At 36.9% G+C, this 144,179-nt stretch overlaps 1 protein-coding gene across 1 annotated transcript; it reads right to left on the reverse strand.

Annotated features, from left to right (window-relative positions):
• Positions 1-10,688: 10,688 nt before the first annotated feature.
• LOC149794160 (interleukin enhancer-binding factor 2 homolog) lies at positions 10,689-83,977 on the reverse strand. The gene is made up of 16 exons (XM_089968253.1): positions 83,894-83,977; positions 82,480-82,506; positions 79,643-79,711; positions 74,765-74,807; positions 67,571-67,627; positions 62,399-62,527; positions 56,977-57,079; positions 55,303-55,368; positions 54,694-54,810; positions 51,962-52,040; positions 48,101-48,188; positions 47,278-47,339; positions 45,188-45,302; positions 42,418-42,505; positions 27,192-27,344; positions 10,689-12,511 (listed from the first exon to the last, which is right to left on the reverse strand). Exons 1-15 carry the CDS (start codon positions 83,899-83,901, stop codon positions 27,208-27,210), a joined length of 1,188 nt encoding a protein of 395 aa, XP_089824379.1. The 5' UTR covers positions 83,902-83,977; the 3' UTR covers positions 10,689-12,511; positions 27,192-27,207.
• Between the last annotated feature and the right edge of the window lie 60,202 nt (positions 83,978-144,179).

Below are 144,179 nucleotides of genomic sequence, written 5' to 3' on the forward strand. Positions count from 1 at the left end.
AGGTTCATATTAAAGCGTCTGACGTACTCTCTGACCAATTTCACTATTTCTAATATGAAACCCGGATCCAAATCAAACACGGATGAACAAATTTTCCGGATTTTTCGGCAATGATCATTTTCCCGTAGGTTTTGCTTTTATGCCGTAAGTCCGTTTTTTAAGAGTAATTTTCGTAAGTTTTACGGCAAAATCATAAGAGTTGGCAGGTCTGCAATTTATTGAGAAAACGGTTGTGTAAATTTGGTTCTGCTTTGGTGGATGACATCATTTGTACAAATCTGAATGCTCGTTTTGAAATGATGCTTTCTCTAAAGTTTAGTGAAAATATGTGGAGTAGTTTCTTTGTCTTTTAAATGCGGGGGGGGGGTCTTCTATTTTTAGCAACATGTACCATATTTGTTGACCGATTGGAATCATCTGTGTAAAATTAAAAGACCACAATGGTTGGGATGCTACTGTTACATTTTGCGAAATTCGTTCAAAAGTTGTTTTAATAATAAAAATGGAATTTAAAGCTTTTTAAAAACAATTTTGTTAGATCGGCATATGCTGAAGCATAAGTTTGTGAAAGTTCCATAACCCAGGATGAAACTTTGGTCATATTTGGTTAAGAAGTTTTTGACAAGAAGTTATTTAACAGATTTTCTAGCTTTAATAACAACGGGGCCCCGAGTGGCCGAGTGGTCTAAAGCGCTCTCCGTTACGTATCACTGCCATCTCACCTCTGTCTGCGCCGGTTCAAGTCTCAGATTCAGCCAGTGTGGGTATGTGAGAAAGCTTGCCGGCAGCTTCTCGTGAGTCGGTGGTTCTTTCCAGGGTTTTCCCGAGTTCTTCCTCCACCATTAATACTGGCCGCCATGTATAGCCTATCGTGTGCTGAAAAATGGCGTTAAACCCTACAACAACAACAACAACAACAGCTTTAACAACAGCGGCGACATACGAGGTTGGATATGCAGATTTTTGTACAAATTTTAAGGGTCGTTATCCCATTTTGTTTCTGTGAAGTTTAGTTGAATTCTGTTCAACTGCACTGAAGAAGAATTTGTCTATATATATATATATATATATATATATATATATATATATATATATATATATATATATATAACGGCGACATTATCTGACGAATTTTCGTTCGGCATTATTTCTAGAGTTTGAAAGGTGTTCGAGGCTATCTGAATGTTTTGTGTCAAGTTTTGGTCAAAGTTTGTTTAGCGATTTTTGAGAAGAGGACGTTCAAAGGTTGTTCTATTTTTAGTAATAGAGGCCGCAGATGAAGGCAAGTCGTCATTATTCGCAGTTTGAAAGCTACTCAAGCCTTTATGTTTTCTTTTGAAACTGCTTAAATTCTGCTTAGTGGTTTTATAACACGGGTCTACATTTTGTATCTATAGTCACGGCGGATCGGCATCAGATTACAAATAGAAAAGCCGTCTATGCTAGGATGCTTTCTGTAAAATTTAGCCAAACATACTGTTCTCTTTTAAAGTATTTTTTTTCCATATTTTTACTAACGGTGGCAGATTTGTGTGTGTGTGTGTGTGTGTGTGTGTGTGTGTGATTAGGATTTTTAAAGTAGCTTCAACAAAAGCATTCAGTCACATCGCTACGATGTCTGCAGTGTGTCAGTTTATAGTGATGTCTAGCAATGTGGCATTATGCCGCAGATACGTAGCATATGTCCCACCCAGTCACATTATCCTGACACCAGGCCGACCAGTCCTAACACTAACCTCTTAATGCTGAGCGGCAAGCGAGGCATCTGTTAGTACCATTTTTTTAAGTCTTTGGTATGACTCGGCCGGAGATCGAACCCACGACCTCCCTCTTCCGAGGCGGACGCTCTAACCACTAGGCCACCGGGATGGTCACCGGCAGATTTGATGTTGCATTTGCATCAATTGTACAAATTTGGATGGCCATAAAGTCCGAATTGTTACTGTCCAATTTGATCAAATTCCATTAGACAGTTTGGAGAGGAAAGTGTTGAAAAGCTTTCTTCCTATTAAGAGCAGCATTATCGTTTCTATTTTAGTAACAGATACAAGTGCACTATTTGGAGGTGGATCGGTGTCATCATGTAAACGTGAAAGATTTTCTCCCAGAACATTGTTTGTTGTTTTCTTTCGTTCTTTTTATTTAGTACTAAAGTAAGCCATGCTTTATAGTGATCGGCATTATTTTGTAAAACTTTGTAAACCCTTCATGCCACGATGCTCTACGTCAATTCCTTCCTAATTGATCTCGTGGTTTTTAGAAGACCTTTAAAATATCAACTGCGGCCAGGTGAGCAAATAATGTGATGTGTAAGAAATTATTAACCGCCCGATATGTGTACATTCTTCTTCTGGTGTGACAAAAAGGGAGTTTTAGTGGGATAACATTTTACTAAAAAACACATTATTTGTCATAAAAAGATGAGTTATGATAGATACACCTGCTTCTTGATATATCTGTGTTCTTTATACGCATGGGACAAGATGTATTAATTCGACGTAAAAGGTCCATGATACGTCTAGCATTAAATAACGTAGGCTACACGCTCAAGCTACCATCAGCTGGTCTTACAAAATGTTCTATATCGAACTTGTACAATGCGCAACCTTACACAAAAATAGTTTTTAGAAAATATGACAAGGTATCACAGCCTCCTGATTTTTGACTACTTCACTAAGTATACATCTATTAATGGCGGTGGGTAGACGGGTCCAAATCATTCTACTTAAGGACTAATTTCACTGAATACAAATTTCTGTTTAAATTTTAAGCTCATTGCACCATTTAGCTTGCAGCCGGTACTAATGCGCCGTTGCTCGAGTTAAATAAGTAAAAAAAAATATAGCCCTCCACAACGCAAGTTTAAAATAATTTTTTTCTGGGGATTTATTTACTATTTATTCATTATTACTGAAAACTGACGAACTAGCGAAATAAATTTATTTCCTCTCCGGAGCTGTGATATTCAAATATCTTTAAATGGTATATTGTATAAAACCATTGTATCTGCTCCCCCAAAGAAGCCAACAAAAAGTGCAAACTTAGATTCACAAATATTATTCCGCTTTTGTTTTAAGTGCACTCTCATAGATCTGTCATTATGTTTTAAATGCAAACATAGGGATCTATCATTATGTTTTAAGTGCATAATTATAAATATATTATTTTAAGTGCATACGTATAGATCTATCATCACCTTTTAATTGCATAGCTATAGATATGTCATTGATTTATCTGCATACTTATTGTTTCAAGTGCATACATGTAGATCTGTCATTATGTTTACAAAATGCATAATTATAAATCTATTATTTTAAGGCATACTCGTAAATCTATTGCTTTAAATGCATACATATAGATCTATCATTGTTTTAAGTGCATAATTATAAATCTATTACGTACATACTTATAGATCTATCATGTTTTATGCGCATACTTATAAATCTATTGTGTTAGGTGCATACTTATAAATGTATTGGTTTAAGTTCATACTTATAGATCTATCGTTGTTTTAAGTGCATCATTATAAATCTATTGTTTTATGTGCACACTAGATTTCAAACATTTTTAATCCGTTTTCTCTGACCATTTTGGAGTCTACTGAAACGTTGATCCTCACAGAATGCAAGTCTATAACAGGTCAAAAGGTTCTTTCTTCCCCAATCCTACCCCATGATAGGGATGAGTCTACAGTAAAAAAAAAAAAAAAAAAAAAAAAAAGCCCAAAACGCTTTTTAAAATGGTGAAATAGTGAGAGTAGAATGATTAGTCAACATCCTTGTCAACATAAGACGACCCTAATATGTACTAAAGTCCACAGCAAACCACCAAAAACGACGAGCAGCTACATTACTCTTACAACATTCATACATGGCATCCAACTACAAGTCAATCATTTTTTTTTAAATCCAGCTTTTTCTTCCGCTGATAGAAATATAAGGCAATCTAACAAAAACATTTATGTTTCTCCAAGAATAATTACCTGCTCTGATTAACGTTAGAAGGAAGTACCTCTACCTCTTGAAAGCAGCAACTGCATCTACATGCCATACAGACGAAGGGGAAGAACTCTTCCAAACCCTTCTCCTTAACTCCGCTTAGGCTACCAGGGCAGTCACAATAGAACAAAAGTCTATTTTTTTTCTGTTTTACTGCCCTCCTACAGGTCAAAAATAAGTTGACTAAATCTCTCTTTGTGGAGCAGTTTCCTTATCTCTCGGAGTATGGAAATTAATAGGTTGCAACCCGATTAATTCTTAAAGACTTCAATTATCATTTTGACTCTCCTTGAAACTCGTACACACACAAGTCCTATATTATATTCACATTTTTAACCTCAGTCACTCAACCCACGAATAAACGTGGTCACATTTTAGACTGGATGATAATATTTTATAGTCTTCAGTGGTGTCCACGAGCAGACCTTTGCATCATATACCATCTCATACCAGTCCCTAACCCTTCATCTCTGTTTGCCACCAAGAGAAACTTGTGTATGATAAACATAACCGAAAAAATCAGTGACACTGAAGCAAACCTAACAAATCCTTTACTTCATAGATTACAATTCCAAGTGCTTGCGTTTATTACTTGATAAACATGCCCCAGCAACCAAGTGCAGAGTATCAATTCAAAAATGTTCTCCATGGCATATTAGTGTTATGAACCAGCTTTGCACTGCTAAAAGAGAACTTGGTACAGCTGAGATGAACTGGCTCTCCACCAGCCTCTTTATTCATAAGCAGATCTATGAGGCTGCTAAGAAGAAAGTCACAACCACAGTTCATGCAGCAAAATCAACCCACTACAGTACTAAGATCACTGAAAGTTCCAGCTGCAATGAGTTCTTTGGGATTACAAACAAGCTAATGTGAATGAACAAATGCACATCACTTCTAATGACCTTCTCTCTGGATGACCTTCTGGACATGTTTGTAAAAAGAAAATCATCAATCATCACCTTACAGTCGTAATATCAAACAGCAAAGGCAGCCTTTAACAGCATTTGAACCTGTCTCTATGGGTTTGATGTATATAATTTTAACGAACAATGCACCAAAGTCATGTGAAATTGTTGGAGCTTTAGTTCTTATATTCAATATTGCCTTATGTTATCAATAGTTTTCTCTACTCTGGGAAATTCCCATCATTTTTAAAAACTGCCACTGTAAATCCACTGTTTTAGAAACCGATGCATGACCATAACGATTTCACCATTTCCAACCTCTCACACATTTTTTATATAAAAAACTTGGAGAAAGGTGATCTATCCCAATTTGTATATCATCTGAACTCCTTTTAGCAATGTACAACCTGCATATTGCCTTCACCATAGTACTGACACTGCCCTTCTGAGACTAGTTACTGACTTTCTGCTTTGGATAGTGGAAAGATTGTAGCCCTCACCTTCCTCAACTTGTCTGCGGCATCTGACACAACTGACCATTTATTACTTCACCATCTCCTTCATGTATATGGTATTCAAGATACAGCCTTACTATGGTTCAAGTCCTACTTAGTCAACAGGACACAAACTGTGCCCATATAAATGGAAAACGTTCCAGTCCAGTTAATCTGGTTTGGTGTTCCAAAACGCTATGTTGTGAGCTCCATTCTTATCATTCTATAGACTCAACTGCTCTCATGTGTCATAGATTAACAGCTATATCTCACCAATTGTACGCTAATGACAAATATACAAATTTAGCTGCCAAACAATAGTTGAGGTTATTATCCAAATCAGAGAGAAGTGCATTTCCAATCTGACGTCATGGATGACATGTAACAAGCTGCAGATGAATGATGATATAACTGAAGCAATCCTGACTACCACAAAAACACTTTCATATTCATATCCTTTTCCTCAAACAGTAAGTATCAGCAATACCAACATTAAATTCACACTGTCAGTACAAAACCTAAGTTTCACTCGCAATAGTACCATCTCATAACACCACCATGTAATGAACATATGGCTGCATACCTGGAGCTCCATTTGCAATTTTATTTCAGTCGATGCTACTAAAACACTGCTGTGTTTCTTAGTACTTTCAAGACCTTGCTATTTGCAATCGGTTCATCTCAATATCTACGACAGAATCTTCAAAACACAGCTGCTTTGATCCTCCTCTAAATTTGCTTAATAGCCTATAATTACCACTATAACAATGAAATATCCGGGATATAATTTGCGCTTACATAAATTTACATAAAATAACAGCTGTCGCTATAGCTCATCAATTTCTAGGCCAATAAAAAATATTTTCCAGCAACTGCAACAAGTTGAAATATAATCAATTTAAAGGTTTAATTTATGTAGAAACAGTCATGTAAAGTTTTGCAAACATGGTTTTTCTGTTCTATTTGTTTGTCTACGTTTTGTATATGCTTTTGAAAAAGACTCTTTAAGAGTCGAAAGTGCACAGGCTAGTTAGATACTAGTTTTGCACTGTTCATTGTCAGTTTATTACATGCACACACACACATATATATATATATATATATATATATATAGACACACACACACACACACACGAGACCCTGCTATAACATGGTAGTTGGGAACCATAGAACCCGGCCGTATTATAGAATGAACCATGTTATAAGCAACCAGGTCAGTTTGCTGAAGAAAATGATGCATGTACCCAAAAAAAAGTTGTGGGCAGAGGGAGAGGTAATAAATGTGAGCGGTAAAATACGTGCTTCATCGTTATAGTTACCATTTCAAATGATGCATATTAAATGAGAAAAACACCTGTAGTGAAAACAGAGAAGGCATATATAATAGTTTACTTTATTTAGAAACCACAAATTGATATATATGCATAAATACTGTTTATATATACATGTCTAATGTATAGCCTGAATACAGTATCAACACAGTGTACTCACCTGTGAATCTCATCATATACATTGAATCCACAACACAAATGATTCCATCAAAAATATGCAAACATATATTTAAAATATTCAATAATTTTGTCACAGGTCATATTGGTCTGAATTCAGTGGGAAAACAAAGCACAATCACGTAACGAATGACGAAGCACGTTTACTTTTCAGTACGTCCAAATCTGGTAGAAGTTAGTTAGCGTTTTAGGCTGCCATTGGTAGTGTTCATAAGGATAAACTTTTTCCCTGCAAAAAGGAAACTTTCATGGCAAAGTTAATGTGTTCCATTCACATTAAACAATGCAAAATTCCATCTTATTCATTACTTTTGAGTTTGGTAATGGCTTCCTTTGAAGAAAAGTTCTTTGTTTTTACTGAAGACTGCAGTCAGCTTTCTTTGATGAATGGTGCATGCGTTATTGATGTCACAGCTAAAGGACAGCTTTGGAGAAAATAAATGCCCATTTCATATTGTGGCAGCAACATTAAATAATTGTATTGCATGATAGCGACTGATTTTTTTCTCCATTTGCCAAGTATGATTTCATAACAATCGATGCTTCAAAGGTAATCCATTTCCTTTGAAATTTCTGGATACAGTTTTAAAAAGAAATTGGCCGTCGTTTGGTCTAATCTAGTTACATTTGTGGTAGCAACTAGATGCTGCCTTCCACGCATGCATCATAAATTTAACAAAGGGGTGTTCTAAAGGATTTAATTCTGATGGAAAAGAAGAGGAATTTTACTTACCATCCACATACAAGTTAGTCTTTGTAAATATATTAATTACTAGCGAGCAGCCGAAAATCTGATGAAAGATAGATTACAAGATAATGCCTTGTCCGGTTGATCTCTGTTACCAGAAATATCAACAACAAAAAAAGTGGCTATCTCGCAACATACAGTGCTCATGCTAGATGTCAAAATAAGCAGATTATGATATAACAATGCACTGTTTAGATGGTTTGTCAGTATGGACAAAGAATTTGTTTATGTAACAATAGATACATTTCATTTCATTTTATATCAAGTTTGCAGCTTCCTTTCATAGGGCCTCTGAATTTATCCACTCCAAACCAATGGTTGTATATACAAGTTTAAAACAGCCAACAATGTTGCCAATACAAAAAAATTGCCTTATGGTATATTTTGCTGCCAATAATGGAAAAAAATCCAAGTTTGTGACATTGGCAAAGCCATAAGCGATCCCAGAATAAACTTTTCACACGTTATTTTTCATACTTTTAAGAAGCAAAAACTACTTTTTCGTTTACGAGAAAAATATATTTAAAACTGCAGGAGCCATACCACAATTGTTCTGTATTATTCAAACGTGATCTCTTCCCCAAAATGATAATAAACTTTCAACCTTTTTTTTTCCTTACTTTTAAAAAGAATTTTTTTTGTGTACGAGAAAAATACATGTAAATAAAATTTCAGAAGTCACACAATGACCGTGTTATATCCGAATTCGTGTTATAACAGAACGTGCTATAGTGGGGTCACACTGTAGATATATATATATATATATATATATATATATATATATATATATACAGAGATATTTTTTCTTTGCATATATGTTTACATTAGAATGTGAAAAAGTATGGTCACTATGCAGCAATTCAAAAGTAAGGAAAACTATTCTATTACTATTATGAATATTTATTTTGTATTGTGTGCTTGATCTTTGTCCATAATTAAGGGTAGAAGTTTGGGTACACCTATTATCACTTTTAAAAATATGTTTACTTGGATTTGAGTTGAAGACTTTGGTTTTCCCCTTCAAATTTCAACTGTCTGATTTCTGTCAATATTGCAACATAGATCAAGTGTGGATGCATTTATGAACAATGAAAAAAATATTGATTCCTAATTTAATATCAGTGTGGTATCTCTTTAAGCTGTGTTCAGTTATAATGTTGGGGGAATTTATTTAAATTATTCATTGGAATTACAAAAGTGGTCCTTAATGTTTGGACTAAAACAGACTCATTTAAACACATTCTAGATGATATCGCTGTGATACAGCAAGACTATTGGTACATCAACTCATTCAAGATTTAAAATTCATTCTGAATATTCTATACGTCTGGACATTATTAGATTTAATTGACAATACTTTCTCTTCAATTTTGGAACTAACATAATTATTTGTTTAATTTTACAAAACTTGATGGTTTTCCTTTTTCTGTAACTTGGGTTGCAACAACATACATGAAAAATATGTTATGGGTTTCATCTCAATATCTGAGAAAAGGCACATTTCTTGAAAGTTGTGAATCAAAGGATAGATTTAAAAAGATAAAATTTGGAGTGCCATGACCAAACATTAAATGATGAAATTTAATATCAAGTTATACGTTTGTAAAATTCAAGGGCTTTTATTTGGCAGTTAATGCAAATTTAAGAACATTTGATGACTTTTCATGGGCAGTCCATGCAATTTTAAGGCTGTTTCAAAGACTTTTTCCAGTGTTTCTACTTTTCAAGTATACTTTGTGTTTGTGTGTGTGTGCTGAAGGGTGTCAAAATCCAATACCAATGTTCAATACATGTATGCACGTTTCTGGTATCTTTGTTTAAAGACAGCTTTACAGTATTTCCACTAGTAACCTATATCTGCTATTTCTTGAAACAATAATTACAAAGGAATGAACAGAATACAAACCTGCTCTAATAAAACAAGCTTTGTCAAATTTAATTGGAGGGGGGTATTTAACAAGTGTGTGCATGTGTGTGTGATTTGGACTTCTAACGTAGCTTTAAAAAAAATTCATTCACATCACTATGATGTCTGCAGTGTTGTGTTTTATAGAGATGTCTAGCACTGTGGCATCATGTCACACGCAGTCACATTATGCTGATACTAGGCTGACCAGTCCTAACACTAACCTCTTAATGCTCAGCACCTAGTGAGGCAGCTGTTAGTACCATTTTTGTAAGTCTCTGGTATTACTCAGCTTGGGTTCAAATTCAAGACCTCCTGCATCCATGGTGGACACTCTAACCATTAGGCCACAAATAAGACCACTTCTATTTTTTTTTAAATTAAAGAAAGCAGAATTTGTTATTGCAATTCCTGATAGTGGCAGTTATGGTTTGAACAATACTGCAAAAAAAATTTTATGTCCACATTATTTATTTGGTGGCAAAGATACACCAACATACGTATTTCTATGTACACTAACATACACTTTAGTGGTCAGAGGTCCCAAAACAACTGCATTATCCAAGATTAGCAAGTGTCATGAAATTTAAGTATCCTATTATATTTTGTATGAATCCTTTGAATTCTTACTAAAGCAAATGCCAAATTGCATATATTGTTTCATCAGAAATATACATTTGGCATTACACCCTCTCCAACATACCCAATATACAAAGCCAAATATAACACCCCTCCCACAGCTGGCAACCTAAGGGACAACACATGCAAATTTCATAAAAAAAGAGAGGCAATGGCAAGACAGCCAAATACGTGGTTGGACAAACAGCCAAAAGGTTTCACAATATCCATGATATTTTTTATAATAGACATTGGGGCAACTGATGAATGTTTTTGCAATATATGTAATATTTTTGTTTTATAAAAAAAAATCTGTTGATGATAATGAGAAAAATAAACATGGATGGGTTTCAAATGCTCAAACTGCAAAAGTTGCCTGTATATACTTCATGGCTGTTACTACATGATTAAAGGATTCTGCTGTACAAAGAATTGCTACAAGGAATAACCAGTAAGTTATGTTAAGTCACAAATGGACTGCATGTGTAATAAGCATAAACACTCAAAATCTCTATAAAATCAATTTTATTTGCATTTTGCATGGTTGGCTATACTACAACACTTGATGACAATCAATCAATGGCAGTATTTCCTCATGGAGAAACAAAAATTAAAAAATTACACATAAAATGTTCATAATGCTGTATAAAGAAAGTGTGGTGAATGGGAGAGACTAATTCCATCAGTTTTAATCTTTTAATTCCAGTAAATTAATCATTCCAAACTAGGAACATTCACCATTAAAATAGGTCTTCATATTAAGAAAACAGATTTTTCAGTACAGAGTTGTAAATGTAAGATCTACCACATTTTGAAATGATGGTCAAAAATCTGGCCATACAGATTTTTCAGTACAGAGTTGTAAATGTAAGATCTACCACATTTTGAAATGATGGTCAAAAATCTGGCCATACAGATTTTCAGTACAGAGCTGTAAATGTAAGATCTACCACATTTTGAAATGATGGTCAAAAATCTGGCCATACAGATTTTTCAGTACAGAGTTGTAAATGTAAGATCTGCCACATTTTGAAATGATAGTAAAAAATCTCGCAATACAGATTTTTCAATACAGAGTTGTAAATGTAAGATCTACCACATTTTGAAATGATAGTAAAAAATCTGGCCATACAGGAGAATGTTGTCCATATTCTAGAATACAATGAATAAAATGCTGCAGTTAATTCCATATGAATGTTCTCTGCATATTTTGAGACTTTTACAACATTAAAAATATTCAAAATATTTGATCAGCTTTTAAAGATATGACATTTAAACAGCTTAATAAAACAAATGTCTCTTGTGGAGATCGCCGCTCTACTGATCAAAATAAATTTAAAGGTATCAAAGAAGTCTTTTTCTTCTTTTTTAACTGTTGAAACCATCTCTGATATTCTTGAGAAACATCAGCATAGCACATTTGGTTAAAAACACGCTGTAATGTTCACAAGCACAAAATTCTTTGTCATGGCCTTTAACCTGATATCGTGGATAGAAGAATACTGAATTTTGACAACAGCATGATAAAACCACATACCAAATTTTGTTAAATCTACAGTTTTTAATTGACATCATTCCAGGTATTCTTCGGATATATCCACAAATCATATTAAATGATCAAAATCTGGTCATCATAGTAGTCATACTGGATTGTCAGATTGGCACAATTTTCAGTGAAGATCAGCTAGACATCACAAAACTTTTAGCAAATTCTCCATCCTGATATTTAGGAGTAGCGATAACTGGTCCAAGTGTCTGTCAAAATGGCAGCCATACTTAATGTCTGAGGCACTATTTTCATTTAGGACCAGCCAGATATCCTAAGAAGTCATTTTGTGAATGCCCCATGATCTTGTACCAATTTATACAGCAGCAGTAACAATATCATGATTTTCAAGATGGCCAACTTGGCAGTCATAATGGATGCCTAAGGGTTACCATTGACATTTAGGACAAACCTAGGGATGAATGTTTCTGTAAAGTTTCATGGCAATCCTCTCAGTAGTAATAACGCAATTGTGCTAATAGATGCTGGACAATAGATGACAGAAGACAGACCATCACATAAACTTTGTGGTATTTAACCAGTAGAGCTAAATAGTAATTGGATAAATAAACATAAAGAACAAATCTCTTTCTCCTCAAATGGATAATCCTAGATAGACTGACTTGTAACTCCTTCATACACACAGGCACACAAGGAAATTTCCATATCATCTTGTGTTCCTCATTCAGGAAATTTACAGCATTTTAGCCTAGTAACAGACTGTATTCACTGGGCATTGTTGAAGCTCTTTGTACATACCAAACTTGTCTTCCCAAGCTTCTAACCTGTAAGAGGAGGAAAGAAAAGTACATCAGACTGATCCACCATAAACAGATGTCTCAGAATTTTATTCTTTAGAAAACAAACAAATTTAGGTCCACAAGCATATATATTTTGAGTCTGAATTCATAGTCAAACCTGGTCAATAGCACCTCCAAAAAAAGAACATTCTTGCTTTATTAAGAAAATCTTCAAGTTGTCTGGATATGACATCCAATAGCTATAACTTTAACAAAGGCATCAACACTAAAACATCAAAGTCATTATGTGCAGAACTTTGCGTATAGCTACAAAAATATCTATCCACCCTCCCATCTCATTAGTACAAGTCACTGCCAACAGTAAGCAAAATCAACAGACTAATGAGAAAATTCATTACATAACTCATTAGCTAGGTGACTTCCATAATGTCCACATACATGCCTAGTATCAAAAGAAAAACATGTTAAAAGTTTAAATTAAACTTGAGAAACTTGTGTACATCAAGGATCTTTGTATGCAAAGTCCTCTATAATTATTCCGACCTACCTTGCTATAAAAATGTAATGAGCAACCTGACTGGACGAGTTTCTTTCAGCTGCATCCAATCAGACAGAACAGTGGTATATACTCCCTGATGTAGTTAAAGCAAAGGTGTCCATACCGATAGACATGCAATATGCATATTGTTTAAAATTCTTCCCAGCTCCAAATCACTTGAACAGTTTGGCTTGGCTTTGTGGGTTTAATGCCATTTTCAGCACAAGATAGTTTATACATAGCAGCTACAATACATGGTGGAGGAAAACTTTGGAAGAACTATCCACCCATGGGAAGCTACTGGCAAGCTTTTTCACATACCCATACTGCTGAATCAAGACTCAAACCATATAGACAACAAAGATATGTTGATGATCTGTAAAACTGAGTACCTTTAAACACTATGGCACCATATAATGAATGAAATAAAAAAATACCACAGCTGGAAATAATAATTTAGCTCCATACAATTTTAATGGCCAGTCCCATACAGTTCAGGTGCATTTAAAATTGAACTAGATGGTATTTGTGTACATGTATATTCAATCTAGTAATAGGGCCATTACTCCTTAAGGGTTAAACATGTGGTTCACATTTAAGTGTAAATTCTGTGTTTTCTCTTTTGTTGAGTTTTTAAATGGAAGTTGCTGCCATCTGGAATTAAACTGTCCATACTTGAGGATTACTTTTCATATTTAAACAGTATGAGAATCTCGACACGGTGGGCCTCTCGTCAAGTCAACGTGCAAGTTTTCTACATGTACAAAAATAACAAGATTTTTCAAATAAATTTCTCTTGTCCCTATATATGATCGAAACAAAGATCACTGATTGGTGAAATAGTATCTGAATGTGAATTACTCAAGACGCATTGGTCTTTCCATGGGTGACCATCATTGATTGGCTGCTCAAATGAAAATCATAATGCCAATCAGCCACTCCACGATGGAGATCACATAAGCATGCCAGCCAAGACGCCATGGTGGTTTGTTGTTATTTTATTGATGAGTCTCAGAGCACCAAAATGGAGGAATTAAGTCCCCCACCAAATGGGATGTACTATACTCACTTCTTCTTGTTAAAACTTGCATATAAATATATATTCCTAAGTGGAGTCTTGAAGGGAAGAAGAATTGCCTAGTACATTCTAATTTTTATGGAACTTATCACTGTGCATGTCTTGTATCTCACTAACACAGTTCGGATACAATCTAAACTAGAACATCATGATTTTCATGGAATGAACCACTGTACATGTCTTGTATCTCATTACCAGTGTGTGGATATAATCAGTGTAAACTAACTAACACAGGGTGGATACAATCTAAACTAGAACATCATGATTTTCATGGAATGAACCACTGTGCATGCCTTGTATCTCATTACCACTTTGTGGGTTCAATTATTCTAATAAGCAATTTTTTTAAGCAAATTATATTTCACTTAAGAATACTTACCCAATCACATTACATTAGGATACAAGCCTACTACCTCCTGAATCCAGCCCTACTAAAAAGATGTTAACTGTCTTTTCCCAGTATATTCATCCAGACCATGGGTAATATCCCCCACCCCCACTACCACTCCTTGCGGCCATCATGTTTAAAAGCTGAACAATATGAAAGCATGGATACTCCCATGGCAGGGTGGTTGGGAGGGTTTTTAAGAAATGTGACTAGTCAAGTATTCTTGGAAAAAAAACAACGACCATGCTTTCTCCGCAATCACATACATTAGGAGAATAGGTAATAGGAGGGGATGATGAGCATCTGACCTCTACCTCTGTTAACCTCTAAGGAATATGCTGGATTCCCTGAGTAAACGATAACCCTTTCTCCTGATAAGCAACACAGCCAAAGGTCACATGATTGTGACTTTATTGTCATTAAGATGAGTATCAAAATCTCCTTTTCTAAAACATTCACAGCAAATCCAGCGAAGCTAATTGGTTGTGTTGAGTATTAATTGGGTCTGGTGGTCATATCAGAGCTGGACTCAATTTCTGTTAAGTTAAATCTCTGAGAGAGAAAGCAGAGAAGGTAGACTCTGCATGTCAGCCTATGGACTCTACTATGTCTCAGACTGAAACATTGTTGTCGAACACTAAGCTTGCTGAAATCGCTCTCATCTCATGAGCTGAAATCTGCATGAGATGAGACTGATCTTGTTATATTTCAGAGTACGCTGAGGATATCACCCATTTCAGCCATGAAGACAGGGCTTGAAGGGTGATTTCCATTTTCCAGCTTTAACTTGAAAAAAGATTCATTGGCGTGTGCTTCAACTTGCATCTATGCATTTCAAGTAGAGCTTGTGGGCCCAAACTTGGTCTTGCATGGTTGCTGCTCACAAGTCATCTATGTAGGAGAGTATACAAATGTTAGTTCTTTGTTTGCCTATAGGCGGTAATCATTCTTGGCTACAAATCCTATTTGTGTCAAAAGGAGTATTGAACCATTGAATCTGAACTAAAGATAGTTTGGATCCACTGAAATGGCATTAGGCTATTAGGAAACAAGTTTTGTATGATAGTAGTTTCAGTAAAGTATAAGCTAAAGGCCCAAACTTATCGGAACTGAGCCATGTTAGAACCCATGATAGATTCCATTTGTGAAATATGGCCAATGTTGTAAACCAAAACGACCTAGCAAATCTGGTAGGTCCTTATCATGACCTATATCCATCTGCCATGATGTCTATAAGTTTCAGAGATTATTAGGCGCTAAACCTTTCTCCTAAAAGAGCCAGAGAAAAAAGTCTGAGAGTTGGGTAATTGAGGCACTCAAAGGAAAAAAAGCTAAAATTATTACACCATTCCTTGAACACCCTCCATTTTCCTGCATAAGCTTTAAAAGTGGAGGGAGGGCCTTCTTGATCGTGAGATCCTCTCCAACAACAGGTTTTAATTGTTTGTTTCGCTGGGATGTCCTGATATCAGCCACGCGTGAAGAACACGACATTCCGGACAGGGGTGGAATACTTGCAACTGTGGTTGCCTGAGAAGATTTGGTCTGGCAAGAATCTTCCTGGGTAAATCTATAGCTAGGTCTAACAGATCTGTTACCCAGGACTTATCCAATTCGAAGAGGCCTATCAAAATCAGATTGCAATTCTGACCCCGTAATTTCTAGATTATTTTCAGTACCAAAACATGGCAAAGATAGACAAATGCCCATAAATGTAACAGTGCCTTATTGACAGTACATCCACTGCCCATGCGTCTTGAACTGGAGAGACAAAGGTGGGCAACTTGTGGTGCCACTTTGGAACAAACAGAACTATCATCAGATGCTCCCACAGAGTGCAAATCTGAAGAAAGACTAATGGATGGAGAGACTATTCCATGTGAAAGTCTTGACCCTTCCTGGAAAATGTGTCTGTCATGAATATGTCAGATTTGTGCATTGATTTTGAACACACACCAATGGAGCAACGACCAAATCAGAACCTACAGGTTGGGTGATTTGGTTCCCCTTTGTTTCAGATGACAGGCCACCACTACAGAGTTTTCTGACATGATTAGGACTGGTTTTCTTGGGAGAAATTCCTTTCAAAACTGAAAGGTGTTTATAATAGCTTTCATTTCCCAAATGTGGATGTGGAGTTCAGGTTCCCATGTGCTGGTGACTATAGCAAAGTCTGGCATCAGGTGGGCACCCCAACCATTTGTACTGGCATGTGGTATTTTCCAGAGAGATGTTGGGCATCAGCAAATCCTGACAGTGTCATTGACAAATGAAGGATCATATTTTGGGTGTAACCATGAATTACTGGTGTAGGATTGGTTGTTGTTGTTGTTGTTGTTGTGGGGTTTAATGCCATTTTTCAGCACGATAGGCTATACATGGCAGCCAGTATTAATGGTGGAGGAAGAACCCGGAAAACCCCGGAAAGAACCACCGACCCACGAGAAGCTACTGGCAAGCTTTCTCACATGCCCACATTGGCTGAATCTTAGACTCGAACCGCCGCAGACAGAGGTGAGATGGCAGTGATCCGTAACGAAGAGCGCTTTAGACCACTCGGCCACTCGGGGCCCCCGGTGTAGGATTGGAGAAAGGTGCAACTGAGCTAGCAATATCATCTGTAAGGGGTGCATAACGATATGGCCAAGAGAAACAAGCCTGCTGCCAATTGAATAATCATAGGAGTTGCATGAATATTTGTGCTGAAATCTGAGTCTTTTTGGAAATAGACTCTATAGCTTCTATGATTCGGGTTATGAGATTGTGTGGTAGTAGCACCTGATTGAGTTTGGTGAGAAATTCTACATCCAGGTGGGCAAAACACTGGGATGGATGAAGGTGGGATTTGTCCCAGTTGACAAGGAAACTGAGGTGATGTAACAGTGAGAGCAGGTCATTCCTGCCTTTGAATAAAATCAAATTTACCATATGTTTTTGGAGGATGTTGTCCAAATAAGCTGCCACTGCTGTGGATGAAGTAGACTGGAACGCAATTCATTATCTTGGTAAAGCCCAAGGGCTGATATTGAGGCTGAAGGGTAGGACTTTGAACCTTGCTGCAGTATGCAAACCAAAGGAATTTCCGTGACACTGGATGGATAAGGACATGAAAATATGCGTTAGTAACATCTAGACTGATAGCATACTTGTCCTTCATGATGGAGAGGCAGACAGATCTCAAGCTCCATTTTTTAGAACTTTGATGGTAGAATGTACTGACTGAGATGATGCAGGTCAATGGTCAGTCTCAACAGCTTTTTGGCCTTCTAGAGGAGAAATAGTCTTCGGTAAAACCCTAGAGACTGAGCTTTTTGCACAATCTCCATCACTTGTTTGGTGACAAGTGATCATATCTCCTGCTGTAAAAAAGCATCTTTCATCCGATCCAATGATATTTGCATAAGAAGAGGTGAAGATGAGAGGGGAGGGGAATGGATAAACAGAATCTGTTGTTATTGGGAAGCTTCAAATTGGAGAAACTCTTTTTCCCCTAGACTGATTATATTTTGGGATCTAGATTGAGTCTTAGACTGTACAGACTTCTTGTCTCTATTCCACTTATCATCCCTTATTCATCGCTGACATATTTTTTCGGAAGTCCAGATAGGGTCGGTCATCAAGATGATGGGGCAGTTCCTGACCTACTTCCCTCCAAACTCCCTCAATCTTTCCCCCAAAGAGTAAAGGTGCCCCAAATGTGGTCGTTTTTAAAGCCAAACTGGTGTGGCTTAAGGGACATGGAGTGGAAGCACAGATCATATTTGATCCAAATTGGCAGAAGTGGTCAGCACATTGGCCACAGAATAGATATGCAGCTCTACCTGAGCAATTCTGGCTGTAGCATCTCAGGCATAGTCATTGCCTGATTTTTCTGCCAGGGAGAAAAATGGCTAATGATGCCAACTCAAGCATAGAGGAAGTAGCCACTACATTCCTGAGTAATTAGTAAGCAGCCGTAAGCACATTCATGTCCACTTTATAGAAAGATGGCTGGGACACATGAACAGCTGTCATATTCTTGTCCACTTCATAGAAAGATGGCTGGGACACATGAACAGCTGTCATATTCTTGTCTAGTGCCAGGCCATTTGAACAAAATATGTCTGAATGTGTTTGGTACCAGTGGTATGAGAACGATGCTGGTAACTGGCTTTCGGTAAAGAAAGCATTGGCATTACCTGGATCACTAATCCCACCCAACAGCCAATTATTAATTTCTGCTATACTGATTGATTGGGTTAGTATCCAGAATGATGGTGTATCTTCCTTGTCATCCAAATCTTCCAAAACCCTAACATTATAATTCATCATAGCTGTAGGAGGCAGAAGACACTCTGATCTCAGTAAAAGTTTATAGATCTCTTCTACCATAGACTGGAAACTAAACTCTGTCCTGTGTATTGCAGGATCAGAGTAAAGATGGTGTGGGGCCAGGTCGCTGTCATCACTTGATTGCAAGTCTATATCAGCTTGCATTTCCAGGATATACCAAACCCCGAGGTAACAATTACACTATCCCGTCATCTTTATCCAGTTCATTGGCTCTGCCTATAGGAAACGCTATGAATGATAGGAAGGTCAGGTTAGCTGGTCGCATGTGCATGGTATGGACAGATGGTTGGTTCATCCGGCAAAAATTTGGCATGGATGCGAGAGATAAAAATTCATGTACTGTGTTAAACAGTATTGACACTGTCAAAGGACAATCTGGAAGGTTGGATTGACCAGTAAAATCTGTCATAAAAAAATGTTGCCAATGGTGCGACAAGACGGTTGGATCAGTTACTAAGATTACAGCAAGTTACATTTGACTGGGCTGGTTTATCTATCCAACTTCACTTTGTGTCAGCTGGTTGGTCAGCCAGTTGGATGGTTGAATGGCCAGTACAAATAGCCCAAACTGAGAAAATATTTCCAAATTGGGATCCATTAGATCCTGTAAATATCCATGCATCCAGACTTTTTGCTCTAGGGCTATGCTCAGACAGGCAGGGGAACTTATGCCCACTGGGCTGCCTAAAATCAGGGGAACATTTAGCAAAAGTGTCTGAAATTCTTGTGGACTTAGGCTGGGAAAAGAGGCAAAATCTGATGTGAATTTGGCAATTGTGTCATCTCTTGTACTAGATAACGTGTATGTTCCATGGTCGACGACAGTAATCCCTCCAGTAACTATTCTTCCCCTTCAATCAAGTATCTGGAGTTCCTTGAAATCTTAATTTCCGGGCGGGGGGGATGTGTGTGGGGGATTTGATAGCATCCTCCATAAGTCTCACCAGAAATGTAGATTTAGCGTACAGGCTCAGCACATCCTACTCCTTGTATGATTGGTTTTCTTGTCTCTTTCCTTGGTTACCTTTAGCAATACTGTAGACCAAGTATCTTTGGACCAGATCTGACAAATGATGGATGTTGCAGAAGAAGTGCATTTCCAACAACCCAGGTAAGTATCATGGTTATCTTCATCAGACTTCAACATTTTGCATTTTGTTGCCATAATATGACTGAAACTACACTAAATAAATACAAAATTAGCGCAAATATAAAAATCAATTCAATTTGTGAATAATATACAACTACACTCCGTTATTATCATGTAAAGTAAAACTAGACTGCTAAATCAAAAATGCATCGAACCATGAAGAATGTCTGTTATTGGTAATTCGTCCCGGAGTATGAATAACCTCAAATTGCAGTACTCACATAGACACACTAAATTAGTAACATCAGTATAATGATAGCATGGTTGCAATTCGGTAAACAATAGACTAAGACTTCTATCAGGCAACTATACTATTTACCGTATTTACCGCATATGTTGGGACACCGTATTTGTTGGGACACCATAAATTAATTTTAAAAGTAATTTTTTTGTGCACTATATGTTCTGGGACACATCGTTGTTTTCGAGTCGTAGGTTGTGGGACACCTTTTAAATCATTCGAAAATTACATGTTGGAAATTGCAATCCAACTGAAATTTTATTTTTTTAAATATAAAACTGTACTTGAGATAAAACTCTTTAATCCACTGCAGCAGCATCTCATCAACACAACCTTTCTCCTGCACACGTATGGTCTATTATTTTGGTACATGAATACTTTTTTAACTTTATCATACCGTGAAAAATAGTTGGAGGCAACACACCACCTGAAGTGGAAACTGCAAGAACAAAAGGAAGCTTTTTTTCAAATCTGCACTAGTCTTGCTAATTCTCACACTTTTGATGCCCATCTTATCGTCAGTCCATCGAGGAATGCGATCCAAGTACACTAGAGTTTCATCCATGTTTAATGATCATATTGTCGGCGAAATGATCTGTTTCTCTTCTGGCCATCACGAATTCATCACGTGATTTTAGTTTCTCCAAACCTTCTCTGGATGATGCTGGGTCATCGATGTTCGCGCACGAAGCACTATATTGTGCAACTTTAAAAACTGTTCCATTGTTTTACTTTATTGTCAAACTTTTTGTGAATACTGTTGAAAAGGAACCAAAGTTAGCTTCCATATCTCAGCCGTCTTTGTATATTCAAAGCTTAAAAAAAAAGAATCGGCACACTTAAAAGAATCCAGTAGTCGGCATCTGAGGTCAGCTTGCTTTGCAATAAAATAACCTTTGTATTGATATCCTTTAAAAAAAATTCGGCTTCCAAGTCCAAAGTCGGCTTCCAACATCTGCTTGCTTTGTAATAAAAGTAACCTCTGTCTTTGATGTCCTGTCGGCAAGTTCAAAGAAGTTTACTGCTGGCTGCCAGTTGTGTTTATTTACCACCAGGGCTTATATGTGCTTGGCATCTTTAGTAATAATTAATACAAAGGTACACTGATGTCCGTGGGTAAATACTAATGATACTTATGTAACCCGTGCTGGCAAAAAGATTGTCACTTGCACTCAAGTGAATGTGTTTTAAAATAATGATTTTTATTTGCGAGATACTGGCATACAGTATAGTTCTCTTCTGGCCTTAACAAATTCATCATATGATTTTATTTTCTCCAAATATTCAGGGTGACGCTGGGTCATCGACATCTGTGCACAAAGCACTATATTGTGTCACTTTAAAATTTGTTCCATTGTTTCAATTTATTTTCAAAATTCCCGTGAATACAGTTGAAAAGGAACCCAAGAATGCTTCCATATCTCGGCCGTCTTTGTATATTCAAAAAAATATTTAAAAAATCGGCTCACTTCACAGAATCCATAGTCAACATCTGATGTCGGCTTGCTTTGCAATAAAATAACCTTTGTATTGATATCCTTTACAAAATAAAGTAAACGGGGTCGGCTTCTGAGATCGCCTGCTTTGTAAAAAAAATAACCTTTTGTCTTTGATATCCTGTCGGTAGGAGTTAACTGCTTGCTGCCAGTCGTGTTTATTCACCACCAGGGCTTATATGTGCTTGGTATAGTAAGGATAATTATGTAACCCTAGCTGGTGAAAAGACTGTCACTTGCACTCAAGTGAATGTGTTTTCAAATGATGATTTTTATTTTTTTTGCAAGATATTGTCATATAATAGACCTGGATATAATTCAATCTTGATTATTTTGCACCAACACCGTGTCATGCGTGAATGGCGTCTTCAAAATATCAATTGACTTCCCTCTTGTATGCGAATTTGTTGGCTCCAGTTTTCAGTCGGATAACATGATCAAACCTTTGAGCACAACAACACACAATTGTTTCTCAGTGTTCATGTCAATGAACAACATGGTGTGTGGTAGCGGACATAATTGATACACGCTACAGTATGGAAGCCTACGCTACTTATACGGATTTCGTGGAAATATTTTATTCTTTAATGCTCATGTTGAAAAAAGGAATGAATGATAACAACACAAGGTTAGTTTCTTTCTTTTTATTATCTATTAAGCATTTTATTTATCTGTTTTATTGCGACGTGCAGTGGGGGGGGAGCACAAATGCAATACAAATTTATTTCATTTCTTAAGTCTTGGGACATATGACCAAAGTGAAAAAAATGTTTCACCATAAGTTCTGGGACTGGAAAAAAAATAATTATTTTATTGTGTCCCAACATATGTGGTAAATACAGTACTAATTTCTCACAACAAGCTATAGCAAATATATATTGACACACCAAGTCAGTAACACCTGTATAATGATAGCATGGTTGCCATTATGTCTGAGAATTAAATTAGAAATGCCATTATAAAACTTGTCATGAATTACTAACACTATACAGCATCAACAAAAAATTTTAACTAAACAACAGCTGCTCAATACACTGCTCCCTCGATAACTCGCGCCCGGATAACTTGTGATCCCGCTTATAATGCGGTGTCCGTCTTGGCTAACGATTTTTTCCAGAGAAAATGTATTTAAAATATCTTTAAAATATGCTGAACATGAAAAAATTACGATAAGAATTGATAAATTAAACCTTGATACATTGCTCATTTTATCATCGAAAATGGTGATTAATGCCCGTAAAAATATAATCCATATTTTGAAATTTGCAAGTTCTAAAGAAGAATTAATTTCAGTGATCTCGAAAACGCTTAATTACGCGTATTTGGACACCAATTTTTGATCTGGGACGCAGAAAATCACTGAGGCGGGAGTCCTCTGTACGCATGTAATAGGTGCGCCGGAAAATTCAAAGATTTGCTGGTCCTGTTTCAGCCACCTGCTTTGTGGGAAAATGTGTTGATCAGTTAACTGTGCTGATATTTAAAATGACAGAATTCAGTGACTGAAAGACTCTTTGATGTACTGTTGCCATTTTATAAGAGTAAATTAAAAAAAAAAGAACATGATGCAACAGCTAGGCGGCTAGTTCAAAGGCTTTGACTGGCGGCCGAGTGAGAAAATGTACTGATATTTAGTGATTGAATTCAGAGGCAGAAAGACCCAGTTTTAAAATCCTAGCGAGACCTCTGTTTAAAGATATCATATATTATGTAAGTTTTTATGATAAATATTTGTCAGTATACTGTAAGTAAACAGTCTGGTGAAATAGCAGTCAATGAAAACTTCTGGTAAATGCTAACAGGTGGCAACAGAGAATGAAATAGACACCAATTAAACGTCTTCTTGTGTGAAAGTCACGTTCTAATCCTTTAATTCCGTTTCAGTGTAAACATTATAATCACAACATATTCTGTTCATTGAAAACATGAAAAGAGTCAATCGACCGTCACATCGAAACCTGTGAGTACTTCTGTGAGAACCTAATTACATGCTGGCTTTGTTTTGATCAACAACTTGGGAAAGCGTTTGTTGCATTAAAAAAAAAAATTGATTACAAGAGACCTGGGGTGCTGGATTAAGGGTCTAGGAGCTGCCTTTGACGTAAAGCAAAACAGTAACAGAGACATCGACGATGATAGTGACTTCGAATGTTTCAGTGAAACTGATGTCATAAATGCTGAGGCTGTTTGGGAGAAATTTGTACACACTCATGATCCTGAGATGGGCGTTTCTCTTGATGATATGGTGGACTGGACTTGTGCTGACAATGATTGCCCCACAGCCGAATACATGTCAGATGAAACTATAATTAATTCTATAACAAACAAATCTGCAGCAGAAGACAATTCTAACTGGAGTAACACAAGTGTTGAAAGTGATGCAGACGCAGATGTTGCACCCCCCCACCCCTCTGCACAGGAAGCAATCAAATATTTTAATATTGCCATAAGGTGGCTGGAGACCCAAAATGTTGACTACGTAAAGCTCATGCAGTTGAGAAATCTGAGGTATTTTGCTCAGCGGCAGAGAAACCAAGGAGTAACACACAAAAAAAATTAACTGATTTTTTCAAAAAGTGAATTGATATTTGTCAAGCATGGCACAAACGGCAAGTATTAACTTGTTCTAATTTACGTTGTTTTAAATTTGTAGACCAATTAAATATGTTAGTACTGATTAACCCTTGCTTTTTTGTTTTCCATTTTACTTCTATTGCATTAAAATCTATCTATTGTTCGATCGACACTGTTTCTCGAAAAGAGTCGATCTTTTGTATATAAAAAAAGGTCTAATTTGGATCAAACAATAAAACTAGAATGTATCCGTGTGAAGTGGTACACATGTTAAGCGAACAGAAACCACATGGAATAATGTTTTCGATGATCGCCTCAATATACTGTAATTTATCCTGAAATTAATGTTGTCCTATAAGGAAATAATAAAGTACACCGTTATGAAGAGATATTTATTCACAGTTAATCTCAGAACGATTATAAAGTGAGTATTCAACAGTATAATCTCTCTACCCCCCCCCTTATTTTTCTGTTATGTCGTCAATCACTTTATTGGTTTTGGGCTTATTTTATAGGTCCCTCGATAACTCGCTCCTCACTTATAGTGAGGTCGATGTTTCTGGATCCAATGTACGCGAGTTATCGAGGGAGTGGTGTATAATGATATTACATTGGGACACTAAGGCAGCAATACATGTATAACTATAGCGCGGTCACCATCTTGGTAACTAGACCAAGTCCCTAATGGGTAAATTCATCCTAAATGTTGGCCAAAATATGAATTTCAATTATACCATCTGTTGTAAACATATAACAGGAACATAAATTCTTGGCCAGGATGTCAGGTCAGCTCATGCATGCTGCTTGCATAAATGAAGCCTTTAAAACGCAACAAATGACATTGGCATGGGGATGTAGTGGGCAGGAAAAGACTGGGAAAAGATGGTTTCAATCTTTTTAGTAGGGCTGGATTCAAGAAATAGTAGTCTTGTATCCTAATGTCACTGGGGAACATATCTGAAGGAGAAATATGGATCTTGCAAGTGCTTCATGCAGTGCAACCTCTCTGCAAGAGAGAATGCACAACCAAAGTGAAGTGCTGCCAACATGGACAATAGAAAGTAATTCCTCATACAAACATACATGCATGCATGCATGATTGGAACATAGTGATATCATTAAAATGTGTTATTATGATAAGATTTATCCATACATACCAACCAACCACCCCACCCCAGGAATAAGTGTAATTATTGCTATTGTACTTCGCAAAAAGTAATTCTGGTGTTAAATGTTTACTCTACACAGCTTTATGCCAGAATTACAGCTTGTATGAACAAATTTACATTTATTTTTGCTACTAATCTGGTTCTGCAGCTGATCAAAATTCTTGTCAAAAAGGGCAATGCCCATATGGATTAGAACCAGAATACAAACACAAAATATACTGATAAATTATTTACGATCTGCATTCACATTTATAGTCAACATGTGCAACTTTCAATGAATGATCATGAACACGAATTTTATATGCGCATTATTATATGCACAGTGTGCCGTATTATATTACTCTGACATTCTACTTTTAAAGTTTGTAAATCAGTGTTGATTTGTCCTTTTTAACGATCTTAGTCTTTTAAGTTTTAAAAGATCCATCTGCTCTAACATTTCCCATAACATCCACAAATCACACTGTAAAGCATTTCACTTAACATGTGGTGCCACTTTCTTTTAAAGTATAAACTGGTCCATTAAATAACTAACTTATCACTATAATGAAGAAACCAGTCTGTTCTCTTGGAAATGGGTCATATACAGATGCTACAAATAGCAAATATGGATAGTAGACTTAGCTATTCTTATGCAAGTCTTCTTTTTAAGAATATGCTCAAATTTATGAGTGGAATTAATGATATGATAATAACAATGACAAAAACAACATTTTATTGCTTCATTTTACCAAGAACAGTGTAATGCATAAAAAGACAAGCATAAAACTTAATATGGCCCCCCAAAAAAGTGTAAAGGTCAGAATGTTATGTTTACCTACTAAGTTCGATCAATTTTATGTTAAGTGCACAGATATGTTATAAAGTCAAATATGGTACATATCGATGTCAATATATATATATATATATATATATATATATATATATATATATATACCAGCATATCAATGGCAGTATATATAGTAAAACCTGTCTTGAGAAACCACAGCTATGCAAGACCACCTGTCAGTATATGCCAGCACATCAATGTCAACATATACCAGCATTATCAATGTCAATATATACCAGCATATTAATATCAATATGTACCAGCATACTGATGTCAATACATAACAGCACATCAATGTCAGTATATACCAGCATATCAATGTCAGTATTTAGCAGTATATCAATCTCAATATAAACAAGCATAATATCAAAATGTAAAAGCATATTGATGTCAATACATAACAGCATATCAATGTCAGTATATACCAGCATATCAATGTCAGTTTATACCAGTGTAACAATGTCCATGAATACTAGCATATCACTGTCAGTATAAACCAGCATATCAATATCAGTATATACCAGCATATCAATGTCAGTATAAACCAGCATACGAATGTCAATAGAAACCAGCATATGAATGTCAGTATATACCAGCATATCAATGTCAGTATATACCAGCATATCACTGTCAGTATAAACCAGCATATCAATGTCAATATAAACCAGCATATCAATGTTAGTATAAACCAGTATATCAATGTCAGTATAAACCAGCATATCAATGTCAGTATATACCAGCATATCAATGTCAATGTCAGTATATACCAGCATATCAATGTCAGTATATACCAGCATATCAATGTCAGTATAAACCAGTATATCAATGTCAGTATAAACCAGCATATCAATGTCAATATATACCAGTATGTCACTATCAACATAACAGCAATCTAATGTGAATATATACCAGTAGTGTATTCAATCTATTCTGCTGTATCCATTATCTCATCATCCCCCTCTCCCTCCTCATCTTCCTCCTCCTTTTTCTCTGGTTTCTCGTAAGCTTTGTCTGATGGTGTCACCACTACACCCTCCCATACACTCATCTCTGTAGCTATACCTATACACAATGAAATATAGAGTATGTATTAATAAAAATTTATAACTAAAAATCAGAAGTTAATTTGAAGAAGGGCTTACATTACAAGCTAGTATAGCACATTCATGGAAAAAATGGATGAATGAAACAGGGATTTTAAAAAAAAATATATAAAAAATATCACCAGTCTCATAATGCAATGCAGATATGAGGAATTACTGACAGTCTGAAATATGAACAATAGTAACAAATTATAATCATTTTGCATCGTTTTTGAATTTTGGTAAATAGCATTCTTTGTCATCTATTTCCTATTAAGAGTTATTTCCTGTGTCAAAATGGGTTTATAACTTTTGAGTATCTTTGTCAAGTTCAAACACACTTTTGAAACAAGTGAGAATGGTGATAACTGTTCCAATCACATATATCTATTAAAATGCTACCTAGCTGATTCATGACAGATAATAGGTCTGCTTCTGTGATTTCAAAAGTAACAAGTCAAATCTTGCTCTTTATTTTATGCTAACTGCATAATTTTGCAAGAGAAATAATTTTGATAATTAACTGGAGTGAAATACCAGGTATATTTTTCACATCCATGTCAGTAACATTATGACAAAAAAAGTCTGAGCTACTTTTAGAAGCTTGCATGGTCTAATGCTAAATTGTCTGCATGCAGACAGACAATGTTCAAATACTAGTCATATACTTTTTCTTCAAAATCTTTTTTTTAATGTGCTGCTTTACTTTGAATTGGTTAAGAAGAATGTGGTACCACTACTATTTCTGTGTGAATATATATAAATCACAACAAAACCACTGACATTATCACCTTGGATACAAGTAAGAAATCTGCTACTTTAATCTATTATGCATACTGCTTACCAATACGTCAGAGCAACAACAAAAAAAGCACTTTCTCTGAAATACATGTTATTCACTTGTTACAAGCAAATATCCTCTCTTTTTATGCTTGCCCTGTGAGTTATTGGATTTTTCAACAGAAAACAGAAATAATTTTGATAATTCACCAGCATGAAATAAGAAAATCATTTTTTCACAAAGCTAAACAGACATGAATATCATATGATACAAGAATTTACCTTCCATTTTCTCCCTTGCTTGGTCTTATGGTAAGTTAGTCCACCTCTCACACAAAAGTACTAGGTTCAAATCATAAAACATGCTTAAAATTTTTTCTTCATTTGTGTCGCTTATTAAATGGGGTTTATTTTCTTGAATTAGGAAAGAAAATTGTGTTACTACAGATATTTACCAACAAAATAAAAGAAATGAACAAACAGGACACAGCTATCATTACTGCATGGGGTACTGTAAGAAATCTGCTCATTCAATATATTATACATATTGCTCTCCAATATGTTTGAGCATTGAAAAAAAGAAAATATATGTGTGTTCTGAGAGAATTACAGACATATTTCATCTCATGTGTGAAGAAGTAATGTATTTAAACTCACAGCTTTGCCACTATTAAAAATTTCACCCCTTGTATGAAATATATCCATTATTAACTTGTTATTAGTAGATACCCTCAAAGAAAAATATGGATAACAAGTGTACATGTGAAAATAATCATTTATGAAAAATAAGTGCATATGGGTTTTTGTTGTAAAAGGTTAAAGGGTTCACTATTCTTGGTAATGGCGGCCATATCTGACAGTGGACCAGCTTCATAAGAACAAATCTGAAAGAAAGAGTCAGGTTGCTTACTGTCAAATCAAATCAAATTTTGCAAGTAGTGTTTGAGAAGTAGTTCTTTAAAGATCTCTTTTTAGTTTAATTTTCAATAATGGTGGCCATACACGATGGTGGGTCAACATCTTTTCAACAAATTTGAAAGAACTTCATAACATTATGTTTCAATCAAAACTGGTCTTACTGAGAATTTTAGAGAAAAAGATGTTTAAATGCTTACCAATTGTTTTTGTAATGGCAGCCATATAGTGTGGCTGATTGCCATCACTTGACCAAATTAAGAAGAACTTCAAGACAAGACGCTTTCTGTTAAATTTGATCAAATTCTGTTCAGCTGCATTATAAAACAAGTAATTTAAATGTTTCTATATTTATTTTAATGGTGGCCATACTTCATGCTAGAATGGCATCATTTCAACAAATTTGTCAGGCTACATTCTTCCAAATTTGGTTAAATTCTGTTAGGTGGTTTTAAAAAATTCATAGATAGCAAATGTGAATGAACAATGGATGCCAACTGAAAGATAATATCTTAAGTCTCACAGATGAGCTAATAAACATATATAACCTTTGTCAAGTTAAAAATAAGTGTATACCTAGGGCTAATCAAATTTCTTTTGCACCCACTTGCATTTTTTAAAAAAAAATATCGAAGACCCATATGCACTTATTTTCCATATTTTTTTATTATTCACATGTGCACTTGTTATCCATATTTCACTTGTCTAGTATAAGTGTGTCAGAAAATTCACTTGTTCCACCTATAGTACATACACTATGTATTATGGATTGCCCACTCAATCTACTGGACGTGGACAGAGAAGCATGTGATTAGGTACCCACTAGGAGTAGTGGAACTCCACTAAATCTGGCTGAAGTCTATCATGGATTTTATTACAGCCGCAGTGGGTTTTATGGCACCCATCACTGATTCTATTGTATTTCCTATGTATGTCAAAAACACTAAAATAGATGGAAGACACCCCAACACCATAAACCACGACTGTAATAGGGGTCAATGTCATAACTTTAATGGTACAAAATATACAGTGGTAATATTTATTTGTTGTATTTATCAATTAATTTGTCGTAAGTTCTATTTAACTTCCATACTATTTCCAAGATGGACGTTAAAGAAATTATTAAAGTAGTATTATAAAATTCGACGAGAGATTCCAAACAAATGCAGTACTAGTTATATCAGATAGGTACGATCAAGAATACTTTAACATCATGACATGCATCTCCTAACTTTTTCCAACATTTATTCCAAAAGAATGTGACATCATATATAAAAATAAAGAAGACCTATGCTACAAAAGGGTTTTCCAATACTTTTGTGCTTAAACGTTTGAAAATAACATTGTCTATGGGAGTACAATTTTTTTCAAATGTATGAATTGTGCATGCTTTATTGACTGTTGCATTCTGTGAGTAGCCTTTCATGCCATGAACAAAGTGATCTCAATTTTAAAAAGTTTCTTTCTGTCCTGGCTTTTTATAAAAGACTTTACATGCATCACCAGGCACTAACTGAGAAGTAACATTCTTACTTTAAGTCAGTTGCTACAGCTGTTACTGTATCTTTTTTTTTATGCCTGGAGTCAACAACAATCAGTCAGGACAGTTCCTTCATATGCCAGCCATGTTCAATGTCAGGTTTTAACATTTCAAAATGTTTATTAACTACTGAAGGAAATTATAGAAAAAACACCTTAGCATTAAAATGATCTTTGTGAAAAGCAAATTCAAACAGAGAAATCTATTTGATGTTATGTTCTCATATTATCATGTCCAATTAGTCTCAAGTGTTCAGCTTACAGAAATGCCTTGATGCAGGTCTAGACTTGATTCATCCATTTCTATAATTCTTTAAAAAGTGTATTTGCTCCAAGCTATATCAGATCCCCTCCAGCTCTCTTTGTCTCCTGGCCTACAACCCCTTTCCCCACTCCTAAGTGCAACAAGCAAATAGAGTAGAATCTTAAATAATTATGGTAGTTCCATGTGGCTAGTGGTCATATGTCATGTTTCGATGTTTCAAAATAAACACTGCTCAATGAAAATATTTCTTATTGTCACAAATTCAAATCCTTTAAAACAAAGTTATTAGTGATTTTTTTTAAATGTACCAAATTCGTCTACACAATACTCTAGGCTATGCTTTCAGTGGCAGTTCATGTCATAAACCAAGTTAATTTGTATCAAAAATGTGACTTTGTCACTTTTTTCACTATCTTCAACCACCAGACTAGGAGTGACATTTTTACCTTAAAGTCAGCCGATACACTTATTACCAATGGCCAGGCAGGATGGTGTTGTGCTTCATGTTTTGGCGCAATATTGGTTTCATTTGTTATATAAGGCAAACAATATATTTGGTATATAAAGCAAACCATATACAATTTGTAATATTCCCCCATTATCATTCAACATAGCACATACAAAATATGTCTAATCCAACAGCACAAATCTACAATATTTATGAAAGCTACACTACAGGCTTTTTCATTTTATTTATATAAAAATCTGCATCTCCCTTCTACTGTCAAAATGTAGAAATAAAATTTTAATTCTGCTTATCATACATTCTCATGTATAAGACAAAAAATTTTTGGGAAAATAAATAAAAGCTTGAAAGAAAGAGGTCGACTTTTCTTTGGGTCAAGGTTTTTAAAAAAATATTTTGCAAAGGTTTTTTATGTTGACTCGCACAATGGATGTAAATCTGGAGACATGACAAAATAATAATTTTCATGTAAAAAATATACATTTTCAATGTCCCAACACTTTGCATGTGCATATTTTCTGATTTCTCCAACATGACATTAAATAAGGAAAAATAAAGACTTCATAATTCACAAGTTGGTTTGAGTTTACCCAGGAGACAAGGATGTACTATAATTAAGAGTACCTACACAATGCAGATCATGCTCAGCATCACTGAAATCTTTGCTTATTCCCAAAAATATCAGATTTTGCTTTATTGATTGTTTCTATCAAATCTCATTCTTACAGATCACATTTCAGCTTAATGTACATAGCTGTTTGATTTATGAGGTAATCTTTATGAAAAGGTAAATATGCTTAATTATGCAAGGTACATAACCAGCATGTATTCACATAACTGTTACATGTTCATGAAAGAATGGTAGTAACAAAGGCTACAATTCTTACTATATATCGACTAAGATCATCACTGAACTATCTTAGTCTTGTGTTTTGGCTGAAGAAAATCGTAATTTTCAATATACTGGAAAGCTGGTTGTATTGGCATCTCTTTATAATTGTCCGATTTTTCTTTTGTTTTCGGACAACAATCCAGGCCAGTTAATCAGTAAAACTCTGAAACTGGCAAGGGTTGTGAGGGAATTATGACTGGTGGCTATACCAATACCCAGATGTGTAATTGGCGTTCACTCCATAATCTTAGCATGATTACCATTAGCTATGTAAAATGAGGTGTAAGGTTGCTTATATCAAACTACTGATCTGGTTTTACGTTATTACAATAATTTTAGAAGCATTATTTCTGAAAATTATTTTATTTAGAAGACACTATTTAAGTTTAGTGCTGTGGTGCCTATGAGTCAAATCCAGGTGATGTACTTCCTTCAGTGGAATTTACTTCGTTTGGCGCAAGTTCATACCTTCAATGTACATCCTGTGATGCCATTATGTAAATATGCTCAACAGCCTAAATGTGAACATTGAACCAAACACTATTGTTGTTCGTTGTTGCCATGCTGGGATCACATCTGAATGACAATCATATCTAGTGATGAAGTTTGCACAGCATTTTGACTGAATATCAAAAGATGATATGATGGACATACTGGAGAAATTATATAATAAATTGTATTATTAGCCTGCAAGTGGTGTGCTTTTCTTATTTTCTTATCTATTTTCGATCTGGTCGTAATTAAAATGTATGCACTTAATGCTTTAGAAATTTAATAGACGTCGAACGAGCCTGCATTACAGCAATAACATTAGCGACAACCTTTGAATTAATAGGAATGGATCAACAGGAAATAAAATGGATTTGAAGCCAAAACCTCTTCTACATCCCGTACAGAGTAAATTTAGCTGTGCAAAGGATACCAGTTTAAAGCCCAAAAAAATAAGAAGACACATTTTAACAACAATCAGCGTAATTAGGGATAGATTTTATAGCCATGGCTAACATGTGGTTTGGCCTTTTCAGGCAATATACAATGCATTATTGATAGATATGTGTTCAGCTTATGCATTATACAGTAGAAGTTAGGTTTAAAAAAATGCATTTCCCATTGACGACTGGCCTACCCCAATTTTAAAATCAGTGCAATAGGAAACACCTCTTTTTCAGGTATGAATGAAAAGAAATTCCATAAATGTACAAAACTGGGTGTTATTGTAATGTACAGTTAATGCAATTGTATCTACCATGGATACCCATTCACAATAAAGTTTGCATCATAGTAGGCATTTCTGTTGAATTGTAAAAGATGAGAAATTAACTACTATTGTAGTAATTGTCATAAAGATTGAAAGAATCTGATGTACCAAAATTTCATCTGCATTAACTGAAAATCATACATAAGAGTTTATCTCCTTCTGAAAATTTAAGTGATTACACTTTTCATCAATTTCACCTGTCCATTCTGTAAACGTACATTAGATGAGCAAACCAACAGTCCTAAGTATATTTTTTAAGCTGTTGTTTATGAAATGTGGCACTGCATGTTTCAAAAAGCCTGTGTACAAAGAGTATGTAAATACCTAGTTCCTAGTGACAATGCACATTTTGGAGAGACTGTCAAAAGAGTAGGTCAATGCCTAGTTCCTAGTGACACTGAATGTTTCAGATAGACTGTAAAAAGAGTAAGTCATTGCTAGTTCCTGGTGACATTGCATGTTTCGGAAAGACTGTAAAAAAAAGTAGGTATGCCTAGTTCCTGGTGACATTGCACATTTCGGAGAGACTGTAAAAAAAGTAGGTCAAAGCCTAGTTCCTAGTGACATTGCACATTTTGGAGAGACTGTAAAAATAGGTCAATGCCTAGTTCCTAGTGACATTGAATGTTTCAGATAGACTGTAAAAAGAGTAAGTCATTGCCTAGTTCCTGGTGACATTGCACATTTCAGAGAGACTGTAAAAAGAGTAGGTCAATGCCTAGTTCCTGGTGACATTGCACATTTTGGAGAGACTGTAAAAAAAGTAGGTCAATGCCTTGTTTCTGGTGACATTGCACATTTCGGAGAGACTGTAAAAAAAAGTAGGTCAAAGACAATGCATGTACTGAACCTTTTCAGTTGTCCCAAAATTTCACTCTCTTGCCTAAATTTGATTCATTTTAATCTGTAGAAATAAATGAAAAGAACTATATACAGTAGATTTATTTTTTCAAAGGACTTTTTACTGTTTGGGTATTGTATAGACACTATTTCTTGCTCCAGGAAGGCAACGTTGTATTTCCATCAGCAAGAACATAAATGAATTTAACTTCTACTCTGAAGACAATATTAACTGACAGAGCAAAGTCTCCTGCAGAGTATTTTCTTATAATTAACACAAAATTACCAATGTTCTCCTGGAGTGCACTTAGTATTTCCATATTTTAAAAAAATGTTTTTCCAAATTTACTAGGGTGTAGGCAGTGTTAAAGGGTGCTCCCTTTTATTTTTCACTTCCTTCTTATTCAATTTTAAAATGGTCTATCCTGGTGGAGTGTTAGCAACTCCAATTTCAGAGATTTTCTGCACATACTTGTTAGTGTCATGCATATACTGTGCTGCATATGCTGGCATGTGTCATGCATATACTGTGCTGTATATGCTGGCTAGTGTCATGCATACACTGTTCTGTACATGCTGGCTAGTGTCATGGTGCTGTACATGCTGGCTAGTGTCATGCATATACTGTGCTGTACATGCTGGCTAGTGTCATGCATATACTGTTCTGTACATGCTGGCTAGTGTCATGCATATACTGTGCTGTACATGCAGGCTAGTGCCATGCATATACTGTGCTGTACATGCTGGCTAGTGCAGCATTTCCCTTTATGCACAGTTGTGCATCAGAGATACATGTTAAAAAATTGACACTTTTTATTGCCATGCATATTTTTGACAGAAAAGATGTACACCTTGCAATGTTTTCAATCTCCAATGCAGTGGACGAACGATGGAATCATGTCTGAATTCAAGTGTAGGCATTTTTATGATGAAGTAGCTTCCCCATATCTCATGAGCCCATACCAGTCTGGTTCTAGGGTAGGCTTTATTATGGTGGAATAGCTTCCCCATATCTCGCGATTAAATGATTTCCTTCCAGCTCACCACCATGTCTTACAAGCAAAAGAACATCGATACTATTCTAAGTAGAAAAAGACCTCCAGAGGATAACCACACGCACCAAGAATCATCAGCCAAGAAGGTGAAGGATGATGAACATATACAAGTAATGGTCATTGATCAGTCAACTCCAGTTTACAATTTTTTAAAAATAGAATTTTCAGTTAAAGAACTAAAACACTGAATGAAGGGAATAACATTGGTTGTGCAATACTTAGTCGACTCATTACTTAGTAAACTCATACTAGCTGAATTGTGCTCTGTGACTGGATGATATGCAAGTTATTATTACTTTTATATTTTTTTTAGAGGGACAGTGGTTGCTCAGCCTGAAGAATGACACCCTGACATACAAGAAGCATGGGATTGTGTTCCAAGATGCAGGCAGCAGCTTCTTTAGTTTGCATGGAGAGGGTTCAATAAAGGGTCCATACTTCCCCATACCTGGGCATTCTTCTGGATGAGTCTTTGGATATTGCTGTGCAAACAAAATTGGTTATGCTTTGTCGAACTGTTCCTGGTGGGAAGGCAAACAATGAATATTTAGCTAATGTGAAGGTGCAAGATGGAAAAGCTGAAACAATCACAAATGCCTTAATGGATATTCTTCAGGACTATGATATTGATATTAAGAAGGTGATTGGTTTTGGGCACTGATGGGGCAAATGTCATGATGGGTTCAAAATCTAGAATGGGTTTATGGCTAAAAGAGAAGAATAAAAGAACGGCGAGTGTTTGGTGTATTACTCATATATTAGATTTGGCAGCATACTGGGCTGGTGTAGTGTTCATAGACCAGCACTGGTAGCATACTGGGCTGGTGTAGTGTTCAAAGACCAGCCTTGGTAGCATAATGGGCTGGTGTAGTGTTTATAGACCAGCCCTGGTAGCATACTGGACTTGAGCAGTGTTCATAGACCAGCCCTGGTAGCATACTAGGCTGGTGTAGTGTTCAAAGACCAGCCTTGGTTGCATAATGGGCTGGTATAGTGTTCACAGACCAGCCTTGGTAGCATACTGGGCTGGTGTAGTGTTCATAGACCAGCCTTGGTACAGTAAAACCTGTCATGAGCGACCTCTGCTATGAGCGACCACCTGTCATTTCCGACCACAATCGTAATGCACGGATCAATTTTACTATATAAATGCTCTGTTATGAACGACCACCTGCTGAATGCGACCAGCGACCGCGATTTCTTGGCAAAATATGTATTTTGACACTGCTATGAACGACTGCATCGCCCAAAAAAATAAACACATTGACACCACTGACCTTAACTTAATCCTTTGTAAACACTAGAGCTCGGGATAAATGTAGTATGCAAACAAAGTGCACATTAAATAACACTATATTTGAACAACCATATATCGAGATAAAACACCTCTAACCATCATTTAATCCTTTGTAACAAAGACTGCATAAATAGTAAAGATTGCTCAAAATAGTAAAGATTGCTCTATTTAAAAAGAATTTGTCTTGCTACAGTACCAGTTTTGTGAAATTTACAACTCCAGCGTACGGTGTCATTTGTAAACTGCAGTAAACCAGACTATAGTACATGTCAAAAACCGCCATTGTAGTGCCAAAGTCATGTGAATAGCCAGTAAGAGTAACATGAAAGGGAGTAATGATGGATATATGCAGTCAATTTAGAGGTTTGTATTTTTTCTTTATCTTTATGAAAACTCACAAAACGCCGGTAGTCCTTATGTCCCAGTGAGAAATCGTTTGAAAGGGCTTCAGTGTAGGTTTGAGTACATCGTTTGTCCTTCCAGTTAATCCATAATGCCTGGAGGGTGAATGAGCTCATTGTCTTTAATACTAGTAAGTGTGAATCATTTCCGGATTTTTTTTTAATTGTTCTTTATTTCTTTTGTTAGTGTTTCACAAAGCCACCGTCTGTTTACCTGGGTGCAAGGGGCCCTGAGTGGCCAAGTGGTCTAAAGCGCTCTCCGTTACAGACCACTGCCATCTCACCTCTGTCTGCATGGGTTCGAGTCCAAGGCTCGGCTAGCGTGGGTACGTGGGAAAGCCTGCCAGTAGCTTCTCGTGGGTCGGTGGTTCTTCCCTGGGTTTTTCAGGGTTCTTCCTCCACCATTAATACTGGCTGCCATGTATAGCCTATTGTGTGCAGAAAAATGGCATTAAACACTACAACAACAACAACAACAACCTGGGTGCAGATGGTCACAACCTTTGTTTATCTAGCTATAACGCTGTTGATTTAAACTTCGTCTCAGAATAAATGTATTGTTTCTTGATGAGTTAATTATGTCTTTTGGTTTCATTCATTGGTACATAATATATATTTATTCCACATTTCCCCAAAACCTGATCAAAACCGATAGTCTTTATTACGTCAACACTAATAACAATGGCAGAACCTCCGCTGAAAAAAAGAAAAATTTTAACACTGGAAGAAAGGATTGATGTCATTGAAAGAAATGAAAAAGGGGAGACCGCTCGCAAAATAGCAGTCAGCCTAAGCATCGGTAAAACACAAGTTCAAAATGTAATCAAAGACAAGGAGTCCATCAGAAACGAATGGCAGAAAGGTGCACAAGCACAGAGGAAATATGCCATGGCACGACCGACAATTTACGGAAATCTGAACAAGCAAGTATGGGAGTGGTTTTGTGTTGCAAGGAGTAAAAACATATAAGTAAGTGGAAAGTTGATTCAGGAAAAGGCAATAATTGTCTCAGCAGAACTGAATTATGATGACTTTGCTGCATCAAACGGATGGCTGGAGAGCTTCAAAAATAGATACAATATCACAGCAAGTGTGCTCAGTGGAGAATCAGCTGATGTGAATTTAAAGACAGTTGATGACTGGAAAAAAAGACTACCGACCATCACAGAAGGGTATAACCTATGTGATATTTTTAATGCTGATGAAACAGGACTCTTTTACAGAGGACTTCCTGACAGGTCCCTAGTGGTGAAAGATGATGTTCGCAAAGGAGGGAAAAAAGCAAAGGAGAGGTTGACACTATTGTTAGCATGTAGTGCAACTGGAGAAAAACTGGACCCATTAATTATAGGCAAATCGCGCAACCCAAGATGTTTTAGGTCATTTAATTTAAGATCTGTAGGTGTTGCCTATGAATCCAACAGAAAGGCTTGGATGACATCAGACATCTTTAGTAAATGGCTTGTAACTGTCAACAATAAAATGAAAAGGAAAAATCGGAACATTTTAATTATTGTAGACAACTGCAGTGCACACCCAGATTGTCAGTTTAGCAATGTAAAACTGGTCTTTCTGCCCCCAAATACAACATCTAAACTACAGCCTTGTGATGCAGGGATAATTCAGACTGTCAAAATTCATTATCGGAAGAAACTGCTGCGACACATTCTTTCCAAAATGGATGAGTGCTCTACAGCAACTGAAATATCTAAGACTGTCACTGTTCTAGATGCCATTTTATGGATCAAGTCTGTGTGGGATGCTCTGTTTTCATACACCACTGAAAGGTGTTTTGCCAAGTTTGGCTTTTCTGTAAGTGTTGAAGCCATAATGCCAGAGAGTGAAGAGAGTGAACAAAATGTGCATCCGTCAATGGAACCTCTTCTCAATGGCATGACATTGGAAGAATATGCCAATATGGATCACAGTCTAGAAACTTCTAATGTATTCTCAGGGCCAGACTGGGAGAAGGATATTCTTCAGAGAGGTAAATCTGGTACTTCTCCAACTGCAGACAGTGATAGTGACAATGAGTCATCTGTTGGTGAAATTCTACCTCATGTTATTTCACATTCTACAGTCATAGAACATTTAAAAGAGATTAAAGAATATGCTTTACAACATGGTGATCCCAAAATTTTGTTTCTTTGCTCAGAAATGGAGATACATGTTCAGATCAAACAGCTGAGTAAAACATGTCAACAAAGAAGTATAATGGATTTCTTAAAAAACAAGTGAAAAAGTGTATAGAATAAGATATATACATCATATCTAACTGTTCATTTTTTGTACATATTAATGTGATGTTGAAATATAAATTTTATTATATGCATGCAATATTTAACAAGATTTATGAATAAAGGATATGATACATGTACATTGAGTATAGGTATTATTTATTTTTCAACAATGCTAACTATTGACCCTGAAAACCGGTCCATTTTCACACACCTCTTATGAGAGACCACCTGTCTTGAGAGACCGCTTTTGGTTGGCAGAAGGGGCAGTCTCTCATAATAGGTTTTACTGTAGCATACTGGACTTGTGCAGGGTTCATAGACCAGCCCTGGTAGCAGAGTGGGCTAGTGTAGTGTTCATAGACCAGCCTTGGTAGCATACTGGGCTGGTGTAGTGTTTATAGACCAGCCTTGGTAGCATACTGGGCTGGTGTAGTGTTTATAGACCAGCCTTGGTAGCATACTGGGCTGGTGTAGTGTTCATAGACCAGCCTTGGTAGCATACTGGGCTGGTGTAGTGTTCATAGATTAGCCTTAGTAGCATACTGGGCTGGTGTAGTGTTCACAGACCAGCCTTGGTAGCATACTGGGCTGATGTAGTGTTCACAGACCAGCCGGGCTGATGTAGTGTTCGTAGACCAGCCTTGGTAGCATACTGGGCTGGTGTAGTGTTCATTGATTAGCCTTGGTAGCATACTGTTCTGCAGCAAGCATAGCATGCATGAAAAAGTACCAGTCTGTTTTGGTCACAATCTACAACTTCTTTTCATATTTAGTTTGTAGATATCACAGGATATGAGACATGTGCAAGGTCATGGGAAAGAAAGGAAAAAGGTTATAAAAAAACTACCAAGGTGGGATGGCTGTCTCATCATGATGCTGTGCAAGCCATTGAAAGCTGTTGGGGATGTATAGTTCTTGCACTTTAGCAAGAAGCAGCTCAGAATCACTCTGCAAAAGCAAAAGGCATCCTAGCCAAGGTACATACATACAAGTTTCTAGCATTGATAATGTTATTGCTTGATGTCCTGCAAGAGGTAACCAGATGCAGCAAAGTATTTCAAAAGGAGGTCATTGATATTGATCAGGTAGAAGATATACTTGATGCTACTATGGAAACACTCAAGGATCATGTCAACAATGTAGATGGATACACACCACATGTGACTGAACAAAATGGTCAACTTGACATGTCAGGAAAATACCAAGGTGTACAACCCAAAGAATATCATCATCGTACAAAAGAGTCTGTCAAGAATCTCGGAAAAGAGTTTGTAACATGTGTTGAATCAGAGATGAGAAAAAGATTCTCCCCACATGACATGCAGATTTTGGAAGACTTCTCTACAGTACCCAATCCTAGAAAGTTACCTCAAAGCACTGAAGAAATAAGAACCCATGGTTCAGAGTCCTTGGAGAGGCTCACTAAACAATTTGGAACAGGGGGAAAATTCCTCTGATTGACCCTAAGGAAACCAAGATATCATTCCTTTGCTTCAAACACTACATTTCAAGACAGAAAGAAAGGGCTGGCTGAAATCAGTGAACTACTGCTTCAAGAAGGAGGGGATATTTTCCCCAACTTTGCTTAGCTTGCTGCTATTAGTCTGGCCATCCCACGTACCCCTGTGCCTTGTGAGAGAGGGTTCTCTGTCCAAAATGCTATAAATTCACTCAAAAGAAACAATCTTTCATCCAAGTCTCTTCATGAGAAAATGCTTGTAAGATATGAAGCCAGACATCATGACTTTGGCAAGCAAGAGTTTGCAAAATACTCATGCATCAAAGTTCAAGAAATCTGTTCTAGGAAGAAATAAAGTAAAACAATGGTAAGAGTGTACCTTTCATCGACAGCGACAGTAAGTACTGATTGAGAAATATTCCACAAAATAAAATTTAAACGTACTACAATTCAAAAAAAGAAAGCAGAATATAAATGTCCGCTTTAACTAATGCCATTTTTGACTCAAGTTTGTGGCCCTGGAGGGAGTATTAGCTGTGCAAGTCAGGGTAGCTTTTCACATTTGTTTACTGGACTCTCTTTTTATTAGCTGGAAACCCGACAGATATTTTTGTCACAGCAAAGGCAACACAAAAACTTAGTTACCATAACATGTACTTCTTATACCATGTTAGGAAAAAATGAACTAAATGGACAACTATAAAAAATGAAATGTTTCACTGAAATATTTAACTATAAGACAAATCTTTGTTGTTATTTAAATAAAACTGAAGAAAAAATCTAATAAAACTTAACAATGTGTGTAACTATTGTATTAATTTTACTTGAACCAGTTCCAAGAAAACAGACGGGATTCTTCAATGTGAAACCACTTGTCACAGATTCATTCTATTTTTATACTACATACATTGCAGACCAGTCTGAATTGAAAATAAATGGCACCAGATATTTAAAAAAATCAGCTGTATCAATATGACTGTTGGATGTTATATGACCGAAAAATGTTAGGAGAGGCATTTTGTTAAATTTTAAAACATGTTGCACAGGACCATTGTTAAGGGACAAACCATGGCAAGTCGAGGATACAACAACACTCATCATTTGTGGAATTTGCAACTATTTGCATAAGTTACTCTAGACATGCAGACTAGTTAAAGTAAGTGTTATGCATAAATAATTTATCCATTTCTTTTATGTCCATACACCTGTATTAACTACTCATCCACATGGATTTAGCTGATTTGTGACTGCAGATACAGGTAAGTAGCAAAAATAAATATATAGTAAATAAAATATGTACATTTTTTTTCATAGTTTTCTGAAATTAGATTTCTATTTTTATGCTCAAATTACGCTTTTTGCCACTTATATTAGTAATAAATTATGCTTATACCTCTCTTGGGGGTTGGCATGTGTGAAGTTACAGCAAAGCAGTTCAGGTTCACAGTTACTACAATTTCCCTTTGATCGGGTACCGGATTGTTAGGATTGACAGGTACCCAGTAGAAATTTTCAACAATTTTGACATCTCTAGTAATTTGGTGAAAAAAAGGCATAATGATTATGCCAAAAGTGTAAAGGTTGGCATGTATGCAATTATATCAATCTGACACCAACAAAACCACCTGAAAATACAGAATACTTACTAGAATTGCCTTCCACTCCTAGAATCTGTTTATATCCTCCATGACTCAAAACTCTCAACAAGGTCTGTGCAGTGTAGCAAACTTGGTCCTGGAATCAGTTGACAACATTTAGGCAAGGTTAAGAACTCAGTCAGTTTAAACAACTCTCTACTTGCATAAACAGAAAATAAATAGAAAACTTAATTTACTTACTTTTCTGTTTTAAGAACTCTGCATAATGTTATGACTAACTCTCACCAGTGGTACATGTTCACGATTCATAAACTGAAAAAGATCACTGAATCATGTCACGTAATCCACTTTTTATTATTGTAAATTAAAATTCTCAAGATATATTCGAATATAGCCATGTACATTATACCTGTGTACACAATACCTGAAGTAAATGAAAAAGTTTTATAAACATCTCTTACCTGGTCGATATATGGCTAATAGTCAAATGTGAGAACAAGTGGCCAAAATATCTGGGTAGGTAGGATGTTTTGTTGAGGGCATATGTTATGAAAATAGATTTGTTTTAAATGAATTTTCTAATTTGTATACCTTCATCTGCATCTGATGCACAACAAAATCATTTGTCAAATACTGTTAGACTTTGATGCATTAGATGCTAAGCAGTTTTCTGAAGTACAAATCTAAATGCTGTCAAACTTGGTCAAATTCTGAAGACTGACTTTTATGAGTCATTTAAAGGATTTTCTATTTTTATCATAATGGCCATATTTGATGGCTAATTGGCAATGCTGTATTAACTGAAAGTCTTTAATTCCAGAATGTTTCATTTTAAATTTGCATATACACAGCTGTGCTATTTCTGAGAATCTTAATATTTATTATATATCTAGTAATGATGGCCATATTTTATACATCATCATCTGTATAAAATTTAAGTCCTTACTGCTAGGATGCTTTCTTTCAAATTTGGTCCGATTCCATTAAAAAGATTTATCACAAGTTGCTTTAAGTTTCAAGTCTGGGGGCTTATTTTAGCAAAAGGCGTCCATATCTAACGATGAATTGGAACCATTTTAGTAGATCTACAAGACCTTCATGCCAGGCTGCTTTCTGACAAATTTGCTCAAATTCTGTTTAGCAGTTTCTGATGAGCAATTTCAAGTTTTTATATCTTTAGTAACAGTAGCCATATCGTAGATCAGTTTCATTTGTACACAGAACCACAGTAGCTTGAGTGTTGGAATCATACATAATTCATGAGTTGTGAGTTCAATACCAGACCAGGTCAGCCAAGGAAAGGCACTTAACTCCCATATCCCTGGCATGATATGGCCAACAGTGTGCTAAAAGTGTTGTTAAAACCGACACCATAAAAAAAACGATAAATTCTACATAAACAGAAAGCCATCTATGCTGTGAAGCTTTCTGAGTGCATGTTATTTTTAACATAGCTTTAACAATTTTTCAGTCATATCACTACAATCTCTGTAATGTTACAGTTTATAGTGATGTCTTGCACTGTGGATCATGCTGCAGACATGTAACAGCATGTCCCACCCAGTCACATTACCCTGACACCAGGCCGATTTTCCTAACACTAACCTTTTAATACCAAGCAAGGCAGCTGCTAGTACCACTTTTATAACTCTTTGGTATGACTGTTAGAACCTGTGACCACCTGCATCCAAGGCAGACACTCTAACCACTTAGGCCAATGGAGCGGTCCATGAAGCTGTCAAATTTAGTTATATTGTTATATACATTTTTAACAGTCATTATTTAAATGCTTTTCTCATTTTAGCAATGGTAGTTGTATCTCATGGCTCAGCATCGTTTGACCCAAACTGAAAAACCTTTTCCCAGGATGCTTTCTCAAATGAGAAGTCATTGAAAGTTTTTTTTCATTATTAGTAATAGCTGCAACATTTGGTGAATCAGCCATCATTGGAACAAAAGTTGAAAGCTATCTATGTCAGGATGCTTTCTTTCAAATTTGGTCAATTTCTATTGAGCAGATCTGAGGATTTATATAAAGGAATTTTCTGTTTTTAGTAACAACAGACAGATCTAAAGGCAGGTTTGCATCATTTGACAATATTTTTAAAGACTTTCATGCCAGGATTCTTTCCATCAAAATTTTTTACAGTTGCTTTGGAAAAGAAGTTGTTCAAAGGATCTTCTATTTTCTGTGACAGTAGACATATATGATTATGGACATACATTACCCAAACAAAGTCCTTGATACTGTAATACTCACTACAAAATTATGTACAAACTGGACAAGATTTCATGAAAATTTTTTAACAGCAACTGTCAAAAGAGGACACCAAACAGACCTTATGATTACTGACATGGCAACATCAGCTAAAAACTCGTACAAAAAGCAGTACATCTGACACTGCTCCGCCACCGTCAGAAACATGACAACTATATTCAGACTGTGCTTCCTTGGCATGATAGCAAAATCATTAATATCTTAGTGACAGAAAACTTTCCAAGAAATTTGACTACCGGTAACTTTTATGGACAAAGGGAATCTTAATCAGTGAATAAATGATTTCTTGCAATTATAAGGAAAGTATAAGGGGACTGACAATTTTTGTATTCTTTGTTAAATGAATGCTCTTTTTAAAAAAATTCCAACAAAATTAACCTCATCTCTGAATGGATGGGTCTTGAAAATTAATGATATACAATGAACCATCAACAAGATGCCTGATTTTTTGGCTACTATTAAAATTGCACACTTGCCCCTCTATCTCAAACATTACAAATGAGAAAACAACCTTAATTTTTACATTATGAGAACACTCACCTGTTGTTCCAATGCCATCACTGTATGAACTCTCATAGTCCCCTGTTCACATGGGTCAGTAATACCAACGGAACCAGGAAGGAAGAAACCAGCTGAAAGTAGCTGTATGCAGCGTCTGAAAGATGTATTCTAAAATTTGTCCCTCAATAAAATCAAACTTTTGCAACATCAAACCTCATGCATGTTCTTAAAATTTCTTGTTATATGTCTGTGTATGTGCATCTTTTCTTAGTGTTTGATTCAATATGCAAAACAGCTGTGTGAATTTAATATTCTGAACACTTACACTAATTACATATCTTAAGAATTCTTTCACCAAATTTAGCACCCTTATTTTTTAATCGTTCTATGAATGAAATGTATTACAATATTTACATGGTTGCTTTAATACTTTAACCAAACCTTGGATTTCATACATTTAATTAAATGCTTATGTGAGAAAGCCTGCTAGTAGCTTCCCATGGGTTAGTGGTTCTTCCCAGGGTTTTCCACAGGTATTTTCCTGAAACAAATATATACTAGCCACCATGTATACCCTTTCATGTGCTGAAAAACTGAATTAAACCCATAACAACAAAAACTACAACAACTTGCAAAATCATGTCTGAATAAATCTGTATAGCAATTAATACACAACAGGAATATCAAATTTGGGAAAGGAAACTTTGTACAATAAACAAGTGTTGTTGGGAGGACAGTATAGTTGGACCATAATCAGTAAAATTACCCAAATCATTGAAAATAAAAAGTAGGTCATAGTAATCTAATTACTGTATAGTGTTTTATGAAGATCTACAACAATTTCAGAAGCTTGTACAATTAAAATTTCAAGACCATAGAATACAAAATATCCATGTGACCTTAATCCTAGGGTCACTGAACTTTCATAATAATACAAGCATCTGGAAAAACAAAGTTACTGATGTTTGGGGCCCTGATGTGGCAGATTGGTTTAAAGCGCTTGCCTTTACTGATCACTGCCTTATCACCTCTGTTCTCGTGGTTCAAGTCTTGAGCTCAGCCAATGTGGGTATGTGAGAAAGCTGCCAGTAGCTTCCTGTGGGTCAGTGGTTCTTACTGGGTTTTTCGTGGGCTCATGCATTCAGAAATGGCAATAGACAAAACACTAATATTTTGTTAAAAAGAAAACTGCATTACAAATTGGATGAAAAGTCTCAAAGATAAGTAGCTATGTAGAACTGTGTCCCAAAATTCTAGCAATGTCCACAATGTTTTACTCCTTCCTCTCAAAGTTGCAACATATTCCTTTTAATCATTATTAGTAAAAGCTCTGTAAATATACATAGTAAGTGTTGATTTGATAAAAGTAAAGATCATATTGTTTAAAAATAAGAACTGGCCCAAAAACTTCAAAGTCCCATTGTGTACATTTTAAGACACAGAAACTCCATCAGCAGTTAAAATGTGATGCCATGTATATAACTGCTTACAAGTTGAATCCAGCTGCAAACAACAAAGTCTCTGATCTGCTGTTGCATAATGCACTGGCAGATCAGGATCTCTGTTGTTTGTTCTACCAAGTACCCAAACAAACTGAATAAACCCAGATCTGTCAGCACATTATGCAATGGCAGATCTGGTTATCCGCAATATTCAATTGGACTGGACATGTAAGAAAGTATATCCAGTATACTCTTGGGCATACTGACTATAATTATTATCTATACTTCCTTATAAATAAAGTCCAACTGCAAAGACTCAGATCTGTTGTCATACAATGAGTCAGCAAATCTTGGTCTATACAGTTAGGAGTAATCAGTAGAACAAACAACATGGACCCTGATGTGCCTGCATATCATGTGGTCGCAGTACAGGATCTATGTTGTTTGCAGTTATATTTGATTTATTAGCAAGTACATATGGTAGCAATATTCCTGACAAAGACCACCACCCTAGGAGACAGTGACATAAACAACAACCTACCCAAACCATAATGAAGCTGGTTTGTGGACATGGATGTCAGGGTGATTACAATAAGGTCTTGTTATTCTTCAAATAGTCAAGCTAAGAAAGCAACTAAAACTTCAAATACCAGAAACTGTGATATCTCACTGCTAAACAATACTTACTTGAAAGCAACGTTAATAGGTAATGGCTGTCTGGATGGATTGCTCATGATGGCATAATGAGACTGAAATGAAAACAGCAACAATACATGTATTAATCTTTACCTAAACATTGGATTCACATTTCTTTCTTTACATGTATTAATCTTTACCTAAACACTGGATTCACATTTCTTTCTTTACATGTATTAATCTTTACCTAAACACTGGATTCACATTTCTTTCTTTACATGTATTAATCTTTACCTAAACATTGGATTCACATTTCTTTCTTTCTCAACTTAGTATTATTATAAGTGCCTCTGACTACGAAATTCAAAGTGCTCAATGCAAAATATCCTTGCTTAAACTGTTTCAGCTGATGTATGCCAAAGCGAAAGCAACTCATCAAATATAATAAGAGCATACTGAAGCAAACAAAAACTGTTTAATCACTTGCAATTATATATATATATATATATATATATATATATATATATATATATATATATATATATATATATATATATATATATTACATGGATTTTAAAACTACTACCAACCAAGAAATCAAAAAATTCCCAAAAAATTGTGAACACAACAGTGTAACCAGCTTTCACAACACAGAAAAATTTTCACTCCTTAATTACCAATACAAATTATGTTTTTGCAAAGCCATAGAGATATATTTCCATAAAAATATATGAATGCATATTAACTATCTCTTGTTCCATTCAATGAAATATTACAGTACTAAATCTTTCTGCGTCTACAGAAAGTTAACCAAGAAAAAAGCTGTATGCTTAAACACACATGTATGAGGCAAATTTTTATTACAATTACTCACCAATAAATCTAAGATCCAAGGGGTTAAAGGTTCAAATCCTTCAAATCTGCTTCGAAGGTCTTTGAGAAGGCGATTGAGTACCTTGACACTGGAAGAAAGAAGGAAAGTTTAAAATGAATATAGGAATTACAGAGAAAAACGCAACAGAATTAAATTTTCAGCATATCCAGACTGCAAGCAAATATCTTCTTCCACTTCTCATTTTTTCTTGACTACATCATTGAATCCCTAATTCTCTAACGAATGTTGTGTTTGTAGGAGTCTGATGACTTTTGTGACTTTAACATCACCTTTCCAAAATATCTTCAAAAATTTGGACAAAAAATTTATCTTAAATATATAAATATGTGGCTTGGTGTCAACAAGTAAATTTAGTGGGTGCCCCAGTGGTCTAAAACACTTGCCTTAATGGCCATCAAACCTCTGTCCAGGTGGGTTAAATTCTTGGGTTCAGCTAACATGGGTTTGTGAGAAGGCTTGCCAGTAGCTTTCCTTGGGAAGGTGGTACTTACTGAGGGCTTTCCAAGTTTCTTCCTCCACTAGTTATACTGGCCATCACATATAGTCTATCTTGCACCAAGAAATGGCAAATTTAGTGAAGTTTTTAAGCTACATACCTAGAAAATAAAATCTGATTATGACCTTTAAGTCAAGCTGAAAAGTTACTGGTAAAACATGGAAAAGAATTCAACTTTCAATTATCCATTCTGGTCATTACAGGAAAAAAGGGGTATTAAAAAAAAGTTAACACTGACCTTGACCCTTAAACTAAAACCTTCAAGGCATTAGAAAAGATGCCATCAACCTGAGATGCATAAATGTACCATGGTTCATCCCTATGCTTCATAATGCTCATATGATATAAAGAAACAAAACATTGAAATATTGTCCTGTGACCTTGAAATTCAGGATAAAACCTTTAAAAAATGCAATACCACACCTCTTCTAGTCTATACGAAAGCTACATCCATTTATCTGGAACAGCTGATAAGTTAAAAAGCAAACAGGCAAATAAGATTGAAAGGTGAAATATTTATATATGACCATGACCCTGAAGACCCCAATATTGAAGTGATACACCTGTTATTGATTATATGTAGTTATATCAAGTTTCATCCCTTCAACTCAAATGATTATAAATGTATAGAGCAGAAAAGAAAGTGTAATGGAAAAATATAACACCATGCCATTTAGCCCAATGATAAAACTCATAACGTAGCATAGAATATACATGAAAACAGTAAGATGCAACTATAATCTCTAAAATTAAAGAGTGAAATACTAAGTCATACCATTGACAATGAAGATGGAAGCCTCTATGCAGCATGTTACAAACCAGTTAGTGATAATGTGCATCTACAACAGGTTTCATCCCATAATCTCAAACAGCTTTAAAGTTATAAAACAGAAGAGAGAGAGAGAGTGTCATATACATATCAGACACGATTTTGGTCTTCCATAAAAATAAAAAAAGCTAAAAATTTTAAGGGGGGTTTGGGAATCCCCTCTCAATGGGGTCTCGAGGTGCAGTGCCCCTAATCCGGGGGGCCAAATGCCCTTGGACCAAAAACGCATCTTACACTCATAAAAAACTGCTCCTGGTGCAACTTATGATCATATTATATAAACAAAATAATCATTTGAAAAACTAATAAACTTAACAAAAGTGTTGAGTTCAATAATTTCACAATATACATGAATTTTTCCTCCAACACTACTGATGCTGAGGTTATTTTATGTGTACATCATAACTAAGTCACAATAATATGTCAATTTTTGCGGCAAATATATTATACTTCTCTCTTTTCATAACAAATCTGTAAAATAAACACACAAGTACATTAACTATATACAAATTACCCCATACACTGACTTGTCTTTTTCTCCAATGGACACAACCTGTTGATATGCCAGTCAAGCTCTTTCTGCGGCTTTGGCAAAGATTTCTTTAGCCTTCCTTTTTGTCAATACTGACTTTTTTTGGCTCAATGTGCAATCATTTCTTTTCCTTCTCAATGAGAGCCTTTTTCCTTACAAGCTGGTGCTTGGCGACATGCAGTGTGCATATTCTGACAGAGGGCTTCATTTGTTCTCTCATGCAAGAAATCTTTTTTCTTATAGTAATTAACTGCACTTCTTCCAATTGATTTCTGAGCTTCAATTTTTCCGTACGCAGCTTTTGTAGGTGCTGTTCGAAACTCTTCCAACCACGATTACCATAATTCCGATCTTTATTGCTGAGGTCACAAAAGGCCAGACCACTAAGTTAACTTATGAGCTGACCAACCAAATCTCCATCAACTTTTTGCTCCAGCCATTCCCATTTCCATTCGTTTTTTAAACCTTTATCAAACTTTTCGTGTCATGGTCTCTCTCAACAACTCGGGATGCCACGTTTTGCAAGCATACTTCTTTCCATTGCCATCAGTTTCCATAACACAAAGAATTATTGGATGAATCTAAACCTCTGACCAATCAGCATAATCTTAACGAGAATTGTGTGCTAACTAATATATGGATCAAATAATTTACAGGGGTGGTTGTAGAATGGGAGCAGACAGACCATTTTAAAAAAGCCAGATCGGAGATGATTTAAAAAACGGACTATATCAAGAAAAATCTGATTCAAGTCAGGAATAAGAGGAGTTCCGCATTAAAACAGAAAAATTATATCTAAAGTATATAATCCTGAGCCACAACCTAGATTTCAAAGACAGCTCCCCATTGTGGTACACAACACATCTTCTAGTGACAAAGTGCAGTTACATGTATACAAAGTTTCATTCCTTGATGTCCAATGGAAAGTGTGATGAAATAAAATATACTGAGGCATGACCTTGATCTTGAAGACAGGAGTCCAATGTAGAATGCAATATAGCTAGTGATGATGCACAAGTATGCCAAGCTTTATCCCTTAATGAGATTAAGCTTTAAAGTTACACAGCAGAAGAAAAGTCTCATGGATGTGTTTGAGTGATTTGGATTTTTAACCTAGCTTTAACAATTTGTCAGTCATATCGCTATGATGTCTGCACTGTGGCAGTTTATAGTGATGTCTAGCACTGGGGCATCTTGCCGCAGACATGTAGAATTATATCCCACCCAGTCATAACACTAACCTCTTAATGCTGAGCACGAAGCGAGGCAGCTGCAATTACCATTTTTATAAGTCTTTGGAATGGCTGAGTCTGGGTTACAAACGGCGATCTTGTGCCTCCAAGGCGGATGCTCTAACCACTTAGGCCACCCGGGCAGTGAATGGATCGATGAAAGCAAATATACTGTTTGCCCCCCTCCACGTTTCTTTGAAAAGACCAACAACAAGAATTGACACTGACAGTTATGATTGGGGTGGTATCTACCTCTTACTGCCTTAATAATTTATGTTCTGGAGACAAGTTCTGTCCAGTTCACTGAATGTGATCAAACATATTCATCATGTTAAAGGAAATTAACCCACTGACCAATCATTTTCAACACTGCTTGGCTACCATCATTATTCAACCAAATGAAATACAGATGCCAACAAATCATGAAACTTAACAAACTTTGTGGTGCAAATTACTCAAGCCAGGAACAAGGCATTAATGTAATGTACTATGAAAGAAAATAGACATCAAGCTGTGTGTCAACTGCCAACTATGTGAGATATTGTTGAAAAAGGTCACCAAGTATGAGCTTGACAAAACAGAACTACAGTGCATGGACTGTTACGTCAGCAAGAAGTCAACCCTCCCAATCAAAGTTAGCAGGTAGAAATTCCATCTTTTAATGTATTTACATTTAAGGAAAGACACATTCAATGTGGTGTGCATTTACTAAAGAGGCCAGACAATTTTGGGAGTACATAAACAGTAATACCTTGTGTGAGATGCATTTTCCTCAAACCAGCGTGCATGCCTAATGGCAGCTAAGTGACCCTGCATGACTTTTCCATCCACTGAAATTAAAAGAAAAACTGGACTACAGCACTTCACAGAAAATTTAAACAAGAAAATGAATCAGAACTCAAATAAATGAAGGAAAGTAAATTTGTTTTACTGTTTCATTCAATAAAAGGAATGACTCCACTGACTTTTGGGATGCAAACAAGTCACTTCAGGTCCAATATGGGCAATAAGACTCATACTTTTCAAAGTTAATGGTTACAACGAACATGAAACAAGTGTTACTTGAGGAATTACTGTATAATTTTTTTTTAAAAAGAGTCCTTCAATGGGACTAATATTTAATTATGTACTACTATCTTAATTAATCAATTTAAAATGATGTGTCTCTCAAACTTAGAGGATGGCAGATAGTGTGTCCTACCCTTTAGATTTCCAGGAGCAATACTGAATATGTTCACTATGGCATCCATAATGGATATCTGCACTATTTTAATTTAGGATCAACCAGATATCATAATTCATTTGGTGAAAACATCTTATCGATATCAATATGACTATGTTAAAGAAGGATAGTGATAAAAGATTTTAATGATGGCTATTGTGGTAGACATAATGGATGTCAGACCAACACCATTTTCATTTAGGAGCAACCAGACATCAAAACAAATCTTTTAGGGCTGTTCCATTAAACATACATGGTACCCAGGGAAGGTCATTTTTTAAACATATGCCAGGGTGCTCTGATTACTTAATGTCTGTATAAAATTACAAAATCCTAAATTGCATCTAAGAGTGAGTATTCCAGATTAAAAGTGCCTTTCCTGGGTCACAAGTATGTCCCCAGTAAAACCCCAATCTTAGTATGAACAACCGTCAGAAAAAATAGCAACACACACTTTTTTCTTGATGGCTGCTGTGGTGGCCATACTGCACATAACGATGGCAACATTTATTACAATCAACAAGACATGACAAGAAAGTTTATAGCAAAAACCAATGTTGATATGACCATATTCAGTAGCAGAAGCAATAAAAAGATTTACTAACTGGCTGTTGTGGTAGCCATATTGGATGTCTGAACAGGGACCATTTTTGTATTTGACAATGTATTTAACTTTCCAATTACATATACAAAAAATTGAGAAAGCCAAGCATTCGTCCTTACACTAAGGACTTCATCAGCAGAATGATGTGATCTCTACTGCTTGTCAACATCGCTCGATGGAATGGTGAGTGATGCCCAGATATGCGGCAGGCTGTAATGGCCCCCATCACTTTTCAGTGTTGGTTTGTGTGCATGAATGTAATTCAATTCCATAACCTGCACTTGAACCAGGCTTGTTCTCGATCTAGGATTTGTATGGAGTTCCAAGTTATAGTATGGCCATGTCAAACATTGTGGATGTGCTGTGATACCTCAGACGAGCCCGAACTTGCCGCATATCTGGGACAATCTATTAACATCACTCACCATTCCACTAAGCGATGTCCATAGTCGAGATCACATCAGTCTGCTGTGAAAGGACAAAAGCTCAAGGTTTATTTTCTCTACATATATTCTCTAAATACATTTTCAAACATGAATATTACTACAGTTAAGCTTTCACCAAAGGATCATTTTCATTTAGGATGAACAGGACCTAAAAATGAATGTACATGTACAGTTTCACAGGAATCCATTTAGGTAGTTCAAGAGAACAATAATAAACTTGTGCAACAGATATATAGATGACAGATGAACAGACAATAGGCCATCCTAGAAGCTCTTCTGGTCTAATACCTATACAGCTTTAAAAACCTACTAATTTCAATGAATTATGATTTGGATAATACTTTCAAAGAAACCCTAAATTAACAATGGCTCAAAAATAATTAGGATTCAATGTGTAGGATCTTTCTAAATTTCCCATGCCTCCTGACTCTTCTGCTTCTTTGAGCTACCTGCCATGGACCCCACTTGTACTTTTTAGGTACAATACATTCTTCAGAGGCCCCCAAGTTGCCAAGTGGTCTAAAGCACTCTTTTTTTACAGATCACTGCCATCTCACGTCTGTATGGGTGGTTTCGAGTCTCAGATTCAGCCTACATGGGTATGTGAGAAAGCTTGCCAGTAGCTTCTCGTAGGTCGGTTGTTCTTTCCAGGGTTTTCCTGGGTTCTTCCTCCACCATTACTTCTGGCTGCCAGGTATAGCCTATTATGTGCTAAAAAATGGTGTTAAACCAAACAACAACAACAACAGCTTTTAATTTAGTGCAACAATACAACAAATACTTCTGCATTTCAGATGCCAAAACAATGTCGGCACTTAATTAGGATATCAGAGAAATGATTGGTGGGCATAGCTGTTACAGAAGATTGGTGTATTTCATGTCTGAATGCAAAAGGGTACATTGCATTTATAATGATTACACTTAAACCGAACAACAAGATGGAACTAAAATATATATATGTCCCACTACAAATATTTATTTAATTGGTATTTATTTATTAAAGTGCTGCCTCCAGTAAGTGGCATATTCAAGGTTTCATTTACCGAAGTTGATTGCAAATTTCTACACGTTCAACAAATAATGGTCAATTTTTGGTGATTTTAGTGAAAATAATGGAATCCATGTCTGACCCAATGTAATAAGCAGGTTTGCAAGTTATCAAGGTGTGCATTATCAAGGGTGTGGTGTATTTGGCATGTATCATTACTTACAGTGAAGGTCTGAATCCAGTTTCTTCAGGTTGGGAGGGATGGTGGTAATAAGACATTTAACTGTGGCTTCAGAAGAACTGATCTCAAAACCCTGGTCATTTGTTAGCATCGTTACCACTGAAAAACATAATTGGAAAATTGTTATTCCTAATTCCGACACTGATATAAGGCACAATTTTTGCCACAAAGATTTTTAATATAAATTCAGGTATACTTTTGTCAATGTAAAGTGACTTTAAGTTTAAAGCAACAACAGGTCAAGTTAACCATTTTAAATTTGGTTAATGAAGTCTGCTGTTGAGCAACTTCTGGATCATCTTAACCAGTTTCCAGCAAAGAAAAAATATTAGAAGATCTTCATTATTTAAAAAAATTGTAGAATGAATCAAAGAATACAAACTGTTGTCTTGGGAACAATTAACAGCTGAGAAGATAATTTGAAGATTAGCACTCACACTTAAGTCAACATCAATTAATTTGCAGAACTTCAATTTAACATATTCACAGTCATACAATTAAGATATGACAAAATGATGAAAAGTGTATCAGCTGTTTACATTATGCTGCATCAAAATTTTAGTCCACTGGCACGATATTTTGGCTTCTTACCTTCATGAGGATCTGTGACCCTTAAATCATCCACTACTTTGTTTCCTAATGCAGAAACTGCCTCTTCTGTAAAAAAAAAAAATCAAAACAACAAAAACAATAAACAATGGTACAAAAGACAGGGAATATTAAAACATACTGTCAACGATTATTTTCTTGGCAAGGGGGTGGAAATGAAGATTTTCCAGAATTTAACTTCTGCTCAATTTCAGAGCAGCTGCAACCAAATTTACAGTAGAAAGAAACACAACCATATTAATGTACAAGAACAAGGCCTGACACTGACTAATCATTCTTCATATTTTGGCACTTTGTAATCAGAATCCACATGAACATAATGAATTTTACATGTTAAATGTTATTTCTTGCAAATAAATTTAAACAAGAAATTAGGCTAAGTAATCAGTCTAAACTTGCAAATTAATGTAACATAATCACATCACTTTAAAGCCTCTTTGCATTATTTTTTAAAATAAATTACAAAAAAGGAAAGAGCAGAACCCAAAATGTTCAAGTTGTTGAAGTCAAAGTTGACTGGTAAAATAGGTTACAGACCCGCCAGCCTCAGTAAGACCGTTGATTATTTTCCGTAAGATTGACGTTTTCAGTAAGGTGTAACAAAATATCAAAAACCGCTATTGTAAAGCTGGAAAATTTAATTAAAAGTTCAACGTATTGACGATAAATATTATGTTCAACTGAAAAGTTTGTGAAGTACACGTAGACTTTATTTACCACTAGTACAGCTGTACAAACTCTAGTTCCAAACCCTATGCAGCTCAATGGCATGTTGCTATCTCTCAACTTTACATAATTCTTGGAAATTCTTTTTTAATTTCAGATGACAACAGCAATCATATCTCCTGCCACAAGACATACTCAAATTGGCATGTGATGTCCAATAAACATAATTGTGTACTTTCCAGCTTTTATTCACAAGAATCTGAATATTCCGTTTTATTCTTCTGTGTTGATTATTAACACATTTCTAGAAGCTTATTTTCCCTTTCGTCTTAAACATGCATTGCTTTCTGGATGCCCTTTTAAAAAATTCTATAATAAACAGTTTGATCATGCAGACGCTTCACATGAACAAATAGGTGCAGTTTAAAAGCATCTAGAGTGCTGCTGTAAAGTTAGTCTGGTTCCCTGACCAATTTCACTAATTCTAAGATGAAACCCAGATCCAAATAAAACACAAATGAGCCAATTATCCGGATTTTTTGTCAACGAATGTTTTTCCATAGTTTTTGCAAGTATGCCTAAGTTTGTATTTTAAGGACAATTTTTGTAAGACTTATGGCAAAATTGTAAGAGTTATATTTTGATATATATTAGACTGTCACAAGTGAATCAATTAGTGCCAAGACCACTGGACTAAAATGCCTTGCCCAAAGATATGCCAAGCTGGTCGATCCCAGCTTATCCAAATGGTAGGATTGTAACCCATGTTCTTTCTAAGTACATAAAGCTAACCACTCAGCCAATTGACTCCTGTCTCCATTAGTCACCTCTTTCAAAATTCGGGCGAGTGCATCAGGCTTATTCTACATCTCTGAGCTCTCAAGAAGCAGAGGACACGACAGAAATTACTCGCAGGGGGTAGAAGGTAGGAGAGAAAAAGAGAAACTGAGAGCCATTCATTAATAACAATACTACATTACTGAGACTTACTTGTGGGAAGGGTCTTCAGCATTACCACCATGTCAGCAACATTATGCCCTGTTATCATTGTTCCCTTTTTGAAGGAGCCAACCTGTCGCACCTCTTCAATTTGCTATTTAGAAAGAAAGAAAAAAAAACAGTTCACAAGTTATTTCCAGTTGGTATGAAATATAGAGTAAACTGTAAACACTGCCTAGTATTAATTTAGCCAAATCTAAACCAACATAAATATCAGCAATTAAATCATAAATATTCATGACCTTGTCTATTCTGATTTATGGTCCATAAATAAATAATTAATTTACATAAATTCACAAGCACATAATAAAACTACGCTACTGACTAAACATAGATACAAACTTCAAGAATATTTTGGATTGAGATGAAAATGTATGGATTGATAATAAAGATCACTTTATCCATAACACTTTATTTATACTTTTGATTTACTATATCTCCATATGCACTGAAACAACAAAATGTGCCATAAGCTGTAGATGTGCCATAACCAGGTTAATATTCAACTATTTATGTGTGTAAGAAATGGACCTCCTTGGCTGGACATCAGGAACTCCTATACCAAAAGCCTAGAAGTCTGATCATTTCCCTAATTATATATAACCATTTCAATTTCTACAGAAAAGCTTAGAACCTGCATGTAGAACAAATATATATAATTTACAATTATTTAAACAAAAGGATCAATAGTGCAAGACAAATATATTCAGCTATATATTTAACTGTCATGGTTAAAAGTTTAATATTTTTTGCTTAAAGTGACAATTACATCCAATGTTTAAAGTGACAACTCCATCCAATGCTTAAAGTGACAACTCCATCCAATGCTTCAGTGACAACTCCATCCAATACTTAAAGTGACAACTCCATCCAATGCTTATAGTGATAACTCAATCCAATGTTTAAAGGGACAACTACATCCATTACTTCAAGATACTGCTCCATCCAATGCTAAAAATGACAACTCCATCCAATGCTTATAGTGACAACTCAATCCAATTTTTAAAGGGACAACTACATCCAACACTTTAAGATATTGCTCCATCCAATGCTAAAAATGACAACTCCATCCAATGCTTAAAGTGACAACTCCATCCAATGCTTATAGTGACAACTCAATCCAATGTTTAAAGGGACAACTACATTAAATGCTTAAAGTGACAACTCCATCCAATGCTTATAGTGACAACTCTATCCAATGCTTAAAATGAAAACTCCATCCAATACTTTATGATATTACTCAATCCAATGCTAAAAATGACAACTCCATCCAATGCATGCTTAAAGTGACAACTCCATCAAATGCTTATAGTGATAACTCCATCCAATGCTTAAAGTGACAACTCCATCCAATGTTTAAAGTGACAACTCCATCCAATGCTTATAGTGACAACTCCATCCAATGTTTAAAGTGACAACTCCATCCAATGTTTAAAGTGACAACTCCATCCAATATTTAAAGTGACAACTCCATCCAATACTTTAAGATATTACTCAATCCAATGCTAAAAATGACAACTCCATCCAATACTTAAAGTGACAACTCCATCCAATGCTAAAAATGACAACTCCATCCAATGCTTAAAGTGACAACTCCATCCAATACTTTAAGATGTTACTCAATCCAATGCTAAAAATGACAACTCCATCCAATGCTTGAAGTGACCACTCCATCAAATGCTTAAAGTGACAACTCCATCCAATGCTCTAAGTGACAACTCCATCCAATGCTTATAGTGACAACTCCATCCAATGTTTAAAGGGACAACTCCATCCAATGCTTATAGTGACAACTCCATCCAATGCTTAAAATGACAACTCAATCCAATGCTTAAAATGACAACTCAATCCAATGCTTAAAATGACAACTCAATCCAATGCTTAAAATGACAATTCCATCCAATACTTTAAGATATTACTCCATCCAATGCTTAAAGTGACAACTCCATCCAATGCTTAAAGTGACAACTCCATCCAATGCTTATAGTGACAACTCCATCCAATGCTTAAAATGACAACTCAATCCAATGTTTAAAGGGACAACTCCATCCAATGCTTATAGTGACAACTCCATCCAATGTTTAAAATGACAACTCAATCCAATGCTTAAAATGACAACTCCATCCAATACTTTAAGATATTACTCAATCCAATGCTAAAAATGACAGCTCCATCCAATGCTTAAAGTGATAACTCAATCCAATTCTTAAAGTGATAACTCAATCCAATGCTTAAAATGACAACTCCATCCAATACTTTAAGATATTACTCAATTCAATGCTAAAAATGACAGCTCCATCCAATGCTTAAAGTGATAACTCAATCCAATTCTTAAAGTGATAACTCAATCCAGTGCTTAAAGTGATAACTCAATCCAATTCTTAAATTGATAACTCAATCCAGTGCTTAAAGTGACAACTCAATCCAATGTTTAAAGTGACAATTCAATCCAATGTTTAAAGTGACAACTCAATCCAATGTTTAAAGTGACAACTCAATCCAATGTTTAAAGTGACAACTCAATCCAATGTTTAAAGTGACAACTCAATCCAATGTTTAAAGTGACAACTCAATCCAATGTTTAAAGTGACAATTCAATCCAATGTTTAAAGTGACAACTCAATCCTATGCATTAAGATATTACTGTAAACCTCACATTTCATTTTTCTTGTACAGTCATCAAACAGCCACTGTGAATGCAATTTCCATGTTTGTTATATTTTTTTTTAAAAAAAAGGTGATAAATTTGATCTTCAAACAAAACTTGTGTTGCAAGAGACATTCTCCCATTCTTCTCTATACTGTCCAAAAAGAATATACAGGAATCCAAGATAAGACCCTTCCTTCTTGTTTACTGTAGACTGTTGAAACCATCTCTGCTATTCTTGCATGATAACAATGTTTTTAGATGGATGCCATAAAGGATGAAACCAACTAGATGTTATAAAATTGGAAACCCAATCTTGATACAACTATCAGTTCATAAGTAGTGATCACAAAATTACAAGATGATTCAAGAAGACTATACTTGACATTAGGTTGCCACAATTTTCATTTAGTACCAAGAAGACCTCAATGTCATTTGGTAAAGTCCCATGTTGATATGACCATCAACCCAGGAGGGTAACAGCAATAACAAGTTCTTCAAGATAGCTGCTCCTGGATGTAAGATTGGCACTACTTTCTTTTAGAACCAATTAAGATCATAAGAAGTCCTTCAGTGAAAACTCCATTATGATCCGTTCTTCTGTAGTAACAACAATAACAAAATTTTCAAGATGACCACTTTTACATACAACGTCTGAGCTGCATAATTTTTGCTCAGGACCATCTTGACTTTGGGATGAATGTGTGTGTGCGATGTTTTATGGGATTCTAATTTTTTTAGGAGTACAGTGTGACCCCGCTATAACACGGTAGTTGGGAGCCCTAAAACCCGATAGCGTTATATACCGAAGCGTGTTATATGCAATCAAGTCAGTTAGCTGAAGAAAATGTACCACCCACCCCCAAAAAAATGTGTGGGTGTGTGTGTGTGTGTAAATAAATGCAGACGGTAAAATATGTGCTTCATCGGCACAGTTACCATCTTAAATTGATGTATATTAAATGAGAAACACATCTGTAGTGAAAACAGAAGACATAATATAATAGTTTACTTTATTTAGAGAACCATGAATTGCTACATATACGTGAATCCTGTTTATATATAAATATCTAATGTATAGCATGACTAGAGTATCAACACAGTGTACTCACTCGCAAACCTCATCATATACATTGAATCCACAATACAAGTGATTTCATCGAAAATATGCACACAGCTTTAAAATATTCATTAATTTTGTAACAGGTCATACTGGTCTGAATCCAGTGGAAAAACATAACACAATCACGTAACGAATGACGAAACCCATTTACTTTAAAGTACATTCCAAGTCGGGAAAAGTTAGTTTGCGTTTTAAGCTGCCGTTAGTAGCGTTTGTAAGCATAAACTTTTTCCCTAGAAAAAGGAAACTTTCACCGCAGAGTTAACATGTTCCAGTCACTTTGGAAAATGCAAAAATCCATCAGATTCCATCACTTTTATTTAAGTTTGGTACTGACTTCCTTTGAAGAAAAGTTCTTTGCTGTTGTTGAAAGATTGTAGTCGACTTTCTTTGATGAAGAAGGGTGCATGTGCTATTGAAGTCACCACTAAAAGACAGCTTTGGAGAACCAAATGAATGCCCATTTCTTTTGTGGTGGCAACATCAAATAATTGTATTGCATGATTGAGACTGGTATTTTTTCCATTTGCTGAGTACGATTTCATAACAGTTGGTGCTTCATTGGTAATCTGTTTCCTTTGAAATTTCAGCAAACTATTTTATCTGGGTACATTTTTAAAAAGGAATTGGCCATCATTTAGACTATTCTAGTTACTGTCCCTCCATGCATACTGAATAAACCAATAAGATGTATTTTTTTTTACATTTGTGGAAGCAGTGTGATGCTGCCTTCACGCATGGGTCTGAAAATTAACAAAGATTCAACGGACGATAGAGACACAGGTGTTCTGAAAGGGAATTCTGAAAAGAAGAGGAATTTTACTTACCATCCACATACAAATGTCTTTTTAAATATATTAATTACTAGACAGCGGCCGAAAATCCGATGAAAGATAGATTACGAGACAATGCCTCATCCGGTTGGTCTCCGTTACCAGAAATGTCAACAACAAAAAAGCGGATATGTCACAACATACAGAACTCATGTTAGATGTCAAGATAAGCAGATTATGATACAGCAATGCACTGTTTAGATGGTTTGTCAGTATGGACAAAGAATTTGTTTATGTAACAATAGATAAATTTCAGTGCATTTTATATCCAGCATCCTTTCATGGGGCCTCTGAATTTCTACACTCCAAACCAGTGGTAGTATATAAAAGTTTAAACAGCCAACAATGTCGCCAATAAATAAAAAAGCCACATGGTATGTTTTGCAGCCAATAAGGAAAAACAATCCAAGTTTGCGACATTGGCAAAGACCTACACGATCCCAGAATAAACTTTTATGTGTTTTTTTCCTTCTTACTTTTAAGAAGAAAAAATTACTTTTTCGTGTATGAGAAAAATGCATATAAAATTTCAGGAGCCAAGCCACAATCGTCTTGTATTATTTGTATGCAATCTCTTCCCCAAAATGATAAGCAACTTTTTACGGGTTTTTTTCGTACCTGTTAAGATTTTTTTGTGCACAAGAAAAATACATGTACATGAAATTTCGGGAGCCACGCCACGACCATGTTATATCCGAATTCGCATTATAACGGAGCGCGCTATAGCGGGGTCACACTGTACTACTGGAGACCAATGGATGATGAACAACAGGCTCTATATTCCATATGATCTATTAAAATCCAACTTACTGCAGCTTCAAATGTCCCTGGAGCTATGACGAGGTTGTCAAAGATGGTCTGGATTTTGGAGACAAGGGCTAATATTGAGGACTGCTCCTGAGGTGTGGGCGTCAGATCTGTATTTCTTTTCAATAGGGCCTGTAACATATAAACATAGAATACTGATTTACTTTCTATTATATACATCACCATCAAATCAACCCTGGCTCTCGACTATGGTGTCTCCTTGTGCAAAGGCACTTTACTTCAACTGCCTTGGTACTAAATAACCTACTTATATTGTTGTGCCAGAAAATACCAAATACTACCAACAGTCAAGACCAACTTCCATTAATGTGCAGGCAGAACACTATCTATGCTGTTAGCTGAAAGCACCAACCAAACAAAAGTACAGACCCCAAAACTTGTCACCAGCAAATATGGCTCTACAGTACTCACATTAATGTTTCTTAAATATGAGCAAATACAAGTCATTTTCATAATGCCTTTCTTGGAGAAAAATCGAATAAAGTTTTTTTTGTACAGGACTACAGTTCAGAAAAAGATTACACAGAATTCCAAATAAATTGGGGGTTTTTCTGCTAAAAGAAAAATGTAAAAATTTTGTCATGAATATTTGGGAATGCACAAAATGTTAAACCCAGAGATTATTGTGAAATGCATTTTATATTCAACCTTTAATTCTGAAGAATTTAAATATGGTCAGGAGAATTATCTTATTGCAATCAAAGCATATACAAGCAATGCACAAAATAAATTTTTTTAGACACAGACCCTGGGCTGGTGACTTAAATAAATGCACAAGCACTGACTGAAATTCCACAACCTCGTACTGAAATTTCCACATGCTCGAAATTTCCCATTTAATTTTGTCACATAAGATACATTTTGAATATATTTTCAACTGGATTCAAAGTTAAAGCAAGTGTCATTAGTGTTCATCACTAGGGACTGGATGGTCCTGGTGTTCAAACTTCTCTGCTGGATTCACTGAGTGAAACCTGGTCAAAACCAAGTTGCCATATGTCAATGTGTTGTCTGCAGAATGTGCAAAGAATTAATAGCCACCCCACCCTATTCATGTTTTTTTTTGTTGTTGGCATGCTTCACAAAGTAAAACTCCATCAACCAACAGTTGTGAAATTTATTTTTGTTGAGCTCTGCTGATAGTTAATTGCTTACTAAATCGGCTTAAAAAATTAATTACACTTAGAACGCTATTCTAACAAACGTAATGATCATGCTTTGCATTCTATATATGCAGCAAAATCCTACTTTAAAGAAACACAAATTTCAGCAAATATATTATACTTCTCTCTTTTCATAACAAATCTGTAAAAATAAACACACAAGTACATTAACTATATACAAATTATCCCATACACTGACTTGTCTTTTTCTCCAATGGACACAACCTGTTGATAATCCAAACTCTTTTTGCCACTCTGGCAAAGATTTGTTACGCCTTTCTTTTTGACTGATTTTTTGGGCTCAATGTGCAATTGTTTCTTGTCCTTCTCAGTGAGAGCCTTTTTTCCTATCAAGCTGGTGCTTGTATTGGCGACATGCAGTGTACATATTCTGACAGACAGCAACATCTGTTCTCTCGTGCAAGAAATCTTTCTTCTTATAATAATTAGCTGCACTTTTTCCAAATGCCTTCTAAGCTTCAATTTTTTCCCGTATACAGCTTCTTTTGAAGGTGCTGTTCCAAAATCTTCCAACCAAGATTGATGTAGAGCAGGGTCACAAAATGCCAGTCTTCTAGCACTGTTTTCTGATAAACTGACCAACTAACATTCCGCTGACTTTTTGCTCAAGCCATTCCCATACATTTTTTAAACTTTTATTTAAACTTCTTGTGTCATGGTCTCTCTCAACAACTCGGGACACAATTTTTTTCCCACTACACGAAGATTCACTGGAAGAATTTAAACATTTGACCAATCAGAATACTCTTTACGAGTCTTAGGCTAACTAATACATTACAAGGGTCATTGCAGTATTGGACCTAACAGACCATTTTTAAAAAACCGGATCGGAGATCATAAAGTACTATATCAAGAAAAATTAGATTCCAAGTCTCGAGAAAAGCTGAATTTTGCTTTAAAACGGAGAAAATTCATGTCTGAAATTACTAACCATTATACAATTTACATTAATGTAATGAGTTCAAACTTTCTGATCTGAAATGGAATTTGGAATACAAAAAGGAAATTATGCCTGTACTTAGTTTCATTATTCTGGTTACAGAAAATGAATTTATTAGGAACAAAACACTTAGTTTCAAATAATAACTGAATGCATGACTGATCTGATGATTTCAGTTCACAAACCAATCCCAATGACTCCATTTCATATGCCAAACTTTCATTTCAGATTACAAATTTACATTTGTAACAATGAACAAAAGCTTGAAAAATAATATATATAAATCAAACTTAACGAAAATATCTTCTAAGTTCATGATCTGACTGAGTAACTTAAGAATCAAAAACTAGTAACTGTCCATGCTGCATTCTGCATGCCAATTTTCCAATTTGCAACGGTACTGAAGCGATGACTTCTTTTTCACCTTGAAAATTCAAATAAACTAATGTTTTCATGATGCTTCAAGACCTTTTCAAAACAACAAAAAATGTATTACTATTTGAAACAATACGATACAAGTTGCAAATTACTACAATATCACAACAATAATTAAAGCAAACCCAATGTTTATATTTATGGTATTAATTTTAAAGGTATATAATGCGAATATTCCATTTCACAAAAGGAAACTCCATTGTGCCTTTAAAACATACTGCATATATAAAGAAGAAAACAAGATAGTGCACCAGCTGCAGTCAAGAGTGTGATTTGGATTTTTAACATAGCTTTAACAATGTTTCAGTCACATTGCTATGATGTCTGCAGTGTGGCAGTTTATAGTGATGTCTAGCACTGGGGCAGCATGCTGCAAACATGTAGCAAGATGTCCCACCCAGTCACATTATCCTGACACCAAGCTGACCAGTCCTAACACTAACCTCTTAATGCTGAGCGCCAAGCGAGGCAGCTGTTAGTACCATTGCTGAACAAGATGGCCAAGTGTGCCTGAGATTGCTCACCTGACTGATAACTGCCTAACAGCTATAACACAGAAGCACTTTCTTTTTAAAAACAGTGATCATACTTAATGTCAGATTGGCAACATCTGTAAGATCTTCCTTCCATGTTGCTTTCTGTAAAGTTTGGTTAAATTCTATCCAGTTGTTCTGAAGCAGTTGTTTGAAGGATTTTCTTTGTTCAGTAACAGTGGCCACCTTGATGGTAACTATCATTATCTGCACAAACTGGAAAACCTTTTATGCCATTATGTTCTGCACCAAGTCTGATGTCGAAATTGGTGTAGCTTTTTTCTTTCATAAGTAACGACTGCTGACAAATAACTGACAGGTTTTACTAATTTTGGAACAGTAGCCATATCTGAAGGCAGAGTGGAATAACTTATACAAATTTGATAAGTACAAATTAAACAAATTTGACAAGTACAAATAAAACAAATTTAACATGTTTTCATGCCATGATGCTTTCTGTTAAATTTAAACATGTTCTGTTGGGGAGGGGTAATTAAATGGTGTTGCTATTTTTAGTAATGGTGGCCATATTTGATGGCAGATTGGCACCACATTTACAAACAAAAAAGACCTTCATGCTAAGGTGCTCTTTGCCAAGTTTGGTGGAGGTGGTCTGGCGGTTTTTGATAAGATGAAAATAACAACTGTTGATGGATGCCAGACTATACTATAAGTACTTGTACTTACATAGCTGCCAACATTCCTGGCTCACAATTAGTGAAAATAAGGATAAAAAGTCATGAATTTGAACACGAATTAGTGAAAAATACCATGACAATAACTCCATCCACTCTGACTGTCAATACTACACTATATCAAGATCGCAATATAAAACTAAAACACTACATATATGCAGAATATTTATTTATCAAGACATGATACTCTGGCAGACTTGAACTTCCTCAACTGCTTGATCATAAATTTGTTTTCTAAACAGTTCAGACTTCTTTCCTGCTGGTTGATCTTGGTGACTAAAATTGCTGACAAATTTTCTGCAGCCAAGGAGGCCTTGAAGTCTGTCTTATTTTCCCTCACTAGAGAAAATACAATTTCGCTGTCACTGTTGCTGTGATGAATGCACAGGAGCTGCAACACTTTTGGTTCTTCCACAAGAAAATTTGGAAGTGATTTTTGAGTCCAGGAACATTTGTCGGAACAAATGTTTAGCATGGTCTCCAGCTGATAAAGGTAGATTGTGTTCGACAAGAAAACTCACAAATAATGATTCAGCATTGGTAGCTTACAGGTCTTCCACTGATGGCTGAAAATATTCAAGAGCTAAAATCTGCGAATTCTTAATTTTCCCAACTTCTATGTTTTTTGCAATCAATCTGCTTCATCATATCGTCTCTGCGATGGCTCACTGAGTGCAAAAAGCATGATGAATATCAATGTTTAATGGCAGAATGCATGGCCAATTTTTATATATTCCAAATTAAACTGCACTTTTTGAGCAATTCATTTCTTTTCCTTGGTAGTGAAGACATTTTCAAGATCATACATGTGATTCTGAATGGTAATTCAGTGTTGGTGACGCATGCGCAGAGCAAACTTCCGGTTAGGCCCCAAGTTTTTCTCAAAAGCATTTGTAAAACTACTCTTATACATATATATTAAAATAGGCTGAAATGCTTGCTACCAGGCCAACTGTACTAATCAGCTGCAGATCTACTAACATCGCGACCAGCAGTACCGGACCATTGCGGCAACTGCGAATATCACGACTAGCGCTTAAATGGGAAATCAGTTATTTTATTAAAGATTTAAAATAATTGAAAATTAGAGAAATCATGAATTTTTTGGCTTGTGGCATGAATCCGTGAATCGCTGAAAAAGTCGTGAAATTCACACCAAATTCGTGAGGGTTGGCAGCTATGTACTTACAGCCTGGTGAGCTAAAAAACGAAACCATGTCAATAATGTCAACTATCCAACAACCATGAGCTGAATGCAAATACCCATATTTGGCAAGATGCCTATTTCCTACATTTGAATATTTTCTTGCTGCATGTTGAACATAAAAAAAGTCACAAAAAAAAGAAGTTATTATTTAAGTTCTTACATCTGTAAACTGTCTCTCATCTGAAGCAGGTCTGGCCCTTGGGAAACTTGCTTCACACTGAAAGTTGATGAAACAGAAATAGTCAAACCTAATACATGTACATACAAATAATTAGAAACAGCATTCTCATTAAAGCGAGAGCTCAGTCAATTCGACATCCCCATTCACTATGTAGCTGGAGGTATATGCACCCCATAATGTGGGGGCTGATGGGGTGGAGTAAGCCCCCAGACACCTATTTTCAAGGCAATGCTCCTTGTGACATGCCTCATATTTGTCCTTGCTTCTCAGTAAATTCACAACTGAGTTGGTTATGCAATAGGCCATAACTTGTCATTAATAACATTTCCTTTATACATAATCAAAGAGATGTCAAGTTACTTAAAGGTGTCTTTTTGGGCAACTTTTAATGCAATTTAGGTGAAACTGTCACCTGAAGTCATATAATTTTCCTCCAATACTCCAAGAATTTGAAGCTATCTATACCTTGTTTTGAGATGGCAGTTAGCCTAATCCCCCCCCACTTCCCTTCAAGAAATATTTTAGTATTCTGCTCCCAACTTTTGCATAACTCAAAAAGGCTGTTACTCAATAGGCAATTTCAGTAAGTGTCATACTCTCCCCACAAATTTTTTCCCGTCTCAAACTCTTCAGTGCAAAAAAATTAGATAAGGTATCAAAAGCCAACTTATGGGTACCAAAAGTGAAAGAAGATGTGAAGAAAATATGTAAATGTTTCATCAGCCATAATTAGCAGTTAAGTGTAAATGACCATTACGAGACAGAATAAACTAATAATAATAATATCATCATCAATATGCTGCATATACTTGCTTATAAGCTGACATTTTGTACAGAAAATTCATACAGAATATGGGTCATCTTATAAATGCAACATACAAAAGAAACAGATAATCTATGGGTAATGTTGGATAAATATACAGTGAATTCAAATATTTTTACATGTCGATGCAACCATTCATATTCAAAAATGTGTACATGCTTTGTAATGTGGTTATATGCTTCATGATGGTATTAATTACATATTGCCTTTAGTTACAGCTATTTAGATTTTAAAACATTATGGGTAATTTAAATACTAATCACTGCAAAATTGAAGTGTCCATCAATGTTGTTTGTCATGGGTATTTGCTTTAGACTAATTCATGCTGATTTTCTTTTTACCACAAGGAAGCATTCATTTTATTTAGCAGTGTGCTTAGATCATGTACAATTTCAATAAGTACAATATCCAAAGAAATGTCAGCTGCATTACATCAAAGTAGCATAGAGATATGCAACATTATCTCCACTGCGCATGTTTCAAATGCAAACAACTTCACCCTACATATGTCACTCTCTCAAAAGTACATAATAACTGGTGAGCACCCTTTGATTCTTGTTTGTTGTTGTTGTTGTCATAGGGTTTAACGCCATCTTTCAGCACAAGAGAGGCTATACATGGCGGCCAGAATTAATGGTGGAGGAAGAACCCGGGTAAACCCCAGAAAGAACCACCGACCCACGAGAAGCTACCAGCAAGCTTTCTCACATATCCACATTGGCCAAGCCCGAGACTCAAACCTACGCAGAGGTGAGATGGCAGTGATCCGTGACGGAGAGCGCTTTAGACCACTCGAGGCCCCGATTCTTGTTTGTATACATGATACAGAATGTATTATTGTAAATTAAATTCAATTATGTTGGTAGTTGACCGAAAATAAATTCAAATACATTTTTGTTTTAGATCATTTAAAACATGTACTAACTCGAAAACAGAGGAACAAAAAAAAAGTTAAGACTTAAAAAAAAAGTACTAATTCATTATCTCCAGGACGTATAACTCGATTGTTTTCTTCTCAGCAGGGTGTCACTAAGAAAGTAGCAGAAGCAGGAAAAGTAGCAACGGGGTGGGGCGGGGCCTCACTCTAGTGACCCAGAAAGTAATGAGATGTTGGGGGGGTTGGGGGGAGAAGGGATTTTTTTGGTGTCTCCACCCCATTGCAACAATATAAGCTTAAATGCTGCACGTGTATCAACTAAAGCTTGAAAATAATTCTGCTGTATGATAGAACTTTGTACAGAATTTATATTGTTAATTCACGTTAAAGGTGTCCTGACGATCTTAAGGGTTCTATTAATGTGTGTGATTTGGATATTTAACGCAGCTTTAAAAAAAATCAGTCATATCGCTACAATGTCTGCAGTGTGGCAGTGAATAGTGACGTCTAGCAATGGGGATTAAGAAGTTAGTGTTAGGACTGGTCCACCTGATGTCAGAATAATGTGACTGGGAGGGACATAATGCTACATGTCTGCGATAACATGCCCCAGTGCTAGACATCACAATAAACTGCTACACTGCAGACATTGTAGTGATATGACTGAATTTCTTTTTAAAAATAATCTAGCAATCCAAATCATATACACAGTAAACAACTGTAGTATGTTCATTTATTTAAATGAAAATTATGTTAACTGACAAAAGCACTAATGTAAAGAGTGTTACATAAGGAAAATAACAGAAAAAGATGAGGTTTTATAACAATACAAAATTTAAAATCAACAATAATACGATCGACATAAAGAAGAGAATATACCATGTGTGGACAAAGATAATGTAGGTCTACTTTATGGTCTTGCATATGTACTGACAGGGATATATACTGTCACCTACACTCTTCAACATTTTATTAGAAAGAATTACGGAGGATGCCTTGGAAGTCCACAAGGTCACTGTCAGCACTGGAGGAAGAACAATCACCAAACTTCGCTTCGCAGATGATATTGATGGTTTTGCAGAAGATGAAAAAGAACTGACTTGGTTGAAATCCTCCACAGCATACGATGTGGGGATTAGCACCAAATGAAACAAACTGATGGCATCAGTGCAGAAATAAAAGTCAGTGGATAGAAGCTGGAAACGGTCTCAAGCTTCCAGTACATAGGATTAATTATCACAGACGAGGGCACCAAACCAGAACTACTTTGCAGAACTGCCCAGACAACAGCAATAACAAGACTGTGCCCAATATGGAAAGACACCAACATTGCCATTCGTTCCAAGATAAAGCTGATGAGCTCAACTGTCAAATCCATTTTTCTGTATGCTTGTGAAACAAGGACTCTCACATCAGATCCACAAAGGAGGATTCAAACCTTCAAAATGAGATGCTAGTGCAAGATATTGGACATCTCATGCATTGATCATTTAACCAATAAGAGGCCCACAGCAGGATCCAATGAGCCATCAAACCATATAAATCCCTCTTGAACATTGTGAAAAAACACAATCTGAAGTGATATGGTCATGTCTCAAGATCATCTGGACTGGCAAAACAATCTTGCAAGGCACAGTGCGGGGGTGCAGATGAAGAGGCAGACAGAAAAAGAGGTGGGAAGACAACATTAAAGAGTGAAAAGGCATGAGGTTTGGAGATTCCCAAACAGCATTAAAAATTTTAACATAGATATTTTAAAAATTCAGTTATATTGCTACAATGTCTGCAGTGTGTGACAGTTTATAGTGATATCTAGCACTGGGGCATCATGCCGCAGACATGTAGCATGATGTCCCACCCAGTCACATTATCCGTACACCAGGCAGAGCAGTCCTAAAACTAACCTCTTAATGCTGAGAGCCTGGCGAGGCAGCTGTTAGTACCATTTTTGTAAGTCTTTGGTATATCTCGGCCGGGGTTCGAAACCCATGACCTCCTGCTTCCGAGACAAATGCTCTAACTACTAGACCACCAGAGTGGTCTCCATAGGTTGAAATGATATTCCTTGATTTTTTTTTTTTTAAAAACTATATCTGCTATACAGACAAAATTGTTGGTTGAAGAAAACCACAAGCTTTTTTAAACAATATTTTCCATAAAAAATAACCCTGAAGTATATTTTTAAACACATCACTGGAAAGTAAATACTATCTCAAACCCAAACTTCATTTTTAAAAAATGTATGAACCAGATTTATTTTCCAAGAAAACTTAGCATTATTCTACTATTAAAAAGCTTCATTACAAAGTTTGAAAACATACCTGTCTACTTGTAGCACACATATAAAAATATCATAGAATATTAATATTATATTGGAGGAATACATATTTTAATAATAATAAAACAAATCCAAGCCCATCTTGTAACCTATCAATTATAGGTAGAGTATTTTCTACAATAACAAAATAAATAGATCAGAAAATTGACCAGACAGATAATTAGAGCCCTTGAACATTAATTATTTCAGCATCATTACCAAACTGATACATTTTATTGCAAGGATAAATGCTATCTGTTCAAAATACGCCAACTCTCTTAGACCATGAAATTGTACTTGCCTGTGTATCACATATGTATGTATGTATGCATGTGTGTATGTATGTATGTATGTATGTATGTATATATGTATGTGTACATGTGTGTGTGTTTGTATATATGTTATGTATGTACATATGATTGTATGTATGTGTGTGTGTATGTATGCATATATGTATGTTCTTCAATTTAGCTGACAATGCAAGTGCAATTATGTATGTATGCATGTGTATGCATCCATATATGTATGTATGTATGTACATATCTATGTATGCAAGTATGTACACCTCTCCCTCGATAACTCGCGCACAACGGGGTCCACAAACATAGACAGCACTATAAGCGAGGTGCGAGTTACCAAGGAACCTCCAAAAACTGAGGAAATAAAATGCTTTGAGATCGAGAAAACCATGGTGGGGGGAGGGGGCGGCATTAGGAAACTGGGCTGTGTAATGACTGAACTTTCAATTTACAATCACGTTGATAATAATTTTTAATAATGTGCTTTTTCTAATGAAGTTGTTCGTTATTCTGTTTAAATAACATTTTTGTTTTCTCAAAATATCCAACATATGAAAGATCGTTCCAACTGGATTTAACAACCATCACGTGCGCAAAAAATCTGTGTATTACGTCACTGCTTTTTGTTTTCTTGACGAGTCTGGTTCCCGTAGTGGTATTTAATAGTATCTTGCCAAATCAGTAGTCCACAATTTGGGAACTAGACTAACCATTGATACACCACCAAACAAGATTCCTTTTCTTCCAAAAACATGCAAGATTTATTTTGTGACACGTCTACGTCGAAACTCAATTTTTTTGTTCAATTAGTAGAATGTTAATGTTGTGATTTCATTGGAAGTAATAATGAAATTTCTTATCATCCCTGAGGATATCTCTAAATGCCAGTTCAAAAATTCTCTGAAACTCGCTTGCCCAAAATGGTCCATATCTGTGAAATCAAGCTCTTTATTTTACAAAGTATTCTTTTCGCTTTGCTGCCTTGTCATCTTTGATCACAGTTATGAAAGAGTTGGTTAATTTAAGATAGTTTCTGTTACATGCACAATAATGTTTATTAGTGTTCAACTGATCAAACGAAGTGAGTTCACCCAACATACGACCGAGGCCGCTAGATTTTAAGTTAGCCCGATTTTTGTGCCTTTTAATTTTTCTTTTATTTCACCTCCTTTTTTAAATTCAAAACACATAATTAACATGATAATATAAAGGAGGCCAGCTTTTAATTCAGTACAACAATACAACAAATACTTCTGCACGTCAGTTATCATAACACGGTCGGCACTTAATTAGGTTCTCAGAGAAATGCTCACAGACATAGCTGTTATGGTAGATTGATGCATTTTACAGTTAATTACAAGAGGACACATTGCACTTATGACGATTACACTTATAAGCCACTAAAAGATTCAATTAGAACACAAATTTCAATTGATAAAAAAATTATTTAATTTGTATTTATTTATTAAGGTACTGCCTCCACTCTGCGAAAGTGACATTTTCATTGATCGAAATTTCCTTACATATCGTTAATTGCGTGTACGAGGAATGTCGCTTGGAAACAAAATGTAAAAAATTGTATGAGTTATTTTTAAATTTGATATTTCAGTGTTTATTAAAATTTACAGGTCCTATCTACCGGTTCAATGATAAAACGAGCGATACATCAGAGTTTCCGTTACCAATTCTGACCAAGATTTTCTTCAAATTCAACAAATATGAATACATTTTTGGGGTATTTTGGGGTTTAAAAATGGGATCCACGCCTGACACAGCATTATAAGCGGGTTCGCGAGTTGTCAAGTGAGTGGTGTATATGTATGCATGCACATTATGTATGTTTGTTGTTGTAGTGTTTAATGCCATTTTTCAGCACAAGATAGGCTATACACGGCAGCCAGTATAACTGGTGGAGGAAGAACCCTGGAAAACCCTGGGAAGAACCACCGACCCACAAGAAGCTGCTGGCAGGCTTTCTCACATCTTATATTTGCTGCAGTTTGTCAATTATTTTTTAGATTCACACCCAAGACAGTTATGCAGATTCAAAATGAGAAAAATATACAGGATATCTTTATTGACATTACATCTACTGCAATAAATACAGAAACACGATGTCATTTAGTTTGAATTTTCCACTTCTACAATTTAAAGTCATTTAGGGTTTGACTCCCCATGAATCATTTATTTCATTATCAGCTAAATGTCAAACAAAAATGTGATCTACCAAATCAATGAATTCTTCTACAAAAAGGGTAAGAGAGAGTGCAAATTAAGGCTGCTCATGACATGTAAAAATATTTAAATCTGTCTAGCATCATGTCCCACCCATTCCCATTATCATGAGACCAGATGGACCAGTCCTAACACTAACCTCTTAATGCTGAGTGCCATGTGAGGGTTGCTGCAAGTACCATTTTTTTAATTCTTTGGTATCACTCAGCTAGGTTCGAACACAAGACCTCCTGCATCAGAGGTGGACACTAACTAATTAGGCCACCAGAGCTATTTTAAATTAGTTAAAGCTACAAGATTGTTTATGGAAGATAAATGCCCATCCTATGTAACATAACTGGGCAGACTGACAAACAGACCAGGATAATAGTTCATGCCACTTCTATACAAAGAGGCATACAAATGCATTTTATCAACAACCAGTGAAAAACATTTAGCAGAATTGCTTGAATAGGGATTTTAGCATACGTCCTCATTCCAAACATAATTTTAATTATATTTTACGCAGAACAAAAATAATAAAAAAATATGACTCTATAATAAAATTTTCACCCCAGAAACTTGACAAATACATATACGAAATACAATAGTTAAACTTGATGGCGAAGAGGGTGATACTAACCTGTACAAGATCAAATGGAACATGAGGGATGAAGGTTTTGAATCTGAAAAAGAAAACACAATAAATGAAAAATGGCCTAAAATATATAAGTTTCTATAACAAAAAAGAAATTAAATTAAATCTGTGGCAGTAGTTCCAAGATGTCATAACCAGCCATACCAGCTTTATGTCTGGTGACTTAGTAAAAAAGATAAAATTAATTTAAATCAAACCTTTGTTATTATTACTGTATCACCATGATAAAAATGATGCATTTGTGGATTTTAAGACTTCAACCTGGTCTTACTATTGAAAATATTTATTTTAATAGCATCATGGCTATGATGAAATTGTCTGAACACTTGGAAATTAAAACAGGGATCCCAGCCATCTATATCAAATAATGATCCGCCACCCAACCCAAACAACATGCTTCAATTATTTGAGAGGGTATTAAATGAAACCTGTAAAATTTAGAATAATCAAGTGAAATGAAAATGGTTTTGATAAATGAGTAAGCATGACTGAGAAATGTCTCTTGTCCATCATGCTGATTCAGATCAACTTCAGTATATACAAAATGGATTGAATAAGTTGTACTTGTACTGGTGGAGGGTGCTGCTTAGTGCAGTCGAGTGACGTATCTTGGTGAAATGTTGGCCCTTGTACTACACTCACCAGATAAAAATTACCTTCCTGGCAAATGATGCATCCAAAGTGTGTCAATGAGCATCAGATCTATTCAAGTTACAGTACGCACAATGGACGGACCATGTCACATGTGTGCTGGTCGAGAATGCTGCTTAAATAATGGCACATTCTGCATTACAATCACAGGTTTAAATTGCCCTCAGCATTACAGGCATTGACATATTTGTGGATGGCAATGAATGTTACACTTGACACCAACAGGACTTTCAGGCTGTGCAATGTCAATCCTGAAAGCAGGTGGCATTTTTAAGGGTGGTAAATCCAGCAAGCCTACATCCAGTAACACTGATAGCATAGACCTGGCTATGGCTGCAACATTTAATTATTGCTGAGTACTGGCATTAAAGATAAATGTCTAAAGATGTGAGTGGAAAATGGTCAATACACATTACATGTATGTGCACTGCAACAATATGAGTAAACAAGGTTCAGATGAGTAATGTTGACTGCACATAAAATGTAAAATGGATGGGTAGGGAAATTTTGCAAGCCCAGGTTTCTCCAATCCAATTTTGTATGATTTCTCCACCCTAACTCTCAACCCCATGTTCGTCAAATATAAAACTGTTTTTTTTAATACATTTATTACCCTGTATTGGGGGGGGGGTAATGGGGAGGAATCATAGTAATGATGGTGCTCCTAAACTTACCAAACATTAAGGATTATAATCCAAGAGATGCCATGTAGCTGTCACAAAGCTGGACCAAGAAAAAGGCCTGAAGCCAAGCCTTTTTGAATCTAGAACTGACAATGAATTAGATTTTCAAGACGTCTGCTACCATGGCCATATTGGATATCAGTCATACAATTTCCATTTAGGACATTGGTCTCACTAGAATTTTAAAACTAGGAGTCCAGGATTCCCATTTTGGTACAAATAGGAGTCCCACCAGCACAAGTTACAGTCCTCTCCCAGAAAACTAAAGCAAATTAGAAGAACTATAGGTTGCCATTTCTGCATTCTTTATAACACTGACATATAGCTCTTGTTTGTCCATCAGAGTGAGAATGAATCTGTCAATCCAAGGAAGATCTTATTCCAAGCACTAAGCTAGGCATCATGCTTTCTTACACTTGGCTACTGTCCCAACCGAACTATCAGTTCTAGCAAATTTAGCACTCTCCTGAATCTCATTACAATCTTTGTCAGTTTGCCATTTAACTCCAAATTTGCGAAAGACATTTTGTCCAAGTCTCAACATGTCTTAATTTTGAGAATGTTGAGGTCACGTGCACTGCTTATTCTAAAACACTCGGAAATGAACACAATAATGAAAGCTTAAGTTGTTTAGTTGATGTAATTCCTATCAATGACCACATGTACATCTCTGGGTCTTTCTGCCTCTGAATTCTGTCACTGTAAATATCAGTACATTTTCCCACCCAGCCACCAGTCAGTCTTCAAACTTGCTGCCCAGCTATTGCATCAATATTCTTTTGATGTACTCTTATAATTGTAACGTGTACTTCAGGGGGTCTTTCAGTCACTGAATTCAGTCATTGTATATATGAACACAGCTAACTGATCAACACATTTTCCCACTAAGCAGGACTGGCAAGTCTTTGACTTTTGCCACCTACCTATTACACACATACAGAGCACACCCACCTAAGTGATTTTCTGCATCCCAGATTTAAAAAATTGGCATCCAAATATGCATGATTAAGCCTTTTCCAGATCTCTGTAGGACCACCCAGACATTTTATAAAGTCTTCTGGTGAAAGTACAATGTCAATACGACCAGTCATCTTGAAGTAGCCATAAGAAGATTTTCCAGATGGTGGCATTATTTGAGGTCAGACTGGTACCATTTTTGTTTAGGACCAACCATACATCGTAAAACATCAGCGAAACAATTCATGCAGACAGGATCATTCATTCATAAGAAGTTATGATAACAAGATTTTCCAGATGGCCACTGATCCAGTGAATGAATATGCATAAGTCTTTGCAGTGCACATGAAATGAACAAATTAAGATTCCCAACTGCACTATATTGTGTATAGATCTGCCTTCCACAAACTTAAGTATGGCCAAGGAACTTATAGAACAAAAGTTATTCTGCAAAACCCACTTTCTTTGAGCAAAATAACTTTGATCTTTGACCTTTTCATCCCAAAATCAATGTTTGTTTATAACCAAATGTACATGCTCATTAACTGAAATTTCTTCTTTAAGTCACAGTGACCTTGGCTTATAACCCTTTGACTCCAAAAATCAACAGGTTTCTTCCTTATGTCATGTGCAAGCCATTCAAAGATTGGCCCATTTCTGAGGTGTAGAACTACCGGTAATGTTCTTGTGCATAACCATGTCTCTACGTGTCACCCAAGTGATTAAACAAGTTACTTCCTTATCCCAAGTACAATACAAATGAAAAGAAAATATAGCACAAGTATTTGATCTAGAACAAATGTGGAATTTATTTTCTTCCTTGCCTTACTGACCTTTATCTTTACCCATTTGACCCTGAAACCAATGGAGTTCTTTCTTAACCCTGGTGCAAACTATAAACAAAGTTTGGTAATTACAGATAAAGGACAAGTTATTGTGCAGAACCATTCTTCTTCGTTCTGCCAAAGTGATATTTACCTTGGACCCTACATCAAAATGTTTTTCCTTTACCCCAAAATCAATGTTGGGTAAATGTAGAGGCTGGAGAACTTAAGTTATTGTGTGAAAACCATTTTTCTTCTTTTAGCCACAGTGACCTTGACTTTTGACCATGAAAATTATGTCTCCTTCATTACCCCAAGTATAAGCCATCCACAAAATTTTATAATGGTAGATTGTAGACACAGAGTTATACAGTTTGAAAGATGACATAATACAACATGAACTGCCTTATGGAGGGTGTCATGACCCCTCTACAGTATCATGAATAATACAGCAGGCAGGTGTACATTAAATATTTGAGCCCCTGTCAACTTAAGCAGACACTCTAAACACGTAAAAAATGCAACACTCAACATATATAAAAAAAAAAAATCTCAATCTCTACTGAATAATATTCTCATAACATCTGACCTAGTTGGTCAAACTCAAATTAAAGTATTCTCATGCCACGAAAGTCTATGCTTTATTTGTGAAAGTGATGATTGTTCTTGGGTCATTCCAACACTCATGATTTTCCTTTCTTTCCAAATCTATCCTTCTTTCCACTGCTTCCATTTTCTCCTTTCTATCTCTGAGCTGTTGATGTGCTGGCCTGAAAAGCTTCCTCTTGAAGCTCTCAGCCTCTAAATTCCAAGTATTTTTAACGAGTCAATCCAATCCCATGACTTTTTCTTTGAATCCACTTCCACCCACTGAAGTTCCTTGTACCAAGAACAGTGATCACACACATTTTATGCTAAATTGTCTAGTCCACTGCCTAAATGAATGAAGTTCCAACTGATGGTCAAGTTTCTCACTTACATTTTTTATTCTGCCACTCAATGTTAGCCCCTTTAGTCTACTTTATTTGACCGGTTCACTAGTATCATTTTAATTTACAGTCAACATGTTCCCAATACCGGATGTACAAGAAAAACTACTATGCCTCAGGTAGTATCCATGCTAAGAACAAAGGTTTCTGGGGTTTTTTTAAAAGTATTTTCGGCGGTCCATGAATGTACGGACTAGTAATCTAATAAATTAAAATCATCAGGTATATTATCTGGACACAACATTCTCCTATAAACAAAAGTTCATAACAAAGGGCATAAAAAAACTGTTGTAGAGTAACTCTCTACAAATTTTATTTCTTATTTCATTTCTTTCAAATAAAATCTGTATGGTTACAATTACTAATGAGGTCATCACTTCAACAGCGGTCGTTAAAACAATTTTATAGCTTTTATGTTGTAAAAATGTATCAATATAAAACATATGATGCCCATCTACCAAACAAGCAGACTTTAATCATGGAAGCTTAGTGAAATACTGGCAAATAAATTTGTAAAATCATTAATGACATGCATTCAACTTTCTTTTAACTTGTATCTGTTATTAATCTGTTTGCATTTGCTAAAATCATAATAATCTCCTCCTCTGTGCCCCACTTTGATCTGACTTGCATGATTACTCATTTCTGGGTCTGAACTAATCTTAACTGCAACTAATCGAACCATTCAATAAGTTCAAGCATGCCAACATGTATGCATCTTAAAATAAATAACTTTTAAAAATAATGACAGTCACTTACGGGATATTTGGCTTGAAGGGCGGCCGCATGCCCCCTCTCATTGGTCCCATGCCCCCACGACCCCTCTGCCTGAAAACTCAATAAATCATTCAATATTAACATTTCAGCTGCATTTACAATACACATTGTATAACTGATTATAATTTAAAGCGCAATCAAACAAATGCCAATATTTTTTTCAGAAATTAATCCAGTGAAGTCATAAATGATTCTGAAGCTTTAAATATTCTGCTAAATGAAGTAAATTAATTGCCAATAAAATTATTCAAGCTGGTCCACACTTTGACAACCAGCTTCATGAGCCGCCATATGCTCCAGTTCTGACCAGCTGATTATAATTTTTGATGTGCCAACATATCAATTTTGATATGTGATCAAAAGTCATTCCATTTGTGTCATAATTGTTTCCTATTCCTCTGTTATAAAATTTGAATGCAATCTCAAAACAACTCAACCAAATTCAGTTGTACCTAAGTGTTAGCTCCAGTTCATATATATCTTCCATTCGTGTGATATTAATGGCCACGAAGGTGTTAAGTTTCCGAGCAGATGTCAATCAGTAACTCCTACAGTAAATTTGTTAAGGACAGCGCAAAAGGCAAATCAAGGGTAATTAAAACTGATGCTCCAGTCCAAATCTATATGCGTCAAAAATGGGCCACATTAAAATTCCATGCATCAAAACTCAAGGGTAAATGAAAACCTTGCATACAAAATGGGATTTCTGTCTGAAGCTGAAATATTGCTTAAACCAATGTTAAATGCAAATATAAAGGAGAAACAGTTCAAACTGGAGAACCAGTGCACTAACACACAAATCTCTCTCTCTCTCTCTCTCTCTCTCTCTCTCTCTCTCTCTATATATATATATATATATATGTCATATTTCTTGCTTTGCTGTCACTTCTCGTTCTTCTGCTATAATTCCTCCCAAATCATTCTAAAAGCAGCCATAAATCCATAAAATTCAAGTCTTGTTTGACTTCCATTGGACCTTCCTGATAGGCCTTTCTTCGTGTTTTGTATATTAAAAAAGAATCACATAAAATATATCCATCTACAGATTGATAATATGAACCTATGTTGCATTATAATAACTGCATATAATTTACATGTATTATCAGAATAAAAATTATACAGAATCACATGAAACCATTACCGAAGTTTTACATCCAACTTTAATGGGACCCAAGTGGTCTAAAGTGTTCTCTGTTACAAATCACTGCCATCTAACCTCTGTCTGCATGGGTTCAAGTCTAGGATTTGGCCTATGTGGGCATGTGAGAATGCTTGCCAGTAGCTTCTCATGGGTCAGTGGTTCTTCCTGGGGTTATCCCGGGTTCTTCCTCCACCATTAATACTGGCCGCCATAAATAGCCTATCATATGCTGAAAAATGGCGTTAAACCCCACAACAACAACATCCAACTTAAGTTCTGTTCTAATGAATAGGAATTTCGTGCAGCTTATTTACCAACCAGACACAATGCAGCTGCTAGAATATTAAACACTAAAAATGAAAAATATAACCTTTCCAAAACAAACCAAAAAACTGAATGTTACAAAGAAAAGAAAAGAAATTGGTTCATCAGAAGTCATCCAAAAAGTCATTTATCATTTCATACTAAATTGTAAGATTTCATGGTCATGTACTTAATTTAAGCATCTTTCCTAAATAAAATAGCTATTGTTCTAAAATTGTATGCAAATTTATATCGATTTAATCAAGTTTGTTCACTCATAATTATAAAACTTCTGGATGAAAATAATCAATCACAATGGACTTTTACATTGGTGGCTGGGTATTAAATTGGGCCTTGAAAAGAGGATATTTACATTATTAGTGCAGGATACAATAATCGTCAATATGCAGCACTTTCACTGTGACATCATAGTGTGACATTTAATCCAGTTTACATTGAAATTTTAAATTGCTGACATATCCTTGGAAGCCAGCATCCCACCCCATGGGAAGAGTAACATGTGGAGACAGTCTACAAGGACTGTATCAATAGAAACTGACCAATGCTTGGGACAGAGCTGCGTTTAAAATGTTACATTACTCTTACCTTTGGGTGATCCTGCCTTCCATGCATGGATCAACAATTTAAAATTTCATGTCAATAGCCAATGGATACACAGGTGTTCTCTTCTGACAGGAATTAATGCTAAAAAAGTTTGTGTTCTGAAGAATTTAATGCCATGGGTCAAAAGATAAGGGATTTTACATACCATCCACATTCAAAGGCCAGTAGAAAAATATTTATTAATTATAAACAAATGACAGATAGCCATAGAATATCTGGGTTGAAAATTCAAAACACAAAAAGTGCCAATCAATGTTGGTATATGCTACTAGTAAAGTTGGAAAATAAAACAAAGGCAGGGAACTGTTGTTGTTGTTGTTGTTGTGGGGTTTAACGCCATTTTTCAGAACGCGATAGGCTATACATGGCGGCCAGTATTAATGGTGGAGGAAGAACCCGGGAAAACGCCGGAAAGAACCACCGACCCACGAGAAGCTACTGGCAAGCTTTCTCACATACCCACATTGGCTGAATCCTAGACTCGAACCGCCGCAGACAGAGGTGAGATGGCAGTGATCCGTAACGAAGAGCGCTTTAGACCACTCGGCCACTCGGGGCCCCTAAAGGCAGGGAACTACTTGTTGGTTTATTGTGTAATATACATATACACACACACAGTTACACAGAGTAGGAAACAAGCCAGAAAAAAATTTAATTATCTAATGACAAGCTCTTGCTAATTGTAAATGTTTAATTTAGTTCTTAAGGGAGGTTGTCTGATAATGTGGACTGAAAAATAAAAAAAACTTACCTCATATTCCTTCCACCTCTAAAGTTCCTAAAATGACAAAAAAAAACAGCCTTTAAACTAAACTTGTTTATAAACAAATACACAATTACTAAGACAAGCTCACACTCTAAGAACATTATTTCTGAGCATTAGATTATAAAATTATGGACTACTGCTGTTTAAATCTTAGGCAATTAATATAAATTTTTCAGGGCCTTCCATTAGTCCTACAACATAAGACACATCACACGACATTTTTGTTCTTGGGGGGTGATGGGTCTTACTGCCATACTAAAGGTGCTGTGTAGTGTGTTTTGATGTTCACTAACAGTGTAACGAAAAACAAATTTTCAGGAATATCACACATCTGGCAACCAATAATGCCAGACTTTACTTACCCTGATGTCTTTTCTCTAATAAATTCAAATTCTCACAAAAGAAATGGACCTGTTTTCAAGTTAAATTTGCCTACATTTCAGTTGGCTGGAAAGCGATGAAAGCCAGGAATGCTGAAATCGGGTTAAGCTGAAATATTCTTTAACGAAACGAATAAAACTGTAGTATGCCTACTGGAACTAATAGCAATGTTTTGTTTTGTTCAAGAAAACATATCCCCCATATGAACCTACTGAAACATACTACAGTATACCTCGACTACCGTCACATTGCAACACATTCAAATGTATGTCAATGGAACACAAAAATATGTCCATTTGCTATTGTCATATTTTCATTCTGCCTGGATAAAGACAGCACAGTAAGTATATGAATTACACAAAAATTTGTGGAAGAGTGTTTATATAAGCGACCAAGTGTACAAGATATTCCTGAAACTTTGACTATGCTATATAAGGCCGTTATTTGGTAGTAAGACATAGCACTAAAACAAAAACGTGCTATGTCTTCATTGTAGGACTAGGCCTTCCATCAAAGTTGGTTGGTGAGCTGCCAAAGTAGGCGGGGGATTTGGAGGCCCCTATTAACGGGGTTAATGCGTTTTGTATTATTTTGTTTGTGGGTTTTTTCGGGGGTGGGGGGTGTTTCTTTGCAACAGCCAGGCGTAGAGTAAACATAGGTAAATCAACATACTCTCGACTGATAACGAAAGCCCTATAAAATTGTACACATTAAGTTCTAATGCATTTTAGCATAAACCCCACAATAAGCGACATCATTTCGTCAATAAAAAACGTTATGGTAAATGAATTATACTTGTATCAATACCTACGATACGAGTAATTACGTATCAGTCGCCGAAGGAAAGATGTTAGGAGTACAGTAAATATATCATAACTAGAGGGAGACCTAAGTTTAGATAAATGAACTCGTATTAAACCAATTCAGTTTCTATATACTGCATAGTATTAATCATCTCAGCTTATGACAGACATGATTGTATCCATAAATGTAATATCGGAAACCAAGAATTCCTCACCCTCTCATTTTAATTTTGTTTCCTTTCTGCCGGTGAACGCACGCCGATTTTACAGGAAATATTTAGTGCGCTTGCGCGAGCGAGAATTGGTCAAGAAGTTTCGAATGTAGTTTATTTTTACACTATTTATTTGTATTCAGTTGTATTAATCCATGTCATAATTATATATATATATATATAAAATGTTAATATAATGAGAAATTACTATTATAAGTTATGATAATACTAGCTGGAAAAGGTAAAAAGGAAAAACACTTATCTGACGAATAAAAATCTGGGTTTCATGATTATTGGCACTGGTAGTATCGGGGGCTACTATGGGTTCATGGAGAGAATTAAAATTACACATATCTCATTATGGGTGTATGAGGAAATAACATTACGCTTTTGGTTAATATTAGTTTAATATAATAAGTCGATATCAGTACAAGGGAAATGGTAATGTTAAAATTTAACAAAATATTTCTCTTTGTACTTCTAACTTTCTACCGCTTTTACGTGATGTGTAGGAAATGGTAAAACGGGAAAAGTGTTAGAATTAGCATGACATTTCCCCTTCTATCTATACATGTTTCCGTGTTAGGCACAAACTGGCCTATATGGATACAAGGAAAAACTGAATGTTATAAACGTCCACAGGATTAGCATACACCTTTGCTGTCCAACAACCTGACATCTAATGGCCAGATATTAGTCTTCTACTGGCCAACTCCAATTCGTATACTAGCCTTCGTCATGACATCTGCTAACACCTATACTTACTAACCAACACGCGAATGCAGTGTCCAACACCACACTTACTAACAACAAGGTATTCTGACTGATCAACACACGGCCATCTCCTTCTCAGCACCCACACCAATTAACCAACTAATAGAGTATGAGTACAGATGCACACACTATACATCTAAATACACTTATATGATAGGATGTAAAAGGGGAATAAAATCATGCATTATCACATAAAAGAGGGTAGGAGGGATTACATGCACAATACCAATAAACATCCGTGTGTACTATTACACACAGGGGAATGAGTGCTTACACATACTATACCCACAAATATACTATAATACTATCACGCTGGGGTGTATGATTGAGCTGCACAACACAGAGACAAAGTCATACACACATACTGAAAACATAGATTGGCAGCGAGTGTGTAGTCTAATTTCTAAGAGAAATGGTTCGTATGAAAAGCGCTGAGGTGAATCAAAACATTCTTCAAAGTGGAGATTCCGACGAAAATAAAACTGATATCTTTTATAAATTGGAAGAATGAGAGTGAGGCAGGGAAATTGAAAAAGTGAGTACAAGAAAAAACATTTTTAATAAGCCCCGCTAACTCTAGCATTACCAATGAATAAAGATAGAGGATTAGGAATATTGCTTCAGCTGCATTTGAAACTGACAAATACCAAACAGGAATGTTAAATATGAACTTATTTATAAGTATGACAACTTTGTGAAGAAATATTAGACTTCCAATGACCTTGTACAGTGTTAGTTTGACATCTATGGACACTATTTCTCGGCAAAAGAAAAGAAATATCCATGGTGTTCACTGACGGTTGTTACCAGTTTTGGAGGAATCACTCCCAAAAGTCAACTGTTATGTCTATTTATTTTGCATAGTGTCTTAGGCTTTTTATAATTCGCTAACCTATGGATAATTCTATTTTGTACTTGACATTGTCCAAAATCACGTTCACTGTGTTTCTGAATAAAGACATGTATGATGTTTTGTTTTAGAAAACACATACTACTTAGCTAATATCATCTCTATGAGTGTGTGTTTAATATTTGGACCACTGTCAAAAGAAGTAAACATATATCTTGGTTTGCGTCAAGAACATTATATTTACCATGGGGTTTTTTAATTATAACTTTAGTAACAGAATCTTCTAGAATGGACGTGTCCATTAAATAATATGTTGTATTTTTTTCTTCTGAAACTGTTAATTGTCACTTAGGTCAGGTAGATTGCTTTATAATCTTGTTTATGTATAAATTATTAATTCAAATGTAAGAATTTGAAGCAAAATTAGTCTTAATGTTGTGTGCAGTATTTTAATTCGGGCTAGAATTGTTTATTCAAATTATTTTTCTCTCGGAGTACAATATGATTCATAATATTATTAGAAAGAAACATTAACTGGGAATTATAGTGAATTCAAATAAGGAAATCTTGGATTGTATTACAGTAATTCAAAAGAAGACTTTTGGCGCATCATTACAATGAAAGTGTTCTTCTTCACTGGGTTGGGTGCCACTTTGTTAATGTTCTTCTCCATTGTGTAAAACTGTCCTCAGACTTAGTCACTTGTCCGTTATTTTGATAACATTGGTGTCCTTAGGAGAAACTGGAGACTATACGAGGTACCTGCTGCTGGTGACAAGTGGTCCGTGACCTATCAAATGGTTGTTTCTAAGTCGTATAGACAGGAAATTCTTAGTCTATCCCATGATAATCATTTATATGGTCATTTAGAGTCAAAACGACTTATCACAAGATCTTGAATCACTATGATTGACAGAAAATGAACAATGATGTTTGTAAATACTTCAGATCTTATCATACCTGTCAAATGGTAGAAAAACCTTGTCACGTTTGCCTGCCCGCGATTACGTAAGTCAGGAACAAAGGAATGGGTTAGCGCAATGAGTATGTCGACCCTGCACTGTTATGGCGATTTTTGTTTGTATAAGAACCGCTTCGTTAGGTGTTAACCCTCGCATATAGATGTTAGAAGCTTTGTTCTAAGAACAATGGACCCTCAACGCTATTGTAAATCTCCCCGCTTTGACAGATGGCCTGAGGCTCGTCTGTTAATCTCAACCGACTGGGGGTAGAATTGATATCCAATCAGAACTGAGGAAGTGATTTCTGTATGGTAAGTAGGATACCGCTCTTATTGCAACGTTGTTTTTATAAGAACGTGTCTGTTTTTCGATGTGCACGAATGCGTGACCATAGATGTAGATAACCTTGATCTGATGATTGATTGATTGTTGATTTAGTGTGAGCGAGATGGCTAACACAAATGCTAACGTCCTTGTGTTTTTCGTAGGAAGCTTTTGGGGACAGATTAGTCAAGTCCCGAGTCTCAGAGAGACAGGATAGAAGTAGGCGGAGAACAAGCTTCGTTGAAGGAGAAATAGAGAATGGAAGTAGGCGGAGAACAAGCCTCGTTGAAGGAGAAAGAGAGAAAGAAAGGAGGAGGAGAAAAGAAGACAAAAGGGGAAGAGGACAGGAAGAATCGGAGAACGCCGGGAGGAGGAAAGCAATTGGCGTAGTAAACACAGATGAGTAGAAACCAAGTACAGGGGAAAGCCATCTCACACTAAAATCACGTGATGAAATAGGTTGTCACATGGTCGAGAGGAAGTAGATTGGTTGAGAAATTAATATCGTTTAATTTGTATTAAATTGTTATTCTTTTGGATTTCACCTTTGTGTTCTTAATAATTTAATTGTCGGTATTGCTGACTGGGGGCTCGGAGCTTTACCTCTCTCTATCACTAATTTAACTTCCTACAAAAACGAGCCAGGGTGGGAATTCCACAGTAATTCAAATAAATATTGGGAGCACTCCACCCCAACGCATAACAGGGAGTCACATAGAACTTCACAAACCTAATCAGAATATACCTAAGGCTCATGTGCAACATATTACTGCACCTGACGAGCAATTTATTTGAATAATGGTAGACTGGTCCGGTCCCTTACTTAAGATCAAGTCAGTCAACGAATACTTATTAACCATAATGTGTGCGTCTAGAAAGTTTTCAAAGGCAATTCTTTTGAGAAATATTAAAACTTAAACCATCGCAAAGGCTTTTATAAAATTCCTTTTCCTCAATTTGGCTTCCCGAATCTGATCAAGGGCAAAATGTTATGTTAGGAATTGTCCAGCACGTTATACATGAATTAGGAATCCAGCAATTTGTCTTCTGCCTATTACCCCGAAAGCCAAATTGCTTTAGAAAGAATTCATCAAACTTTGAAAAATACAGTTCGGTCATATTATTTTCTACTAGAAAAGATTGGGACGAATGTGTTCATTTACTGATGTTTGCTTTTAGGGAATCGGTTCAAGAATCTTTAGGATTTATGTGGACCATCGAATTTGTTAAAAGAGAAAGTTCTTACAAATGGAGAAGCAGCATTAATCTTCTTGACTATATTTCTAGTTTTATATACAAGTTGTCAAAGGCTTGTGAGGTTGCAAGAATTAATATGCACCCTACCCAGCCAAAACTGAAAATTAAGGTACGACAGAAATACAAAGGAAAGGAGTTTTCAGCCTAGTGATAAAGTTCTGGCTCTCTTGCCCATGCCTCATAATCCTCTTTAGGTTAGGCTAGGTACTGTGATCCTTACAATGTTGGAAAGATTGTATGTGATTTAAACTATATCATTAATACTCCTGGGAGGCGAAAACAAAAACAACCTGGCCATATAAATATGTTAGAGGTGTATATTGATAGAAATAGCCAGGTTTCATCATGCAGTCTGTACATGTCACACACAGTGGGATTGAAGAGAAGAATAAAATCGGACTGCAGTGACTTTTTGTATAACCAGTCTACGGAATTCAAACATTATGAACAGTCTGGATCAGAAACTTTCACATCTGCAGCAACAAGAAAAGAATAAAGTAAAACAGCTATTTCTTGAATATGATCACTTGTTTCCAAATGTTCATGCACGAACAAATAACTAGAGTTCACCATGTATTCTTGTACCGAAACCAGTTAATACTTTCATCATGTGCACTGATTATATAAAAATGAATGGTATGTCCAGAACAGATTTATTTCCATTGTCAAGAATCGATGACTGCATTGATATAATTGGAAATGCAACATACGTCACCAGGTCTGACCTTTTGACATCATTCTGGCAAATTTCACTGACGGGAAGGGCAAAGGATCACATTCATTTTGATTGTCAAGAATCGACGACTGCATTGATAAAACTGGAATTGCAACATATGTACCCGAGTCTGACTTTTCAAATTAATATGTCAAATTCCAGTGACAGAAAAGGTAAAGGAAATTTCGGCTTTCGTAACTCCAGATGAACGTTTTCAATATAAAAAATGCCGTTTGCGATGAATGGTTTGCCTTGTACTTTTCAGCGTTGAATGAACATGATTACATCTAGTCTTGATAATTGTGATGCTAATATTGATGATGTTGTCATCTACAATGACACCTGGAAAGGTCACTTGGACACGATTCAGAAATTCTTTGATAGACTCAGTGATGAAAATTTAACAACTAATGTATCCGAAAATGAGTTTGTCCGTGATCGTGTTACATTTCAAGAACATATCGTGGGGCATGGACAGATTAAACCTACAGATACTAATGTCAAGGCTATTACTGAGTTCCCCGTGCCTATCAATAAAAAGCAGCAGATGCGACTTTTGCTACGGCTGGATATTATTCGATCATTGGGCTCCAATTTTTTTCGAAATTGCTGAACCCCTGACCATCTTATTGAGTAAGAAAAGGAAGTATCTTTGGTCTGACAAATGTCAGGGTGCTTTTGATAAAGTTAAGGCTATACTTAAGAGTCCACCAGTTCTCTCATCCCCATGTTTCAATCATTTAAAAATACTGCTGGTGGAAGTGATGTTGGGGTTGGTGAAGTATTGATTCAAGAAGACGAGAATGGCGCGAAATCTTTCTAAAATATCTCTTCTTGAAAACTCGAAATGGTCTGAAGAGTGGATTTGGTACCAAACGTAGAAAATATTGAACTTTTTCTACTTGCATGTAATTAATATTGGCTCTTGTCACGATCGTTTGTTGAAGGTGGGTTCCCTATTCTACATAATATTTCCAAAGAAATTGCCCGTCTAATCCTGACAATATTTGACCAATCACTAGAGTGTATTTATGACACATCCTTTAAAAGTGTACCTCCATTTTGATATTTGTGTCAATGGTTGGTCTAAAACCCAACTAGCAAGATCAGAAGGATTATGAGAGTGACGAAATATATTTTGACGTCAGTAGGAATAACGCTACACTTCCGAACGTAAAAGTTCATATATACAGTCCTTGCAAGCCTGCTCAGCCACACAAAAGTTAATAACATAAATTCAATTTTCTTGAGAACATTTAAAGTCAAACAGATAAATCGATATGGTCGTCTCGTTTTTCTTTCATATTTTGTCATTCAGTAATTCCCCGGGGTTCTTTGTCATATTTTGGAATATAACACTCCTGTTCCAACTCGACGACTTGACCAAAAGACCAAGCTCCTGTTTCGACCTTTTGGAACTGGTATGAACATAGTGTCCACGCGTGCAACACTGCCAATATCTCGAAAGCACTTTTCTCTTGTTGACATTGTTTCATGTGATGTCGCTTGTAACGGGCTGTGCTGACTATTATTCGTCTGCATGTAGAGCCTTGAATCCATTATCATCCTGCAGAAATACAAGGTCTAGACACTAAAAAACGACGATACTCAAAACAATAAATATGTTGTCACATTCGTAAACGTATCAAGTCATGTTAGTAATGGCATAGAAACGAGCCTGGTGCTAATAAATGCAACTTCCTTCTGGAAATTAGATGCTCGAAAGAGTAAATGTCCGCGAAAGACTTAAAGCTAAACTTTCAATGTCTAACGCAACATCTTGAGATTTTGCATTTCAAAAACACGTCGCGGTCTATTTTTTAAATCCTCGCTTGTTCAAAAAAATCGTCCACTTCTCTCCATTGTTGAGGTAAGTGTGATCTTTTTTCTCTAAGATAATCGTTTCCATTCTGTTGTATCGTCTTTTGCTTTGTTTTTGTTGCTTATTTGCTTGGGGTTTTCGTTGTTTATTTTTCGTTTCTTTTTCGTCTGCACGAGTTCTAATCATCACAGGTGTTTCTTAGTTTATACTGGGGAATTTGTCCACCGATAAAACTTAGCGTATGCGGCTACTCGAGATAGGTACAGGTTGCTTTTCTATCATTCATGTTAGACTCATCGTTCGATTGTTGGACTTGCTGAATTTGTAATAAATTAATATAGCAGGCGTACTGTACTCGATTATAAATTGAGATTTCTAACCGTCGCGAGTGCTGAATAGTTTCCAACGATCGTGATATCTATTGGCACTGTCGTTACTCCACTACATATACACCGATTAGTCCGTTAGGAAGATTGCTGCTTTCTGTCCCGGGAATCTAGATATGAACATATAAAAATGATCGTGTAGGCAATAGTTCTTAATTTTCTGGAAGTCACTTTGCTGGTAGCTTGATTGTACAGATAATCTTCAGTAGATACAAAACATTTTTGGTTTGGCTGAGGTAGATCGCGTTTGATGTGGATTACTCATATACTTTATAGTATAAAGGCACAGATCGAATTCATATTCACTTGAAACATAATTTTATGATTGTCAGCATAATGTGACTGTGTGTATAGTTTGTGATTATATCCCGTTTCTTTCCTCTATGTGATAGTATATACATGCATGTGTGTGTATACAGTGTGTGTATTACGACTATTTTCGTGAGTTAGTATGTGTGAGTTCTGAATAGTAGGTCACTGTGTATCGGTCCATAATGGGTAGTAAGTGTGATTATTAGTCGCTCCAAGGGCGTATTAACCATTAAGCAGACTAAGCACGTGCTTAGGGCACCAGGGCCAAAGGGGGCACCACAAAGTTGAGAAAAGGGTGAAAAGAAAAGAAAAATTTTCGAAAATGAAATGTAGAAAAATGCCTTTCATAATGATAATTGGAACTTTGATACATTTAACTTGTGAAATATTAAAATAGATGTTGTATTGCATTTTTTGTAGAACTTTATGTAGCCTAAGCTTGGCTTAGTTTGTACAGTATATTGTGTTATCATATGAATAAATGTTTGTACTGCTGCAACCTGCATTGTATATCTGGTCAGACTGGTCAACAACTAAAATGGACTGGGTCAGCGTGGAAAGGAGGGGGGCACCAAGATTTGTCAGTGCTTAGGGCACCAGTGAGCCTTAATCCGCCCCTGAATCGCTCCAACGGCTTATTGGTTGGTAAGTATGACTGATGGTTAGTGGCTGACTGGGGATGATTAATATATTATTGGGTATTCGTCAGTAGATAACTAAGTGCTGGCCAGTAGATGATTTCGTGCTGGTCAATAAAGGTGTATGCTGAAGCTATAGACGTTTGAAAGATTACGTTCTCTCTTTTGCCTATATGAATCAATTTGAACATACCACAAAAACAAATGTGCGTTCCAAGGGAAATACCGTGTTAATTACGTGTTGATTAAAGATTAATTTCTCAAACTAAAAGTAGCTATATGATCCGGGTATAGAAGCAATGTGGGGGCTCTTTCGAGAATCAGCCAAAAGTTCAATGCAGCGTGTAAAATCAATACATTGAAATAATTAAAAAATAAGAAGATATTTCATAATAATTTTATTATTTCCAATGTGTTTCTTTACTTCGCATATCAGGAAACGTAATAATAGGTACGTTATCCTAAGTACAATTATCAAGCATAGAATCTAGTACTGGTAACTACTTACTACAGTCACTATGCTTCAGAAGCCTTAAATACACTTCCAAACTGAAAGATGATTAAAACATGAACGAATATACACGCAATTTTCAAACATGCTTCAACTAGCATGGCAAAACGTTTATTATTGTCAATATTTAAAAAAATAATAACTGAAATTTTCTAAGACTTAATGTTCAAAGGTAACAAATGAACAATTATCGTACATCTTCTCTTGAAATAATTCTTCCTCCTTGTACCAATTCATGTATGCTGACAATCATACAATTATGTTTCAAGTGATTAAGAATTCGGCCTGTGCCTTTAATCTTGTTATGGAATTGCGTTTTCGAAAATGAACTTATATTTTATAGTAGCGAAACTTTAAATGGGTATTATTCCCACGTACGTCGCTAAACAGCGGTTTATAGTTTCAGCCTTAGCGATTTCAAAATGAAGATTTATATGCACCCACTGATGTAAGCACAACGCCTCAGTAATTAAAAATCAGTTTTATCAGAATTTATCGTTATACACTGAATGTTTCGGAATTTATTATAAATGTTGTAGAAAGTCAGACCTATGTCACATAACGCCATGTTATTGGATAGAATATATTCTGCTTCTAGTTAAACGTTTCATAGCTGAGCAGACAAGTTCAATTCAAGTATACACTACATGCACTAAATAATTAGGAATGTTCGATTCTTTTTTTTATCCAATACGATTAATCTAGTCGAAGACAGATTCATATACGAACGCGGTCATTTAGTACTAATTTTGTATAGTTATTCCTGTGAAAGAATTTAATGTATAACAAAGACAATTCTCCTGCGTGCATAGTTGGTGGTATCCATCCTAATAATGACTGCAAACACGTAATTATAAGTTTAATTCAACATATGGTATCATATTACCGTGATTTTAGTGATCGGGATCGAAATGCCGTCTATTGATGTGTAAGGACTCTTGTTCTTAAAATATATAACACAACAGAAAGTGAAACCAACAATTTAAGTAAAATCAACCATTAATTTATTTTAATACAATATCAAGTAATAATTCATATGATGCTTAAAATATAGTGAATGAAATTCCAAATAATCCTAAATGTCCACTCAGAAGTACGAAAATACAGAATGTTCCAAATATATTCCAATAATCTTGAATATCCTGATATAAAACAATGTGACAATCCAGACTGTCTTTGTAGGAGTTTTCAAATACAAAGTAATTCATTAATTCAAAAGTCAATGAGCACATTAGTAATTCTAAGGAATATTTAAAACAAAAAAGTCTTCCCGCATTATGTCTGATTTCATCAACACAACTGCAAACTCCGATTACAATTCGATTCCCACAGACAGAACAGGAATGAACTTTTTATTTGTCAAAGCCCTATTCATACACGTTTTGACTTGACCTACAACGCAATAGAATGTAAAGCATTCCAATGAAAAAAAACATGGTTTAATTACAAATAAGACTTGCCTTGAACTCAAATGCTATGTAAACATTCTCTTTAAATATTAAATTAAATATACATAACAGGGACAAAATGATTCTTATTTTTAAAGCCTCAAATAACCCTTTCTTAAACATTGATCGCTGCGCTTTATCAGGAACTAATTTTTCTGTCAGATAAATAGTTGAACACTTATAGTCAGTTCTGATATTTGCCCAGTACGTATTATCAACGTCCTGTTAGGTTACAACTAAATTCCTATTGTCAGTATTTTTTTAAAAAATATTTGATATATACTTTTTACATTTTTTTCTTCTTCCATTGTGTTCGTATTTGGTTGAAATTTGTTCTTCTGTGATAATTTCCAATGTGTTCTTCCGTATCCATTTCCAATAAATCTTTTTATAACAGAGGCTACAAATATTTTCTTATATGGATCATCCGATTTTAACCCGAATGATGATATTCGATACTCTTTTATACCAAGAATATATTTAAGATATAAGATGCTTTACGCAATTAAGGAGTATTCAAAATTTGATTTATTCACTCAATTTGTACTGCCATATTCATAAACAACAACGCAATAAACAAGAACACAACACGACTTTCTTCACTGCAAGCTATAGACCATTTTATGTATTATTTTTGGTACATTTATTACTGTTCAAGCTCTTCCACGATCATTGATGCATTTGGTTACGACTTCATTCATTTAATCAACTTCTTTTTCTTTATTTCTACGTTCTTTACATCAATCATATATCTTTGCATATATTTATATGAGACGATATTAATTTGTTGGCTCTATCATTTAAATTTCTCATCGACTGTGGAAGAAGAGCTTATTCTTTTCATTTGAAATACGTGAAGCCCGATCCCATTACTCAGTATTTATGGCAGTGCAGTGTTCAAAACAAAAGACAAAAGAAAACAGCATTAAAATGCCTACTAAAGTTATAAGGTAAACTCCTTAATATATAGTGCTTTCGATCTCAAACCTGATTTACAAACTCCTAACCCTAAGGGTCGGGCATATGCATACAGTATGACATACAGCCAAGTTTAAAAAAGACATTGCATCTCACAACTCTCTGTTGTTTTTTCACTACAAGAAAAATTTAGCTGAAAGTTACCAAATTCATTTTTGTCAGTGAAAATATTGAAAAGTATGACTAAAGTAAACATGAAAGGTAAAACGTTAATATTTCTTTCAAAACGTAATTTTAAAACATATTTTACAACAATAATTTCTGGTTATACACAGCTTGTAACATTCCTGTCGAGATGCAAAATATCAGGTGGAGTATGTGAGAAAAAATCATAGGCAAATAGAGATAGCTGACCAGTTTGATATAAGCATTGTTATATCATAGATTCATAAGCTACAATATTAAACTAGAGTTTGCCAATCCTAATCTAACTTTTGTTTTCATTTTATATTCTTAGAGACGAACATCTGTGAGAAACTGCAATCCTTCATGGTGTCAATTTACATAATACGGTTGTTTTGTTACTCGTCATCTGTCTTAATGCTGTGTTTTCTTTTCCTTTCGTACTTCGAAATTCTCCAACAAAATAAATTAGGAGAAATTATATCAAAAAGAGTTTTCAAAACGGAGAAGAAGAAATAGAAATATGTGTCTTGCATTTAACGTATAGTGCTATTTGACTGATATTGAGACAACAAAATGGGAGTGTATTAGTTTTCATACTCCAAGAACGGAAATTACACACACACAAAAAAAACATGGGAGTGTATTAGTTTTCATACTCCATGCAGGGAATTGACCCAAATAAATGGGAGTGTATTAGTTTTTATACAACATGCAGGGAATTTACAAAAAATGGGAGTGTATTAGTTTTCATACTCCATGCAGGGATTTTTTTATATACATTTAGATATGATCTTTTCTTAACACCGTTAAAAATCTGCTCCAACATAGGCTTTAAGCATTTTTTGAAGATTGGCATTAACGTAGGAAACCGTTATGAGGTGTTTATAAATATGACGCATCGGGAAAGTCGTCTATTGCGAGAAAGAAAACGAGTTATCCCGTATAAGAATGGTGTAAAGGCAAAACGTTGTAAATGCCAAATTTGTAACACATTTTAAATGTAATAAAAAATGGGTTTTATAAGCAGCTCATTTTCTTCAAAACCGCACTTGCTTCACGTAATCACACCAGCCGCTGAAACCAGTGATGGGGTCATGCTGCATTACTTCATGAAGACCGAGAGCCATATATGCACACAAATGGAAAATTATTACTTGATATTGCTTTCATATATAAAATTATTTTTATTTTATCTGTGACTGAATTTAAAGGGTTTATAATCCGATGCTGCAGTTAAACCCAAGACTTTCCTCGTATTGGATTTTGATCCCATCACATCCGATTCCTCTTACTGATATATTCTTGCCCTGTCAAATAATGTTTTCCTCGTAAGCTTTGAGTTGCTTCATGAAAAAGTATTTCTTTAAATTGATACGAATCCAAACTATACCAGTTCGTCAAACAAGTGTATACGTAAGCTGCTTCAGGTCATCTTTTTTCATAAAAAGAAACTTTTGAAAAATTATTCCATAATATGAGATTGCAATGTCTCACTGTTTCTTCATCGAATGCTGATTTACAGTTCTAATATACCGGGGGGAAAAAGCAATTAGCATAATATGGTCATTAATTGTCAGTTTTATAAATAGGTTTGAACTGGAAAATTAAAAACACAACGGAACAGACTTCTCTGTTTAAAGAGGTACATTGTTCCTCATTTTAAGGATCGCATGAAACCTCTACTAAATCGTAAGCAAATCATCTCCTTTCTTTTCTAGCAATTAATCTGTAAGCTTGCAGCAAGAAATATAAAACTGTTACATGTTAGCCATGATTGTGGGCATATTTTCTCTCAGAACCAGGAAGATGCAACACGTTGAATTTATTGAAAATGATTGGTTGGATCCAGTAAATGTTAGCGTATAATCAATTGTCCCTGCATTTTACCAATATGTCAGCTATTTGGTTCATTTTCCATGATGTCTGGAGTATCTGAGACTCACAGTGTGGTTGCCATGACAGACGTCACTCACACATTGTTGCATAAACTGTAGCAGTAAAAATTATTAACGTTTTTCCTTGCGTAAGAAGTAGTCGATATTTTCGTTATTTGTATAATCGTTATCTACAAATGAAAAGGAAGAAAATAAACTAGATTTTCTGAACGATTTTGGCAGAAAAAACAAGAAAGAAAAAATTGCAGGAAGTGGCATAATGTCCCCCATCAAACGGAGAGAGAAAATTGAGGTAGTTGTCATAACAAAAACAGCCACGATGATTTTTGTTGTCATACTTATTATTCGTTACCTCCATATTGTTTAATACACTGATTGAACTTCAGCATCACCAGCTAGACTGTATAAGATGTTAGAGATATGTGTGCTATTAGCGACATCTGTATCCAGAAATAAATTCAAGATCAACTGATAGGGCCTTGCTGTCTGCAGAGATAACATGATTTTGTAATGGTAAATTGTTGTAATAACATGGAGATATCACAAATGTAACTTGTCGTGCATTCTAGTATTTAGTAGGCGAGAATATGAGACTTTAAGCCAATAATGGACATTATACATATGACATAGGACGTGATATTCCGACTAATGGTTCAATTAAGAGATGTACATTACACCCCAGAGTACAATGTTTCCGCGAAATATATTTTCTCACCCTCAAATATTTCTGTCATGTGTGCTAAATGACCTTCATAAATTACACATAAAAAATTTACATAGTTTACCCCGCTCCGCTAAAAAAGGTGACAGAACTGCATACAACACTAGTGACCCCAACATCTAGGATACCCTTTCTTTCATTTTGTATCGATCACGATTTATCATCATCCGAATGATAGGAAATGCTCTTTCTTTCCAAACTGTGTGACCAGAAAAGTGTTTGATAGTGAATATTAAAAGTTTTCTACATGAATAAAGTTTATTTATTGTAATAAAGTAAAACAGAATTATTTGCGGTGTCGTGTCAAGTTTTCGTTTAAACCCGTCTTTGTCTGGTCAGGCACAACATTGTTCCGAGTATTAGTGGCGGACGAGTGTAGTGACACGTAGTGGCCACGGGAAATAAATATGAAATAACCTGCCAATGTCAGTAGCTGACCTAGACTAAATATGAAATTAATGAGCAACTGGCAGTACCGGATTTAGGCATAAACTAAACACACTACAGGTTAGGGATTCACAGTCTGAAGGGGCCTCTCAAAATATCTGATTTGTTTTTAATTTGTTACAGTTTTATTATAATTTATATTTAGGAAACATTTTATCCGGTGATTTTTTTGGGATATTATGTTTACTATACTTATCTATGCAATATATTTTATATAAATTACATAATTTACATTGTAATAATTGGCAACTAATTGCAATGTCAGTTGTTACACATCATTATTTTCTGTTAACACTTACCAAATAGGGCCTCTACAGTTTCCCATAGCTTAGGGCCTCGCCATGTCTAAATCTGATCCTGGCAACTGGCTAGGACATTTTCAATGATCTATCCTTGTGTTTATCTTGTTTCTTTTTTCTGCGCGTTCTTTCTTTTAGCAGCAAGTTTAGAAATTCACCTTTCTTCTGCTTATTTCTGGAGCGGAATATGTCTCTGTTTTTTGTTCGGCATTATGTATCATGTTGTCAAAATAACTCAGGTACATGCAAATTGTGTGGGTACATATTTTTCCTTTCTTAGATATGTATAGTTAAACCAAACATTTATTACGGACAGGATAATTGTTTTCGTAACCGGTTCCAACATACATAGATGAATGTATCACCATGGGCCTGCTTGCCTGTGACTCATTTGTTGCTCGGGAGCTACGGTGGCTCATTGGTTAGGGTGCCGGACTCTCGATAACAAAGTGCGGGATAGAATCCTACCATCGGACAAGCCTGGGTAAGCTACAATTGTGTGTCCTTGGACACGGCGCTTTACTCCAATTGCCTCGTCACTAAATAACCTACTTTGTGTTGTTGTGCCATAAAGCACCAATCAAATCAAACCTCATTTATTTCTCAGTGTCAGTGCGAGGAGTATATTAACTTGCAGGTATTTCAGCTGTCCTTATTTAAACGTACCCGAAATTCAGACGAGAAAGCACACCTGATTGGACGAGATGGAAAACTAATATGTCAGTCCCACGGTTCATACCTCGAATGTATGCCGCTAGCTGACATTCGAAACATATAGGCTATTCCAATGGTAGAAATATATATATATATTGGATCGCCCGAATGATTGGTCAAACAACAGACGAATCCACCAACACAGAAACAGAGATTGACAATACATAAAATAATTGTTATGGTAAGTCTCCTCTCAATTACTGCGCCAATTTAAATTTGATGCATATTTTCATCCCTCAGAAATAACCAAGGTTATCCGAATGAGACTAATACTCTCGCACAAAAGACGACAACATACGGCACGCGCGCCACATGATGGCTTATCAAGAGGCTTTGTGTGGCACTCGAAGAGCAGCCAAAAAATCTCGGTTTTAACAGAGTTACTCTCTTACTGGTGGCACGCGCTCGTTCATTTTGTAATTAATCCGGGGGAAAAAGTGGCACGCTATGTAAAATCGGTTACCGACCCCTGCTCTAGCACAATATTAAATTGCTCTCTTATATCGGTGTAGGTCTGACATGCGGACTCAGAACACAATTAATTTTATTATATATTCTCTTCATTTGTTTCTTACTACTGAACTTTACACTCTGTGACAATCAATACAAATCATATGTTAATCTAAAATACCGTCAAAGATGATTTCACGGTGAAATTCTTGTCATAGGTTCACTGGCATTTATTTAACAGGCTGAACTGTAAACAAAACAACGTGCAGTGGAACAAATATTTCACTTCCGGATCATCACGAAGACCTTATTATTCACTGGGCACTGCCGCCGTAACACACACAGATCATCATCAAACCATAAGCTCATATTCTAAAGAATGAACAATTGCCTTTAAATCCGTACCAAGAATGTCTAAATTTAACTCTTGTATCAGCACCAAAAGAAAACAAGAAATAATGCTCTAAAATATACTGGGACTATATTCGCGGGTACTGAACCACAACTAATAATTGTGATCTGATTCCATGCGGGTTACAGCAGTTTCAGTCAGCCAAGGAAGTGTCTACTTAATTAAATCGTTACGTGTGTATTTTTGTGCACAAAAGTTGGACGTCTATGCGGGCATGCATATTTAGGTGCAATACGTCGAGGTTACATGCAGAAGTTTCAAATGTGTTATACAGAAAGCAATTTTGGTGGATTAAATTCACAGGATCTGCAACAATTGACTTTTGTTCATAATTTTGATGCGAAGTATTCGACATGTAAGATTTAATGCATACATGTTGTGGTCGACAGACTTGTAAGGGAGAGAATTTGCATTTGTACTAATCAGTCCAATCTGAGCATGCAGATGAATGTTGTTGTTGTTGTTTTTGTTTTAGGGTTTAACGCTATTTTTCAGCACAAGATAGGGTATACATTTCGGCCAGTATAACTGGTGGAGAAAGAACCTTGGAAAACCCGGGAAGAACCACCGACCCACGAGAAACTACTGGCAATCTTTCACGCGTACCCAGATTAGCCGAGCCTGAGACTCGAACCCACGCAAAGGTGAAATGGCAGTGATCCGGAACGGTGAGCACGTTAGACCACTCACCCACTCGGGGTCCTCGCAATGAATGTCAGGTATGTACCTGTGATCAATATACATGAAATGAAGGTCACGTGCCCCTTGACAAGATTAAGTAGTCTTTAAAAAAGTACAATCACACAAATGCTAAAAAATTAACAGAATATTTCTGAATTAAAATACACTACCCGACCTATATCTCCTGACGCCTGTATAATACGCTTCTATCTTGAAAAACAAATGCGATTCGAGGAAAGTTTGTTGCTGAGTTTGATATATGCAACAGTTTTATAAAAAAAAATTCAAAATCATAAAGAGAGCCAAAGACACTTATGTATGAGCTATTTATCTCAGTTGGTTTTCTAATCTGAACAGCTAAGATTTATTCCAATACTTCGACCAATTATTTCAATCAGCTAAGTTTTAAAAGTAAAGCAGCAAAGCGAGAAGTAGTCCAAAAGCATGTAATGTAAGATGGTGAGATTATTCTAGAGCAATAAATGACAAATATTCGACGTTTCTGTCATACAATAAATATGCAAGGAGGGGCCTTATTTACAGTCATCATTAAGACAGAGATAAATATGTCGATCATTCCATGCGAGAACTCTTTACTTCTTCGTAAGTTTGCTCTCCTTGATTAAATCTTAAATTTGTAAATGTACCATTAATGTGATTAAAAGTTAATGACCAATCAGAAAACACTGCATGTCCATGTGACAATGTGAATACGTTTATATTTATATGCGTGTAAATATCTCATTTAACGTCATTAAAAGAAAATCAGTCATTACATGTAACTGTCTTAGATAGCTTGTGGGGGTGTAGTGGTTGTCTAGGGGTGGGGTTCTTCTTATAGACTTTAACGAATTATGAGAAGTTCCCCTGGTCCTTATTCAGAAGGTTAATTCTGGACACTATATTATTTATTGACTAAATATATTTATGGCTACGAGCCCCCAGTCAGCAATGCCGACAGTTAAATTAAAAGAAATACAAAGATGAAATTTAAACAATAACAATTTAATAAATGAAATTTAAAAGAATTTAAAGTAATCAATGTCTCTCTTTCACCCAATGATCCCTTTGATCATCATTTGAGTTCACAGTGTGAGGAGATTTTTCCCTTCTTGAGTGCTACTCATCTAAATCTCTTCGTTCCCTTGTCTTTCTCTCCTTTCGTGATCTCCACTTCCGCTTCCTCTTCTATTATCCTTGTTCCTTGCCGTTATCTTGACTTCCGGTTCCTCTTCTAGTATCCGGAACCCTTGACGGTATCCCTTGAGGTCACCCGAAATTCACTCGGTATCTCTCACCGTCACCCGAAATTCTCTGAACTTCTCTCGTCCCCCGAAATTCTCTGAAATTCTTTCGTCCCCCGAAAGCTTCCTGTTGAAAGGTATAATGCATTAGCATAGGGTTATAAAAATCTTCCCTCACACTACGTCACTGAACTGAACCATCAGTTTAAGGCGGGACATTTGGGTCGCGCATGCGCACACATCGAAATTCCCATACACTTCCGCCGCTTACAAAAATGGCGCCATAACACAATCACACCAAGGATTCAAATATCTACATACTGAGCCCTATCAGTATATACATACAAAATATTTCAAATATGATTGTACTAAAATATTACTACGATTAGTAATATGACTATCTATATATTTATATATTTCCTACACAAGCGTACCAAATCCACAATATTCACATTCAAATGGTGATAAACGGCAATCCGTTACTCAATGGCAAAATCTATCATTACGTAAACAAATTTCTTGTCTACCAAAATATAACTACGCAAAGAAATATTAATTCTTATAGCGGCTAGCGAGCAATACAATTCTTCACAAATACAAATCGTCCTTTCAAAAGGGCGTAAACGTAATAATCCACGAAATAATATGCACACATATTACTAGCGAAAGAAGAGAACATTTTCGCCTCACAAAATAAGGTGTACATAGTAACATTATGAATAATGATGCAACGAATCAACATCGTAATCAATCGTAAACAAAAGTACTAGCTAAAGTCATGAAAAAAATGCAAAATATTAAGGTCATAATTAACTATTCATACTTCAATACAAGTAAAATGTATACATACGACAAATTCTCTTCAATTAACAGCAGTCGTATCAAGCAGAATCAACGTAACATCAAACTTACCTGATCGAAGCTATTTCATGAATTTCCTAAATTCCGCCAATTTTTACGAATGGCTAACGGAGTGTGTGTCACTGCGACTCTTAAACACCAACTGACGAATTTCAGGCTTGTACAAGTCTTATTCCAGCTTCTCGAATCAAGTCCCACCTACAACGCATCCCGATTGGATGGCGACGGACTCTGGTCATTTGATCGAACTGTCAATCATAAAAATGTCAGTCTGTGTGTCCCCATGTACTGTCCAGCCTACCATTGTCGGCTTCCGGCTCTTTGAAGTTGTCTACGTCACGTGTTCCCATGTACAAAGATTCCCGCCAGATTTCCACTCAAGAGCTCAAACAAAGACTGGGTTACGTAAGAGGATTAGCCAACTTAGGCACTTGGAAAAACAAAGCTTACCTGGCTCCACTTACAGACTTATAAATACATGTATAATACAAGGGGTTGGGGTAAAACATCACATCCCCCCACGCTTGAGAATAAAATCAGGATTTTATTCACTCAAACTAAAAAAGCAAAAGTGTTACACGATATAAAGAACAAAATCAGCAAAATGAACTAAATGCTAAACTGAGTATGAACACGAAAATATAACAAATGATCTATATCATTTCGGCGCTTCTACTCATGAAATCTGCGCCTACGTTTTCAGATCCTTTCACGTATCTGATCTGCATCTGGTACTGCTGTAAAAACAGCGACCATCGCATCAATCGACCATTGGACAACTTTGCCTGCGCCAGATAGGCGAGTGGTTGGTGGTCGGTCTCCAATATGAACTTACGTCCATATAGGTATCGCTCGAACCGTGATATGCCGAACACGATTCCGAGACATTCCCTCTCCGATACTGAGTAATTCTTCTCGGCAGCAGACAACTTCCGGCTGCCGTATGCGACAGGAAAAAGCGTCTTGTCATGCTCCTGGAGCAGTACTGCTCCCAGTCCCGTGTCGCATGCATCGGTGCGCAGAACGAATTCTTTATCCAAGTCCGGTAGACGAACAACTGCGTCGGATGTAAGTCTATCCTTTAGCGTTTGGAATGCGTGCTCACACGCATCTGTCCAAACGAACTTACTCGGGGTCCGTTTCTTGGTTAGGTCAGACAACGGGCCCGCAATCGCGCTGAAATTAGCGACATACCTCCGGTAATATCCGGCCAGTCCCAGGAATGACCTCACTTCCGTTTTCGTGGTGGGGCGTGCGGCGTTTCTCAACTGCTCCACCTTCGACTTCTCTGGAGACAGCGTGCCTTGGCTCAGGGTATGTCCTAAATAGTCTAATGTCCTGAAACCAAGGTGACATTTGGAAGGGCGGGCTGTCAAGCCCTCCTGACGTAGCCGCTCCAAAACGTCAGCTAACAGAGCGAGGTGTTCACCCCATGTCTCTGTAGCTAACAAGAGGTCATCCATGAAGTTGTGGACACCCCTATCGCGCAAGGGCTCCAACAACTTCCGCATCATTCTGGTAAAGACGCTGGGCGCGTTTTGTACCCCGAACGGCATCACCAACCATTGGTATGTCCCGTCGGGAGTAGCAAAAGCAAGCTTCGGTCGGTCTTCTTTCCTTACCGGAATTTGCCAATACCCCTTGGACAAATCCAGTTTGGAAAAATATTTCGCTTTCGAGACCGAAGCGAAGATATGTTCGGGGTCAGGTAGCATTTCAACTTGAAATTCTGTCACCTGATTCAGCTTCCGGTAGTCGACGCAGAACCGATGGGTGCCGTCCTTCTTCTGCACTAAGACTACTGGTGAGCTGTACGGAGAGTCGGCAGGTTCGATTACTCCCAGAGCAATCATCTGCTCGATTTCTTCCCTTACAACTTGTCGTTTCGCGTGGGGCAAGGGGTAGGGTTTACGCTGAACTGGTCGGTCGTCCACCATCTTTAACCCGAACTCGACAAGCGTCGTCCTCCCGGGTTTTTCTGTTAGCACGTCGGAATATCCGGCCAGCAAGGTCTCTATCTCGTTCCGCTGCCCTTCAGTTAACATGGGGTCACACTCCACGTCCGACGGAGTCTCGGCCCTCGTTAATGGACAGCTCGGGACAGTGTTAGCACCTTCCGTATCGCCTTCGATATCCTCGGTGACTATCGCTGCGACAACAAAATCGCTGGCGGTCTCCCTTTCCCGGTACCTCTTGAGCAAATTGGCATGGTACAATTTCTCTTTCGTCGGTAGCTGTATCCGGTAGGTTTGACCTCCGACCTTCTTGGTGACGACGTATGGACCCCTCCAGGAAACTTGCAACTTGTTGTGTTCCTGGGGCAACAACAACAACACTTTGTCCCCTACCTCAAACTGACGTGGTTTTGCGCGCTTATTGTAATTTTTCGCCTGTTGCGCCCTAGCTCGTTTGAGATTTTCTTGCGCGAGAGAACAAACCTCTTCCAGTTTGTTGCGCAAGTCCGCGACGTACTGGTAGGTAGTGCGTACTTCCTCTACAGCGTGGTCGTCTGTCCACAGCTGTCTCAGTACGGCGATTGGGCCGCGTACGGTTCTCCCGTACAAGAGTTCAAAGGGAGAGAACCCCAAACTCGCTTGCGGTACTTCCCGGTATGCAAAAAGCATGGCCGGAATATACCGGTCCCAATCCTTGGGGCGGCCTTCGCACAATTTCTTGAGCGTGTTTTTCAAGGTCCCATTAAACCGTTCGACCAATCCGTTACATTGGGGGTGATACGGTGTAGTCGTGAGGTGTTTAATCGACATGAGACGATTCACCTCCGCCATCACACGACTCATAAATTGTGTTCCTTGATCGGTCAAGATCTCGTCGGGCACTCCGACTCTTGACCAGATCGCAAACAGAGCTTCCGCGACGGTTTCCGTGTCAATGTTACGCAACGCAACGGCCTCCGGATAGCGTGTAGCATAATCGACAACCGTTAAAATATATCGATTTCCGTGCGCAGACGCGGGTTTTATCGGTCCGATTAAATCCATGGCAACACGTCTAAATGGTTCATCGATAAGGGGCGTACTCCCCAAAGGGATGGGTCGCTGATCCGTTTTCGGTGCCATTCTCTGGCATTTGTCACAGGAGAGACAGAACCGTTTTACGTCTCCCTGGACCCCTGGCCAGTAAAACTCTTTTACAAGACGGTCACGCGTCTTAGCAATTCCCATGTGTCCACCCATGAGACTCTCGTGTGCAAGTTTCAGTACTTCGCAACGCTTTTCCTTTGGCACGACGACTTGCTTGAAGTGTTCGTTGTGTTTCCTGGCGTGGCGATACAAGATTCCCTTCTTGTAGACAAACTTCACCGCGCCGTTCGGAGTTTCCCTTTCTGTTCCCGCTTCTGCGTGTTTGTGCAACTGCGCCAGAGTTGCGTCCTCCTGTTGCAGCTTCCTTAACTCCGCTGGAATAAATTACTAACCGGTGTCGATGTAACTTGGATTGGCTTTTGTTTCGGCTGTCGACTCATGGCCCTGGTTTCAACAGCACTCACTGGCATAGGTGTGCAGGTTTCGGGGTTCGGCTGGGGTAACACATAACGGCAACCCAATATGACGTCATGTGATAGCCCCTCCAAGCAAGCAGCTTCAATTTTCCCCTTCACGTATGGTGAATCGAGGTCAATGACAGCTACTGGTAATGAGTCACGCGCGCAGTTCGCGTACTGAACTTCTATTACCTCCCCTGTATAGTCCTCCGGCTTGACATATTTCTTGTCGACAAGCGCGGGGACGCTGCACCCAGTGTCATACAAGATGGTGGCGCCTTCACCATTGACAGTTGCGGCCGCAAGGTTGGCTGGGTTGCGACTCGCTTCCGGCACACATTCCTTCTTAGCTACGACATTCACCTGGGTCTGCCTGCCCTTGGGACAGTCCCTGGCAAAATGCCCCAGGCGCTTGCAATTAAAACATGTCGGCGGCCCTCGCCGACTTGCAAGTCCTGGTTTCGTGGGTGAGGCCTGTCCAGGTCGATAGGCGGCAGCCCTACCTGTAGGTGCCCCTCCGACCTTCCCGTCGCCCTGACGGTTACGGACAGCCGGCTCAACCTCCCCCATACGACGCGACTCAGAGGGTCGGGGTCGGTCAGCAACCCCGGAACCTCCACTCTTCGAGTGCGCCTGCTCGTATCGCTCCGCCATGTTAGCGATCTCTTCGAGCGTCCGGTGTTCTCTTTCTGCTAAGAAAACTGTCAACTCGCGACGGTAAGTACCCAGGACATGTTCCTTGAGTATTACCTCGCGTAGCCCTTCGTACGTGCGTTCGACTTCGGCCATTTTCATCCACTTCTCAAATAAACCTCGAACACGGTTGTGGAATTGAGAGTGGGTCTCTGTTACCTTTTTCACCGAGTCCCGGAAAAGTTTCCGGTAAGTCTCGGCGGTCAGCCGATAATGGCAGAGAAGCGCCTTCTTGAGGGCAGTGTAGTCATCAGCCTCTTCTGCAGTTAAGCCGTGGTAGACTTCCCGAGCTGCACCTTGCAAAAAGGCTGAGACATTAATGGCCCAGTGCTGTTCAGGGACCTGATGAGCGCGTGCGAGTTTCTCAAACTGGACGAGAAAATCGTCAATAGCCTCCTCCCTATCATTGAAGCGTGACATGTTGATCTGGACTATCCGGTGGTCGATGAAAGGTCGGCCGGTTGTTCCAGAGCTTGTACTGGCGTCGTCCCGTCCGTTGGTCCTAACTTCAACTCTGACCTTTTCCATCTCCAGAGTGTGAGCGAGTCTGGCTAGCTCCAGCTCTTTCTGGGCGTCTCGGTCCGCGGCTATCTTGGCTTGATCCGCTGCGATCTTGGCTAACTCTTGGTCCGCTGCTATCTTGGCTAGTTCTCTCTGGGCTTCTCTTTCCGCTGCTTTTTCGGCCTTCCATTCCTTGATCCTTTCTTCTATAAAGGTTGCCAGGCGATCTCCCTCGTATCCAAGATCTTCCGACCCCATGGCGCGGTATTCCTTTATCATTTGTCGTTCGGTAGCCATTATACTAATGTAAAGTGATACCTTGTCTCAAAATTCAAACAGTATACAGATATTTGTAATACCAGTTTAAATACTTACCTGTCGACAACAACTAGTTTCGTTCAGGTAAGATATTTGTTCGATATCTGCTTCACACGTACTGCTATGAATGGAAGATCTACAAAGCCTGCACATATGACAATAAAAATACAAGATGAGAAAATCACAAAATTTCAGATACAAAGAATGGAAAATATCTCACACTGTTCACTAATACTTCTACCAATAACTTTAAGTCCCAAAATAATATATATGTCTAATTCATATCCCGGACGAAGCGCCCACTGTGGGGGTGTAGTGGTTGTCTAGGGGTGGGGTTCTTCTTATAGACTTTAACGAATTATGAGAAGTTCCCCTGGTCCTTATTCAGAAGGTTAATTCTGGACACTATATTATTTATTGACTAAATATATTTATGGCTACGAGCCCCCAGTCAGCAATGCCGACAGTTAAATTAAAAGAAATACAAAGATGAAATTTAAACAATAACAATTTAATAAATGAAATTTAAAAGAATTTAAAGTAATCAATGTCTCTCTTTCACCCAATGATCCCTTTGATCATCATTTGAGTTCACAGTGTGAGGAGATTTTTCCCTTCTTGAGTGCTACTCATCTAAATCTCTTCGTTCCCTTGTCTTTCTCTCCTTTCGTGATCTCCACTTCCGCTTCCTCTTCTATTATCCTTGTTCCTTGCCGTTATCTTGACTTCCGGTTCCTCTTCTAGTATCCGGAACCCTTGACGGTATCCCTTGAGGTCACCCGAAATTCACTCGGTATCTCTCACCGTCACCCGAAATTCTCTGAACTTCTCTCGTCCCCCGAAATTCTCTGAAATTCTTTCGTCCCCCGAAAGCTTCCTGTTGAAAGGTATAATGCATTAGCATAGGGTTATAAAAATCTTCCCTCACACTACGTCACTGAACTGAACCATCAGTTTAAGGCGGGACATTTGGGTCGCGCATGCGCACACATCGAAATTCCCATACACTTCCGCCGCTTACAAAAATGGCGCCATAACACAATCACACCAAGGATTCAAATATCTACATACTGAGCCCTATCAGTATATACATACAAAATATTTCAAATATGATTGTACTAAAATATTACTACGATTAGTAATATGACTATCTATATATTTATATATTTCCTACACAAGCGTACCAAATCCACAATATTCACATTCAAATGGTGATAAACGGCAATCCGTTACTCAATGGCAAAATCTATCATTACGTAAACAAATTTCTTGTCTACCAAAATATAACTACGCAAAGAAATATTAATTCTTATAGCGGCTAGCGAGCAATACAATTCTTCACAAATACAAATCGTCCTTTCAAAAGGGCGTAAACGTAATAATCCACGAAATAATATGCACACATATTACTAGCGAAAGAAGAGAACATTTTCGCCTCACAAAATAAGGTGTACATAGTAACATTATGAATAATGATGCAACGAATCAACATCGTAATCAATCGTAAACAAAAGTACTAGCTAAAGTCATGAAAAAAATGCAAAATATTAAGGTCATAATTAACTATTCATACTTCAATACAAGTAAAATGTATACATACGACAAATTCTCTTCAATTAACAGCAGTCGTATCAAGCAGAATCAACGTAACATCAAACTTACCTGATCGAAGCTATTTCATGAATTTCCTAAATTCCGCCAATTTTTACGAATGGCTAACGGAGTGTGTGTCACTGCGACTCTTAAACACCAACTGACGAATTTCAGGCTTGTACAAGTCTTATTCCAGCTTCTCGAATCAAGTCCCACCTACAACGCATCCCGATTGGATGGCGACGGACTCTGGTCATTTGATCGAACTGTCAATCATAAAAATGTCAGTCTGTGTGTCCCCATGTACTGTCCAGCCTACCATTGTCGGCTTCCGGCTCTTTGAAGTTGTCTACGTCACGTGTTCCCATGTACAAAGATTCCCGCCAGATTTCCACTCAAGAGCTCAAACAAAGACTGGGTTACGTAAGAGGATTAGCCAACTTAGGCACTTGGAAAAACAAAGCTTACCTGGCTCCACTTACAGACTTATAAATACATGTATAATACAAGGGGTTGGGGTAAAACATCACATCCCCCCACGCTTGAGAATAAAATCAGGATTTTATTCACTCAAACTAAAAAAGCAAAAGTGTTACACGATATAAAGAACAAAATCAGCAAAATGAACTAAATGCTAAACTGAGTATGAACACGAAAATATAACAAATGATCTATATCATTTCGGCGCTTCTACTCATGAAATCTGCGCCTACGTTTTCAGATCCTTTCACGTATCTGATCTGCATCTGGTACTGCTGTAAAAACAGCGACCATCGCATCAATCGACCATTGGACAACTTTGCCTGCGCCAGATAGGCGAGTGGTTGGTGGTCGGTCTCCAATATGAACTTACGTCCATATAGGTATCGCTCGAACCGTGATATGCCGAACACGATTCCGAGACATTCCCTCTCCGATACTGAGTAATTCTTCTCGGCAGCAGACAACTTCCGGCTGCCGTATGCGACAGGAAAAAGCGTCTTGTCATGCTCCTGGAGCAGTACTGCTCCCAGTCCCGTGTCGCATGCATCGGTGCGCAGAACGAATTCTTTATCCAAGTCCGGTAGACGAACAACTGCGTCGGATGTAAGTCTATCCTTTAGCGTTTGGAATGCGTGCTCACACGCATCTGTCCAAACGAACTTACTCGGGGTCCGTTTCTTGGTTAGGTCAGACAACGGGCCCGCAATCGCGCTGAAATTAGCGACATACCTCCGGTAATATCCGGCCAGTCCCAGGAATGACCTCACTTCCGTTTTCGTGGTGGGGCGTGCGGCGTTTCTCAACTGCTCCACCTTCGACTTCTCTGGAGACAGCGTGCCTTGGCTCAGGGTATGTCCTAAATAGTCTAATGTCCTGAAACCAAGGTGACATTTGGAAGGGCGGGCTGTCAAGCCCTCCTGACGTAGCCGCTCCAAAACGTCAGCTAACAGAGCGAGGTGTTCACCCCATGTCTCTGTAGCTAACAAGAGGTCATCCATGAAGTTGTGGACACCCCTATCGCGCAAGGGCTCCAACAACTTCCGCATCATTCTGGTAAAGACGCTGGGCGCGTTTTGTACCCCGAACGGCATCACCAACCATTGGTATGTCCCGTCGGGAGTAGCAAAAGCAAGCTTCGGTCGGTCTTCTTTCCTTACCGGAATTTGCCAATACCCCTTGGACAAATCCAGTTTGGAAAAATATTTCGCTTTCGAGACCGAAGCGAAGATATGTTCGGGGTCAGGTAGCATTTCAACTTGAAATTCTGTCACCTGATTCAGCTTCCGGTAGTCGACGCAGAACCGATGGGTGCCGTCCTTCTTCTGCACTAAGACTACTGGTGAGCTGTACGGAGAGTCGGCAGGTTCGATTACTCCCAGAGCAATCATCTGCTCGATTTCTTCCCTTACAACTTGTCGTTTCGCGTGGGGCAAGGGGTAGGGTTTACGCTGAACTGGTCGGTCGTCCACCATCTTTAACCCGAACTCGACAAGCGTCGTCCTCCCGGGTTTTTCTGTTAGCACGTCGGAATATCCGGCCAGCAAGGTCTCTATCTCGTTCCGCTGCCCTTCAGTTAACATGGGGTCACACTCCACGTCCGACGGAGTCTCGGCCCTCGTTAATGGACAGCTCGGGACAGTGTTAGCACCTTCCGTATCGCCTTCGATATCCTCGGTGACTATCGCTGCGACAACAAAATCGCTGGCGGTCTCCCTTTCCCGGTACCTCTTGAGCAAATTGGCATGGTACAATTTCTCTTTCGTCGGTAGCTGTATCCGGTAGGTTTGACCTCCGACCTTCTTGGTGACGACGTATGGACCCCTCCAGGAAACTTGCAACTTGTTGTGTTCCTGGGGCAACAACAACAACACTTTGTCCCCTACCTCAAACTGACGTGGTTTTGCGCGCTTATTGTAATTTTTCGCCTGTTGCGCCCTAGCTCGTTTGAGATTTTCTTGCGCGAGAGAACAAACCTCTTCCAGTTTGTTGCGCAAGTCCGCGACGTACTGGTAGGTAGTGCGTACTTCCTCTACAGCGTGGTCGTCTGTCCACAGCTGTCTCAGTACGGCGATTGGGCCGCGTACGGTTCTCCCGTACAAGAGTTCAAAGGGAGAGAACCCCAAACTCGCTTGCGGTACTTCCCGGTATGCAAAAAGCATGGCCGGAATATACCGGTCCCAATCCTTGGGGCGGCCTTCGCACAATTTCTTGAGCGTGTTTTTCAAGGTCCCATTAAACCGTTCGACCAATCCGTTACATTGGGGGTGATACGGTGTAGTCGTGAGGTGTTTAATCGACATGAGACGATTCACCTCCGCCATCACACGACTCATAAATTGTGTTCCTTGATCGGTCAAGATCTCGTCGGGCACTCCGACTCTTGACCAGATCGCAAACAGAGCTTCCGCGACGGTTTCCGTGTCAATGTTACGCAACGCAACGGCCTCCGGATAGCGTGTAGCATAATCGACAACCGTTAAAATATATCGATTTCCGTGCGCAGACGCGGGTTTTATCGGTCCGATTAAATCCATGGCAACACGTCTAAATGGTTCATCGATAAGGGGCGTACTCCCCAAAGGGATGGGTCGCTGATCCGTTTTCGGTGCCATTCTCTGGCATTTGTCACAGGAGAGACAGAACCGTTTTACGTCTCCCTGGACCCCTGGCCAGTAAAACTCTTTTACAAGACGGTCACGCGTCTTAGCAATTCCCATGTGTCCACCCATGAGACTCTCGTGTGCAAGTTTCAGTACTTCGCAACGCTTTTCCTTTGGCACGACGACTTGCTTGAAGTGTTCGTTGTGTTTCCTGGCGTGGCGATACAAGATTCCCTTCTTGTAGACAAACTTCACCGCGCCGTTCGGAGTTTCCCTTTCTGTTCCCGCTTCTGCGTGTTTGTGCAACTGCGCCAGAGTTGCGTCCTCCTGTTGCAGCTTCCTTAACTCCGCTGGAATAACATTACTAACCGGTGTCGATGTAACTTGGATTGGCTTTTGTTTCGGCTGTCGACTCATGGCCCTGGTTTCAACAGCACTCACTGGCATAGGTGTGCAGGTTTCGGGGTTCGGCTGGGGTAACACATAACGGCAACCCAATATGACGTCATGTGATAGCCCCTCCAAGCAAGCAGCTTCAATTTTCCCCTTCACGTATGGTGAATCGAGGTCAATGACAGCTACTGGTAATGAGTCACGCGCGCAGTTCGCGTACTGAACTTCTATTACCTCCCCTGTATAGTCCTCCGGCTTGACATATTTCTTGTCGACAAGCGCGGGGACGCTGCACCCAGTGTCATACAAGATGGTGGCGCCTTCACCATTGACAGTTGCGGCCGCAAGGTTGGCTGGGTTGCGACTCGCTTCCGGCACACATTCCTTCTTAGCTACGACATTCACCTGGGTCTGCCTGCCCTTGGGACAGTCCCTGGCAAAATGCCCCAGGCGCTTGCAATTAAAACATGTCGGCGGCCCTCGCCGACTTGCAAGTCCTGGTTTCGTGGGTGAGGCCTGTCCAGGTCGATAGGCGGCAGCCCTACCTGTAGGTGCCCCTCCGACCTTCCCGTCGCCCTGACGGTTACGGACAGCCGGCTCAACCTCCCCCATACGACGCGACTCAGAGGGTCGGGGTCGGTCAGCAACCCCGGAACCTCCACTCTTCGAGTGCGCCTGCTCGTATCGCTCCGCCATGTTAGCGATCTCTTCGAGCGTCCGGTGTTCTCTTTCTGCTAAGAAAACTGTCAACTCGCGACGGTAAGTACCCAGGACATGTTCCTTGAGTATTACCTCGCGTAGCCCTTCGTACGTGCGTTCGACTTCGGCCATTTTCATCCACTTCTCAAATAAACCTCGAACACGGTTGTGGAATTGAGAGTGGGTCTCTGTTACCTTTTTCACCGAGTCCCGGAAAAGTTTCCGGTAAGTCTCGGCGGTCAGCCGATAATGGCAGAGAAGCGCCTTCTTGAGGGCAGTGTAGTCATCAGCCTCTTCTGCAGTTAAGCCGTGGTAGACTTCCCGAGCTGCACCTTGCAAAAAGGCTGAGACATTAATGGCCCAGTGCTGTTCAGGGACCTGATGAGCGCGTGCGAGTTTCTCAAACTGGACGAGAAAATCGTCAATAGCCTCCTCCCTATCATTGAAGCGTGACATGTTGATCTGGACTATCCGGTGGTCGATGAAAGGTCGGCCGGTTGTTCCAGAGCTTGTACTGGCGTCGTCCCGTCCGTTGGTCCTAACTTCAACTCTGACCTTTTCCATCTCCAGAGTGTGAGCGAGTCTGGCTAGCTCCAGCTCTTTCTGGGCGTCTCGGTCCGCGGCTATCTTGGCTTGATCCGCTGCGATCTTGGCTAACTCTTGGTCCGCTGCTATCTTGGCTAGTTCTCTCTGGGCTTCTCTTTCCGCTGCTTTTTCGGCCTTCCATTCCTTGATCCTTTCTTCTATAAAGGTTGCCAGGCGATCTCCCTCGTATCCAAGATCTTCCGACCCCATGGCGCGGTATTCCTTTATCATTTGTCGTTCGGTAGCCATTATACTAATGTAAAGTGATACCTTGTCTCAAAATTCAAACAGTATACAGATATTTGTAATACCAGTTTAAATACTTACCTGTCGACAACAACTAGTTTCGTTCAGGTAAGATATTTGTTCGATATCTGCTTCACACGTACTGCTATGAATGGAAGATCTACAAAGCCTGCACATATGACAATAAAAATACAAGATGAGAAAATCACAAAATTTCAGATACAAAGAATGGAAAATATCTCACACTGTTCACTAATACTTCTACCAATAACTTTAAGTCCCAAAATAATATATATGTCTAATTCATATCCCGGACGAAGCGCCCACTGTGGGGGTGTAGTGGTTGTCTAGGGGTGGGGTTCTTCTTATAGACTTTAACGAATTATGAGAAGTTCCCCTGGTCCTTATTCAGAAGGTTAATTCTGGACACTATATTATTTATTGACTAAATATATTTATGGCTACGAGCCCCCAGTCAGCAATGCCGACAGTTAAATTAAAAGAAATACAAAGATGAAATTTAAACAATAACAATTTAATAAATGAAATTTAAAAGAATTTAAAGTAATCAATGTCTCTCTTTCACCCAATGATCCCTTTGATCATCATTTGAGTTCACAGTGTGAGGAGATTTTTCCCTTCTTGAGTGCTACTCATCTAAATCTCTTCGTTCCCTTGTCTTTCTCTCCTTTCGTGATCTCCACTTCCGCTTCCTCTTCTATTATCCTTGTTCCTTGCCGTTATCTTGACTTCCGGTTCCTCTTCTAGTATCCGGAACCCTTGACGGTATCCCTTGAGGTCACCCGAAATTCACTCGGTATCTCTCACCGTCACCCGAAATTCTCTGAACTTCTCTCGTCCCCCGAAATTCTCTGAAATTCTTTCGTCCCCCGAAAGCTTCCTGTTGAAAGGTATAATGCATTAGCATAGGGTTATAAAAATCTTCCCTCACACTACGTCACTGAACTGAACCATCAGTTTAAGGCGGGACATTTGGGTCGCGCATGCGCACACATCGAAATTCCCATACACTTCCGCCGCTTACAAAAATGGCGCCATAACACAATCACACCAAGGATTCAAATATCTACATACTGAGCCCTATCAGTATATACATACAAAATATTTCAAATATGATTGTACTAAAATATTACTACGATTAGTAATATGACTATCTATATATTTATATATTTCCTACACAAGCGTACCAAATCCACAATATTCACATTCAAATGGTGATAAACGGCAATCCGTTACTCAATGGCAAAATCTATCATTACGTAAACAAATTTCTTGTCTACCAAAATATAACTACGCAAAGAAATATTAATTCTTATAGCGGCTAGCGAGCAATACAATTCTTCACAAATACAAATCGTCCTTTCAAAAGGGCGTAAACGTAATAATCCACGAAATAATATGCACACATATTACTAGCGAAAGAAGAGAACATTTTCGCCTCACAAAATAAGGTGTACATAGTAACATTATGAATAATGATGCAACGAATCAACATCGTAATCAATCGTAAACAAAAGTACTAGCTAAAGTCATGAAAAAAATGCAAAATATTAAGGTCATAATTAACTATTCATACTTCAATACAAGTAAAATGTATACATACGACAAATTCTCTTCAATTAACAGCAGTCGTATCAAGCAGAATCAACGTAACATCAAACTTACCTGATCGAAGCTATTTCATGAATTTCCTAAATTCCGCCAATTTTTACGAATGGCTAACGGAGTGTGTGTCACTGCGACTCTTAAACACCAACTGACGAATTTCAGGCTTGTACAAGTCTTATTCCAGCTTCTCGAATCAAGTCCCACCTACAACGCATCCCGATTGGATGGCGACGGACTCTGGTCATTTGATCGAACTGTCAATCATAAAAATGTCAGTCTGTGTGTCCCCATGTACTGTCCAGCCTACCATTGTCGGCTTCCGGCTCTTTGAAGTTGTCTACGTCACGTGTTCCCATGTACAAAGATTCCCGCCAGATTTCCACTCAAGAGCTCAAACAAAGACTGGGTTACGTAAGAGGATTAGCCAACTTAGGCACTTGGAAAAACAAAGCTTACCTGGCTCCACTTACAGACTTATAAATACATGTATAATACAAGGGGTTGGGGTAAAACATCACATCGCTGAACCTGATATAAGTTGGTCGAGTAACTCTTTAAATAAATTTTTCCTAAGTTTTTAATGTTTTGAGTTTACTATACGTTCGTGCTCAAAAGAAAGGATGATTTACGTACCTTACAATCACCCATGCAATCAACCAGAAAAATCTAGAAATCTGTTTACTGACACTGAAATAATGAGAAAAGGAATGCTATCGATTCATATAAGGTTGGATGGATAAAGTCAAAAACTTAACAACCATACTTCTGATCACATCCATTTCAAGACGACAGGAAGGCTTGTAACTACTGGCAACCGTTGAGTTATGGAACTCTATCATTCCGATATTATTGATAATATATTAATTATTAATAATAACAAGTCGTATCGACAACAAATTATCATCTGTATCGCGCTGCAATAAATACTTTTGTGAAATATTAAAAAGCGTTATTAATATTTTTTTAAAATCCACAGATCGTTATATCATCGATTTTGTACTGAGCCTGTCACACCTTGTATCACTGTGTCGCTGACTGAAAGCTTCGTATATGCCCATATAGAGACAACCACCCCTTCATACTATTCCCAAAAAGGTGACTTCCTATTAAAAAAAAGTTGATATCGTTATGAACAATTATTCGAGAGTTATTTCCCTTTCAGATGGGCTTATTCTGCCGTTTCACAATCTGATTAAACTCGGATCTTCATTGTTCTACAGGGAGCCGGAGATCTGATTTGAATCAGCTTACATAATTTCCTTATTACAACTCTATCTATCTATCTCTATCTATATATCCATCCATCGATCCATCCATCCATCCATCGATCCATCCACCCACCTATCTATCTATCTATCTCTCTGTCTGTCTGTCTGTCTTCTCTGTCTGTCTTTGTTTTTTTTCTTTCTTTCTATCTATCTGCACTTATGTATTCGACTATGTATTTATATTTCTACATTAAAGTTGTTGTAAGTTTTGCCAGAGCATATTCAAATAACACTGCATCTGCAGTCAACATATCTCTGAATATGTACGTCGTGTTTCTAATATCAATGAACACTAATTAGGTGGTGTAGATTTTTACGCGATCATTCTTTAGCCAATTACATTTTACGCATGAAGTAGGGACACATTCTATTATAAAAGTGTTCGTTCTTCATAAAGTAATAGAATACGTCTAGAAATCATGAATCATCCCCTCGACGCACTTCGTGGGAGGGAAAGTAAACAAACACTAATTTAGATACAGAATGTTAAAGAATACCATATCGAACAATATCTGTTCGGATTCATTACCGTCTTCACCTGTGTATAAATGTGTACTCTAATGGAAAGAGCGTTAACCCATTTAATATATCACATAATAAATCGGAAGATGGGTGTGTGTGTGTGTGTGTGTGTGTGTGTGTTGTTCGCGTAAAATCTTAATTACAACGAGCAGCATCGACCCAGGCCGTCCTGTGAAATATGCGACCGCAGTATCCGACTACGTTGCTCTTATATGGTGTACTTTTGATAAATGAATGATCTAAAGCGTGACTGAATACACATCAGCTAAAGATGTTGGAATACAATATCGCTAACACAATTAATGATGACCTTTATTTATATCCATAGATTTAGCACACTGGTAAGAATTCTGCTTCCTGAAGGTAGAAACATTAGATTTACTTGGACTGTATTCCCTCTCCCAAGTCAGAAATCGTAGAAAAGTTTGGAGAATGATTCTATAACTCTTTATTGTGACACGTGTCACAAAAGAAAAACAACACAATGAAATGATTGTATGTATTATCAAACCTTAATAGTATCAAACCTGAAGCAGCTAGCTGTACAGACACTGTACAAGGCCGTATTATCACAGCACAGTAGGCAGGCACTAGGACGTACAAAACTGTTACTGTGAAGTTTAAGATCGTTCCCGAATGACGTCATTAGTAGCCATATTTGTGTTATTCTGGCAGATTTACCGTTGAGTTTCTATGACATTTGGAAGTTATAATAAATTCACTTAATCTCAAGATATTGTTACAAAACAAACATACATACATAAATAGAACGTAAATCAGGCTTTCTGTTAGTATCTATATTTGCAATTTATTTATTGATTTTATTCATAAGTACATTTGTACTTTATTTTTTTATATTTTTATTTCATTGTCCCTTGTTCAAAATGGTCCATTTTGGTGGTCAGGAGAAACTGCCAGATTTGACCATCGTCCAGGCAAAATGACCAGAATATCGTGCTAGCGGCCTTATCAGAAAGCAGCTGTAAATGTCAATGTCACTAGTTTTCTTAAATGCGTGCCATGGGCCTGCAAGGACCTTAATCCAGCCATGCGGACACATGCCGAGACAAGGACCGATTCGAATGAATGTCAGCGGCTTCTGGTTGGTTAATAATGGGTGACCTTAGTGAAAACATTATGGACTTGTGAGAGATTGCATCATTTTCCCGCTTGGAAGACATTACTATTGTACCCAACTGATGAAACTACGTTTATTTTGTGTGATATTTCTAGATGATAGAGCATGCAATTTTTCAACAAAATAATAAACATATATGCTTTTTTGTGAGCTTTAGAAAAGTAAGACCTACATTAACATGAATTTTTTTTTCAATTTTTGGTCACGCACTCACGCACCCACACATACATACATACATACATACATACATACATGTATGCATGCATACATACATACATATATGTGTGCGTGCGTACATACACGCATGCACGCACGCACGCACGCACACACACAAACATACATACATACATACATACATACATACATACATACATATTTATAGACACATAAACCTATTTATTAATACACTGTAGCATTCATTCATTGCTGGGACAATATGGATGGCTAGAAAACAGTCTAACATGAAGGCCAACCAGGAGATGCATCATGTTACACAGACACGTAAACTAAACTATTACTGCATGGACACGTATCGATACATACCTTACTATGGATAGAATGGTTAATAGTGATAAATTAATACTCAGTTTCAAAACAACTTTCTGTAAAGTTGCTTTTCTATATGATGATTTCCCCAAATGAAGTTTGTGTATGCAAAATACTTTTATGACAGAAAGGGTAAATTCAGTTTTTTTCTTAAAACGAGACATATTTGGTAATTCCTTATCAAATCTACTTAAAAATATATAATAGAAAATGTAATATAAATAAATTAATCACATCATCAATTCTTTTCAGCAATTTTACCAAGCAGAAATTCTCTGACACAGAAACTGTATAGCGATGATTTCACTCACTCTTTATCCACTCTATGAACCTAGTCAAGATTGACTGTTTTGGACACTCCCATAGAAGATCTGAAACAACTTTTCCAGAGGTTAAGCAGAGAAAGAAAACTTAGTTGATATTTTCCCATTATTTTTTTTTTGTGGTGGGGGGGGGGGGGGGGGAGAAATTATTCTTTGCCAAAATCCTGTGCAAAATTAGTAAAGGACTGTTTCTTCATTCCAGAAACTCAATGAAACGAAATTGCACACCATACCTCGATATCGTTGTAGTCCACTTGTATATATATATATATATATATATATATATATATATATATATATATATATATATATATATATATGCACTATTTGAAGCGAGGAAAAGGGACATTTGTGCGTGCGTGTGTGTGTGTTAATTCATTTTCTGTATATCGTGCGACTCTTAATATGATTCTCCAGGTTTTTTTTAATAGACTATTCATATTGTTTTCACTTCAATTTTTGTGCATAAATCAAAATATTCTTATATAATCCTATTTATAATATGATATGTATCTTTGTATCGTTTTATCCTTTCAAATCTTTATAAAGGAAACAACAAAATAAAACGAAATGTTTTGTTAAGATGTTCTGAATATCTTGGAGGGGTGTGTTGGGGAGGGTTTGGATCCACTTTCACATTCTTTTTCGGGAATTTGCTATGAAATTTGCACATATGCATGCACTATTTGAAGCGAGGAAAAGGGACATTTGTAGCAAATTCCCTTCACTTTTGGAATTAAACTAACTCTCTCTCTCTCTCTCTCTCTCTCTCTTGTTTAGCACCACAAACCTGTTTGTTCGATTTACACACTGCAATTGAGTTCACACAACGAAACAATGTGATTAAAGTAACATTAACATTAAGAAGGAACAATATCCGGCGACCCCATACAAAGCGTACGCTGTTACACTCCGTCATATCTCGATATATTTAAGCTGTTATTTTTGTACCTGGTTTTTGTCTTAATTATACAAGTTTGTACTTTTAACGTAATACATTCTGTGAGTAAATCATACAACTTGCTGTGCTTTTCTCAATCAAATAACCTAAGATTGCGGGTGCAATTTTATTTCTCAAAACCAATCGATTGACGATATTACGATTCTGCCGGCTGGTGGCTTCTGAAAATTAGCATCTCTAAAACTATAAAGTTCATGTCACGTGAGCGATTTTTGTCTTGTAGCAGAATATTCGTATTTGTACTCTCGGAACCAGAAGAACAATATTCTTTGCTTATTATGAAGGAAAGAATTTTCAATTGTTAACATATGTATTTTTGGTCTTGCCTGCAATGAATTTTCCATCATGACATAACATTATGAACATGTTCTCTTGAAAGAAGATACATGAATTTATTGAACTCTCCATAAAACGGATAAGAATTTATGAAATTGTACTGTTCACAAAACAAATACGAATTTTAAAAAATACACCCTTCAATAACGGACATTATTATACTTATCTTTTTCTCCGTTTTCTTTATATTGTCAGAAAATTAGTATTTTTATATTTGTAGATTACTACAGTAATACTCAGAAAAATTTTGTCGTACAGTATTACCCCGAAAACTTGTTCATATTTTCCCATACAAATGCAGTAACCTATAACGACGTTATAACACCACGGGAACATGACGTCTGCCTATTCCAGGATAATAAGCGCTAGCACAAGGACCTGCCCCTGTAATTCTTTACAGACCGCTGAAGAGCTCGCCAGAACCTAACTTTAGCGCAAATGCCGTTGCATGATATAGTGACCCCTCGGACGGGTCACACTAGACTTCCTAGAGCCAACAGGAATATTACTGGAACAAACCGGGAAATCACGTGGAAATTTATCAAGATGAATCGTGTAATACCATGAACCAGAAACTTCTAACGTCTTGGTTCCACTCTGCAGTTATTAAGTACTTCTGAAAGCGGGTAATGTGTAAGGTGAAATAATTTGCGTTTGCAAGAAGCACAGTGGAGATGATGTTGGCATACCACTATACTGTCACTGAAAATTCTTTATACAGTATGAGTTATTTGGAAAATAATACGATTTCTAAAGTAGACAATTGTTTGAAATAACGTCTCACATTGGCTCAACATATGAACTTGTACTATTTTACTCGTTTACTGTATATACTAAAGATAAGTTATTAAAACAGGGAAAATTAATTTTGCTAGGGCAGACAAAACTAAGTCCATTAAGTGTAAATAATTAAGCGGAGCTAGCAGTCATCCGAGAGATCGATATCTGAAGTAAAGGTCAAACTGTATACAATGTAACCCAAATTATACCCAACAATCATACACCACAATAAAGGGAATTAAACTTCATTTCAACAATACCTAATATGTATAATGTCTTATTGAAACAAAAATGAAATAATCAGGATAACAAGTGAGGGAAACCTAAGAAATTATTTTACTTTAAAACTCAAACCTCTGCAAAGTTCGAAACTGTAGAGCTGATCCTTAAATGCAAACATCATTATGCATGTTTATGTATGTATACTCAAGACAATACATAGATAAACATCAGACCTATTCTACATTAAGAACGACTGTAAACAAATCAGAATACCATGTTTATACATGTAATCATACGGAATTAATAAAAGATTTCGAACCTTTTTCCTCGTTTATTGTAAACCATTTATTATCAATTCATTTGTTAATTCAGACAAAAATACTACTTCAACCGGAAATAGATTGTATTAAGGTTTATGTGCCCATTTTTTGTAATTACACCATTATTAGAGCCAGATGAATTCAAATGAGCACACCGAAAACTAAACATTGACATTTAATTCTAACCGATAGAACTACCTAGATTAGATTATAATATTAACAATTAGGTGACATTCCTTTAATCAAATGCAACTCGAGCATGCATTTTTCTGTATATAAAAAAAAAATATTATTTATTTATTTTGATTTCTAAAAAGTCGAAAAGATTCATTTTCAGATTTGAATTACCCCTTAATATTGTCGACGTACGCTTGAGATTACTCGATCCTAACATCAGTGAGCACTGGTTAGAATAGAAAAACACCCTGGTATGAAGACAACCTACACACGTACGTAATGTACATTTATTGGGGCTGTTTCAAAATGCCTTTGACAATGTTTTGGACTGTCATATTTTAGTGAAGTTTTAGAAACAGAAACATTGAATGTTTTCTTCTCAAATTAGTTTATTAGTAAGTTAATTACAATCTGCTATAGAAATTCAAAGCAGTTAGAATTAATGACACCATGCTGATGTGTTCATTTGAAGTTTTTTTTTGACCCAAATACACGCTGTAATGATGAAAAATGACCACCTAAACCTTTACGCTGGTAGCACTGTGTTATATGAAATCTTTCTGACCAAAGTTGAAGAAATATTCCGAATAGTCTAAGGTAACAAACTACCTCCTATTTCAAACACAGGTGATAGAGAGAGAGAAAAAAAAAAGAATCACGTATACAGGTGTTTTCGTGGAAGACAGGACAAGAGTCACGTATACATGTGTTATCGTGGAAAACAGAGAAAAAAGAATCATGTATACGTATACAGGCGTTATAATGGAAAACAGAGAAAAAAGGAGTCATGTGTACATATACAGGCGTTATCAAGGAAAACAGAAAAAAGACGCATGTATACAGGTGTTTTCGTGGAAGAGAGGAAAAGAGTCACGTATACATATGTTATCGTGGAAGAAAGGAAAAGAGTCACGAATACATGTATTATAATGGAAAACAGAAAAAAAGAATCACGTATACAGGCGTTATCATGGAAAACACAGAAAAAGAGTCATGTATACGTATTTAGGCGTTATCATGGAAAACAGAAAAAAACAATCGTGTATACAGACGTTATCATGGAAAACAGAAAAAAAAGAATCATGTATACATGCGTTATCATGGAAAATATAAAAAAGAATCATGTATACAGGCGTTATCATGGAAAACAGAAGAAAGAATCACGTATACAGGCGTTATGATGGAAGAGATTGCAATCTGCCAAGGCACCAATGCGTGTGACTGTACTGAAAAATTAAAAAACACCATTTGCTGGTGCATTACAGGAGCCACAGACGGACATTATGAGGTAAGTAAGTTCTTAGTGCATGCGTTTTGCACTGTCCACAGTAAGTCGATTGACAAAGTTAACAAAACTATGTATGCCACACTACTCAGGCAAAACTAAATATACACCATGGGTAATGCTCTACCGCCAAAACATTTGCACGTGCAGCAGTAAGTTGGTAGGTTATGTTAGTAAAGGGATACAGGTCACAATCGTTCGACAGAACTAAGCATTTGCTATGGAATGGACTATGCTGTATTCGTAAATGTGGCTTATATTTTTATAATAAAATACAGTACAGTTGCAACTTTTTAACAATTCCTCGACAGAATCGTCTTGAAACACAAAATATAAATTATTTTACACTCAGCCAAAAAAGAGGCTTAAAGAGTTAAAAGGTCATGTCCTGTTAGTGTCTGCATAAAAAAGTATTAAAGATTGTATTGTAATCCTTCCACAGTATTCTTGTTTATTGGTTGCATTTAAAAGTAAAGCTAAAATATACGAAAAGATGATTATTTTGTACGGTTTTCTCGCTCAGCTAAAAATGTCAAGACATAATTATAAAAGTGACTTTTCTGTTGGAGGAAGAGAAATGTCTATGTTTAGTCAATGGCTGACATAAACACGACAAAAAAGTGCTCTTACTCAGCTTGGGAAGTGTTGACTAGTATTGGGATTGGTTGGAGTTTAAAGATCGACAATCTGCTGATCATAACCAATCAACAATCGATTTTAATCGATTGCAATTATCTTCTAGATGTTTTTCATAGACACAATCAATTTATCATACTTCGTTATGTTTTAGTTGCTTTTATCCCGTAAAGTAAAAAGGTTAAGATTTACATGCTCGCTTTGTCATTAAGCCGTGAATTCGGGACAGATGAGTTTAAATGAGTACAGCATAAACTGTACATTTTCATTGATTCTAAATGATAGTTAGTCCATATATTACTTCTTCTAATTGCATTTAGATTTTTTAAAATTATTGAATCAACTCCTACTTCAACAAGCAATATAATTTAGTTAGTTTTTAAAGCTAAACTATAAAAATGCCACACAGTTAAAAACATTTCAAAAGTATGTATTCACACTGTTGTGGTCATCTGTTCCAACAAAAGTGGTCACTGATGTCACGAACAAGTAGCCTCAACTTTACAACTACATGTTTTAGAGGTTAATTCCAAATTAATGTGAATCTTGTGAACTTTGTAACGTTTTAGTGAAGTTTTCGAAATTAAAAAAAATATATTGCTTGTTGCAGTGGCAGTTGATTAAATATTGTAAGTACTTGAAATTATATGCAGTCTAGATATCAGTTAGAATTAATTGCAATACATTGTTTGTGTTGTGCCCATGCGAAGACATATGACTAAACCACATGGTGAAATGACCCACATGGGCGTAATTTTGACATACATATTTATTGTCTGCCATGTCGTTGTCTCATGGGATCTGTTAAACAACAGGAGGAGGCTATGCTGACGTGCCTGTTGCCCATGTATTTACATTTTACTAAATATTTCGTTGCAAAAGGTCGAATTGTTGAAAATAAGAATAATTATTTTAAAGAAAATCATAAGCGCTCTTCGTTACGGATCACTGCCATCTCACCTCTGTCTGCGGCGGTTCGAGTCTAAGATTCAGCCAATGTGGGCATGTGAGAAAGCTTGCCAGTAGCTTCTCGTGGGTCGGTGGTTCTTTCCGGGGTTTTCCGGGTTCTTCCTCCACCATTAATACTGGTCGCCATGCATAGCCTATCGTGCTGAAAAATGGCGTTAAACCCCACAACAACAACAACAACGAACAAACTTCAATTTTGTTTAGCAGTCTTCACACAATCAGCCTTGATTTACGGTAATTAATTTATTAATCATTCTCATCAATGATAGTCAGCTTTTGTACGACCTTTAATTAATGAACTCACATTTGTAAAAACAATTTCAGATGCAGTCGTTGAAAAAAAAATGCAGTTCTGATTATTATGACCCCTTGGAAATTATTTCACATTCAGCTTACATTCTATAGTAATATAGTAATATTGATGTGATTTTGCACACACACACATACGTGATTGCACGCGTGTGTTTGTGTAAATATATAAATAATTAAATATGGTTTCAAGAACGGGCTATTGCTTCTATACTCTCTGATCAGTGATAAATGTCATTGCGACAATCAATATTGACCAAGGGGAAAAAAAGGAAAAAAGATGTTAATAATCCCTGTTTGTAAATGAATTAAACATGCTACACAATTTAATCATAATCCCCTCTGCTTCTCTCTCTCTCTCTCTCTCTCTCTCTCTCTCTCTCTCTCTCTCTCTCTCTTTATAGGGGACACAAATTCAGGGGAAATTTGTGGAGTGACAGAGAAAATGAATTTGAGCTGGATGAAACCATTGAACTTGAGTTCACGCGTTTTGGTTTGTCATTTCGTTTAGTCTCTATTCCCAACTGGATTCAAGGCCGGGCCGAGTCATGCCAAAGACTTATAAAAATGGTACTAACAGCTTCCTCGCTATATGCACAGCATTGGGAAGTTAGTGTTAAAAGTGGTCGGCCTGGTGTCAGGATAATGTGACTTGATGGGACATCATGCTACGTGTCTGTGGCATGATGCCCCTGTGATAGACATCACTATAAACTGACACACTGCAGAAATCATAGCGATATGACTGAATAATTGTTAAAGCTATGTTAAAAATCCTAATCACACACACACGCATATTCTTAACGCGTTTCAGTAAAATCGCTGATGCTTGAACTGCTGCGCATCAAGAAGCTAACAAGGCAGTGTTTGTAATGTTAATCTTTCCTCGTTTAAATCAACTTTAATGTTTCAGTCATAAGTGTCTGTTTTATTTAATTTATATGAATAAAAAATAGAAGCTCAAAAAGAGAAGCAGCAGATTGTAAATTTCCAAAGAGGACTGTGAATTGCTGCAATGAGAGCAAACTTACAATTTCTTGCGGACACACTCGGCAGGGATGTGAAAAGTTAACTTCCACCGTCAATACACAGCTTCCTATAGTTAATCTTAACTTTGTCGGAAAGGCAAGTATATGTATTTCTATGTGATATAAATAAAATGTATGCACAGTATGTACGTTGTATCTCTGAAAACCGACTTGTTGTATACAGTTTTAATATGTTTCAGTGATACAGAATATATATATATATATATATATATATATATATATATATATATATATATAGAGAGAGAGAGAGAGAGAGAGAGAGAGAGCTTCAAGATGACTTATGAGCTTATTGCAATCTAGACTGAGCTAGAACAACCACATTTATAATAAACTGCATCAATACGTATGTAGTGTCTGGTGGTTGAATGTAGTCTTCGACTATTGAAATAACTACAACTTTATTCTATTCTTAAGCGCATCTTTTAAAATCAGCCAGCTTCTCGTGAATAAGAGAATGACTGAGTTCAGATATCATTTATACTGGCACGATGTAAATGACGTCAGAATAGTCTGACTGAGTTCAGATATCATTTATTCTGGCACGATGTAATTGACGTCAGAATAGTCTGACTGAGTTCAGATATCATTTATTCTGGCACGATGTAAATGACGTCAGAATAGTCTGACTGAGTTCAGATATCATTTATACTGGCACGATGTAAATGACGTCAGAATAGTCTGACTGAGTTCAGATATCATTTATACTGGCACGATGTAAATGACGTCAGAATAGTCTGACTGAGTTCAGATATCATTTATACTGGCACGATGTAAACGACGTCAGAATATTCTGACTGAGTTCAGATATCATTTATACTGGCACGATGTAAATGACGTCAGAATAGTCTGACTGAGTTCAGATATAATTTATTCTGGCACGATGTAAATGACGTCAAAATAGTCTGACTGAGTTCAGATATCATTTTTTCTCGCACGATGTAAATGACGTCAGAATAGTCTGACTGAGTTCAGATATCATATATTCTGGCACGATGTAAATGACGTCAAAATAGTCTGAAGCCATCCTTGAGACTATTCAACTTAATTTCGAATTTTTGTTATTGTATGTATGTGCGTATGTATGTGTGTGTGTGTGTGTTTTCTTACGAATTTAATTTCTGACATAAAAGCTGCACTCTATGCATATTTGTTCATGAAAGGATCATATAACATTGACTTTTATTTTGCACACGAAAGGATCATATAGTGTTGACTTGCATTGTGCACTGAAAAGTCAGTTATGAAATATCTGACACTGCCTTGATTCCCGTTCATCTTTGTTTAGAAAGTGCCTGATATGAATTAGGGTTTTCAACCTTCTTGTTTTTAAGGACAATCAGATCTTTAGATTCTTCCTGGAAGAAAAAAAACACACATACCAAATCGCACCTCACATAACTTTTCCTATCCGGCTAACATCTTCCACAATTTGCCTATTTACCTTTTGCCCCTTAGTGATAAGGATTGTTGCGTCAAAATAAACTACAAATTGTTGAACAAAGCGAGAAACCTTGCTTCTACAAACATCCATCTGCCGAAGATGTTGGGTCAGTAATGCGTGTAACCGATTCAGCGCCGCTGTTAGCAAATGCATCGTTGTGCTAAGTTGTCCGGTTTAATGTTAGGGCAAAACAAATTAATCAGAATTAAGTTCCCTCTCGGTACTAAGACACAACGTCTGAATGATTTTCGACGAAGTCGTTTTTTTCCCCGTCGTCTTTTGTGTTTTTGTTTGTTGGGTGATTTTTAAATCCTAATTAAGGAGACGCTTTACTCTCGGCACAGCTAATAGCGGACGATGCAAACCTTATTTGTTTGGGTGAGTCTATTGGGCTGTGGTGGGTGGGGGTGGATGAAATCGGACTGAAATCTCATAACCGACTACAGCTTGTCAGATTTTAGACCAGGCGCAGGTTCTACAGACTTACGAAGGGGACTGTTACTGTTTATAGTAACTTTAAATACAACATTTTTAGTTCAATGTATTTCACTATGCATTTATTCTGAAATTCCTTGCATTATATGTTTTTAATGAATACAGTTTATGGGTTGCAGCATGCCACTAAGTTGGGTTTTTAATGTCATTCACATCCCATGGAAAATTTTGAACACAAAGCCAGCTCACAACACCACCTTCTCCGACGGTTTTTCATGCCAGATATGTACATACACACAATTATTAATGACGCAAAACACTAAACTCAAACGTCGAAGCAACATCTAGCCCAATACGTTTTTGAATAGCGGGACAGGGGAATCAACAAACAATATTTAAATAATGGAAGATATAAAGGGAAACGACGTTAAAATGGGTAAACCATGTGTCTTTTATTCGATGCCGTTAGACCAACATAGTTCTATTAAACAAATGTATGATGATCGTAAAAAGAACCAAAATAGTTTGGCCTAATTCCAGAATGGGAACAAGGGACGGAGATAGTGTCCAACGAAAATCAATGCCATGAACAAAATGTACTTTAACAAAAACGATATCCTGGTAAAGTTATGCGTGGAGGTAGTAAAGAAAATGTGTCATGAGAACGTCGCAGCCGCATACCGAAATAATGCCAGACTTGAAGTTTGATAAGATTGCATTCGGAAGGTTAGACGATTGTATTTAAGGCAAATGTACCATGTGTTTTCAATTGCAGTATAAAGTATAATTTGTTTGTGTGTTTCTATATCAGCTCACTTCAGGTAGGATTCAGTCGGTAGCGTCTCGATGGATGAATGAATACCCATTTATATTGTAGTGATTGGCGATTTTCTCATTGATTTTGTTGCTAATGTTGCTTTTGTGATCATTCATTCGTTTTCTGAAATCATCGGTTTCGTTCACATATTGAGTGGTACAGATCTTGCATGTCAGGAGATGGATTACACTTTTGGTTCGACATCCTAAATTATGATTGATATTAAAGCTAACGCCTGTGGTCGAACTTCTGAATAATTTGCTCTCGGGTATGTATCTCAGATTAATTACCGTATGTCTTTGAAGTAGTGTGTGTCTGAATCTGTGGTCTTGTTTGAAGTTACCTTGATGCATACCAGATGACCCATGGAAGTATTGAGTCTACGGTACCAAGCCACAGAAACGTCCTGAAATGTGTTCAGAAGATTCGATTCAATCTAGTGCCAATACGTCCAAATGATTTGTTGTAAGTTGGGGGCCGTGATGTGGAAAGTAAATTCAAAGGAGACGAGTTTGTTTGCTTTCAAGATGGAGCCTCTGTTGAGGAGTCTAGTTGGTATAGTCTCGCCAAGGTATCGCCTTCTGTGTCTTCTTTGTCTAAGGTGCCCCTTAGCTCTCCGATTTTCTTTTTAAAGGTCCACGTAGCTGGATTAGAGTACATGCATTTGGTCCGAACGCACGGACCGTAAGGATGAATTTTTTTACGTGGTTGGGGTGCAGATCCTGGTTGAGTCAACTGGCTTAGAATCCAGGCCAGTTTCTTTTTCTCTTCCGAAGGGTAGACGGAATAAACAACACGCTTGACCTGTTTCGTGACTCCGACGTAAATTTGAAATTGAGAATTCAAAATATATTTTGAAATTGTCATCCATTTCGATCTATTTCGATTACTTATCATCAAAGAACCAGCCTAGAGGTCTGTAGGGTGCCTCACTGAATAGCTTTTGCTCGAAACTTTGCGTGAAATATTGGCACACGATGGTGACATTGTATTGCCAAGTACAGTTCCAATACTTTGTAGGAATGTTTGGTTGTTGAATACATAATTGTTAAACTAAAGAACATGGTTTAAAAGCTTGACCAAAGAATAGGTGGGTGGGGAGGATCAGGTCGGCCATCTCATATTTCCTCGTAGGCTATGATTCCTTCGTCATAATGTACGTTACTATATAAGGAACATACCTCTATAATGACCAGGAGAGTGTGAACCGGAAGATTTTGGGTGTCATGTTAAGGTAGACAGTGTACACCATCTTGGATGCATGAAAGCAGTTTTTCATTGGAATGCTGAAGGACATAATCAACGAATTCGGGGTTTGTTTTTCAGTGTATAGTTGTGTAAAAAACACGGTTTCTCTTCATATTATATCTGCTTTAAAAAAACAGAATGGCTAAATTCAGTTTTCATTCCAACGCCGGGTAGGTCGTATAAAGAATACTTGCGACACTTTTTACAGATCACTTCATGATACCGTCACAGCTAATTATTATGCTGAAGTTATTTATTTTCTCCCATAATATCATGACCTCGAAATAACATACAACCTGTAGTTATACTTCGTATGATCCAGAGCGCTTGGCTATCAGACTATAAAAGCAAAGGACTTAATTGTAATTGACCATTTCCATTTTCTTCCCCCGTCTGATGCACCATTTTTTTCAAAGTGCTGGCTCTTCATCAAATTTTTCCTTAAAGATGATTTCAAAGGAGACTGTAAAGAGAACGGCCAGATAAATGACAATTTCATGTCCATAATATTACAAGCAGATACGAAATCTATCAGAGAAGGTCAAACTGAAGTCTTATAAGGTACTTGTCTACCCCCTGTCTCGGAGTAAATTTAACTACATACCGAATCCTGTTGAGACTAATCGCTCCATCATTCCCTCGCTCAAAACACCATGGAACAATGACGATGAAGTGATGCATGAACCGACGTCAACATAGCGATCACGCTATGATTCAGTTCATCACTCAGTCAAGTCATCGAAATCGCCTCATAGACATTGCTCCATCGCGATTGTTCAATCGGTGGCTATTTAAGAAATTAATACATAAATTACAGCAGGATTTTTATTTGTAATCTACTAAATAATTGTAAAACTAATCTAAGGCAAGCTATCCGTGAATTCAATTTTAATTTTGAATAGCTTCAGAGGCGAGGAAGACAATTATCTTTTGCGTTATCGCTCCATCACCATCAAAGCATCATCAACATCACTCTTTTGTGTTTTTGGATATGGTGAAAGGGCGCAATTGGTGATTGGTGATATTTAAGATTAAATGTACATATCAAAATATTCCACTTGATCATTTGCAACTTCATGAATTTCTGTGACTCTTGTCAGTTGTACGTCAAAAAGGAGTGGGAGGGGGGCATGCGCGTCACCATTGTTCTACCATTTATGAGGGGAATGTATCTGCTGTTTTCTGAATCTGTGTATTATTTTGCATGGGAAAGAACCGTGTCTTGGATGAATGTAACACAACGAGTATGTCATCGTCATCTCAACATCAAGAAAAATTGAATATCATAAACTTGCGACTTCGCTCAACGTGAACTGAATATACATATATGAAATCGTGACTTTTTGGAGTGAGGGAAAGAGAGGGTTGGCTACCGAACTCCTGTTGTTACAATACGTACATTTATTCCACAAAGAAAGAGAAAAAAAGGGGGGGGGGAACATGCGAACAATACTCTACATTCAGTGAGGAAGTTTTATATGCAGCCGTTATATTAAAGCAATGCGTGATGAAATTCTTTTATTAAAATGTGGTAATTCTGATGAAAATGTCTTGGTAAAACATGGTTTTCTACACAAGCATGTCTGTCTGAAGTAGTATATGCATCTATAGAAAAATTCTTTGTTGGAGAAGATGCTCTTAGCTACACATATACAAATATATTTACATGTATATTAATATATTTACAAGGATATTAATATATTTACACGGATATTAATATATTTACATGGATATTAATATATTTATATGGATATTAATATATTTACACGTATATTAATATATTTACACGGATAATAAAAAGTAAAACAAGCCATTGCTTCAAATCAAAAACATGGAGAGACAGACAGACAGAGAGAGGGATAATAGGTTGTGAGCGTTCGCTAAAGGAAAAATGTGCCGAATGACTCCGAGTTACAGCCACAAATAATATTTATTTATTTATTTATTTATTTATTTATTTTCTTCAGTTAACAGTGATCAGGAAAATATTTAAAATTAGACATTACAAATAACAGAGAAGTTGGGAAATAATAGCGAAAGAGAACGTTTAAAAAAATGAGGCGAGGTGGATTGGAGAAACGCGTGTGTTTACGCACTCTCGGGGTCAAGTAAACAGAATATCAAGCACTATCGATTTTATTATCAGCTTCACGTCAGTTGAAAATACTCTTTACCGAATCTCCAGTTTCCTTTGAGAGAGGTTGAAGTGTAAACTCCTTCCTTTGTATTCAGATCACCCTGGCTAAGCTGGGTCCATATGTTTTGTGGGTCATTACATTGGCAGCTTAGGAAGATAGTCACATGATCATTATGAATGCAACATATTAATAGTAAACTGAAACCATTTGATCTTCCTCCATTTACTATAACCCGTGCACAATACACGGTTCTTGCAAGACAAAAACAAAAAACAAACAAAGCATTCAATACATTCGAGTATAATATTTCGGTCCGATGCCGATCAGAAGAAACTGGCGTTATAAGACAAGATGGATGTATAATTGATATCAGTACACACACACACACACACACACACACACACACACACACACACACACACAACCGCTCCGGTTGCCTAGTGTTAAGAGCGTCCGTCTGGGATGCGGGAGGTCGTGGGTTCGATCCTCGGCCGAGTCATACCAAAGACTTACAAAAATGGTACTAATAACTACCTCGCTCGGCGCTCAGCATTAAGAGGTTAGTGTTAGGATTGGTCGACCTGGTGTCAGGATAATGTGACTAGGTGGGACATCATGCTACATGTCTGCGGCATAATGCCCCAGTGCAAGACATCACTATAAACTATCACACTGCAGACATCGTAGCGATATGACCGAAAAATTGTTAAAGCTACGTTAAAAATCCAAACCACTCTCTCTCTCTCTCTCTCTCTCTCTCTCTCTCTCTCATCCTTTGATAGGTTTGGTGACTTTTACCATCATGCATAAATCGAGAGACATCGTGATATGACACTAAAGAAAATCCTCTACACTCGCCATACATAGATTCTAGCCCTATCTTGATACGATAGTCCAGAGAGAGAGAGAGAGAGAGAGAGAGAGAGAGAGAGAGAGAGAGAGAGAAAGGGTGTGTTTGGACATTTTCATATTTAATTACAATTAATTTTTAGGACATTATATTATGTTTAAAAAACAAGAGCAACAACAAAACATTAAATACATCACAGCAATTTACCGTTTAATGTCGACATGTTTTGCGACTTTGTATCATTGATAAACACTGTAGATATATCCCAAGATAGTGCACACGTATCGATAGGACGAACCTTTGTTTTGTAGGTTACTTGGTGTAATTTCCATTTGTAGGTTTTGATCCAGCCCACATTCTTTTTCTCTCTCACTCCACATTTCTGCCTAGTTTCTCCGTTATGGATGAGAGAGAAGGGGAGAAGAGAAAGCAGAAAGGATTGTGATGAAAATGTGTACCAGAATAAATTCATTCATTTTGAAAACGAGGATTATTAATACTTTTTATCGTTAGTTTCATTCGTCATAAATGATTAATATGTGGAAACTGATCATTGATCCAGAATCAAATACAGACACTCGCGATAATGTTTATATATGCATGTTATTGCGCCATGGGCGGATCACAATTTGATATACCAATAGTATTGGTATATCAAATTACGTTATACCAACACTTTAAATGCCATGTTTTTTTTAATGTATGTGCCGCTCGTGATTCTAAAACGAGCTACGCAATCATCAGCTAACTTATATATATATATATATATATATATATATATATATATATATATATATATATATATATATATATATATATATATATATATATATATAATGATTCATGTACTGTTCCTTTGCAAGATTTATGTCTAGCAGTCGAAAACTATAGCAAAGTATCAAATCTTTTGTCAACATATTGGTGCACTTCACTCATCTTCCCTTCTGATTTAATTGCATCATGAATTGGGGATGGCAAACCCAAGGTAATTAAATAAAGACCTGTTTATCTCAGATAAGGACTAAATAGTATCAATGAAACTGAAGAAAATGATAGCCATTAATGTATCACATCACTGTGAAAACGGTCCCAAACGATCAGACATATTTATTTTAATATTATTCTGACTTTCTGAAATCAAGCTCAAATCCTAAAATGTTCCTTGAAATGCATTATTGTTGGAACAAATGAGCATGCAATATATTTTAATTTTCACTAATTACTGACAAGCAGAACTAAGCGCACTGCTCACTTGTGCATTCTACATCAACAAATAAATCTGTAAAGTATATCAAGGTGTTGACATTGGACTTGTGGCACTAATAATATGGAAGAATAGGAACATATGGGTGAAGATAAAATATAGTATGTATGGGTTTGGCCAGAATTGGTTGATGATGAAAGTTAAATTTTAATTTAAAAAATAGTTTTAGAAGGTCTCGAGAGGGGATATGTATGTACGTATGTATGTATGTATGTATGTATGTATGTATGTATGTATGTATGTATGTATTGTGTGTGTGTGTGTGTGTGTGTGTGGTTAGGTAGGTAGGTTGGTAGGTAGGCAGGTAGGTTGGTAGGTTGGCAGGTAGGTAGCAGCGCTTAACGGCACCTCAGCCGAATAATGACAATTTGGTGACAATTAAAATAAAATTAGAAAAATGTAAAAATGAAGAATAGCACAAAAACTATAAGAAAGATAAAAGATTCCAAATTAATGTAAACATGAAGGACAAGTATATAGAGTTTAAGGGATAGATATTTTAAAACCATGTGAAAGGAATGTGAATAAAAAATATGAGGGCAAGATGTGTTTACGAACACCTACAGCAGTATAAATAGTAAGAAAATTATCCCTACTTTAAATTTAAAAAAAAGTAGATTCATGTCGCCGACAGCCCCCATCCTTCCTTTACACTACATGAGAACACCTGCCTTTAGTACTCGAAACACGAGGGTGTGTCATAAATGGAAGACAGAAGCCGTATTATCATCATAGGAACTCTTATCGCTCGATTTCATACTTATTTCAAGCAATCCACTGTAGAACAGTAAGATTTGAACTGTTGTACTGTCTGTTGGCCATCTAGTCACATACATAATTTACCATTCAGCAAATACACCTTTGATCATTTAAAGAATAAATCCGGATTCAATCTGAAACGTCTGTGACGACTGTTGAGCTTTTCGGCAACAACCAAAGTGCGGGTCAGTACAATTTGTCCCCACTCGACGAATTATCGATTATTAACAATAAACAATATTGACATGTTATATCTCTGCAATTTTATCCACATTAACAAGGGTATTATTGGAAATATGAACTACTCTTCAATCAGAGATTGGAGTATGATGCTAATTATTAGCCTTTTGAGGACTTTTGTGCATTTTATGATGCAATTTAATTGACGTCGGGGGTTGACGAAGTAAAGAACTCTATTTGGCCTCGAGAGTAATAAAGGCCGTTGTGTTAACAAGTGGGGAATGAAGCTATATAGTGTAATTTAGTCGAGTGTCGGGTTCTCCGATTATTAACTCTGATCCTGACGAAGAAGGAACTTTTCCAATGTTAGTCAAGGTGTGTGAGATTACCTCCGACCAAAAGTACGAAAATGCTGCATTTAGTTATATGCCGCTCGAGACTTTTTTTTGTTAAAGTGGTATTTTACCTGTCAACGCTGTTTAATAAAAATTGCCATATATAAATTTTGTGCCCCTGCATTGTGCAATAGCACAGAATTTGACACAAAATAAAAATCTTGACATCCGTCGTTGTGAAGATCTTGCAGAAAAAATCGACCGGAATGGTAAAAAGTAAAAAGTAAATTTCGAATAGATATATATGTTAAATAACAAAGGAGTAGGTACTGTAAGAGTCAGTTTCGGCCCAATATCAGATCCGAATGAAACTAATATAGATGAAATATACCCTCTCTCTTCCTTAAATATGTATTTGATTTTAATCCAAAACCGCTTTTAATAAAGTAAATTAACAATCAAATAGCCTCTGATTATCTTCTCCGTTGTGGTACTTATATTTGTAGATTGTCAATACGTTTGCTAATAACAAAAGATCATGTCACCGATATTGCATAACAATATATGACCTAAATTGTGCATTTGCACCCAGTGTGAACAAAAATCCATAGTAAGACTTACAAAACTTTGTTGTTTCGAAACAATGTATAAAGGATTAGATATTTCTATTAGGTTCCGTTGATTATCTCTAATGTGTATTTTCGTTTTCATTTCAAACGTTTTGCGTATGTTTGTGTTTAGAACTGATATGCTGTCAAAATCTTTCCCGAATTGCCCCATAAAAGGTAATATATGTATTTCTTGATTATTTTATTTCATAGAAATGTAGTGCATAAACTTTGCTCATTAATAATAACAAATGTTTATACAGAATAAGTGAAATGACGAAAACGATGTTTTGTTTATGCATCGTGTAAAGGAAAGGCTTTGTTTATTTATTAATAATTCGAAAACTATATTCATTATGATGACGATTGATCCTCACATTTTATATATTTCTATCAAGTTTATCCTGTCAAAACAATGAGTGAACTGGCACTAGTTTATTAATTTATATCAAATGGGTCTTCGGAATGGATGTGATCAAACAAAAAAAGTACAATAAGACATGAGTACAAATGTTTGTTTTAGTGCGTAATGTCCCCCCCCCACCCCGATCTTATAACTGACATTATAATGTGTCATACCCAATTAAAACTCGGCATTATCTCTTTGTTTTATATTATTTGTATGAATTTATGGTATTTATCCATTAGGCTCCTGTATATTCAGTGGTTCTACAATTTTGGAATGGCTCTATACTTCGTTTTCGGAGAAAATCGTGCCATATTATTGCATGCATTTTCCGGAGTTTTTAACTATTACATGACATGGAAATTACGACTTGTCCATTATAAATATCCAGAAACACACCACAGCATTTTTCTTTATGACGTTTTGTATTCCCAAACCCTTGTACTTCAAATAAAGAAGGTTAAAAATTGCAGTAAATTTCAAGTTAACATTTGTTTTATGTAAGCATGCTAACGTAGAAATAAACCTTGAAAGGGTGTACACTACTTTTATATTAATGTTAAAATGAACAATTAAACGGGAAAATCAGTAAAATTACTGGCGTGAAAAATAATTGTTAGTTTACTTAAGGATAAAGATAAATTTTACTCTCTCTCTCTCTCTCTCTCTCTCTCTCTCTCTCTCACACACACACACACACACACACACATGATATTATCAGATCAACTAATTTTTAAAATTTGTGAATTTTTGGACCAAAAAGAGGCCTTATAGTACGTATCTCTTTTCCAGGATTGGTATCACATAAAACGAGCTTTTATTGTCAGTTTAAGCATAAGTCTTAGACTTATATATCACTGAATTTTTATTATAAAAAAAACTTTTGAAAAGTCTTGCGAATAGATATTAAGGTGCTGTTTGCGATCAATATTTACTTCTAAAACAAAAATTACAGTAAAATAAAAGAATAAACAGAGAATAAATCACCTCTTTGAATGAACAAGGGAATCCAAATATTAGTATTTGTTCTGATTAGTTATCCACAAATGACGCAATACTGAATTACTGTCATTTTGAAGATTCCATTTGTCACGTTCAGTATCTTGTGATCTTGTGAAAAATAGCACACAAGAGAAACATAGAGGTCCATCAGTACCTAGCATCTGCCCAGATTCTGTCGTTGTTGTTGTTGTAGGGTTTAACGCCATTTTCAACACACGATAGGCTATACATGGCGGCCAGTATTAATGGTGGAGGAAGAACCCGGGAAAACCCCGGAAAGAACCACCGACCCACGAGAAGCTACTGGCAAGCTTTCTCACATACCCACATTGGCCGAATCCGAGACTCGAACCCACGCAGACAGAGGTGAGATGGAAGTGATCCGTAACGGAGAGCGCTTTGGACCACTCAGCCACTCGGGGCCTCCCAGATTCTGTCTGTTATAAGCTTATGTCTCTCAGTGTCTAGCGTCTGCCCAGAGTATGTGCGTTACAAGCGTTTATTTAAAGTATCTTCTATTAAGAACTGTAATTTATAACACTGCCTTAACAGTGGGACTTTGTAAAAAAATAAACCAACATGAAACACGGTCAGAAAAGTGAACGGTTCCCGTAAAATAGGAACAGCAGAATATCTCTATTGTAATTTTTTGGAGAAAATTCAAGATCATTTAAACTTAGTACTGAAAGGTTTAGCAAAACAATAAATAAAAATATAGTAACACAGGTTGCATCGACCATGGTGTCATGGGATTGTGTGCACAATGTTGCAACTGTATAATATTATATTGTTGGAGCGGTGTTAGTCCTGTTGCCGATATTCACCATGGCGTTTGTTTTACTACAGTCGAGAGCTGTTACATGTGTAGTTTTACTCACTTGGTCGATCGGCTTACAGCGTAATGTGCAAAGTTTTAGCCGTAAGAACTGACTTAAGTAGTGTAGTGGGGCACTTTAGCATCAATGGAAATCAAAGTCAAAAAGGTCGTGGGCAGTTTTAGTGTCAAGATTTTTTCTGACCCACAGGGCATGTTTAGCGTCAAGGGCAATTGAACATGGGGAATATTGGGTATGTATAGCGTCAAGGGAAAATGGGGGTGTTGTATAGGGACAATATGAATGAAACAGGTGAGGTGACGTCATGGTACATGACATTGGTAACAATGTAGCAACGGTTTGCCTTGAATACGCGCTACTCTAGAGACAACTACAGTAGAGATATAGACATAGACAAATATAACGCATAAAACACATATACACAGATTGATGAACATCAAGCACATATATGGCAAAGAGAATAAATATCTTTTCTAGGCATATGAGTGGCCCTGAAAAGGGTCTTTCTTTTTCCTTTTCTTTTTTGTAAACACCATTTCGTTAGCATAGAGGGCATTGCATAGGTCTTCTTCTCTTCACTCTTCCTCAAACTTATTCTGACTTCTGGGCCGCAGATGAGGACTCTCTTCAGACAGCTTTGTCTCTCCACATTGATTCTGCTTTTCCGACCGCCCATATCGGTGATCTGGATGATTGTCCATGATGATTTGACATACATGGGTAAGTCCACACGATACAGCATCGACGATACGAGTGTAGATGATTCAACATTAGTTCACATCTTGTGACTTGAACAGGTAAAGGTAATATAGGGAACCGCTGTTGTTTATAGTGGAAAACCGGATCGAAATGGATTGAGTTTTTTCACCAATCCCAAATAAGCGTTACAAAATTCAGTCACAGTACGGAGTCTTTCTTCCAATCCGAAGAGAGCTGCCTGTGACTTCACATTCCCTATACAGATGCGCTAGCGTCTGTGCGCAGTGAATCAATGAGACAAAAGTTTTCAAACATGACGGAAACTAAGAAGACGATGAATTGGGGTGCACCGGCTGTGCAGACGAGAAGCGACGACATAGCAGCGGATACCAAAGTCAACACAGACTTACGTCCAGATTAGACAGAAGTTAATTGGGATTTAGTGGATTTTCTCTCTTCACAAGAATTTGTTCCTGTACCAGCACCTTCGCCACTTTCTACTTCTTTACTACACGTCGATGATTTTAAACAGAGACAAAAAGAAGAATTGGAGATTTTTTTACAGCAGCAGAAAGAATAAGAACAAGCTTTTTTTCTTCTACAACAGCAAAAGCAAGAAAAATAGGCAAGAAGAAGGAAACGACAGGAAGAAGAAGAAGAAACAGAGAAGAAACGAGGTCTAGGACAGAAGGAGGACGGTGAAAGTCAAACGGCGACGGTACTCTTGAACATTTTTACAGGGTTAAGTAGTCTGAAGCAAATGTATCATACTTCTTTATTACGACCCAAGAGACAAAGATCTTCCCGAGCCAAACAGCTCAACCCTGTTACTACACCTGAGATACAAGCCCTAGTGATGTCTACCAAATCATCATCGACAGGAGCAAGTCGAGAAGTAGACCTTGGCCGTGGCAACGGCTTAAGGCAGTTAAAGCTGATTGCTTCCCGTACCTGAGTTTCTTTAATATTTTACTAAACAAACAAACAAAAAATATAAACAGCCATCCAACGGACATTTTCAGAGCAACTCACCTCTCTCGAAAAGAGATAGCATTCGTTTTGCCAAAATCAATTAAAACTCAAACTCATTTTTTGCTCATGATTTACTTGTGTGAGTGAATGTGTGAATGTAGGTTCTTATTATGATTATAAAAATCAAAGCCACGAGATACTTACGTTTTCTGTCAGGTCTATTCTGGTACATATTTTACAATCCAATTCACAACACAACACTTTAAAAAGTTCATAGACTTCTGTATCTTTATTCACTCTCTCTCTCTCTCTCTCTCTCTCTGAATTTTGAATTTCTTCACTTTCACAGGGTTTTCCTCCTTTTATTCCTCTCTTCCACCTTGTCTTCTTTTCTTCTCTTTTGTCTCTTTCTGGACGTGTCTGGGTTCTTCCTTTTGAGAGGGTACCTCTTCTATCTGTTCTGAACCCTTATCTTCCTCTTGCTCCTGTTGTTTTGTTTTTGAGCATTCTGAAGACCAATGTCCTTTCACTTGACAATAATAACATGTGTCTTGACTTTTGTCTCTTCTGACATCTGTCTTGCTTTACTGACGACCTGGACACTCTGTAGCCCAACGCCCTTTCTTCTTACAGAGATTTTTATGTCTGAAGAAAACTTTCTTATGACACCTCGCTAAGCTCTGATCAGAAGTTTGATCTGTGTTGGCTCTTCCATCGTTCTGGTCGGTTTGAAAAGTGAAATGAATACTGGATGGAAAGACATTGACCCTTTATATAGGGAAGACACTGGTCTGACATGGATATAAGGGAACAGGGCATTTAAAATGTAGTCATTTGACTTTTTACAGTCAAGATGAAATGATCGCATCATATCTTAGAGAAAGGAAAAGAAAGTAAGAGGCTGAAACGTGATTTATCGCCACACACAGTAGCTGAAGTCTTGGCTCAGATTCATGCCAGTGATTTTGAAGATGGCACGGGTGACCCAGAGAGTCTATTCTCAACCAAACTCCACCATTAACTCCTCAAAAGTACTACCACATTTGAGAGAAGGAAAAGCGCTCCTGTAGAAAATTTAAAACAACGCGTGACCAAAAATGAGGACGATGTGTACGACATCGAAAGCATTCTGAACGAAGAACCTGTAAATTTGGAAAACACCGTGTCAAAGAAGTCAACGTGCGTTGTAAAGATATCCTTCCAGTTTTGATTCTTGGATCGACATTTAGCAAGTCATCGACTATAAAAAGAAGTGACATTCATGCTCTTCAACACAGCCTCAACCGCTAACACCGCAGCGACCACTCCTTCACCGATTTCTTCTCTGCAAGATCTACAAAAGCAACCCATGTCGGTGTCTTGTCGAGAACATGTGCCTAAAACGCAAATCGACTTTTTCTGCCAAATCTTTGTGGTGTATTGTGTCATCGGTGCGGCTAATGCCAATTTTAGTTTTCAACAAGGAGAGAAACAATTGTGGACCATTTTACTGAGCACTTGCATTCGTTACCTTCTTTCCAATCCTTCCCTGAAATACACCTCTAGCCTCAACAACGGGAGCCTTGTGTAGAATCCCATTCACAACCCAAACAACAACAACCACCAAAATAATCCTCTTTTAGACACTCCTCTGACTTCGAGTGACCCCTCAGACAGCAGAACTCTGGAAGTACGAATAACAATCTCCAATTTTACTTAACGTTACCCAGTGACAGTTCCATGGAGGTGTTTCTCAACAACATCTTGTACTGTTTGACGGCCAAATTACCTCAGGCCATCCAATTGGATCATGAAGCCCATTTGGAAATGGCTTTGGTAGAAATCATTCACCCTACACAAATCAAAAATATCGTCGAAAATCAGAACAGTTTTGAGGTCGAAATCCAGATGTTGGACTCAATTGCTGTCAGATTTAAGGCAGAGTTTTGGTAAAGCCTTTGACAAATTCAAAACAAGTGTAACGATCGAGTACCATCGGCGCCTAATGATGAAATATCAGGATGACAAAGTGATAGGCATTAAATGTTGTCCTGAATTTTTCACATTTAGGGTACGCACATGGAGATGAGGAAGAAAGAAGATTAGAGGGAAAAGGCGAATTAGCAATCGTTTACGACAATCCAAGTTTTGCAAAGTGGTTTAATTCCCCGGTAGAACTGAATCAAGTACTGAATTTGATCTTTATGTACTCCTATGTGGTGGATTGCAACGTGTGGGACATACCTCAGTACCGCTACTGCCTGTCATTCGTTTCAAAGTGGATTCTGCCACAAACGCTGACAAGGAAGGTGGAAACAACTATCACATTCACCGTGTATTTGTACAGCCTCACCTTTTGCCCGTCAGTAAGTCGTATTTCGACACTGTCAACATTGCAATAGAAGTAGATCTGGGAACAAATATTCCATCCACCAAAGTGGTTGGGTGGTGGAGGGTGATCCAGAGTCCTTGATAGAGGAAACGGGATGAAACTCTACCCATTGGGATTCTTGCATCATCATCATGGTGGATGGCATGGCAAACAGATTTAGTTCCGATTCGAAACAGATGCAAGACTCTCGTCGCATCATTTCTTTCTTTCTTTTTCTCTATGTCTCGGACGGTTCTTCTTTTCTTGGTCTTTCTAGCTTTATGAGTGTGAAGTCCTCCGAAGGAATGTTTTCGTCGTCTCTTTCTGCCTTGTCGTTGCTGTAGCCTGAGGGATGCAGGAATACCTGATTCAGCAGCTTCCGAGGCATTTATAGGAGTTTCTCGTGGGCCCAAAATGTATTTTCCCATTTGAAGCAAGACATTTTTGCCTGTTCTCAAGAAAGCTTCTTTAGGGTTTTGTTTGTCGATGATAACATTTTGAAACATTCTTTGCCTTGCGTCAACGCGACATCTTTCAATGCGTGCAATCCTCGTTTCAACATCGGTTTCAACCCACGGGCCACCGAACGAAATGCCGATTTCAGCATATATCTTATACTATGTCCTCGCTGTTGAGCGACGCTTCGGTACACATGATACATGACTTACGAGTCGTTAGAGAATTGTGGAGCTCTTCGAGACAAATCATAAACAGCAAGAGTTTAGAACTGATGGATAGTTTGCATTTAGACACGTGGTTGCAAGAGAAGTATTTTATGAACGGCGTTGATGTCCGTCTGAGACTGAATCGCAGTAGTGCCGCTTTCCATTTGATGAATGAAAGTGAGGACGCTTACAAAACCCAAATCGAGGAAGACAAACTCTATGTAAGACGTGTAGAAGTGTTACTTAAAGTGGGAAAATACATCAGTCACACTTTGAGCAGAACGACCTCCAAGTATCCGATACGACTCGTGGGAGTGAAAACCTTCACCATTATCACTGGACTGCAATCCATGATCCAAGATCATCTGTTGCAATGA

This window comes from Sinohyriopsis cumingii, chromosome 8, assembly GCF_028554795.1.
Source record: "Sinohyriopsis cumingii isolate HCF-2022 chromosome 8, ASM2855479v2, whole genome shotgun sequence".
NCBI lineage: Eukaryota > Metazoa > Mollusca > Bivalvia > Unionida > Unionidae > Sinohyriopsis > Sinohyriopsis cumingii.

What these genes read in the sequence shown, in the direction of transcription:
- LOC149794160 (XM_089968253.1), bottom strand. An exon ending in CAGGGACATTTGAAGCTGCA is followed by an intron (nt 57,080 to 62,398) that starts GTAAGTTGGATT and finishes CTTTCTAAATAG; the next exon opens with CAAATTGAAGAGGTGCGACA. An exon ending in GAAAATGCATCTCACACAAG is followed by an intron (nt 48,189 to 51,961) that starts GTATTACTGTTT and finishes TCTTTCTTCCAG; the next exon opens with TGTCAAGGTACTCAATCGCC.